The sequence below is a fragment of the Gossypium hirsutum genome, chromosome A08, assembly GCF_007990345.1.
Source record: "Gossypium hirsutum isolate 1008001.06 chromosome A08, Gossypium_hirsutum_v2.1, whole genome shotgun sequence".
Classification (NCBI taxonomy): Eukaryota; Viridiplantae; Streptophyta; class Magnoliopsida; order Malvales; family Malvaceae; genus Gossypium; species Gossypium hirsutum.
Genome location: NC_053431.1, coordinates 121,957,860 through 122,102,038, shown reverse-complemented (window position 1 = coordinate 122,102,038; position 144,179 = coordinate 121,957,860). Strand labels below are relative to the sequence as shown.

At 33.3% G+C, this 144,179-nt stretch overlaps 10 protein-coding genes, 2 long non-coding RNA genes and 1 other non-coding gene across 13 annotated transcripts in view; 4 read left to right on the top strand and 9 right to left on the bottom strand.

Moving 5' to 3' along the window:
- Positions 1–7,000: 7,000 nt before the first annotated feature.
- LOC107893941 (zinc finger matrin-type protein 2) lies at positions 7,001–10,141 on the top strand. Its single transcript, XM_016819102.2, has 10 exons — positions 7,001–7,220; positions 7,310–7,390; positions 7,482–7,509; positions 7,633–7,715; positions 7,805–7,837; positions 8,079–8,157; positions 8,270–8,322; positions 9,021–9,081; positions 9,188–9,270; positions 9,478–10,141. The coding sequence occupies exons 1-10, from the start codon at positions 7,203–7,205 to the stop codon at positions 9,565–9,567; spliced, it is 609 nt and encodes a 202-aa protein (XP_016674591.1). The 5' UTR covers positions 7,001–7,202; the 3' UTR covers positions 9,568–10,141.
- A 6,781-nt stretch (positions 10,142–16,922) lies between these two features.
- On the bottom strand, positions 16,923–19,057 carry LOC107893938 (GTP-binding protein SAR1A). The gene is made up of 3 exons (XM_016819091.2): positions 18,535–19,057; positions 18,127–18,258; positions 16,923–17,445 (listed from the first exon to the last, which is right to left on the bottom strand). Exons 1-3 carry the CDS (start codon positions 18,661–18,663, stop codon positions 17,125–17,127), a joined length of 582 nt encoding a protein of 193 aa, XP_016674580.1. The 5' UTR covers positions 18,664–19,057; the 3' UTR covers positions 16,923–17,124.
- Positions 17,663–17,786, bottom strand: LOC121205478 (small nucleolar RNA snoR83). Its single transcript, XR_005900555.1, has one exon. It is a non-coding gene; the product is annotated as a small nucleolar RNA snoR83 (small nucleolar RNA).
- Positions 19,058–19,727: 670 nt separating the features above from the next.
- On the bottom strand, positions 19,728–23,081 carry LOC107893910 (pyrophosphate-energized vacuolar membrane proton pump). The gene is made up of 8 exons (XM_016819058.2): positions 22,590–23,081; positions 21,938–22,512; positions 21,447–21,826; positions 21,281–21,367; positions 20,855–21,185; positions 20,348–20,758; positions 20,210–20,269; positions 19,728–20,134 (listed from the first exon to the last, which is right to left on the bottom strand). Exons 1-8 carry the CDS (start codon positions 22,819–22,821, stop codon positions 19,928–19,930), a joined length of 2,283 nt encoding a protein of 760 aa, XP_016674547.1. The 5' UTR covers positions 22,822–23,081; the 3' UTR covers positions 19,728–19,927.
- A 2,023-nt stretch (positions 23,082–25,104) lies between these two features.
- On the bottom strand, positions 25,105–31,587 carry LOC107893929 (RNA pseudouridine synthase 1). The gene is made up of 2 exons (XM_016819077.2): positions 31,182–31,587; positions 25,105–26,169 (listed from the first exon to the last, which is right to left on the bottom strand). Exons 1-2 carry the CDS (start codon positions 31,552–31,554, stop codon positions 25,493–25,495), a joined length of 1,050 nt encoding a protein of 349 aa, XP_016674566.1. The 5' UTR covers positions 31,555–31,587; the 3' UTR covers positions 25,105–25,492.
- Positions 31,588–31,625: 38 nt separating this feature from the next.
- LOC107893920 (peptide chain release factor PrfB2, chloroplastic) lies at positions 31,626–34,938 on the top strand. Its single transcript, XM_016819067.2, has 7 exons — positions 31,626–32,202; positions 32,525–32,737; positions 33,094–33,195; positions 33,369–33,506; positions 33,772–34,076; positions 34,202–34,355; positions 34,455–34,938. Exons 1-7 carry the CDS (start codon positions 31,759–31,761, stop codon positions 34,587–34,589), a joined length of 1,491 nt encoding a protein of 496 aa, XP_016674556.1. The 5' UTR covers positions 31,626–31,758; the 3' UTR covers positions 34,590–34,938.
- A 5,756-nt stretch (positions 34,939–40,694) lies between these two features.
- LOC107893901 (uncharacterized) lies at positions 40,695–45,063 on the bottom strand. The gene is made up of 2 exons (XM_016819047.2): positions 43,258–45,063; positions 40,695–41,233 (listed from the first exon to the last, which is right to left on the bottom strand). Exons 1-2 carry the CDS (start codon positions 43,353–43,355, stop codon positions 40,903–40,905), a joined length of 429 nt encoding a protein of 142 aa, XP_016674536.1. The 5' UTR covers positions 43,356–45,063; the 3' UTR covers positions 40,695–40,902.
- A 14,421-nt stretch (positions 45,064–59,484) lies between these two features.
- LOC107893893 (lon protease homolog 1, mitochondrial) lies at positions 59,485–67,550 on the bottom strand. Its single transcript, XM_041075098.1, has 21 exons — positions 67,066–67,550; positions 66,541–66,606; positions 65,865–66,050; positions 65,641–65,706; positions 65,462–65,503; position 65,405; positions 65,212–65,333; positions 64,764–64,862; positions 64,467–64,532; positions 64,293–64,379; positions 64,074–64,113; positions 63,559–63,730; positions 63,134–63,258; positions 62,149–62,279; positions 61,954–62,058; positions 61,687–61,800; positions 61,399–61,566; positions 61,187–61,288; positions 60,781–60,996; positions 60,063–60,581; positions 59,485–59,859 (listed from the first exon to the last, which is right to left on the bottom strand). Exons 1-21 carry the CDS (start codon positions 67,381–67,383, stop codon positions 59,680–59,682), a joined length of 2,925 nt encoding a protein of 974 aa, XP_040931032.1. The 5' UTR covers positions 67,384–67,550; the 3' UTR covers positions 59,485–59,679.
- A 9,873-nt stretch (positions 67,551–77,423) lies between these two features.
- Positions 77,424–78,553, bottom strand: LOC107893886 (uncharacterized). The gene is made up of 2 exons (XR_001683053.2): positions 78,021–78,553; positions 77,424–77,738 (listed from the first exon to the last, which is right to left on the bottom strand). It is a non-coding gene; the product is annotated as an uncharacterized lncRNA (long non-coding RNA).
- Positions 78,554–113,965: 35,412 nt separating this feature from the next.
- On the top strand, positions 113,966–115,280 carry LOC107893879 (nicotianamine synthase). Its single transcript, XM_016819022.2, has one exon. It carries the CDS (start codon positions 114,051–114,053, stop codon positions 115,005–115,007), a length of 957 nt encoding a protein of 318 aa, XP_016674511.2. The 5' UTR covers positions 113,966–114,050; the 3' UTR covers positions 115,008–115,280.
- A 6,260-nt stretch (positions 115,281–121,540) lies between these two features.
- On the bottom strand, positions 121,541–125,051 carry LOC107893870 (homeobox protein knotted-1-like 1). The gene is made up of 5 exons (XM_016819012.2): positions 124,416–125,051; positions 124,230–124,343; positions 123,987–124,131; positions 122,142–122,353; positions 121,541–121,960 (listed from the first exon to the last, which is right to left on the bottom strand). The coding sequence occupies exons 1-5, from the start codon at positions 124,650–124,652 to the stop codon at positions 121,799–121,801; spliced, it is 870 nt and encodes a 289-aa protein (XP_016674501.1). The 5' UTR covers positions 124,653–125,051; the 3' UTR covers positions 121,541–121,798.
- Positions 125,052–131,826: 6,775 nt separating this feature from the next.
- Positions 131,827–133,049, bottom strand: LOC107893861 (uncharacterized). Its single transcript, XR_001683035.2, has 2 exons — positions 132,376–133,049; positions 131,827–132,082 (listed from the first exon to the last, which is right to left on the bottom strand). It is a non-coding gene; the product is annotated as an uncharacterized lncRNA (long non-coding RNA).
- A 9,998-nt stretch (positions 133,050–143,047) lies between these two features.
- LOC107958087 (uncharacterized) overlaps positions 143,048–144,179 on the top strand; it is a 1,668-nt gene continuing 536 nt past the window's right edge. Inside the window, exons 1-4 of the mRNA XM_016893758.1 lie at positions 143,048–143,234; positions 143,328–143,429; positions 143,490–143,581; positions 143,690–143,821. Of these exons, the coding sequence (XP_016749247.1) occupies positions 143,048–143,234; positions 143,328–143,429; positions 143,490–143,581; positions 143,690–143,821 (513 nt within the window). The remainder of the gene's footprint in view (positions 143,235–143,327; positions 143,430–143,489; positions 143,582–143,689; positions 143,822–144,179) is intronic.

The window sequence follows — 144,179 nt, the reverse complement described above, 5'->3', positions numbered from 1 at the left end:
CTTCTTGACTGTGCTGTAGCCAACCAGAATACCAGGTGTGCTTTCTTGGCCAATTTGTCCCTCTTCACAACTGGGACATGTGCATAGCATATGCAGCCAAAGACTCTCAGGTGAGCCAATAAAGATTTGAACCCAAACCAAGCCTCAAATGGTGTTTTATGAGCCAAAGCTTTGGTTGATAGCATGTTTTGAATGTAAACAGTAGTGTTAACTGCCCCAGCCCAGAAGGTTTCGGGTAAATTCTTCTCAAACAGTAGACACCTCACCATATCCATTAAGCTTCTATTATTTCTTTCACTAACACCATTTCGTTAAGGTGTATAGGTATTGGTAAGCTGGTGTTTGATGTCTTGTTCATCACAAAAGGCTTGAAACTGAGCTGAGGTGTACTTAGTTCCATTATCAAACCTTAGAGTCTTAAGCTTGCAGCCTGTTTCAGTCTCAGCAGTAGCCTTAAACTTCTAAAACACTAAGGTTACATCTGATTTGTCCTTTAAAAAGTAAATCCAGCAAAGTCTCGAATGATCATCAATAAACAAAATGAAATACCTACTACCATTCAGTGACTGAGTCTTTATGGGGCCACACACATTAGTATGCACAAGCAGCAGCTTTTTTGAGGCTCTCCAGGCATTGTTTGAAGGAAATGGCAGCCTGGCCTGCTTTCCTAGCTGACACACCTTACAAATATCCTTCTTCTCAACTGAGTTGATAAATTTTTGAACTAGATTTTGTTTGGTTAGATGGTCTATTGATCTATAGTTGGCATGACCAAGCCTTTGATACCAAAACTTGAATTCATCAAGAGAAGCTGTATAAGCTGAGTTTAAGGCTTTATTCCAGTCAACAACAAAGCTTTTATCAACCATAGTGACTGACATGAGCATAGATCCACTTGGATCACTAATTTGGCACTCTTTGCCTTTGAACACAATAGAATAGCCTTTCTCTAGCAGTTGAGCAATGCTTAGAAGATTTCTGTCAATTTCAGGAACTAGCAACACATTTGAAATAAGCTTGTTACCTGTTGGAGTGCATATCAAGACATCTCCCTTGCCTTCTACCTTGATGAAGTGGCCATTGCCAATTTTAACCTTGGTTTTGCAGCTTCTGTCTAATAACTTAAAGATGGCAGCATCTGGTGTCATATGGTTGGGCAACCACTGTTTAAGAGCCATCTATTTGTGATCTTGTCTTGAGCAGCTGAGAATGACACAACAAAGACTTACTCCTCATGGTCACTGCCCTCTTCAGTTATTCGAACTTCAACCTTTGGCTGTTGTGGCTGACCCTGCCTCGTTTTGCCTTTGCTTTTGCAAACCTTTTCAACATGGCTTATCTTTTTGCAGTACTGTCACTGTACATCTTGCCTAAACTAGCAATTGGCCTCTGGATGACCAGGCTTTTTACAATGCCTATAAGGTTGATCCCTTCTTCTTGAAGCATCTAACTTAGGCTTGTCTCTCCAAGTCTTTTTGCCTTTGTAGGCAGGGCTGCTCGAGGCTGGCTTAGTTTTTGCTTGGAAGGCACATTCTTGGTACTCCTCTAGACTGCTGGCTCTTCTTTGCTCTTGTGTATAGAGAACATTGATCAGCTCTATCAAAGAGATGCTGGTCAGGTCCCTTGAGTATTTGAGGGAAGATATTTTTTCCTCATACCTCTCAGGTAAGGTTGAGATCACCTTCTCCAGTATCCTTGCTTCATTAAACCACTTTCCAATGAGCCTTATGTTGTTAACCTCAGCCATAATTCTATCTGAGTACTGCTTGACAGTTTCTTCCTCTTTTATTTTCAATTCTCGAAGTCCCTTCTCAAGTTCAATAGTTGTTACTGCCTTGTCCTCTCTATTCCTTGGAACTCCTCCTTCAATCTATCCTAGGCTTGCTTTGGTGTCTCACAGGCCATAATCCTTGTGAATATCACATCTAACACACAATTTTGGATGCAAAACATGGCTTTGTACATCTTGGTCCTTCCATCAGCATGCTGCCTGATCTGAACCACTGTTGGGTTGGCTCTGAGTGGTGCTGGTTCAATATCTGAGTTGACCACCTCCCATAGGTCGAATGCTTGCAGGTAGGTCTTCATTTTGACCACTCATATGTGATAGCCTTCTCCATTGCAGACTGGTGGTGTAGTTGGTGAGAAGCCTGATGAAGCTATTCGATTTTGTAGCTCAACTAGAATAGGTCCACTGAGATTACAGCTCTGATACCAATTATTGGTGTTATAAACAAGGAACAGCCTTAGAACATAGAGGCTTGCACAGCAAGACTCGTGACTTGCTGAAGAAACAAACAGAATTCGAAACAGAATTGAAAACAAAGCAAAGAAAAATGGAGAGTATATTGAATGAAAATGATGATAATTTCATTAAGATTAAATAATGGCATAATTCCAATACAAATATCAAACATTTTTCTAATCAAAGTAAGGCTAACATCACCTAAACATTACCTAACTCCACTAATTACATTAAAACTTGAAAGACTAAACTTGTACACTTGGTGAAGCTATTTTATCAGCTCAAATGTCAACAAAATACAATCAAGTCCATCAACAACCTGGTTCTAACTCAACTAAGTTACAAAACATCATTTAAAGTAACAAAACAAACTGAAATGGACAGTAACATTGAGCTTCAGCTGTTGCACGCATGGCTCGAGTGCATGTGTTGCTCCTTGGCTGCATGTACTGCATGGAGACCAACTTCAACAATAAGTACTACTAGTAAAAAGGAAATCCCATCTACAATGGTTACTTTCACCTAATCTTGCTGCCATGTTAGAAGGGACAATTTGCCAACCATTTTAGCATATATGAAATTGTGGGTACAGCTAGAATCCACCAAAATGATAACCCAAGTAGTCCCAAGCCTAGCTGTAATTTTCATGGTATTATGATCCTGAAAGCCTTAAAATACGTGCAAAAATAAAATTTGGGATTAATGTGGACTTTCTTCCTATAGAAGGTCTTTTAACTACTCCAAATACTCCTGAAACTCCTCTCCCTTCTCCATCAGAATGCAACTCTAATAAAAGTTTATATAATTGGGACTTTACACACTAATAACCAATAGTATATTTTGCTCCACACCAGAAGTATAAACCTTTCCATTTTCTTTCAGCAATCTCAATTAGTGACAATCCATTGTTTGACACATTAGCATTTTTTGTAGTAGGTTGAGAACTAGAGGCAACGTGGATTGGGCTGGCAGTAGGAACCGGTTTAACCAGTGAAGGTGATGTAGGTAGGACAGTAAGGGGTCGAGATGGATTACCAAAATTAGTAAAAAGACTGCTCTTATAGGAATTGAGAAGAATTCTCTCTACTTATCTAGCAATTAGAAAGCCTTCTACTAATGACTTAGGCTTAAACAATTGTAGATATTGACCAATTTCTAACTTTAGATTATTGGTAAAAATAATCAAATCATATGATTCAAGCAACTAAAGCTAGTTTAATAAACTTACAAAGGCATCATGAAATTGCTCAACTGATCCATGTTGCTATAAGGAAACTAGGTTAGCCATAGGATCTCGGAACGTATTAGAACCAAAGCGTTCCTTCAAGCTATGTGCATAATAGGTCCAATTCAATAGATGTAGCCCTCCGTATTTTTAGGTGTAGAAATGATGTCAATTGAGTGCTCTCCTTTCAAGGTGAAGCATCACAGTCTGAACTTAGCAGTGTTGACTACACCTTCTGCCTCAAAGTATTGTTTTAGCTTAGACCACCATCCTCTAAAATTTGAACCATCAAACTTGGAGCATTCAAGCTTGTGAGATCAAGAATTCTAGTCCAAAAGACTTGAATGCGAATGAGTTCCTCAAGTCCCTAGTTCCACTAAAGGATGAGAATCCAAAGAATCCTTGAAAGGGAAACTTGTTAGAGCATCTAGTGGATCCTTGGAAGGGAAACCAGGTGGAACACCTCCCAAAATACATTTTTCTTTAACCTAAACAGCTACATTACTCACGGTTGTAGTTGGATTGCCCAAGTATTGCTCAAATAAATTTTGAAGTTTAGATCTCAGCTTCTTTCTAAAATTGTCCTTGAGTTCCTTTAGTCGAGAGTCCAACTTAGTATCCCATTGTGATAGCTCACCCTAGAGTTTGGCAACCTCTTGTTGAAGATGACCAACATCATTTTGCAAGCTAGTAGTGACCCTATCACCAACCATGGAGGGTCAATAGGCTCTGATACCTTTGATGCACCATGTTGTGGAGAAAATAGAAAAGTTTGAAACAAGAAAAAAGAGAAAATGAAGAAAAAAAGAGAAAAAAGGAAGAAATTCATTAACCAATTTCATAGTTGCTTCCTTTCTTGCTTTGCTGTTAAAAAAGAAAAGAATTTGGCTGTTACCTAAGTTAGTTGGGAATGTTGTTACATGACAGCTATAGCTTTTCCCACTAAACTCACCGTTTCATTAAACTTATACGCACCATTTTCATTAACATGAAATACCCCAAAACGCAACGTTCTACTGACTATTTTTATGTTTCTTATTTTCAGTTTTCCTCAAATAAAAAATGAGTGATGTGTATGGTGGTTTTATTAGAGGTGGTGTGTCTAGTGGGTATGGTTCCCTAGGGTTTTGATTTTCATGCATCTAATTTGTTAAGATACAACTAGAGTTTAAAAATAACGAGTAATGTTAGCACATTTGAACAAGCCAAAATTTTTTTTACTAAGCTCAAAGATGTAGGCTTGTTACTCAACAATGATAAAAATGAACTCAAGCTTAAGTTGAAAAGGGTGTTGGTAAAGGTGTGTGAATGACACTAAGTCAAGGCTTAACTAGCAAAGTAAGATGACGACGATGGAGAATAGTGGTGATGTTGGGAGAAGAAAAATCGATGGATCAAAAATTAAAAGAAAGAAAGAAAATTGAAAAAAGTTAATTAATTAATTAAAGGTTTTTTGTTTTTAATCAATAAAATTAAAAGAAATTGAAAAAGAATTAAAATTAAATGATTTTACACGTGACATAATATGATTGGTTGTTTAATACATATGGCATAATTTAATTAGTTGAGATGAAAAACTAACAGTATTAGTTAAGTACCTAAAAAAAGTACCAAGTTGGCTTATTATTTTCAAATTTATGTATCAATTAGGTCTAATATATATATATATACCAAGTAAGTACAAATTGTCAAGCTTAGATACTTCTATATATTTTAACCTTGAAAAAAAAAACTAAAAATGCAAGAGTTTGAACTTTTTAAATTTAAATCTTTTTCCAAAATTATATAAAAATATTCAAAAATGTTTTAAAATTTTAAAAAGAAAACTACAAATGCAAAAGATTTTAATTTTTTAAATATAAATATTTTCCAAAAGTTATATAATTTTTACTCGAAAATATAATTTCAAATGCATTTAAAAACTAATTTGTATGTTATGCATTAATGGTGTATAATTTTATACCATGTTAATAAATTATAATAGTGGCCAAAAAATAATAATCAGATAACAATACATCTAATTTATTGAGAATGTATAGAATTATATATCCATACACTAAATAATAATTCTATTAATTCTTAGCTCAATCCGCACCATTGCGGTTACAACAATCAAGATGACATGTTTTCAAGCATTCTTAAGTGAGTATTATCCCCTTCGATTTAAGAGTTTGAGTGTTATGAATAGTTTAAGAATAGTGCAAAACAAAAAAATAATAATAACAAGAACTTTTTAATGTTTTAATATTTTGAAGGTTTAAAATATGAACTAGGTCCTTGTATTTTAGTATATTTAGAATTTATTCCATCTACTTTTATTTCAAGAAATGTAGTCCTTATACTTTATAGATTTTAAAATGCAAGTTCAATTATTTACAGAGTTAAAGTTCTTCCATTAAATTCAGGTTTATTACAATGTTATTTTTCTAGTTACATGACTGAGTATTTCTTTCATTTCAAAATGTCACACCAATTAATTTTTAAAAAAATATATTTTAATAGTGTTAACAATTGAATCAAAATTTTGAAATCTAAAAGTAGAAAAACTAAATTTTTGAAAATCAAAATAGAACAATTAAATTCTAAATATACGAAGACTACAATAGTTTGGAGCATATTTTAACTTAGGGGTGATCAAAACTCAATTCAATTCGAAAAAATAAAATAAAAAAATTAAATTTCGAGTTAATCGAATCGAGTTATTTGAATTATTCGAGTCAACTCGAATAACTGGATTCGAGTCAACTCGAATAACTGGATTCGAGTTTCGAGTTCGAGTCAAGTAGAATTTCACAATTCGAATAACTCAAATAATTTAAATAACAGATTGGTGTAAATACTCTTTTGGTCCTGTCAACTTTGAAAATAAGCAAATTGGTCTCTCTCAACAAAAATTACAAAAAAATAAAAAAAATTCAAAAATTTTAAACAATTTTTAAAATTCAAAAATATTTATAAAAATTTCAAAATTTAATTTTTTTAAAAAATTTAAAAAATTCTAAAAAATATATAGAAAAATTTAAAATTTAATTTTTTTAAATAATAATTTTGGGACCTAATTAATGATTCAAATTTATCATGTTCAAGTATATTATTATTATTATTATTATTATTTTGTTTGAAAAATTTTCAAATGTATATGGTCTCAAATTTATGAGCTCTAACATAAAATTAGTTATACTATAACAATATTTTTATTTGGCATGTTTAATTTTTTTAATTTAACTCAAACAATTTTACTCAATTCGATTAGATTCGATTCGACTCGACTCGACTCGAATTTCATTTCACTTAATTAGATTCAAAAAATATTTTAAATTAATTTAGGATGATAAAATAAGACTTATAAACTCAATTAACTTGAAATTTTTCACTCGATTCGATCATACACCCATATTTTAACCTATTTTGAAAACATTATTGGACTCATTCAAGTCTTCATATATATATGGGTCGAATTGGGCTTTGAGTAAAGATTTGAAAACTCTCACTGAATACTTGGCCCATTTAACCAAATGAAAGCTGAAAACGGCCGCAAGTTGTTACCGTTTAAACGATATTGATCGGAATCGAATTTCTCCCTTCAACCCCTTTCTGGACTCAACTTTGGGAACAATTAAATTTCGCTCGACTTTTTAGGGTTTTCAAATTTTTATTCCTTTCCCCCTCTATAATTCTGAATTAATCTAAGCCAATTAACTCTTCCCGTCTTCCGTTTGGGGATCAATATCGATGGCTGCCAACGATAATGTAAAAACAATTTTTTTTTCTTTTTCTTCTGCTTCAACTTTTACGTCTTTAGCTATGGTATTTATTTATTTTTATTATATTTTGTACAGACTCTTGGTGTTGATAATACCTTCAGAAAGAAATTCGATCGAGAAGAATATTTGGAACGTGCTCGAGAGCGTGAGAAACAGGTTTATTATCAAAACCTCTCTTCTTTTTTTTTTTTTAAGCTTGATCGATCCTTTTGCTGATTTTCTTTTTAAAAATTTGATTTTGATTCAGGAAGCAGAAGGCCGAAATAAATCCAAAGGTGATTGATTTCAATTCTTTTAAATAAACCTGATTAGCTTCTTACCTGTTAGCATTTATGTTTGAATTTCAGAAATGGAATCTGCACAGTGAAAATCAAATATTTATATGTCTATCTATGCAGCAAAAGGCCCTCCAGTGCAAAGGAAACCCCTGAAGCATAGGGATTATGAAGTCGATCTTGAGTCTCGTTTGGGTAAAACTCAGGTTAGTATAAGTGCTTGGATTGAACTTGGTATGTATTCATAATTTACGTTTATATTGCACCATTTTATTTGATTTTTTACTTTCTGCAGGTTGTTACTCCAGTAGCACCTTTAAGTCAGCAGGTAATTATTATCATTTTCTTCCTCATTTGAACTTACGTTACTATCTAATTTCTGGGTGTTTGATGTTCATTGTTGATTGCAAATTGTATTTCTCTAACTGGTTCATGTTCATTGCTTCATTTAGCCCAGAGGGTAACTCAACTTTTCATCTGAAGCATTGCGGTTTTCTTTAATCAGAAATTTATCAGCTCTGTCAAGACTTTGTATAAGGCGTGTGTTCATTAAATTGGTTTTTTGACAGGCTGGATACTATTGCTCAGTTTGCGAGTGTGTTGTGAAAGATTCTGCAAACTACTTGGATCACATCAATGGGAAGAAACGTATGTGATGTTCTAGAGATTCTTGTTTTATCATCTCATGGATGTGTTTTGACTTGTATAGACATGCACATTAGTTTTCCACTAATCTGATTGCTCCTGGTGCTTTTTTCAGATCAAAGAGCTTTAGGCATGTCCATGCGAGTAGAACGGGCATCCCTTAAACAGGTATTTAGTTGGGAATTTTTATGTGCTTTTTTTAAAACAATTAATTTGTCCAAGTTGTTGAGTTCAGAATCTTGTTATTCAACGAATGCTGTGCATTCTTAATATTAGAAATAAATTATTTAAGTATAGAAATGCAATCCATTAGATATGTGCATCCTTGGGAGTGACCGTAGTAAGAGTTTCATAATATTAGTAGAAAAGTGCTGGGTGGATTGGAGCTCCGAGCTTCCATCTAAAACTAGAGGAAAAGGCTATATGTCCTTTTCCTAAAGGCTTATTATGTATTAGATTATGTGATACCCATGTTTCAGTTCAAGGAAAAAAATCATATAAAATTAACATCAACACCCAGGATTGTATCCAAAGGATTTTAAATCTTCTAACTTAACCACTCATCCATTTTGAGATTTCTTTTAAGCTTCTAAGCTATTTAATTTAAAATATATATAAAATTATTAAAAGAAATAAATATCCTTATAATAAAACATTGTTTTAAAGGTTTCGTTTTTTAGTCTTTTTCCAACTAAGTTGGTGTCCGGTTAACACGTGACATCAACTCAGTTAAGAGCTTTATAAGTAGTATAGATGCATGGAGATTGTCAAAAATAAAATCTGTGGCATATAATGATATAATTTGTAGGGCCAAAAGAAACGATGTTAAGTTGAACTTTGTCAATTTCTGTGCTTGCTGCATGCAGGTTCAAGAGCGATTTGAGCAATTAAAAAAGCGAAAGCCTCCTGGAAGCTTCACAGAGCAAGGTGACTTTTGTCTCAGTTCCTAACTAGTTGGAATTGGACTTTGATTATAGCTTAGTTTAAGATGATTGATATCTCTACTCCATTCCACCTTCCTATTTTTATGTAGATCTTGATGAACGGATCATCAAACAGCAGGAAGAAGAGGAAGAGCGAAAGCGCCAACGACGAGAAAGAAAGAAAGAGAAAAAGGTCAGTAGTTAGATTTGATAAATTCCTGGTTGTTGTTTTGCCATTAGGTTATTGCTTTTCATATTGAAATGTTTGTAAGCAAGCCTGCTTTTTCAGTTCTAAGCCGTTCCCTAGAGCCTATATCTAATTTCCTTCTTATTGTTTCCTCAATAGTAAGAATTTTACTTCTCAAAATAATGATTGATTGCGATTTTGTCTGGCTTTCAGAAAGAGAAGGCCGCAGAAGAGGAACCTGAAATTGATCCTGATGTGGCAGCTATGATGGGGTTTGGTGGGTTCGGATCATCTAAAAAATGATCGCATTTGTTTATGTGTCATTACATATTGTTTTACGTGACTCTAGTTATTCAGGCTTTTGGAGGTTGACTGATTTGTAAGGTTTCCCGGTTCAGAAAGGATAGAAAAGTAAAAATTGCCCACCATGCTTCATTCATCTTCCAGATTCCGAGTTCAGTCATGGAAAAATTACTAAACTTGAGCATCTATGGATGCATGTTTATGTTATGCCATGCAGTATGCTACTTTTATGGGGTTCTATGCTCAGTGCTTGCCCTATAGAACCATGGAATTCAGGTAAACTGTACACTGTTATTAATTTTTTATGTGGAAGAATGGAGATGAGTTGAAGTAGAGAAATAAAGAGTATGGACCAGGGAAGAGTTCAATGGAACCAACTTGGTGATTTCTCTTTTTAGTACATGGTTTTTGGAGATAATTTCTTTCTTTTTCTCTACCAATAAATTGGGTGGTTTATGCCATGTCTAGAAATAAAGGTATTTTTTATTTTAAAATACTATAGAGACACTTGTTTTAATAGTTAGATTGTAAATTAGTTTTTATTTAATAAAAAATTTATCTATTTTTACGGTTATTTCATTTTGATGTATAAGAATTATATTTTAATGGTAGAAATTAATGAAATTTTAACAAAAAAAATAATTTGTTTTTTTAATTTAATATATAAAAATTAATTAATTTATTTTTTGAGTAGAGAAGATAGAATATAATCTAAAGTTTTATAATACTTTTAAATTGGGTGGTTTATTCTAAGTTCAGAAATAAAGATAATTGTGTTTCTAAGCATTTTCGGCTTGCTTCTAATAAAATTTTACGAATTTTTTTATTATTTAAGTCATCAAATATTTTTATACATACAAAATAAGTTCTTAAACTTTAATTTACATCTAAATTGTTAAAAGATAAAGGGTTTATCTAAATTATTAAAAGACAAAGGGCTTGTTTAAAAAAAAAGGATTTATTTGAATAAAACAACATAATTAGGATATCTTTATTTGAGCATTTCAATTTTTTTTCTTGAAATATAATTCTAAGCTTTTTTACTTCAGAAAACCTAGTAAAAATTTTAGCTTCTAAAGCCACTTGAAACTGTTGAAGTTTTTGAGAAAAAAATGATGTGAAAAGAAAACAAAGACAAGAGGAAAATAGAAGTAATCTTTATTGAAAGTGTATTTTATTGAACTGAAAATTAGGGTTTATATAGAAAAAAGAAAACAGCCATTGACTAAAAATAAATTACTAAAAGAAAAATTGCTACAATTAACTAAATTATTTTGTTATAGTAGCTGAAGCAAATTTTATCTGAGAGACTCAAATTTGTTACTGGGCAAAGCTTTGGTAAATATATTAGCTAGTTGAAATTCAAATTTGCAAATACTTTAAACCAACTCAACCTTCCTTCTCTAATTCTATCTGCAAGTCCGCCAATGCGAATTGACTTTTCTCAATTTTAGATTGTGACTCCCTTGCTTGATGAGATGAGTTTCTCACATCTGACAATAATTTTTGTGTATTTTCTAATGAAACTGACTTTTGAGATTTTTCTTCTTCAAGTTTGTGAACCTGGTCTGACCAGAACCTCAGCTGGTCGCCTGGTCCTCCATTTTTGCAACTTTCATCTCATAGAAGTTGAGGGATGCACTGGATTGTTGAATCTTCTTTTCCATGTTATGTTTCTCCAAGAGGAGAGTGTCTTGCAGCTGTTTTGCCTTTGCGCATTCCAAAACATGCCTGATGTTATAGTCATCTCTCTCCGTAATTTGCAACAGTAGCTGCTGGTTTTGCGTCTGCATGTCATCATATGCTTGTCTAATTGACTCTAATTCAGATAAGTAAGCTTCATTTTCGTCATTTTTGGATTTCAAAGTATCAAAAAGCCTAGCCTTATTCCTCTTGGAAGCCTCCAATGTCTGTCGCAAGTCGGTAATTTCAGCTTCTGCAGCAGTCAACCTTTGCTGGGATATCGCTTCAGCTTCATTAGCTTTCTTAACACACAACTTCAAATATTGCTCATCGAGGCGGGATTTCAAACTTTGAACACGGGCCCATTCCTTGTAGTCTGAATCTCTCGTTTCCAGAACATCTCTCGAATCAGTAAATTCACGTCTATGCATCTCCAATATCAATTTCAACACCGCGTCATTTTTTTTTTCAAATCTTGCACCATGGCTTGCAACTTTTCAATAGCTTGAGTGGAAGTCTCCATTGCTTTCCTTGTTGGCAAGCTCTACAATCTAGAATTTTAGATTCAAGACAAGGGAGACCTTGAACCAATTACTTTCTTTATAAATTCACAAGAGCTGCATGATTGAAATGTCCAAGCTTCTTGAGCCAAACTTCAACATGGACATTTGTTGTAGAGAATACGACTTACTCCTCCTCTAATGGATCAAGTGCAAAACTATTATCTTATTTTGAATACATCGTTGTCATTTGCATATTTGATTAAACACTGATTTGTTTCAAAGATAACTTTGAAACCCTTTTGAATTAACTGGCCATCACTCAACAAATTTTAATTGTAACAGTGCCTTTTCCCTTAACTAGAATGTACTCTCCATTGCCAATCTTTACTTGGGAAACTACTGAATTATCCAATTCTCTGAAAAGATCACGAACAAAAGTCATATGATTGGTGCAACCAATGTCAATGAGTCATTTCACTTCGACAGATTGCAAGCAAGTGACCACAAAGAGTTGCTCCTCCTCTTCTTTATTAGCAACTTGAGCAACATTCTTTTGCTACAAATTCACTTGTGTGACAATCTTTTGCTGAGTATTGCTTTTGCAAAAATTTTGATGATGTTCCATCTTTTGGCACTTTTCACATTGCTGGTCTAGCTTTCTCCAGCCTTTGAAAGGTGGATGCCTCGTTCTTCCGTAGTGCTTACAAGGAGGGAAATCATATTTATTCCTATACTGTAACTGAAGAATCAGAACTTGAATTTCCCTTCTTTCTTTCCCTTTCCTCCTTGACTGTATTGAGCTTCCACAGCTAATGCATCCTCAACAAATCCTTCATGAGCCTTCTCTGCTCTTGTGCATGTAAAGCATTCATCAATTCTGCTAAACTGTAAAGCATTCATCAATTCTGCTAAACTAACCTTTGAAAGATCTTTAGTATTTTCCAAAGAGAAAATGGTAGCTTCAATACTTCAGAAACATTTATAAGAATTTTTTTGAACTAATCTGAAATCAATAAATTCAAATCCAAATAATCTTATTTTGTTTGCGATTCCAAGCAATTTGTCGAAGTACTCCTTCATCGTCTCGAAATACTTTATCAAGTTTAGCATTTTCATGCCTTTAATTCTTTCATCTCCTTTATACTCTTCCTTCAAAAAATTTCAAACTTCAAAGGTTGATTTCATTCTCATGGTTTTGAGAAAGATTTCAGATGAGACTACAGCAAATAATGTAACTCTTGCATTTGATTTTCTTGATTTTCTCTCCTTTGTGATTCTTGATTTGCGCCATAGTCGAATTGATAGATAATGAATGAACTTCGTAATCCTCCTCCGCAGCATCCCAAAGATCATTTGCCTTTAGATGAGTCTCCACATCTTCCCAAAGATCATTTGCCTTTAGATGAGCCTTCATCCTTACTACCCAGACATGGTAACCTTTACCGGATGGTGCATGTGCAGTGAAAGGAATTTTTGAATCCATAGAAAGAGAAGGAAGACAAAATATTTTCCTTTAGTAACAGTTCCCTCGAGAAGATGGCTATAATACTAGAGTTTTTTGAGAAAAAACTTTAGAGCGAAAAGAAAACAAGAAAGTCAAAAGGAAAGTAAAAAATAATTTTTATTGAAAGTGTATTTTATTGAACTGAAAACTAGTGTTTATATTGAAAAAAAATTCAACAACTAAAAATAGAATACTAAAATATTCATAATTTCTAAAAAATTTCTAGAACTTAACAAAGCAGAAATTACTAAAATTAGCTAAATTATTTTGTTATGCTAGCTGAAGCAAATCTTCATGAGAAACCCTTATCAAAGACCAAAAAGCAAAGCATGGATTAGTAGCTTACCAGAGGATATTTTGTCTCACATTCTGTCCTTTGTGGAACTAAGAGAAGCTGTCAAAACCTTAGTTTTGTCGAAAAGATGGAAAAGAATTTGGACTTGGATTCATTGTATAAACTTAAATAACAAACCATATCTAAGATTTTTCAACCGAGATTTGTTGTCTATGAAAGAAGAGAACAAGCGAAGAACTAGCTTCATTAATTTCGTTAAATGAGATTTTAACTGGGAATAACGATAGGATATTGTCCCTTACAAGCTTTTCTTTTTGGTATTATTTTGGTTCTAGAGAAGATACTGTATATGAAGAAATCCCATCTCTTGTTCAATGAATTATTGCTGCTGCTGCTGCTGTTACGTCCATTCTCAAGAATTTTTATTTTGGTATTGGAGTTGGTGGTATCAACATGCCTCCTATCCTTTTCCAATGCCAAAACCTGGTAACCCTTACAGTAATTTCTTTTTATTCCAACATGATTTGTGTTGATGTCCCTGAAACTGTCTGTCTTTCAAGCCCCATCTTCATAATGTATACTTCAAGCATGAAAACTCATTGAAAATTGAGAGAATTTTGGTCATTCTTTTTTTGAAGAAAAACTTGGCAAATGGGAGAGGAATAACCCTTTCCTTTTAACAAATTTTCAACATAGGCAATTTGCTTAGAGGAGCTTGGGTAAATTCCAAAATAGGATCTCTTTTCTCTAAAATGTTATTTTCTAATTTTCTCACATTGACCCTACTAATTTTATTAATCTTACAATTTAATCCATAGGCCTTAATTACTAAACACTCATACTAATCAATTACTAATTCTAATAGATAACTACATCATAATTAAAAAAGAGCTAATTTATTATTGTATTTATTCTCAAAAATTTCTTAATTTAACTTTTTTAAGTGACTTGATTTAAAAATTTTAGGTCAAAACTGAACATCTCAAAATTTGGAGAGTTACAAATATACACCTAGAGTTTAGTAGTAACATAAGTTCAATGATGGAGAAACTTTTGATTTAGTTATCTATTCTCTGCCCATTGTTGCCCTCTCAGTATTAATGATATTAATTGGGTAAACTAATTGGGTAAACTAGAGCTAGTGGCCCAAATTTTAATGATTTTTGTTTTGGTCATTCGAATTTTATTTTTAAATTTAATTACTTATGTTAGTTCAATTTTATTTTGTAGTCACTCCATCGTTAAAATGCTTTGATGACTAGTTAAAAATATTGATGTATTATTCTTTTTATTGATATAGTAATAATTTTTGCCTTTTAACATTTTATAGAATTTATCAATTTGATCTTAATTTTAAAAATTTTAACAAATTTATCCCTCAAATGTTTTACATATTATCTCAATTAGAACCTAGTCTTAAAAATTCAAAAAATTATAATTATAAAAAATTTAAAATAAAAAATACATAAAAAGTTCAAAAAGATATAAATTTTAAAAAATAATATAAAACAAATATATTTATAAAAATATTTAAAATTTTTAAAAAATAAAATAAATGTGTTGAATATGAAAATGAAAGAGATTAGTCGAAGTCACGTTGAAGATTGTGGGGGTGAGTTGACCCATAAAAATTAAATGAAAATATTACTTATAATTTTTTAAAACTTTTATATAATTGATGTATTAATTTAATTTTTTTTAAAATAACTCCACAAGAATTCGAAAAAGGCCCACAAATTTTTGAAAATAAATTATTTTATATAAAAATAAATGAATCTCTCCCCAATAAAAAACGTAAGAATCCTTAATTTTTTTATTTTCTTTCAACACTGAGTCACTTTTTTTTTTAAATTTCTTTTATTCTCTTTCTAGAATTTTTACATTAAAGGCATTTAATGTTTCAATACTTTTATGTTGAACTTCCAACTTGGTAACAACTCTTCTTTTTCTTTTTATATTTTATTGATAAATTTATAAAAAATTAGGATTGGAACTCTTCTTATGATAGATTAAGATTTCTATGCAAATTTTATTTATTTTAGTTATTGAATAATTTTAGGATTATTGATTTTGCATGAGATTCCTAACATCGTGATTGAGTAATAATTTTAGAGGTTGATTAATAAAAATTTATTTCTGTTAGTGTGATTATTGTGAATCTTGTGTTCGAAAATTTAATATATTGCATTCTCATGACACAAAAGCACTTAAGTGAAAGAAAATTATACTAGTGGTATGTTGGCTTAAAAAATCCAGAGCTATTTAACTTTTATCAATTTTGAAAATGATTATTTAAGAACAATTAATCACAACGTTAATAGTTTGTATAACTTTAATTGATAATAAAACAATTTTAACTCTCAAAATTTACATATTCTATCCGTATATACATATATATACATATATATATATATGAAACTATAAATATTTTTATATATTCATTTTTCATTTTTCATTTTTTTTAAAATTTTATACATTTTTTCAAATAAGCTTTTTTAAAATCAAAAATCAAATTTGTGAACATGTAAATATTGAGAGATTAATTTGTTATTAAATCAATCAAATCAATTAGAATTAGATACCATTGATAGAAAATATTAATTTTCATGGTTATTTGTGTTTATTTATTCACTTTTGAAATTAATGACATTAAATTGCTTCACTTTTTTAGAGGATTGAAATTGAGAATAAGAATATAAAATTTGGAACTATAGAGGGACTATAAAAGTCACCCCTAGCCTCATGATACGATATATGCCTCAATAGAAGAAACACTTATCAATGGCCGTCTGACGGTATAGAAACAAAGAAGCAAGCAAAGAAAGAAGACAGGATCAGTGGCTTACCAGACAAATATTTTGTCTCACATTCCGCCATTTGTGTAAGAGAAGCCGTTAAAACCTGGTTTTGTCGAAAAGATGGGAAATTCATTCATTGTATATGCTTAAATTAACTAATCATGTTTACCATTGATTCATTTGTTGCAGATAGCATTGTTTTGCACCAGATTGCCATAATTCTTGCAGTTGCTCAAGAAGAAGCTTACTAATTTACCTTAGTTTCACAATTTGATCCATTTGAAAATAGGGCGTTGTAATGATATCATACCTTGCATTTGAAACATAGGTAAGTAGAGGTATGATAATTTCATGACGAGTGTGTGTGTATATATATATTGTGCTTCCTCAGCATTTCTTCACCTCAGAAGCATTCATATGGTGGTCACCAGAATCGGTCCTTTGAGATGATAGAAACTCACTTAGTAGTTCGGAAGAAAGAAGGCATTGAAATGGTTGAATACTTTTAGAATAATGGAGAACTGTTGAAAAAGGAGGCTATAACTTCATATGCAAAAAGGGATAACATAGAATGGAAGAAAAAGTGAAAGGGGAACCCTCTAAATTAACCCAAATCATCAATTACTTATATGTCTCATTGTTTCGTAGAGGGGAGGTATGCTTACCAATTCAAACAAAAATGGAAGAAAAAGTGAAAGGGATAACCCAACTAAATCCAGTATAAAAATAACATTAAGAAAGAAAGCATAGCATGTCTGATTTCTCTTTAGCTACCTACTTAATGTACTGAGATACCCACTTGAAACCATCTCCATAACCCATTTTTCGGACAATGCTACACATGAATACCTCGAGGGGACGAACATTGGAGTCTCCCAAATTGACCTTACCCTTGCCTGTGGTGAAATTGGTCAGGCCAAGGTGATAACGCAACTCATCTTCCGAGGCAGCATATGGTATATCGATCTTGTTACCCAATATCAAGAATGGAACATTAGCCAAAGATTCATCAGAGAGGAGAGCATCCAACTCCTTTTTCGACTCAGCAAACCTCTCCTTGTCGTAAGCATCTACCAGGTAAACAACTGCATCCACCTACAAACAAATTCAAACAAATTACGGTAACTATGCTCCCCTTCCTAACATGACATCCGTAAAAACAAAACTGAAAAAACTTGAATGAATCTATTGTGAAAGAGTTCGAACAAAATGAAGAACCAGAGTGCACATAGAGAATCCCATTTTATTACTTTTACAATATTCCTACACTGAAATCTTCATATTGTTACTGCACTAACATAGAATGCAATCGTATTGTGTGAAGAGGTACTATTAAAACAACTTCCTGTTAAAATTAAAGCTGTTATCAGCGAACTCCCCATCCTCATTCTTTGCCCCTCATGAATCAGATAATCACAAGAACCATTATCTAGGATTATAGAGGCACACTTGGAGAAGCCTACTACGACAAACACTATTGCAATCGCACAGATCCTCAAGTGAAATAACAAAGAAGAAAAGCAACCAACCAGACCCGATTACCCATATTTTTAAAATCCCTATTTATGTAATCCAACAAACATTACCATAGTTACCAAACATGAATAACAATTCGCTTATGCACTTTAGAATTTATTACCTAATGCTCAATTAAACAATGAATAACATTTCCAAACGATGAAGTCTATGCTGCACATCATTAATGAACACCTAACACACACACACGCATATCAAATTGCAACTAATCAGATGGATTTGTAGGTAAAAGAAATGTACCTTGGCGTAGTAATCTTTCCAAACTCTTCGAGCAATCTGATGGCCTCCCAAATCAAAAGCTTTAAACTTGATTTTCCCAATGCTCAATTCCTCTGATGTGGGATGCTGTGTTGGCTGATGCTGAACTAATCTCTGCCAAATCCCATTAAAACCCAACTTCGAATTAACTTTAAAAAAAAATAGAGCAAGCACCCCTTTTTTTATTTTCTTCGTTTGATAAAATAAAAATTTTCCAGCTAACGGCTAATCTCTACAAAAATCCCATCAATAGTACAAGAGTAGAACATGTTAAATGGCATTCAAAACATTGTTAGATCGAAATATTAGAGCTCTATCAGAAAAAAAACCAACAAAATTGAACACAAATCTAATTCCCCAGACTCATAAAGGGTGGAATTATGAAAATACCTCATCTTTGAGCATGTGAAGCAGCGTGGTTTTGCCAGCATTATCAAGCCCTAAAAACAAGATCTTGGCCTCTTTATGCCATAGACCGAGGGAGGTAAGAATCCCATAGAACCAATCGAACAAAAACATGATCTAGATTTATTTTTTCCTTCACCAAAACTAATTAACCCTAAAAGAAAAAAAGAAATGAATCTTCAGTCAAAGTAAAACAGAGGGAGAGAGTTGGTGAGTATATAAATAAGGGCGAGTTGGCGAGTTTTGACTGGGTGGGTGAGTTGTTCGGACCAATCAATGCTTCAAATCGCAAGTGTAGTTGGGGGTGGGGCGACGGCAATGGATCTTATTTTGGATCTGATCTTTTAGTCGGAGACAAAAGTTTTTTTGTTGGTCTCTCTTTCTATTGGGCTTCGTATTATACAGCCCTAATCCCTGCTTTTGTTTTATTTCAGCCTTTTCCTTAACTCTATTACCCTAATCATGTCTTTTTAAAGATTAAATTTTGGCATGGAGATTGACAAGGAGGGTGGCTATCCCTAAGGAGAAGTTCGTTTTGAGCACTTAAAGAAGATTAGGACTCAATGCCTTTTGGAATAGAGCTATGATTTTGTGGAAACCTATGCAACCTGTTCAGTTAGTTGATCTTGGGAACAATTATTTTATGGAAAAGTTTCATCCTAAGGACTAAAGTTCTTTCGGAAGTGTCGTGGATTGTTTATGGTTAGTGCTTAACGATTCAATCGTGTTCTGCTCTCTTTTATTTACGACGTCTTAGTTACATTAGATGGTTTTTATTGTTTGGATTCGCCTATCAGGATTATCATGTGCATCCTATAAACAATATGTACTTGATTGAGAAAAAATTTAGGCTGATGGTTCTTTTTGACATGTGGAATATGAACTTGATTGAGAAAAAATTTAGACTGATGGTTCTTTTTGACATGTGGAATATGAGATTTTTTCTTAAAATTTTTATAAATTTTAAAAATCCTAAATAAAAAAAATTTCTATTTTAGGAGATGAACACCTACCAACCCCGACATAGTTACGCCATTGCCTAAAGTCATTATTGATATTTGCGGCTAAAATTTTGTATATTATTATTATTTATCCCTCAAAAATAAATTCCTTAAAAGATAATATTAAATTGTTTTGAGATTTGAAGTTAGAATCTAACCATTTGCAATTTTTTAAAGTTCCTCAAAACAAAATCATTTTTATTCAATCATAAACTTACCATGTTGATATAAGAACTAACTTAGAAGCAAGGCCTGACTTTCCTTTACATCTCTTATTCTTAATACAAAAGTTCCCCATATCCTCTAACTTACAACTCTACTGTTGATATATATATATATATGCATGTATGTATTTATTGTTAAAAGGAGCTTGAAATTTAGATGAATTTGAAAAGAAAGCCTCCATGAGCGGCGAAGAAAGGAGCAAAGACCAAAGATTCAACAGCCATGAGCTTGATGAGGATGTTGAGTGATGGACCTGAAGTGTCTTTCAGTGGATCCCCTATTGTGTCTCCTATCACTGCTGCCTTGTGACATTCTGAACCTTTTGGTCCCAATGACTTTGCATGTTCGCTAACTCCCGCCTTTTAACACATAAAACCATTAATTGCAAGACAAACCCAATGCTTACAACATCATAAAACAATTTGTAGGCTTACCTCAATGTATTTCTTGGCATTATCCCATGCTCCTCCTGTGTTTGAAGCTGAGATGGCAACCTATGGCAACACAAATTTTGATCATGGCGTTTGTTTATATGAACATAGGCTGGTAAAAGTGATGGAAATGTTTCGTACCTGGACACCAGAAACTAGTGCACCAGCTAGGACACCAGCGAGAGTTTCGACCCCGAAAAGGATTCCTACTATAAGTGGAGTAAGCATAACGAGTGCACCGGGTGGGATCATTTCGCGGAGTGAGGCATCGGTTGATATCTTGACGCAGTTTGCGTAGTCTGGTTTTACCCTGCCTTCCATTAGTCCTGGAATTGTATTGAATTGCCGACGAACCTCTTCAACCATTTTGAGAGCTGCGCTTCCGACACTTTTCATTGTCATGGCGGAAAACCAGTAAGGGAGCATGGCTCCAATTATGAGACCAATGAAAGCCTTTGGTGTCAATACATCTACGGTTTTGATGCCTGCTCTGCTAACATAGGCACCAAATAAAGCAAGTGAAACAAGGGCTGCCGATCCGATTGCGAAACCCTGAGATGAAAAAGCAGAATACATGGCATTTTTTTAGTGGAAGGGCCAATGATGAATTTGAAGAAAAAGATCATGGAAGTAACTTATAAATCTTACCTTCCCAATAGCTGCAGTGGTATTTCCTGCAGCGTCTAAAGCATCGGTTCTTTCGCGAATCTTGTGACTCATTCCGGCCATTTCTGCAATACCACCAGCATTGTCACTTATGGGACCATATGCATCGATTGCAAGACCGGTGGCTATAGTGCTGAGCATCCCCAAAGCGGCCACCGCGATTCCATACATTGCAGCCAGGCTAAAGCTCACGTAAATAGCGATGGCAATGGCAAATATGGGGATAATGACCGATTTGTATCCCAGAGCCAACCCGAAAATCACATTTGTTGCAGCTCCTGTCCTGCAAGCATCTGCTACATCCTGCACCGGACTGGAAAAATATTCAAAGAGGACGGTAAGCATAAGCTTTATATCAATTCTAATCTAACAATTAACACACCGATGAAGACTCGCAAACATCCTCACCTGTAAGCATTGCTAGTATAATATTCTGTAGTATAACCGATAATGAGTCCAGCCCACAATCCGATAGCAACACAGAAGAATAAGTGCCTGCATTATACATAATCATTAAATAAAGCAAAGGGGAGTGAATTCAAATGAAGAGGAAAACAGTTTACAGGTTGCATACCAATTCTTCACTTCCTTTTCAGTTCCAAAATTGAAGAGAGTGAATTCTGATGGCAATGCAAAGAAGCTAACGACAGCAATCCCAGCAGTCATGAGAACGGTGGAGATAAGCAGTTGTCGTTTTAATGATGGTTCGATGTCACTTACTTTCTTGATCTCAAACAGATCAGTTGCAAAAAGTGTAGTTATCAAACATACCACAATTCCCATTGAGCTAATGAGCAAGGGATAAGACATTGCTGTAAACTCATGGCTGATACCAAAGGATGATATGGATGCAACAAAAAGAGCAGCACATGATGATTCAGCATAAGATCCAAATAGATCAGATCCCATTCCAGCAATGTCTCCTACATTATCACCCACATTATCGGCAATAACCTGTTTAAAAGTTGTGTTAGAACTCAAGAACTATCTACCAGACGTCGACTGTTCTTATGAAAAAAAGACTTAAAATGCTAAAATAGATGAGGAGGGACTGTGGGAACTTACAGCTGGATTTCGTGGATCATCTTCGGGGATATTCCGCTCGACTTTACCGACAAGATCAGCACCAACATCGGCTGCTTTCGTATATATTCCTCCCCCAACTCTTCCAAACAGGGCCATAGAAGAACCACCTAGACCATAACCCGTAATAGATTCATAGAGTCCTTCCCAGTCATCACCATAGTAGAGTTTAAACAAATTGATGGAAACATAGAGCACCAAAAGGCCATTGGCTGCAAGCAGGAAACCCATGACAGCTCCAGAGCGGAAAGCTGTTATAAATGCCTTGCCAACACCTTTCCTTGCTTCTAATGTTGTTCTGGCATTGGCATAAGTTGCAATCTTCATCCCTAGATAACCTGAGAGGACTGAAGTAAGAGCCCCTAGCAAGAAAGCAATTGTGCTAAAGATGGCATTTGCCAGGGCTGGTTTGCAAGTGTTTCCCTGGCTGTATGTGCATGGTTCGCTTTTGGTGCTGAAGCCCTTAACTGAACCAAGGAAGAGGAATATGATAGCACCAAATACACACATGAAGATACCAAGATACTTGTATTCAGTAAAGAGAAAAGAGGTTGCTCCTGTGAACATAATACTAACAGTGTTAGTGGAAAGTAACAGACATTATAAATCAAAATTTACAGAAATAAAAGCTCACCAACAGAAATGGCATGTTGAATCTCCGTACACTTGATGGAAATCTCAAGATTGTTAATACCCTCTTCTTCTTCATCAGATTCAATCAGTTTTTGTTTATATCCATTGCTTGAATCCTGTGATGAGAGCTTCACCCTAGAGACCAAAAACCATTGAAGCACTGCAAAACCAATGCCCACCAAGGAAGCTAAAGGTATCAGAATTTGGGTAAGACCCTCACTCAAGGCACTCATCTCCACAAACTCTCAGCAATATTTCACTTTGTTTCTCGGCTTGTCTTAGCAAAATGTAGTAAAAGAAAACTAGTGTTTGGAAATTTGAACTCAATGGAAAAAAGTGGTCTTACAGGCACTGCATGGCTATTGAAATAGACTAACTGGTTGTTTTGAACGACAGATGGGACAAAAATGATTAGATTCTTCTAAACCTTGGATGTGTTTACCAGTTGTTTTGATTAGCAGTTTTAAGTTTTTGTCATTGTCCTTATCCAATGTGCTCCTTTCACAATCCACATTTAAGATCATGCTGTAAAAGGTTTTCTTAAGTTGGATCAACAACAGCATTTACTATGTGGGGAGATAAGATCAAAATGCATCAATTATTAATTCAATATTCATTAATTAACTGCAGACTAATTAATCATTTACTTTTACTTTTTCCATATCCATGAAGCTTCTAATTGCTTGAACTTATTCAACTTTTAGCTGCATTTATTTTGAATTTTCAACTGCTATGTTCTCCATCTGTTCAAAAATGAGAAAAGTAACTTATTTTATAATATAACTCTAATTCTTGATAGTCACCATTTATTGTAAGCATTATTTTATATGTATATGAATATAAACTTCACTAGATCAACCTGCCACGGCATTGCTTCCATTGGTAAGATAGGGGTTTTTGGCTTTGGTGTTCAACAGGCTAACCTATGATTTTGACAATTACACAATTCATTAAAAATTTCTCTTCAAGCAAATTACAAAGAAGTATTCATATTAAAGATCAAGGGTGGGTCAAAACATTGAAATAGACAAGTCGTTAAACCTAAGCATATAGTCATCTTGCAGGTTATTGAAATTTCTAGTAGAAATGTGTAGATATTTTTCGGTTCCCAAGTTTTCAAAATTACCAACAAATGTCTTCTTTGTTAACATAGCAAGGTCAGCCAAGTGGTTTAGGTCCTTTCTTTTTCACTGATGTAAGCAAGTGGTCTATGTACTATTATAAAAAAATAAAATAAGCTCAAATTGTATCAAAATTAACATTTGTTGTTAAAAAATTATATGAATTTTTTTTCATTTATAGTTTAAATTTAAACAAAAAATTTTATTTGCAAAATTATAAAAAAATCTTTAAAATAATAACTTTTTAAAACAATAAATATTAATTCTATTGATATTTGATCTTTTGTTTAATTTTTTTTATAATATAATAATTAAATTGATATAGTTAATAGTAACGAGACTAATTTAATCCTACCCTCATAAAAGTTTAATAAATAAATTTAAAGTAGAAAAACTAATTTGATACAGGAACTATTACCCTTACAAACCCTTACGAGACAATACAATGGGTAGGGTTTTATTTTTTATGTTAACCTATGACGTTTCAGTTATTTTTAAGGGTTAAAAAAAATGATTGGTGCATGCAAATACCATTTCCCTGCATGCTTTCCAGGTCATAAAAACTAGCTACTTTTAACTTTACTGGTTTCATTTTCAGCTTTAGGAAAAGTACCTGGATTGAATATCAAAACACCTTACCAAAAGCCCTTGGTTTGTCACAAATTTGATTTTTATATCTATAGTAATATAATATGTTTAAAACTGTAATAAATTTTATTTTGAAAGTATTATATCTTTTCTATATTTAATAAATTTAAAATAATATATGCATACAATAAGAAAAATGAGATTTGAACTTTTATTATCATAATATTTATTATCTCAACTTTTATTATATTAACTTTTTTATAAATATATTTATTATATAGTTTTTTCACTCAAAGAATATCTCATAATCTAATATTTAAAATGAGGTTATGGTCTAAAGGCTGCAAAAGTTCAAACTATAAAACCCTTAAATGTGCTTTTTTTTTTTTGTAAATACTAAATAAAGAAATAAATTTTTTAGATTCTTAAACCACGGAATTGTCTAATACGATTGTCTAGCCCGCTGTTTGGTGATTAGTGCCAATAATAATAATGATGAGGAGGAGGAATATTTGAGAGGAATAAACCATAAACCAGAAGAAGTTTGTTTACCATAAACTTGCACCCCATTTGTTTGAATGTCTTGTTATTCTGATTTCCGTTTTCCTTTTCAATTGTCTTACCCCCTTTTTATTTCTTTATTCAGTTAACCAACCATAAATTCACTATTCACGTATTTAAGAATTAAGATAACAAATTTTACATAACCTGCAACTTTTGTGTTGACTATAGCAGTAATGTATATGTAAATGTTTCCTAAAGAAAAGAAACAAGAATAACCAATTACACAGACTAACAATATTGCCATTCAGTAAAACACTTACTTAAATTCAGCAATTTGCAACATTCTGGGGGTTAAGAGTTGTCACTATATACATAAATTCAGGCTATTATTTGCCTCCAAAAATCATCAACAGGATAGGGATATTTACAATAAAATGATGTCAAGTGGTTCCTGAAATATATTTCTCAAAAGAAAATAGAAACCGTTGTTGATAATGATACTTACCAACTTGATAACATTTAAGTGAGGAAAAGGTTGCAAAAACAACTGACGAATCATGCTAAAATTGAGGCCTTACAATCGCGTATCCGGTTTGCAAATATGTTGGAATGCAGAATCCTACCAATACCACGAAGAAGGAATAGAAAAGAAGTGTTAAGTGCACATAAGAATGAATGCAGAGAATTCCCTTTAATCTGTTAAGAGCTGCAGTGCTTGGCTCGCCCACAAAGGAAGAGGTGCTTGAATCAGGAGAGGGAAACCAGTAATTGGATGCTGAAAAGTTAAGCTCTCAGCATGAAGCTCGTGGGCGTCATATGTTCTCCCTTTCCACTCATAGACACCCTCATATTTCACATCCCCTCTAATAGGAAACCCAAGATATTGGCAATGCAATCGAATTTGATGTGTCCTTCCACTTCGAGGAAATGCTCTAACCAAAATCTCGTCTTTGTTTGCATCAACATCTGTAATAGCTTTTTCTTCTACTACAATACTATGTTCTTCATCTTTCACACATTCAGATTGCTCCTTGTAATTCTGCTGTCCGTTGATTGATAATACCTCAAATGTAGTTTCCATGTCCCTAACTATGGAACCTCCTGGTAGTTTTCGACCTACATCTCCTGCAGCATATACACGCCATGCTCCGAACTTTGATCGACCATGACCTGATTTGATGGTGATTCTTTCTGATTTTGGAGCTGAACCAATGCAGAAAGCAACATATGTTTTCTGAACCTTGTGATTAGTAAATGCTTTGACAAGCACAGAAGCTACTTTGTGTGACTTGGTTATAACCATGACACCACTTGTGTCACGATCAAGTCGATTGGCCAGATGGAGCTCTAATGTGCTGGCTTGGTTCCCTGGAATTTATAGATACCAAAGTATGTAAACAGCTGATAAAGAAAGAAATTCAATCAGATCAAAAGATAGCTTCTTATACTGATTTTGGATGTTACACTTCCTGAAGAGGTATTAAACTATTAAGGGTCAGAAATAGACAGTGATACAATGCTTTTCAACTCCACAAGCTAACTGAAAATCCATATATGATCCGATGAAGTGAAGCCCATGTAATTTTAGATAATCCAAGGTCACTTTCTGGACTCTGATCCACTGTTAATCCACTGTTAAGGAGCTGTATAAAACTAAAAATACTCTAAACTTATAATATTTCATTTACTAAGGCAACTATTTGCTGCTTCTAAATCATATCAAAATTAATATAGAACTTTTAAGATAAAAAGCCTGACATCAATAAATTGAAAAAAATATATTCCTTTTCACACACCTCTGCATGATTTAAAGTTCGAGTTTTCTCTGCTCTTTGGAGCCCTAACTAGAGGATTGGAACAAGGCACAAGACCTTTGGTGAGTTTTTACCACACTGTCATCTCGGCTCCTGCCCATTTCAAGCTTTCTAAAGATGACTGCTCAGCTTACTAGGGCTATTTAGGGACTGAGGCTCTCGATCTGGGATGTATTTCAAGCTTAGTGATTGAATTGGCTGGAATTGATCTTTATACGCACACTTGCAGAGGCACGTGTTGGTGTAAACCCCTGCCTGTCTCTCACTCCGAACCCTCTTCAAGCGATGAGACCTATCCCACCCAACCTTCCATCAGATTTGTATCTTTTATTAACAATTGTGCTTAGGTATGACTAAATCCACTTTTAGTGAAAAATAGGTGACTGATTATTGGGAGATAAATTACTTTACAATGGAGAAGACTAGCTACTACCATAGACAAGGGTCATGATCTTCATAAGCTGGAATTGTCATGGGCTTGGATACCCAAAGCAAGTTTGAGCTTTGTGAAAGCTCAAATAATAGAAAGACCCCCATTGTGCTAATCCTTTGTGAAACTAAATCAAACAAGGATGGCATAGAGAGGACCAGGAGAACGATACAGATGAAGGCTGTCTTATGGTTGAAAGCGAAGGCCAAAGTGGAGGGCTTGCCTTAATGTTGAAAGAGGACATTGCTCTTGATTTGAACTGTTATTTGCAGAATCATATTGACATGGAGTACCTAGAGGCGAGACAAGCAACGTTCCGACTTACAGACTTTTATGGTGAACAAGTAGCAAGTCAATGAAGTAAGTTATGGGCACTCCTTGCTATCCTAAATAGCCAATTGGTCTTACCTTTAAGAGTTTTGGCAACTTCACCGAGATTATGACCAAAGAAAAAGTGGGAGGCAATCTAAGAGTTGAAATGCAAATGGAAGTTTTCAAAGATGTTGATGAATGTCAGCTTTATGACTTGGGTTTCAAAGGTTCTTGGTACACATGGACTTCTAAAAGACATGCGGATAACAAAATATGTGAGGGACTTGACCAAGCCTTGGTGAATCAGAACTAGATCAATATGTTTCCAAATGCCTATGTCGAGCACCTCCCCCGTGCGACATCTGATCGTTTCCCTATTAGAATTGATTTGCTTGGCCAATAAATTAGGGGGAGCACTAAGGGAAGGAGATGAATCAAACTTTGAAGCTTTATGAACAAAAGAACCTAAGTGCAAACAGGTGATTAGTAACACACAGAGGAATTTCCATCACAGTAGTCTTGTCGAAAATATTCAATTTATTGGGAGAAAACTTCGCGAGTGGCATAATGTTAGCATGGGTAGTGGGAAACCGAATCAAACACTGGCATCAGAAAATCAAAGATATCAAAGAACAGCCAGTTAACCAACAAACCATTGACAGGCTTAAGGAAACCAAGAAAGCACTACAAGCCTTATCTGAAATAGAGATCTAATGGTCCCAACTCCCAACGCTCTCAGATCCTATAGCTCCAAAAGGGAGACAAAAGCACCTCATATGTCCACGCTCAAGCTTCAACCATAAGAAGTAAAAACCATAATTCTCTAGTTGGAAGGCAACAATGGATGCTGGGTTGAGAACAAGGGCATTCAAGATGTGGTTTTAAGGTCCTTTAGGAAACTCTTTGATTCCTCTTACCGAAAGTCCATGAACATATCCTCAATAGAGTCAGGCAAGATGAACTACTCACTTCTCTAGGAATTCAAGGAAGAGGAAATATTGACAGCCCTTAATCAGATGCACCCAACCAAAACTCTTAATTTTGATGGTACATCTGCCTCGTTTTTCCAAAAGTATTGGCTTGTTGTTGGTAAAGAAGTTGTCTCAATTTGCTTAAAGGCCCTCAATAGACTAATCGATCTGTGTGATCTCAATCGCACATAAGCAATCCTTTAAACATTAAACACTTTAGGCCGATTAGCTTATATATCGTCATTTATAAAATTATTGTCAAGGTGATAGTTTACAGGTTGAAACAAATTCTGCTAAGCTAAATAAGTGAGAACCGAAGTGCCTTTGTGTCAAGGAGATTGATTATGGACAATGTTATTGTTACATACGAGCTCATCCATGCTTTGAAAATGAAGAAAAACAAGGAGAAAAGACAATTTGCTTTGAAGCTCAACACGAGTAAAAGCTACAATAGAATAGAATAGCATTATCTTAAGGCAATCATGGAGAAAATGGGTTTTGCAAAAGAATGGGTTGGGCTTATCATGCAAGGTGTTACTACAGCTTCTTATTCGGTTATTGTGACTGGACGGGTTATCAAGACTTTCATACTGAGTTGAGGGTTGAGGTAAGGCAACCATTTATCAACTTTTTGCTGTGACATGCACGGGAGGGTTATCAGCACTATTGCTAAGGGCAGAAAGCCAAGGATAAATGGTGGGTCTACAAGCTAACAGAGCAAGGTTGAGGGTTAACCACCTCCTAGTTGCATATGACAACTTACTTTTAACGCCGATTGAGAAAAGGGTGGGAGAGAAAATAAAAGACATGCTTTCTAAGTATGAACAAAGTTCAGGCCAAACGATTAACTACAAGAAGTCTCTGCTATTCTTTAGTCCGAACACTCACCTTCACCAAAGAATGGAACTCCAACGAATGTTTAGCATCCTTGAAGCCTCAAATCTAGAAAAGTACCCGGGACTACCAAATATCATTGAAAAAGGCAAGAAAAAGGCCTTCCAAGAACTAACTAATAGGGTGCACACAAGAACCCATAGCTGGAAAGGTAGACTTTTATCTCATGGAGGCAAGGAACTGTTCATTAATGCTGTCCTTTGATCACTCCCTACCTATGCCACAAATGTCTTCTTATTTCTAGTCACCCTTTGTAAGAAATTGACAGCAATAATCCGGAAATATTGATAGAGAAACAAACTCAATGGTAGTGGGATTTGTTGGCTAAAATGGGATAATGTTTGTGAACCCAAAAGTATGGGAGGGGTGGGATTCCAAGACCTTCTCCTCTTTAATAAATTTAGGTGACTTCTCCAAAACATAGACTCCTTTTTCTTTAGAGTCCTCCTATCTAGATATTTCCTGAATGGCTCCCTCTTGAATGTGCCCCTCAATTCCAAGCCCTTCTATAGTTCGGGAAGCCTTAGGCAACCAAAAGATGTGCTGGGGAGCAACACCAAAAGGAGTATTGGAGATGGTTCTTCTATTAGGATTTGGGAAGATAGATGGATCCTAATAATGATAACTTCTAAATCCACACGCCACAAGCTCACTTCCAAGAGATGCAACTGTTTCTGCTCTCATCAATTTGGAGCTGCTCAAATAGAAGGAAGGACTAGTTAGGAAAATTTTCAACCATTATGAGGTTGACTAGATTAGTGGGGTTTGCCTGAATAAACCAGGCACACAAACTTGTAACACAATGTGAAGAATGGCTGGTATAGTGTTAGAAGCAAGTATTTAGTCAACTCTCCTTCAAAATGGGACACAGACCTAGACGAAAAGTCTGAAGGAGCTTTTGGTCACTGAACATACCTTGTAAAGTTAGGTTATTCTATTGACTATGCTGCCAGGAGGTTTTGCCAATTAAAGAAATTTGGCCAAAAGGTTGCTGGACATTGAAACAGAATGTGAGCGATGTCAAGGGGAAGAAGAGGATGGGATACTCATGCTAAGGAGCTGCCCACTATCCAAGGAGATGCTCAAACTTAGCGGCTTCTCCCATAGAATCACGTTGTCAAGTATTGCTTGAGTGGTCGATTGGTTAGAAGAGGGGGCAAGATGCCTAGCAAGGATGACTTTGATGGCAGTTATGATGCTCTGGGCTGTTTGGGATGCTCGAAATATTTCATGTGAGCTTTAGCCTACAAGGAAGTTCAAAAGGATGCAAATCACAACCCCACCTATGTGCAATCAAGCATTACACGCTGGAAAGCCCCAAGTGCTAATAAACTGAGAGTGAACCTTGATTGCTCCTTTATTGAAGATGATCCAAAGGGCAGTGTTGGTGTGATGGTCAAGGATCACTAAGGCTTCGTTATGGGGGCTGTGGCTTCCAGAATCAACAAAGCTATGAATGCCTTTATAGTTGAAGCTTTGGCTGCATTTAAAGCCCTTGAATTTGATGCCAAAATGGGGTTCCAACGCATCAATTTGGAAGGCGATGCTTTGCAGTGATAAAGGCTCTAAATGGAACGGATGAGGATTTATCCCCCATTTGCCCTATAGTTTATTTGTAGAGGCTTAATGAGGAATTTCAGTGCTTGCCAAGCCAATCATGGCAAGGAGTTGAATACTATTCACTTATGAATGAATGAATTCCTTTTACATAATAATAATAAAAAAAAAGTCCAATTTCAGGGAAGTACATCTAAGATCAGCTTATTTCAGCCAGAAACAAACTTTACCATGGCAAGAGTTGAATACTTTGCTAATGAGAATATGCAAGTCAACCCAGAAACCAATATTTCACAATTAGCCACAAAGTATAATATATATATATATATTTGGGCAGAAGCCATAAACTAAATTAAAAAGAAGAAAAAAATGGCTGAATAAACCAAGAAAAGGTAGAAAGACCTTCACAGAGCCGATCTGACGGGGCCGAGTCAGATAGAAAGCGAGGAACTGAGGCCAGAATGGTGTCACAATAAATCCCCTGAGGCTTGTTGACAGCAATGAGCCACTCGTCTTCATATAAAATATCACTTCTTGAGAGTCCAAAAAGGCTTGATTTTGAAGAAGCTGACATGGCTCTGGCAAGCTCTATGTCTTTCGAGATTGATGGCAAGGGAGGGGATAGCGGTGTTGGGTAGTTTTGGAGGGAATTGGAATTTGAAGACATTTTTGAGCAGAGGAAGAACAGGGTTCTGGCTCTGGGAAATTTTGACAAGGGTTTTGGACTGTAAAGGAAGAAGCATTGTTGGGCTTGGTGAAGGGAAAAGAAGGGCATTTGTGTCACGTTATGGCAGTTGGTAAATTGGATCTTTCAATTTATCCAGCATTGTCCAATACAGAAAACTGCGTCGTTTCAGGGTCCCGCCTTTCCAATGGCCATAAACCCTCGAGAACAAGAAAATTGATATATAGTTCCTGTTAAACCCGCAAAAAACCAATCTTTTGGGGTAAAAGAAGACTCTTTTTTTCCCTTCTAAATATGTCTTATTTTATTTTCAAGAGATCGAGTAATGGATCCTTTTGCATATCTCAATACATTAGAACCAAAACCAGAGCTTTTTCTTTCTTACAGCCTCTTGACAATTTTCTAGATTCCAATCAAAACTCCAAGGTTTTTGATCCTGGGTGTTCTTCGATTTTGCATAACTCACTGAAAAAGCCGTTTGGGTCCTTTTCTTTCCTTCCAAGTTCAAGCCTTCTGGGTTCACAAAATCAACATTCCTTGCGTTTAAGTCGAAAAGGCTGGATCTGGGCAAGAGAATTTGGTTCCCAGGCTGCTATTGAACCATGTACGTCTGATGGACTCACAATAGATGGGATTGCTAGCAGTAAGTGGACAATTCTTGAGGAGAGTGAAAGTGACTGGAAGAGCCATGCTGCTGCAATTGCTCAGTCCATTCAAGTTATCAAGAGACGCCTTCAGGTATTAGTTTTATTGGATTTAGTCAATCCTTATATCCAGTGTGAGATGAAAGTTCATGCTTTTCAGGGTTATATTTTATCTTAATAATGGTATTAAATTAATATTTGAGATTGGAGTTCTGCAGCTATTTTGTTCTTTCCTTTTATAAACTCTCATGGTTCTTTAGTGGGAATTTATACATGTGAAGACAAATGATTGATGAAATTGTGATTTCAGTTTCTGCTTTTACATATTTGAATTTACTTTCAAATTAAATCTTTCTCTCAGTGGACTTTCCATAAGAACATGTTTGTTAAACTCTTCATTGTCTTTTTGGATGCAGTGGAAGAAATTGATGGTTAGATTGGATTTGTTATCTGCAGAGCTGAATAAGCCTGACCTTTGGAATGATCCTGTCCATGCTGGTAAGATAAGCCGTGAACATGGCTCACTAATGGGTAAAATGAAAGAAGTGAAGGCATTTGAGCAAGAATTGCTTGAACATATAGATATGGTAAAACTTGCAAGGGAAGAGGATGACACTGAGTTGGAATCGGTGGGCTCTTACTTCTTATCTAGGCATGTCTTCATTCTTATGTTTTATGATTAAGGGCTTGTTTCTCATAGGTTTGTAGATGATAATGCAATTACTTCTTTTAGTTTCTTTAGATTAATTATACATATCATTAATGCATATTTTTGGTGATCGAAAGATGTTATTTACTTTCGTGATCAAAAGGTGATTTAGCAAGATTTGATGAAATGACACTGATGTGGTGGTTTAACTTGTCTCTTGTAGGGACATTATTGCTGTTAATATCTTCCTTTGAATCTATGAGAAACCTCACTTGTATTTTACTAAGCATCTTCCTCTAGTGGCCAATTCTTACTTAGTAAGTTTTTCCTCTGCAGGAATCAATGAAAGCATTGCTGAGGATGAGAAGAGATTCAAAGGACAAGGAGCTTGAAGCTTTGTTAGCTGGAGAGCACGATTCTTGCTCTTGTTATATAGAGGTTTCACTTATATACTTCTTTGACTGTGTTCAATGCATTTGAAAGAAAAATGTAATGCCTTGAAGTTAAGGGTTTCCTTTCTTATATTCCATTGTCCCAATGGATAATGAAACCCTCTGCTTTTTTTGCTGCCAATCACAATCTCAACCTCGATCTTTTGGTTTATGGTGTAGGTACAAGCTGGAGCTGGAGGAACTGAGAGCATGGATTGGGCAGCAATGGTTATGCAAATGTATAAAACCTGGGCCCAACGGCGTGGCTATGGAGTAACAGTAGTGGATGAAATGCCGGGAGAAATTGCAGGCATCAAGGTTCATATCTTATCCCTGTTCATCCTTCATTTAAGCTGCATTAATATCGATTTTTATTACCTAATTTGGTATAGAGGGAAACTAAGCATTTATAGAATAACACACATTCAACAATATCTGGGAACTTTAATGCCAGTTGAGTGCTAAGCATGAAGTCCATTAAACTGTACTTTTAGGTTTTAATTTAGACTCTTTTGGCTCTGTTTTGGTTAATTCCTTGGAAGGAGGCTATAAGTTTTTGACCTGATGTTGTTTATTCTTTCAGCGGGCAACTATAAAAGTTGATGGTGAATACGCTTTTGGATATGCCAAAGCAGAAGTAGGAGTTCATAGGTTAGTTCGTATCTCACCTTTTGACAGTGGAAAACGCCGGCATACTTCATTTGCTGCTGTTGCTGTAATTCCAATCCTAGGCGATGGATCTTCTCGAGTACAAATTAATGAATCTGACCTTCGTATTGAACGGTTTCGTGCTGGGGGAGCCGGTGGTCAGCATGTTAACACGACCGAGAGTGCTGTGAGAATTGTCCACATTCCCACAGGAGTAACTGCTACTTGTCAAAATGAAAGGTGTGAATACTGTGCTGATTGTCAAAAGCACTGCAGTTTTCCTGTTTTGTTTTTGCTAATAATGGAGCCCGATTACTCTTGTTTTCTCTTTAATCCAAGCTTATAATTTAGTTGTAAACACACAGATCACAACATCAGAATAAGGCCTCAGCAATGGCTGTGCTTCAGTCTCGATTAGACCAGCTTGAGATGGCCCGTCAAGCACAGATGAATTCGCAGCACACACAGTCTCTTACCGAGATAAGTTGGGGCAACCAGATACGTACTTACGTCCTTCATGTAAATGCTCTGCTGCCATGAAACTTGCACTGTAAGTTCCCTTCTGACAAGAAACAAATTCGTTCACACTGAACTTTGGTTTGCTATCTGTTGATGCAGCCTTATCGCTTGGTGAAGGATCTGAGGACCAATTATGAGGTCTCCGATCCCGATTCTGTGCTAGAGGGAGATCTAGACAGCTTCATCTTGAGCTATTTATCTGCTTCATTGGACAAAGGTGAAGGTGAACAATAAGATTGGCTGCAATGCAAAAGATCTTGTCGGAATATTACATCCACGCATGGCTTGCAAGCTAATAGGCAGCTGTGGCAACGCAGTCATGCACGAGCTTCGCATTTTCACATCTAAGATATGATGTAGTAGCTGATTCTACAGAGCCATTGAACCTTTGTGTATTGTATATTCATTACAAGGACTAAAGGAGAATACTAACATTTTTTTTTTTTTGAAATAAGGAGAATACTAACATGTGATGGAGTCATATAATTTGTAGTTCAATATATTTAATGTGGATGCTTTTGTGGCCGAACTAGGAAAGGTCACTAGTTTCGGTTTAATTAAGGCTTATGGTTTAAAGTTATAATTTTATTTAAGTGGATTTATTTTCCAGGTTTATTTATTGCGATTTTACAAGCAATAATACAACCTGGGTATACTAAATGCCTTTGCCAGGTGAGTTGAAAAAGGTGCCTTGACGTACACGAAATTAAATTTTGCTAATTTTGATGGGTTGAAGGATCCATTGATTTCGTTGCATCAGTGTGAACAATTCTTCTAGAAACCAACATGCTAACGAGGCAAACAAGTTTGTTTCACAGCCATTGACGTTATCAAATTAAGTTGGGAGTGATGGACTAATCAGAGTTCCGCAATTATCGCTTCCCTCCCCCTTGTGATTTGGATCAAATACACCCTATCCATGACCCTTACTGTAGTCTTTGAACAGAAGCAGTAAATGCTACGTGTCTGAAATAATCATAGGACTTTGACAAGGTAGAGAGGCCAATTTCAATTCCCTAATGAATATTCGATATCTAAACTTTTTGAGGGTGACAATAAGTTAGGAAAACTATTGACCCAAATTCGTTAAATAATTTGAAATATGTAATGACTATTGTTTTTAAAATTGAATTAGACAGTAATTAGATTGATAACCAATCGAAGTATTAGCTTAAAATAAATTATTAGATTAATTGACTCGTAAATCGATATAAACGTAATAGAATAATATTTAAAAAATTGGTTACACCAATTTTCTTTATTTTTAAAAATTTAAAATTTTACTAATTTATTTAAATAAATCAGATAAGTCAATTCGAACATCGACCAGGCTCTAAAAATCTTGGTGATAACATGTTTTTTGATGCTATTTAAATGTGTTTTTGTGACAAAATGTTTGAAATTAATTAGACAAAAAAACGCAGTCATTAAAAAATCAGCTAATTGACTTGTCACTAATATAATTGTGGGAGTGGAGTTAATTTTTATGGTAGGTGACTGTGAGTTTTAGTGACAGAATTTAATGCTTTTGTAGGCCATTTTCACTCTCACTAAAAATGTATTATCTTGTAGTGACTTATTATGTTATAATTGCGATGAACTGTATACAGTCAGACATCAATACAAGAAGTTCTTTTAACTGGAATCAGCTTATCTAATGACGCAGAATCGGAAATTGAGATTGAATTGGGATATTTTATAGTGGAACGATAATGTCGTGGATGCTTTTGTGACGAAAACTATATTAGGAAACGCCATTAGATTTGGCTCTCTAATTAAGGATTAGGATTTTTTTATTGCAATTTTATTTCAATTAATTTTTTGTCTTGGATTTAGTTCTCTAATTTAATGAAATTATAATTATTAAAGTGATAATTACATTTTTTTGTAATTACAAAAAATTGTAATTTGTTAGACATATTTAGCTGACGAAATGTAGTTATATTGTAATTCTTTATATCATGTTTGATAGTACAAATTGTAATTACACAATTATATAATTTATATTTTTTAAAAATATTAATTACTATAAAAAATTATTAGTCTAATAAAAATAATCTCTTTAACAAAAATTAAAATCAAATCATTATATGTATTATGTTAGTCTAAAAAAGTAATTGATAATATGATTAGAAATGAAAAAAACAAGAAAAATAAACATCATATGTAATTTTATGTAATTGTTCTAGTATATATTTGTTGGGTTATTTCCCCTTTAAAATTTAATATATACTTCTTCTCATCATTATAAGCTGATCATTGATTGAGTTTATCATCATTTGAATTATAATTTGCATCATTAAGATTATTAAGATCTTATTCTTCCATATACTCTTCAAAGTATGGATCATATTAATTCTACTGAAATATGCAACATGCTAGTTCAATCTAACCTTTTTTTTATGCTATACTAAGGTAATGTTAATATGAAAAATATATTTTTAGCGTAGCAAATGTCTTTTTAATCATATTTTGAAGTCTTAAATGTCTCAAATTAAAAATTTTGTGAGTTATCTATGGTGCTTGTGTCTAACACCATTTTCTTAAATGATATCATACCCACGATATAGTACAAGAGAATATTTTTTATTTGCATAATTAGCATCAACTTATAATATTTGGGTTCACAGTCCAAATGGTAGTAACTTTAATTATAAAAACTTATATAAACTTAATTTGTAGAAAAAAATTATACTAGGTTATATATCTTTTTATAGTGCATCAATTAAGTAAAAATGGTATAAAATTATAATATATAACCTTTATGAATAAGATTTTATAAATTGTCCGATAACTTTTATAACACTTCTTATAAATAATATTTTTTTATCATAATTTAAAATAGTTATCTTTTATAATTTAGTTATGATAAAAAAAGCTATAACATTCTTTTATGAATAAGTATATTATTTTTATAATATATAGTATGGACACATATATAAGTTATACTCATACTTTTTGACCACAAATTTTTATAAATAAATATATTATAACACTTTTATAACATGTAAATTCTTTTTTTATAATAAACTTTTTTTTTCATAACTTTAAATTTTTTTTGGATTTAAATGATATATTTTTTTATAACTTTATAAAATACATAAATTATTTTTATAATATAATTTTTTAGTATTTATAATATAAGAAATGTTTTGTCATAACTATCTCAAACACATACATGTCCATGCTTATAATATGATCTTTATAACTTGTATAAAAATAATTTTTTTTAAAAAATTGAATTTGAGTATAATTACTCAAAATCTCACCATTCTCCTACGAATTAGAAAGTATAATTGGATGCTCCAATTATTCTCAATTCGGTGAGACCCACCAATTACAATGGTTACTCAAACATGTTATTTTATGTAATTACACATAATTACACCTAAATTTAATTACTAAGTGACTTTCCAAATACCACTTAAAGTTTTTTTAATGGTTTGATGAAAATAAATAAAAACAAAAAAAATTTAATAATTTATTTCTCTCTCTTATGTTGAAATATTCTCAAAATTAATTTAATTAAATAAAAATAACAAAAAATGATGAAAATAAATTAAAAAACTTAATAATTTCTTTGAAAATCTCACTCTATTTAATATTACTTAGACTCTTGAAACTTTTTTTTGGTGCTGTAATTTGGAATAGTTTGAAAATATTTATACTATTTTAATAATTATAATTAGAAAATTGTAAATAATCAATACTTATAATACTTGGTTATCAGTAAAAAATTGTCATTATTTATAATGATGAGTTATGTCAATTAAATATCAAAATTTATTACTTGATTTTAATAAAGAATTATAATTATTTAAGTAATATTTGTTGAATAGTTATTTTTATTTAGGAGATGTGCCTCAAAATAGATATCTATTAAATGATATGTATTTATGAAGAGGCATGAAAATTCCTATAAATAGAATTCAAATTTCATTTGCAAGGCACAATGAGAAAAGCATAGAAACAAAGTTTACTTTTGTTCTCCCACATCTTTTATATTCAAAGATTATTTTATAATAAATTGTTGCAAAAATTGTCTATAGAAATTGATATTTATCTTGTTATACCATCTTCAATGGAATGTTTTTGTCAGTGTAAAATGCAAAAAATTATTAGGCTTGTTTGTAACTCTTTTGCACACCAAAATGCATGGTGGTGATGAATAAAATCGTAAAAAAAAATGATATGATTACACACCTTGAAACTTTTGATTAATTCTTTCTAAGTTTATTTTTATCCCCATATACTGACACAAACATATTTGTGTTTAGTTCAAGTCCATGACATTTTTGTAGTCTCTTTGGTTGTAATTGCACCAGCATGTTCTGATAGAGGAGGAGAAGAAGAAGAAGAAAGACAAACACATGAACGACTTTAAATAATTTATTAAATGATTTTATTTGTGTTTATATGGATGTGTCACGGGATAGCTTCTGATTGACTAGAGGTAGCAATTAATTTTTTAACGTCGTTAATTTTTTAGGATGGATCGTGTAATGGAAGAAAACTCTATGTACCAAACCATTATGAAAAATATTTAAAGTACAAAATCGAGAAAAATGAAATACTTAAAAGGCCAATTGTATATTAAGCTCTTTCTTTTCTAGAATAGGTATTCTATTTAAAGAGAGGTATGGAATAATAAAATTTAAGCATAATCCTAAAAGAGATATTTTAGTCTCTCTCTAACAAGTTTTAAGATTGTCAATCGTTTGGTGGCACAATTGTGTTAGCATGTTCATAATAATATTCTTTTCAAAATATATGTTTTTTTCATATGATTAAATGAAGACATTAATAGTAGTTTTGTCAAAATTAGATTAAAAAAATTAATTGAATTAGTTGTAATAAGAACCGACAAGCCTAATAATTCAACCAACTCCATTGAATCAGAAATTTCTTGTACCATAGAAAATTAATTAAATCGAACTAAAAGATTAGTTAAATAGTATTACCCAAGTGCAATAAATTTGATGTTTTAATTAGATTATTTTTTATATTTATATTTTTCGTTTTTACTTTGAGCCTAGTTTGTGTATTCAACTATTTTTTGAAATTTTTTTTATTTGTTGGGTTTCGAAATAAAGAAAATGTAATTTTTTTTTCTCTTTTAACATGACCAAATACTTTTTCCATATCAAAGAAAAGAAAAATAAATAAAAGATAAGCTTGAAGACATTGGAAAATATTTTAAAGAAGCAAAAAAAAAAACCATTGCCTAAACGAAAAGGGAGAAATTTGTAAATAACGACATAACATTAAATAAAAGCATAACATTTTATTTAGAGTTAAGCCAAATTTAATAATGTTTGTGATTTTACTTCAGTGTTTTAGACTTTATCTTTGTTTTTGGAGGGTTGGAGGGGGGAGGGGTGATTTAAAAGAAAGCCAAACGTAAGCCTAGTAAGAGCAATGTATCATAAGCAAGAGGCTGTTCAAAAACATGTACCCTTGGAGATAGTCCTCTTGCAACCTTAGCCATGGCATCTGCTGCAGAGTTGACACCACCCACTACATGTTGTACCTCCACTTACAATTGTCAAGACATTAATTGTCAAATATTATCAACCAAGTTAATCGTTCATTTTTTTATCTGAGACTTAGGCTTAGTTTGGATAGGCGGTGTGTTTAGCTCCGGTGAGGTTAAAAACAGCGGTGGCGATGAGATTAAGTACTGTAGCGGTGAGATTGGATACTGTAGCAGTGAGATTAGAAATAGCGGTGGAGTGTGTGTTTGAATTCAAACGCAGCTGTAGCGGTGAGGTGAAAATAGAAAATGACTTTTAAGGACATTAGATTGAAAATAATATATAATCGATGTTTTTAAAATTATTTAACAATTACAAAATTAATAAAGAATTAAAAATTATTACAATTATATTTATTTGTATTGCTCTTACAAAAATACCTTTTATGTGTATTGCGCTTACAAAAATATTGAATATAAATATGTGTTAACGAATTAAAAATCCACGTCAACTAAGCAAAGTTTAATCAATAGATGTGTTTCTTATTTTCTTTGAAAATATATATACCTTAACCAAATATCCAATATTTTATAAAATAATAAATATTATTTTGAAACTGTTTTATATTTTTATATTAAGATTAAAATTCAAAATACCATAAATTTTTATATTTTAATTTATACCATCTACTCAGTTGAAAATAAGAAAACTTGATTAAGCTTAGAAGCTACTAGAATCAAGCATTAAGAATTCAAGCTTATTTCCAAGCATAAACCCACACAATTTGCAATTTCAAGCATCTCATTTGAAGGTATAAAATCAAAATGTAAATAGAAATGAGAGAGAAATACATCAGTCAAGCATATTCACAAGCTTAATTAAATAACACAAAATATCTTTCAAAAGGTTTGGGTAAAGAGTGTAAAGATCAATAACTGAATTCAAATCATTCAATCAAGCTAAACTTTAATATCAATTCCATTATCAATGAGGGATTGAACCACAGCTCTGATTTTGCCTTCGAATTTGTCCCTCTCCCTGGGAGTATAAAAAGCTGTATACACATCGGCTTCTCACGCTCTCTCAGCTAATATCTGCCCGATTGCCAAGCAAGCTGGAATGTCCGATCTGGATCTCAGTACTGCTTTAATGTCTTTCGAGTTTGTGCCTACGACTGCAACTTGATTACATGTCACCCTATGTGTGACAAAAGTGGAAACAAACCGCTTCGAGATGAAGACATCGAGTGTAAATGGTTCCATGTAGGCTTCGGTCCGTTGTTTAAATGAGACATGCTTGTTCGGATTCTTCGACTTTTTTCCTTTCTGATAAGTGTATGGCTTGCTATTATCATCATCAAGAAAATCCTCTACCCCAAAAAAAACTTCTTGGTGAACAATGAACCTGTACAAGGGAAAAAGTTGTATAAAGTCTGCAACTCTGAACTTCACAAGCTAATGAAGCAACACTTCGGCACCAGTGGGCCTCGAACCCAAATAAAGGGATAATATCAAACTATACACTTCTCAATATTTGAGCATTCAACAATAAACATGAGACTATAAGGAAATCATGCATTTTGACCGACAAAAGAAAAAGAAAATTTTGCATGTTTTGCGGATAAATTGGACTACTCTTTAGACTTCATTATCAAACACACACATATATGCATATTGCACCTTAGTTCAACAAGCCAATGCTTTTATTTTTTGCAAATTGCATCTTAGGCATATAAGCATAGATTGATAATATGAATTGGACAGATGATGGGGTTGAGATTTGATGCAGATTAAGCAAAAAGAAATAGGAAGAAGGAATGAAGCAGGTATTTTTCTGGAAAAGTAGAACCTTTCAACTAGATTTACACAACTTCCTTCCAATTAACATATCAAATAAATGAACAGCTTATATACATCGTCGAACTAGATTTACACGATTTTCTTTGAATCAACACGTCAACAAAACAAAGATGCACGAACAGAGCTTATGTATTCCCTCTCTCATCTTTCAAATTTTCTTCTCCACCATTTTCAAACCCCTAATGCAGGCCATACTTTACTTTAAGTTTGCCGTATGGGTAGATGTTACATTACTAGCATCATAATTTCTTCAACAAGCACGTGGTCAGAGCCCTGGGCTCCGAGCACATGACTTCATGTTCTATTTCACTCTCCACAGGGTTCATTTTCTCATGGTACTACTTTGCTATCGAGGAGCATTTAGCCTTATTTCAGTCAACACCAGTTCAATTCTTTTATTCATCAAACCAATATAAATGGTTTTCTATCACCTTACTCAACTTTGAGATGAATTTCATCATATCTAACTACATCCTTAGTCTTACATCTATCTTAACATTTGTGTCACGGCTAGACTAGTGTTTTGTATATATTGCTTCTTGTTACCCCAACATTCCCTACCGTATAGCAAAGCAGGTCTCTTAGAACTGTCCTATAGCAAAGCAGGGCTCTTTTTGTCACAAGTCTCCACCTTTAATCCTATAGTTAACATCTCCATTAATCTCTCCTATCTTTCTTATTTATACTGCCCCTAGGTACTTAGAACAACTGTTGACAATCAAATTGCTTCTTCAAATAAATGTACACAGCTATAGACTCGATTTTCAATCTATACTCAATTGCAGTTATATATTGCAAAAAAGAAAGACACTAGAAGATGCAACTAATATTGTACAACAATATTTGTTCACAAAAATTTAGATTTGAATCAATCAAAGTGTGATGAAGCTATAGTAAACAAACAAATGAATATTTGGTTTCCAAACATGTAAAAAAAATTGTCATACAAAAAAAGCATACTTGTGTGTTAATCCAAATTAAGGGAAAAAACTGGCAAGAATCAAGCCTCTTCTTTCTTTCTCAAGGTTGCTGTAAAATAATAGGTATAATGAAAAAACAGCTAAGAACAGGATTTAAGAGTAATCAAAGAGTTTGATGAGATTCAATAAGCAATGTATTTAGCATAATCTGAACAGCAGCTTCATAGATAGCTCCATCATAATGCATGCCGTCAGATGTACAATGCAGGCCACAATTCCAAGTTAATGACTGAGAATCCAACAAAAACAGCATAATTCATCGGCTAATTCATTAAAACAGCATAATCCACAATTCCACAATTCCACAATTCCAAGTTAATGACTGAAAACCCAATAGATAATCTGTAATCTTCATCGGCTACTACACTTTCTCTCAATTTGATGACAATCAGCATAATTCATTAAAATAAAAATGTTAGAAATCAAAGAACGACCGTCGCCTTAAGCCAAGACCCATCGAAGAATTCATGGTAGATTTGCATGAGAAAGAGAGAAAGAGAGGAAACAAAACAAAATATGCTGAGAAGAGAAGATGAAGAACGGAAGAAGAAAAAGGAATGAAGAACGGAAGAAGGAGAAGGGGCCTTACCTGGATGAAGGAGGAACCGGAAGAGGTCCTTGACCAAACTGATTTGCAACCAAAGGGGAAGGGGAAGGGGAAAGGAGAGAAGAAGGGTAACCAAACATCAGAAAAGCCTGAACAATGCAATGGGTAAAAGAGGAAAAGAAAAAGCAACTGAAGTTGCTAAATTTTTCCTGGAGCAAAAGGCTCCAGTCTGAAATTAAACCTCCGGTGAGGTGAAATGCATTTTCAACGCACTGAAGAAAGCTTTCCAAACAGCCTTGCGTTTAACTAACGTTTCAGTAGAAAGCTTTCCAAACAGCCTTGCGTTTAACTAACGTTTCAGTTGTAATTTTTTTTAGCGTTAAAAAACCAACGCACTGAGATGCAGTTGCATCCAAAGGAAGCCTCTCGATAGCCTCCCAACTATCATTCACCACCACCAACCTTCGAACTCCCATCTCCTAACCAACCTCCAAATCATCATGCACAACCCACAACTCAGCCAACAAAATTTAGCAATATCCATTTTTTCGTCCAAACCCAACAATCCATCGTCCCTCCGAATCCCGTAGCAATACACCTCCAACCACAACGCCCGTGGTCAGATTAACACCTCCATCCGTATTCAGTTTGTGCCACCCTTCCGATGGCCGAAACCATCTCACATTCAAATTAATCCACTTTTCAACTAATGCCTGACAGATAACCTTTGCTCTTTCCAAGCTTTTCGCCACATCATCTAATGCACTATGGGTTGCTTGACTAAAAATAAACTCGTTACTAATCAACCAAATCCACCAAACAGCACCTCCCATAGAACCCCTTCAACTAGCTTATTTGTACAGTTACGAAGGTTGTTCACAATCCAAGAATTAATAGAAGTCAACCAGAATCCATTCCCCATTTTCTGTGGGAGAATCGACTTCCACACTAAGCGTGTTGCTAGGCAATCCCTAAAAACATGTACAATCGTTTCTTGCAAGTAACCACAAATAATACACGAGCAGTCATCCGTCATGCCACGCTTACAATGTTCAGAATTTTTAAGTACACGGTCATGAAAAACAAACCATAAAAATTTTCGAATGCGCTGAGGCACCCCAAGCTTCCAGATCAATTTCCATTCAGGATTCAAAGGATCCCAAGCAAGCTGATGCAATTACTGATAGTTGTTAGCCACAATAAAACAACCAGTTTTCATCCCTCCCCATATGCATCGGTCCATCCCAGCATCCACATGAGGAGGCCATATTCTAGCTAAAACATGCAAGACATCCTACGGTAAATCACTAGCGAACATAACCCAATTCCATTTCCCATCCAAGGTTATCATAGCATACACAGTAGCAATCCTACATATGACCGGATCAAACCGGCTGTCGCCCCAGTTAGGCATGCGAATGCTTGGCCAATGGTGCCCCGACCATGGCAGCAAGTTGTTTGAACAACCTGTTGGGGGATTCGGCTAACCCCATCAGCAACATCAGGGTAGGCGTGCGAACACCTGGCCGAGGGATGTTACACCCCGTGCAGCTGGTCGTGCGAACAACCGGCTTGGGCAGGTACCTACCAATCAGGGAAGAGGGGTAGGTTGGGCGTAAGGCCAGCCGTTCAAATGGTCAGCCTCGCCCTAGCGACAAAATCGGCAGCCTCAGAAGGAGGTGCTGATCCAGGCAGGCCCATTCGGGCAAATCGACGATGGTTCGGGGTGCCAAGGGAGTTGCACCGACGATGGCACTATCGAGCACAATGACTACGGCAACTACGATCCGGTGGATGGTCGGTGATAGTGGTTTTTTTGTTGGTTGAGTAGTGAAAAAATTAAACTCCTAGTGAGACGATATGAGTAACTTGATTTTAAATTAACTTTTTTAAAGATAATATTGTTTTAATGAATTTAATACTAAATTAAATTTAATATTTATCTATATCTGAGATTGAGGATAACGAATAAGACTACATGGTAGAAGCGTTCATCCGAGATGAATCATAAATATACGATTTTAATTAAATGTTTATTTTCTAGATAACACAACTAAATTCTTATTTTTTGAAAAAAAAAATAAATCATTAATTTTTCCTTAAACCTATTTTCCACTGTATTTTCCAAATTCAATTTTCTAACAAAATCATCATCCTCAAAATCATCTCTCTCTTTAGTCCTCGAACTTCCACAAAGGAATTTGTCTTTGAAAGACACTAGGGTTTCCAAATCCTTCTCCATCCCTATAGTTCCCCCATCCGAAGATTCATCCTCCTGTCATTGCACTTCCTTTGTAGCCCTACTCACGGCAGCAGCCGCACTTCCCCAACCAAAATCCATAAAGATTATTATTATTATTATTTGAATATAAATAGACTTTATCCTTCTTATTGCCCTTAACTTTATTAAAGAAAACCTATTTTCACATTGTTTTTATAATTCACCAAAATATGTGTAATAATTAACTACGCTTCATTTGTTTTATAAAAAAAAAAAACCTACGCTGCATTTGCTTTGATGTGCGTCCAATACATGAACATACGGAAGAATATATGATCATATGGAATATTAACCTGAAAAACCATCCTTGATTGGGAAACACGTTTCTAATGATAATTCGTTATGTTATATATATATAAAAAAAAAACCTACTAAATAATGTTCCATTACTTGCTCTGTTAATGCAAAGCAGCCATATGAAATAGGGTTTTGACTTGTGATTCACTCGGTTTCTTGTCTATATATTTAATTAACAAGCCGTCGTGTCATCATAATCATCATTTTTAAGAGTTATCTTTGACCTTTGCCTTACGCTGTGGACTCATTTTTTAATTTCATGACGGCAAGACGACTCACCTTACTTACAACTTCATTTTTGTCCCTTCACACCACCTTACCTATATTTCCTGCTTAACTTAATCATTATAGAATACTCCATCTATACCTTGATTATTTTTTTGTATTAAATTAAAATTTTAAATATTAAATATATTTTAAGTAGAATTTTAAAATTAAACCGGTAATCAAATTGATTAGGCCACTTATTCATACGATTTGATTAAATGAATCATAAAAAATATAAATAAAATATTAAAAAAATCAGTTCAATTAATTTTTTAGCTTGATTCAACCTATTCATACGGGTTCTCGGGTTAACCGATCTAATTCCTCTCTCCAGATCAATACCCGATCGGTTCGGTCCGATTCAAACAACCATTACTCTAACTTTCTACACTTCGTACATTTAAAATTTAGTCCTCCAACTTTTATTTCCAAGAATTTAATCTCTTTACTTTATGGATTTAAAAATTCGCTTTCAAATTATTTATAACCATGTAATATTTTAATTGAAGAGTTAAAATATTAATTATTTGAACTAGTTAATAAAACTATAAAAATATAGAGACCAATTATGTTAGAAATTATAATATAATGGTTAAATATCAAATTTAAGTATATTAAAATAATTAAAATTGAAAATAAACCATTTTTAATGAAAAAAAATAGAGAGTTAGTCTGTGTGTGCCACGTATCTAGAGAAGTAGGTATATTGATAATGAAAATTTAGAACTCAACTGAAGAAACAAACTAAATACAGAAACCAAAAAAAAAATAAAACAATCTTCCTATATCATCTCATGATTTACAGCATGCATGATAGTGATACTTTCCTATCTTCAAAACAATGCAGGTCCAATCTCAGTCATTGACTATTGGATAAGTAACGCATGGTTGGCTCAGAATTTGCAGACGAATACAGGTTATTGCCATTTACCATATTCATATTCTCATCAAGAATTTGAAACTGTAACAGCCAATTATTAGCTTGCGGATAACTGAAGCTACCACCACCAGTGCAGCTTGAGCAATCGTTGCTCATAGCTACAACATTATTATCAACCACATTCTTTTCATTTTTGTAAACCATGTCAATCCCATCATCGAAATTGACCAACGACATGTTTTGATGATCATCTAGTGTTTGAAGTCCAGCAAGTTGATCATCCATAGCTTCTTGACCCCAGAGTGGCATTTGTATTTGATTGCAGATTTGATCAGTACTGCTCATCCATTGATCGCAGACTGGCACAACTAGTATTATACATGGAAATGTGTTAGTTGGCAAGTTTATATATATGGATTGAAATTAAGTATATAAAATACCTGGTAGAGGTGAATGTGTATCATTCATATTGGATATGAATGAAAATGGTTGCTGCGGTTGTTGTTGATGTTCAAAATTGATATATCCTTTTCCACCAAAGTCTAAAGAGTATTTAAAGTATGGTGACTTTGTTGGAAAACCTTGTTGAATCAATTGAAGCAATCGACAGTCACTATTCAAAAGCTTCTCAAGGGGCTTGTTAAGTAATCCTGGAGGACATCTAAGGTGGTGTCTCCTAACAAAACACACATATGTTGGAAATTAACGAAGAGAATTAAATGAACAATAATATTTTACATTACATGCGCATAATATTAACCTGTAAGTAAGAGCTTGTCCGCCGGTGAAGTCTGGAACAAGTCTCCATTGAGTGTGCTTCCTTGGTTGTGGGTCAATCTCATGATGAAATGTAGGTGGTTGATTTAACTCAATTTCAAGAACTGCAGGTTGATTTTCTGGTATGGAAACCTTCATGGAGGTGATATCAGTCCACTGAATTTCGATCTTGCTTTTCAAACCATTTTCCAAGAATTCCCAAACCAGCTTCTTTTTGGAAAAATAGCACTTTCCAACCAAGTCACCTTCATTCCTTGATACCCTCTGCACCCACCATTTATTTGAGAAAAGTGTAAGGATTGAACTCGGGACTGGTGTCACTTACATAGATAGAAATGAATGAATTTATACCTGCCATGAGCCAATCTTAAGCAAAGAAATTGGGAAGTTTTCAGCTTTGATCTTATTAATTGTTTGTTGTAGGAAAACATCCTTTGACTTTGGTGTAGCTGAGATAGAACCACGACCAACGTTAGAATTTGGTCGCTGTCTGACATTGGAGTTTTGTAATTGTTGTTGGGTTAGTTTCTGTAGCTTTTCCAGGAAATCTGGTGTTTTTGAAAGTTTTAAACCAAGAACAGGTAACGTTTGAAGAGTCTCCTGATCATATGAGTTAACCTGTGACAATAATTAAACAAAAAATGAATTATACTTAAATTAAGGATCAAAATAGTTAGCAAAATGGTTACATCAAAGTCTTCACCATGAATCTATCATTTGATCATTATTATTAAGTATAAACCATGAAAATATGCATTAAACCACATTAGCCTCACGCTTAAAGCTATCAATCAAGAAAAAAAAATGCAGTAAACTCCTCCTGGGTGCAACTTCAAAACAAGAAAAGGAAAAGGTCAGAAAATACTACAAAATAAAAGAGAAAAGAAAAACCTGTGGAGTGGACTGTGAGCAGCTCCCGAAGAGAAAATCAAAGTTCATAGGAATATTCATATTATCATCCGGAAAAAAAACGCCAGACTCCATATATATATATATAGTCTTCAATCAAACAAACAGGAGAGTAGGGGAGGAAGAAGAAGACACGGAAATCTATTAAAGTTTGAGCTGTTTGAGGAATTATAGCGGACACAAGATGAAAAAAAGTGCCGAATGGAAAGGAAAATATTCAAACAGATTTCAGAGAGAGAGAAGTAGCTACGGAGAATTTGGTTTTATACACAACGATTCCTCCTCCTACGTCTACGTAAACTACGTTTTGTTTATCCACTTATTTATTTATTCTTAATTATCTTTTGGGGTAAACTACAAAAATAGTCACTTTTATTTATTTCAGGTTACATTTTAGTCACTTATGTTTGAAATATTACATTTTAGTCACTTATGTTATTATTTTGTTACTAAGTGATAACTCTTCCGTTAAGTTCCGTTATCTCCCTAACGGTAATCCTACGTGCAGTCTAACTAGATTTTAAGTGCCAACTTGAATTTCCTAATGAGATGAGAATAGATTTTTTATTAAATAAATTTAATTAATTAAAAATTTTAAACCCTAAATCTTAGTTAAAAAATCGTTCATCTCCTCCTTTTGTTAGTTTTCTTTTTCAATTGACTAAAAAAACTATTATCATCAAAATTTTGTATTCACCTACAAAAACAAAAGAGGATTCAATGGAGAGTCCAGGTATGTCTTCTTCACCGACAAATTTATGTTCTAAAACTTAAAATGAAGTGGTTGTTGACAAATAAGAAGATAGTAATCGTTTTTGTTCCTAATCATTGTATTTTCCAATTCTTCACGTTCTTGAATAATTAGTTTCTCAATCCGATTTTTTCTGATCTGAATCGGCTTGTTTGTTTACATCCCTTTGTGGGTATCTCTTTTTTTTTTATCTGAAATTCTTTTAGTTCTTAATATTTATATTAAGAATTTTAATTTAGGGTTTTCATTAAATAATAAAAAATCCAATCTTTTATTTTTCAGTATTGAATAAAAGAGATGGAGGAATGCAAAGAAGGCATACCTCCATCTTTATGAAGCAGTCAATTTGATTTCAACTATTTTGATCTTAATAATAATTTTTCCAGTCAAATAAAAAAACCATTGAAAAAAAGAAGAGACTGAAGAAAAATTAAAAAGAAGAGATGAACAGTTTTTTTAGTTAAGGTTTAGGTTTAAATTTTTAATTAATTAAAATTTTTAATTAAAAATCTATTTTCATCCCATTTAGAAATCCAAGTTGACATCTAAAATCTAGTTGGACTGCCAACATAGGATTACCGTTAGAGAGATAACTGAACTTAACGGTAGAGTGATCACTTTGTAACAAAATAGTAACATAAGTGACTAAAACGTACATTTCAAACATAAGTGTCTAAAATGTAACCTGAGGTAAACAAAAGTGACTATTTTTATAGATTACACTATCTTTTAATATATAAAGTTTAGGGGTAGGAATTGTACCAAGTGATTAATCACTCTAAGTACATTAATGGAATAGATCAATTTCATACTTAGTACATTAATGGAATAGATCAATTTCATACTTAAGATAAAAATCAAACTCTTAACTACTGATTAAGGTAGGTGAAATTCTTTCCATCTTACTTAATTCTTGTGATTAATTTTTTATTGTTATTGTTTTTTTGTTTTGGAAAACAAAGACAATGCCATAAATAATCGTATTGATTCAAACCTAGTTTTATTATCTCAAATTGTTTTTAAAATTAACAATATTTTTATGTAACATTTTAAATTTTCTTTTTACTTTGGAAACAAAATATTTCTTTTTGTAAAATATTAAAAATTAATTAAAATTAAATAAAAATGTAATTTAATTTGCTGATATAATAATGGTTTTTTTAACTTATAAATTAAAATGAAACTGGATCAAATATATTTTTTTGACAAAAAAAATATTTTTTAAATTATTACAAGTGTTAAAGTCAAACCTAATCTAATTAAAAAAATTAAATTTAAGTATCTAAATCCTATTAAATGGCATTGTGTAAGTGCAATATTGTATGAATAATATAATTAACCTTTTATTTACTTTTTTTAAAATTACTATTAAGGAAATGATATATAATGATTGAAGTATTTTTTTCAAGTGATTTTGTTTAAAATTCTGTTATTATAGAATAAAATTTGTAAGTACATTACGTAGATGTGTAATTGTAATTTATTAATCAACATTGAAAATTACAAATGTAAAATTAATTAGTTTGTTTGGTCTAAATACACTCTTAATAATAAGTTTTTATTGAAATATATATATTATAAATTATGGATTTATGGTTATAAATATAATGAAATATCTGGCCACATTTCCAACGCAAAAACAAAAGAGAAAAGAAAACTGCTGAGTTTAACGACTTACATGATTGGAATTGGATGGTGCAGCCATCTTACGAACAAAGCAAAGCAATTAGCACTCCACAGTCGTCATTCCGAAATATATTTAAATAATATGATTATGACTTGACAAATAATAAAAATATAATATTAAATTTAAACAATACAGCGCGTGACTACGATTTATAATTTGCTTTCTTTTTGTTAAAAATAAAAGACAACTGCAACATTAAATCTGTGCCTCACTAACAACATTATGTTATAATAAATATCAATAATGACACTAAAATTTATTACAAAGTAATAAAAAGAAAAAATAAGAGCACACAAATTTTATGTGAAAAATTTTAATCAAGAAAAATTATGGATAGAGAAGGAGAAATTTATTAACGTTAAAAAACAAAAATACAAGATATTTTTAACTACACAAGTTTTGGCCCTCGGACCTTCACCTCATAAATCTTCAATTTTACTGCACCTCAAATTTTTCAGACTAGATCAAATAAGATTCAGCTCATACAACTCTAATATTAATATTAAAAAAAAAAGATTATAACCATTACAAGGTTGAGCAAAAAATTTTTAAAAAAAATTGATCCGTTGAAGATTATAGAGTATAATTTTTTAACTTTTATTTGTTTTATAATTAATTTTAATTTTTTATGATATAAGATTAAAATATTTCATATTTAAAATAGAGAAAATAATTTAAGAGTTTTATGTAAAAATATTTTTTTAAATACCGTATAAAAGTTATTGATTAATTTTTTTGGGAAATATTTAATATATTGTAGTTAAATTTTTAGAATTCACATGAAAAATTAACAAACTTTCTATAAGGATATAGTAAAATTGATTGTGAAATAAAAAAAAATTACACTTTGGTGTATCAAATATCACCTTTTATTTTTTTACGGGAAATTATACGGTGCACAGCAAGAATGCTTTATTTTTTGACATACGGCCTTTAAGGAATATGAGCAAACTTGATTTCCCGTAGGCCAATTATGCCATCCAATCAGCAGCAATATAGTCCATCGAGGAATATGAGCAAACTTGATTTCGTATAGCCTTTTTCAAATCTCCTAAATTCTTCATATCAAAGTTAAGTCTCAGCTATTTTCTAAGGTCTCAGATTGAGAAAAAATAAAATAAAATAAAACAAAAATAAAGAACACACAAATTTTACGTGGAAACCCTTTCGGGAAAAAAATCACGGGTAGAGGAGAAGAAAATTCACTATGTCGAAAAATTGAATCAATACAAGAGGAATAGACTATATCTATTTATAGGCTTGTAAAGCCATATTCTAGTAAGATTGAAACACCTTATCCTAATCAATATAAAATAGATGGAGTTTAATAAGGTTTAAAAAACCTTATTCTAAAATAAACTTGTAAAGCCATATTTTAGTAAGATTGAAACACCTTATCCTAATCAATATAAAATAGATGGAGTTTAATAAGGTTTAAAAAACCTTATTCTAAAATAAAATAAAAGAAGTCTAGTTCTATATGGATTCTACTTTTATTTTATTTTCTATCGTATTTTATTTAAATAAGAATTTGGGTCACTTAATTCTAACAATCTCCACCTAGACACAAATTCTCAATGAACAAGTTCTTCATCGCGAACTTTCAATAAACAAGTTCTCCACCTCTTCCATAAAAACCCCTTAAGGGTTTAACTTCAACAATGAACACCAACCAAGTCTAAGCAATGCTCAAACTTGGTTATAGGAAGTGACTTAGTCATCATATCTGCAGGATTTTCATGAGTACTAATTTTGCTCACAACAATATCACCACGACCAATAATATCACGAACAAAATGATACCGAATATCAATGTGTTTTGTTCTCTCATGAAACATTTAATCTTTTGTAAGAAAGATAGCACTCTGACTGTCACAAAATACTGTGCTGTTTGAAGGTCTTCATTGAGTTCACTAAAGAGTCCTTTCAACCAAATAGCTTCTTTACAAGCCTCAGTAATTGCCATGTACTCAGCTTCAGTGGTAGACAAAGCGACTATAGACTGCAAAGTGGCTTTCCAACTGATTGCACAACCTCCGATTGTAAAGACATAACCTGTGAGAGATCTTCTTTTATCAAGGTTTCCAGCGAAATCAGCATCAACATATCCTATGACTCCATCTTTAATTCTTCCAAACTGTAAGTAAACATCAGTAGTACCTCGTAAGTATCTTAAAATCCACTGAACTGCTTTCCAGTGTTCTTTACCGGGATTCTCCATGTATCTGCTAACTGCACTGACTGCATATGATAAATCTGGACGTGAACAAACCATAGCATACATGAGAGATCCCACTGCACTAGAGTATGGAACATGTGACATGTACTCAATCTTATCATCTGATTGTGGAGACAAAACTGATGAAAGGCTGAAATGGGCTGCTAAAGGAGTACTAACAGGCTTAGCACTCTGCATATTGAACCTGCAAAGAACTTTCTCAATGTACCCTTTCTGACTTAGGTACAATTTACTTGTTTTTCTATCTCTGAGAATCTCCATTCCAAGTATCTTCTTTACTGGTCCTAAATCTTTCATCTCAAATTCTTTACTTAGTTGGGTTTTGACATTTCTTATATCTCCTTTATCTTTTGCTGCTATCAACATGTCATCAACATAAAGAAGTAGATACACAAAAGAACCATCACTGTTTTTCTTAAAGTAAACACAACTGTCAAAACTACTTCTTTTGAAATCATGAGAAGTCATAAAGGAATCAAACCTCTTGTACCACTGTCTTGGTGACTGTTTCAAACCATAAAGGGACTTTTTCAGCAAGCAAACATAGTCCTCTTTTTCTGAGACTATAAAACCCTCTGGTTGTTGCATGTAAATATCCTCCTCAAATTCTCCATGCAGAAATGCAGTTTTTACATCTAACTGCTCAAGCTCCAAATAATGCATGGCCACAATACCAAGCAAAGCTCGAATCGAACTATGCTTAACAACTGGAGAGAACACATCTGTGAAATCCACTCTTGGAATTTAACTGTAACCCTTTGCAACAAGCCTTGCTTCATATCTGGATTCTTCAACTCCTAGAGTCCCTTATTTCTTTTTAAACACCCATTTACAACGAACAGCCTTTTTACCTTTAGGAAGTTTCACAAGGTCCCATGTTCTGTTTTTGTGGAGTGATTCCATCTCTTCTTGCATAGCAAACATCCACTTTTCTGAGTCTTCACAGCTAACCGCCTCAGAATAATTAGATAGCTCTTGATTCGCATCTATATCTTCAGCCACATTTAAAGCATAAGCAACTAGATCAACCTCGGCATACTTCTTTGGAGGTTTAATTTCTCTTCTAGTTCTGTTTTTGGCGATAGAGTATTGTGGTGAAGAAGCAACTCTATTCTCAATTTTTGTTCTGGCTTGAGGAGTTGACTCTGTATTAATCTGATGCTCCACCTGCTTTTGATTTTCTTTATTGGAAGAGTCTTTAAGGGATAAGTTAGGTAGCATAGCAGTTTCATCAAAAACAACATCTTTGCTAATCACAACTTTTCTATTTTCAGGACACCATAACTTATACCCTTTTACACCAGCTTTATAACCAAGAAAAATGCATTTAATAGATCTCGGTTCCAATTTTCTATTATCAACATGAGCATACGCAGGACACTCAAAAATCTTTAAATCAGAATAATTAGCAGGATTACTAGACCATACCTCTTGTGGAGTCTTTTTCTTAATGGTAATGGATGGAGATCGGTTGATCAAAAAACATGCAGTAGAGGCCGCTTCTGCCCAAAATGCCTTCGGTAAGTTGGCATTTGACAACATAATCAAACCTTCTCCATGATTGTTCTGTTCATTCGTTCTGCAACGCTGTTTTGCTGTGGAGTATGACAAACTGTCAAGTGTCTCATGATCCCTTCTGACTTGCACAATCTATTAAACTCATCAGAACAAAACTCTAAGCCATTGTCTGTGCGGAGGTATTTTATCTGTTTTCCCTTTTTTTTCAATCATAATTTTCCAAGACTTAAATGCGGAAAACACATCGCTTTTCTGCTTCAGGAAAAACGCCCAAACTTTTCTAGAAAAATCATCAATAAAGGTTAGAATATAATTAGCTCCACCTCTCGAAGGCACTCTGGATGGCCCCCACAGATCAGAATGAATATACTCCAACGTTGCCTTCGTGTTATGGATCCCTCTAGTGAATCGAACTCTCTTTTGCTTCCCAAAAACACAATGCTCACAGAAATTTAGTTTGCAAATTCCTTGCCCATTAAGAAGTCCTCTTTTACTTAATTCTGTCATGTCATTCTCACTCATATTCCCTAGGCGCATATGCCAAAGTTTAGTAATATCATCATCTGACAAGGAAGAGGAAGCTACAGCTGCATCACCAGTAACAGTAGAACCCTGTAAAACATATAACTTGGCAATCTTTCTCTGCCCTTTCATCACAACAAAGGACCCTTTGGAAATCTTTAAAACCCCATTTTCAGCTGTGTATCTATACCCTTTTGAATCAAGAGTACTCAACGAAATTAACTTTCTTTTCAATTCTGGAACATGCCGCACATCACTAAGTGTTCTGACAACTCCATCAAACATCTTAACTTTAATTGTTCCAACACCTGCGATTATACATGAAGCATTATTTCCCATCAAAACAATACCTTCAGATACTGTTTCGTAAGTTGTAAACCAATCCCGATTGGGACTCATGTGGAAGGTGCAGCCTGAATCAAGTATCCATTCCTCGCTTACTTTAGAATCATTGATAGAAACAACTAGAAGTTCACCATCGCTGTAATCTTCTACAACATCAGCTTCACCGAAATTTTCTGGTTGTTTTCCCTTTTGATTCGCAGCCTCCCTTTTAATCTTATTTTGTAGCTTATAACACTCAGATTTAATGTGCCCTTTCTTCTTGCAGAAGTTACAAGTTTTACCTTTGTTTGAAGACTTCAATCTACCTTTAGATTTACCACGAGGGTTCCGTTCTTGTGTCCTACCACGATCATCATCAGCATTCCGATCTTGTCTCCCACGAACAATGAGACCCTCTCCCTGAGAGTTGGGTTTAACCACAAGATGTTTCATTTTATCATACGAGGTTAAAGAATCATAAACCTCATCAACTGTGAGAGACTCGCGACTATATAAAATCGTCTCTCTAAAGGTTGAATAAGACGGGGGCAACGAACAAAGTAGAATCAACCCTAGATCTTCCTTAACATACTGAACCTCCATAGCCTCCAAGTTTGAGAGAATTTCTTTAAACACTGTTAAGTGTTCGTGTACAGACGCACTTTCCTCCAAACGATGAGCATAAAGACGCTGCTTCATATGCAACTTGCTTGTTAGAGTTTTCGACATACATATTTGTTCTAGCCTATTCCATAATGCAGCGGCAGTCTTCTCTTTCATCACATCCTGCAAAATTTCGTTGGACAAATGCAGATGTAATTGTGTTAACGCCTTTTGATCCTTACGCTTCTTCTCTTCATCTGTTAATGTCGAAGGCATCTTATCTATCCCTAGCAGGACATCCTCCAGATTCATTTGTGCAAGAACTGCTTGCATCTTAATTTGTCACAACGCAAATCTGGTGTTACGATCCAACAACGGAATTTCATATTTCAAAGACGCCATTACTGTGATCGAGATGAATAACCTGGAAGCTCTGATACCAATTTGAGAAAAAATAAAATAAAATAAAATAAAAATAAAGAATACACAAATTTTACGTGGAAACCCTTTCGGGAAAAAAAACCACGGGCAAAGGAGAAGAAAATTCACTATGTCAAAAAATTGAATCAATACAAGAGGAATAGACTATGTCTATTTATAGGCTTGTAAAGTCATATTCTAGTAGGATTGAAACACCTTATCCTAATCAATATAAAATAGATGGAGTTTAATAAGGTTTAAAAAACCTTATTCTAAAATAAAATAAAAAAGTCTAATTCTATATGGATTTTACTTTTATTTTATTTTTCATCGTATTTTATTTAAATAAGAATTTTGGTCACTTAATTCTAACACAGATAATATTGGAATGGCACTTAAATTATTACTTTGAACTAGTAGTTTACGAACTTCATGATCCCACGCCAATTTCAAAGATGGCACATAGCTCTGCATGTAGAACAGTATCACAGTTGTTTGCTACACCCCAACACCCAAGATCGTTTGCAATATCGAAAAGCCCTGAGTAGAGGCTAAAGCTGAAGTACTCAAAACTGCATCATTAGTGTTGAATTTTATCCACCCATTCTGGACAATTTCACACCAGATGTTTAGATTCTTGTGGTGTTCTTTTAATATTTTTTGTGATGGCACCAGTGATGTGTCTTGCGATGCCAAACTGTCGCTTATAATCTCATAAGATTTATAGTTCTCTAAACCAAAAAGAACTGAATTTCGTTGTCGCCAAATATTCCAGCAGACCAAGCCAAAGACAATGTCTCAAACTTGCTCCCGTTTACAACAAGGTTAATAGCACATGAAATATTATCAATAATCCACTAAGATTGAAAGTGAAAACCATGTGTCGCGAAGCAATTGACACTATCTGACTTCAAACATCTTCTTTGGCTGCCCATTAGTCACAGGGTCTGAAAGAATAAAAACAGTAATTGCAAGTAAACTAAACAGTGCTTCTTCAAGCACAGTTGACCAAAAAAAAAACAAAGAACACTTAATATGTTTATGTAGTTCGATTTTTCTACGTTTACGGACTTAGAGATAATGCATTATCTTAAGACTTTATATATATGGTTATAAACAGCAACACTTATCAGATTAGTAAATTCACTTTTGCACCTAGTATCTAAATCACTCTTCCCTAAATTTGCCTCCTAAAAGTTTAGCTTGTAAATCAAGTAACTCACTTGATTACTTACAAAATTCACTTTGAAAAACAAGTTCCAAATAATAGAGTAAGTGCTAAAATTTTCTACCATTTTACATATACAAACCTTATAACTGAATAAGTGCTAAAATTCTCCACCCTTTTACATACACAAACCTTTCAATATATAAGAGTTCAATACTTGTTAAACTAAAAGTTAATTACTATCATCCTTTCCATCAAAATTATAAGATAATCAATATAAAAAATATCTTCAATAAGTTTAGGATAAGATCTTAAATCTTTAGGATATGCTACCAAAGTCTAGGATGAGTTCTCAAATCTTCAAAATATGTTATTAAGTTGCATAAACCAATCCAATTAAGTTAATTTACTATCAAAGCCCAAATATTTGTTAAGAAAAATTGTCAATTTCATTTAAGAAAAGTTATGAAGCTAAGTATTGGCCGAACACTACCTATGAACCCTTCGAAAGAACTTTAGTATAATCCTCTATGAAATGAAATTTGACAATAGTTGCTTTCCAAGTTCAATTGCCATTTAGTTACAGCTTCCATGAGCTTGGAATGTTTGCCATAAAACTACTAAAACCGATCCTCCTACGTAGTAATTTTATGATCAAGACTTTCACCACGCTTTGCTCAATTAGATGATTAGATCGATCTAAAAATTTGATAGAAGGGATTCCATCAATGTAATCCGTAATAACATCCTCATCTTGTCGATCAAGGTCCTCTTCATTCCTTCATCAACCAAGCTAAATGGTCTGATAGATTGTGACAACTTACCTTTGAAGGACACACGCTCCCCCGCTGCCAAATCTGCATTCGCATCACCCGTCTAGTGGCTCTTCTCGACATCAGCTTTTTTTTATTGCCCTTCCACTCCTATGCTAGGTACAATTGGTGACTTTTTCAAATTAAGTTTAATAGAGTTAATTATAATTAAAAATAATTTGAGAAGTTGGTAATCACTTAGGCTTAATCATCAAAGTCCAATAATCGATTCTTTTCTTTAATTTATCTAGTGACTTTCAAAATTAATTATATATATTAATACCGGAATAAAAATAATAATTTGATAAATATTAAATTAATTGTTTTGACAAAAAAAATCATGTTCGAGCTTTAAATATTGAAACTTAAACTCGAATCATATTTTAAATAGACATTTTTTACCTAAGCTAATTTTTCAAATATAATATTTATCCTAAGTTAATTGTTCAGATATAATATTTTTATTCAAATATCCTCAAATTTCGAACGAACTTTCAAACTTGAGGAAATAAGCTAACAACAAATCTTTTAAGTTCTAAGTTCTAAGAATAAGGCTAAAGAGTGATTATGTTAAATTCAAAGAACATGTTTCATTCTGTTCTTTTTCATTTTTTCCTCAATACAGAGAAGGAATGAAAATAAAAAAATTTGAACCTGACAAAATCTATGTCTCCAACCACATATTTCATTGATTGAAACGAAACGGAAAGTGAGAAACTAATACTCACAAGTGTCCTAATAAGTTTGTTTCGGCTTCGAAAATGGGCTTACCTTGGCTTTTATGAGTCAATTTAGAATAAATGACGACGTTAACTGGAAACTGGAATGTTTTGCCACTTCATTTCTCATTTCTGAATATCTGATCACAAATTTGTGCTCTACTCTGTAATTTCTTGATTTAAAATGCTGGTGTACCACAATACAAAATTGGGTTTTGGTTCCCAAATCAATTACAAGGAATATTCAGGCAGAAACCCAGGAAAACGGTGTTATTTAAAACCATAAGAAACTAATTTCCTGTGTTATTATCAAATGCTAAATTGAATATCTGACTGTAGTCATCTACAAAGTGCACATCAAGACCTTCTCTTACATTTGGTGCAAGCTCATCATAATCACGTTTGTTAGCAGACGGGAATATGATGGTCTTCACTTCGCTCCTCCTTGCTGCTATTGTTTTCTCCTTCACCTGATGATTTCGAAATTCACTTTTGTAAATTTAAAGACGAATATGAAGGAGAAAAGACCAAGTATATTTATGTAGAGATAATCATAAAACTCTATTTCAGTTAGAGACCTGATAAGTAGTTAACCATTAATGTAGAGAATGAATGGACTTTAATATGGTAATAAAAGATTATATAACCTGAAAAAAGGTTTGTTTAAGCTTACCCCTCCAATCGGAAGAATCTTCCCAGTCAGAGTCACTTCCCCAGTCATTGCTAGATCCTTCCTAACAGGCATCTTCATGGCAAGGGATAGCAAGGAAGTGATCATGGTGCAACCAGCACTTGGCCCATCTTTTGGGGTGGCCCCAGCAGGAACATGGAGATGGAGCTTGGTATTGGCAAAGAAGGGGTTAGCAGGTTCTTTCTCCAGCAAAATGGTTCTGGCAAGTGTGTGAGCAATTTGCGCACTTTCTTTCATAACATCTCCAAGTTGACCAGTGACATGAAGGGCACCTTTCCCTTCTCCTTGCTCAACTTCAGTAGTTTCAATGTACAAGGTGGAACCACCCATGGCAGTCCAAGCTAGACCCATCACAACTCCAACAGGAGTCTGATCATAGATGCGCTCCGCATGGAAAACTGGTTTCCCAACAAAATCGGCAAGATTTGAGGCATCAACCGACACTTTCTCAACTGCCTTACTTGTTTCAGTTTCCTTAAGTTTCTCAGTTTCTGTAGCATCCTGCAGGAAAAGATTTTTGAATGACCAATTAGAGCAATAAGCAATACGATCACATTCTCTCAAACTAAAGCAAGAAGGGCATCATATCCTAACAATTAGCACAAACTATTGAAGGTGCCATAATTGTTTTTTGCTACAAATGTTGGAAGCTTTCTCAATTCCCAAACCTTTTTTATCATGTGGATGACTTTAAAAATACCTTTGGATCCTTAGGCTGGTCACTTGTCTGAACTGAGGATTCAGATTTAAGCTCATGACTGCTATTCCCTACTGATTCAACTTCAGCAGCAGTCTCATTTGCAGCTGCATGCTGATCAGTTTCATCAACTTCTGCTTTGGCTTCAGCAGATTGGACTACCTCTCCACTAATGACAGATTCATTGGATGATCCTTCTCTCACAAGTCGAAGAGCAATCTGCCATACACCAACATAGTTTTTAATCCAGGTCCTAGATTCCATACAATTCATATGATAGACTACAGAGGGAGTGTGTGTAATGTGCATGTGAACCCATGTGACAGTTTAATGTAATGCTTTATGATTGAAATCAAGTAACCATTGCAAAATGTGTTTTATCATCATAAGATGGGCAGTTGAGCAAAACCTTACGATAGATCTTCTCTATGTGCTTTTGAAGGTTCCTAACTCCTGCTTCTCGGCAGTAATTTTCTATTAAGCCAAGAAGAGCTGCATCAGTTACCTCAACCTGGAAGAAACAGTTTGAAGAGAAGTCAAAACACTCTCCTTTTTTCATTTTACAAAATATATCCATCAGAAACAGAACTATCATCATGGTAAAACTGATAACAAAAGGACCTGTTCAGGTTTGACACCGCATGTTTCTTGTGCAGTTTTCTCAAGATAATCTCTAGCAATGTGCATTTTCTCATCAGCGATGTAACCAGCAATAGCAATGACCTCCATTCTGTCCAAGAGAGGGTTTGGTATGTTGTCCACAACATTCGCAGTACAAACAAACAAAACCTGCAACCAAATGCTCATGATGTGTGAGGCATCAAGTTTCCCTCATAAATATTACACAACAACTTGAAATTTATCAAAAGGCGAAGTAAGCCAAAATAGATCCTCTAAATCAACCATCACCTTTGATAGGTCAATTGGCACATCAAGATAGTGATCCAAAAAGTTAGCATTTTGCTCAGGATCAAGGAGTTCAAGCAAAGCACTTGCTGGATCGCCAGCATGTCCCCTCCCCAGCTGCCATTATGTTAGAATTCAAATGGTCAACCATTATCAAATTCAAGAAGACTGAAGGGTAGAAAGCCCATATCCAAGGAATTGCACGAGTGAATCATTAACCCAAAAACAAAATACAAATTCAAAGTTTTCAAGCATTAGCTATTAAGATACCTTGTCTATCTCATCAATTAGAACAAGAGGGTTTGCTGTCCCCACATTTTTCAGGCACTGCACCATCTTTCCTGGCATAGCACCAATATAGGTTCGACGATGCCCCTGGATATAAATTAGGATACAACAGAAGGGATCAATAGAATGATGTTTGAGATGTTTACATTCTTAATCAGAGCACAGAAAGGTAACAACCTTGATTTCAGCAACATCAGACAGTCCTCCAACAGAGAACCGGAAGAACTTACGGTTCAAAGCACGGGCAATGGAACGACCAATACTAGTTTTGCCCACTCCAGGTGGGCCAGAGAGACAGATAATTTTACCTGCACCAACAAAAGATCATGAATCAGTCTATGCTGTTATGTTGAAATTAAAAATAGACAGCCAATTTATACAGCCTCAACCTTCACACATCAATGATGATTGGACTCGACAAGATTAATTTAATAAAACCATGTTAGGAGACTACACAACGTCAAAATCAAACTCATAGGAGATGGCTATATCAATGCTATTCCTTACAATAACATATTTATATTAAAGGAAAGAATAAAAAAGGTTTGGTTTCTTGAGACTTTGATTCATCAAACAGAAGCCAAAAACCATGTCAATTCTACAGGCAGAAGTATAAATAGAAGTTACTTAACAGAAAATTGTGAGACATTTGAGCAACCATACACAAACAATTAGTTTACTATGTCATGCATTATTTTATATATCAGAGCAGCCAAATATATTTATTACAGCAATTAGTTTGAAATTTCCTCTCACTGCTCTGTTGTTTAGAATATTCAGGTACAAAGTGGAGATTGATCAATGCTATTTCACTACAAAGGAATACAAGCAGAAAAGGTCAATTGTGCCTAATTTTCTTTAAAGAAAAACTTTTAAACGAATATGGCTCATCCTAAAGGCCTCGTAAGTTGTCTTTATTTAATTCTTGCCAGGACATTTTTTCCCCCTCTCGTTTATGTTCAAGCTCTCCCAGTGAACTTCACATGAACAAGACTGCACTTCCTCAAGCAATTTTAGCTATTATGACTGTAATCAAAGGAGAATAAATTAATAGTTTCAATGATACAGTATTGCAGATGACTACCAGATGAAACCCACTGAGACAGAAAAACATCGAACATCCATTAACAGCATTTTCTATATTGAAAAGAACTAGACTGACCTTGTGAAGTTCCTCTGAGTTTTCCAACAGCTATAAATTCCAATATTCTTTCCTTAACATCAGTTAATCCATAATGATCTTCATCAAGAATTGTTTGTGCCCGAATAACATCAAAATTTTCATCACTGCATAGAGAAATGAACATTGGAGTTAAGCAAACAGATGGAATTCTTTAAGCCTGCTGAGTTGACCTTTTCTATTTTGCTCCCACTTTCATGCATAACCATTAAAGGTTATACATTAATGTATGGAACTACTTGTGCCAGGGTGAACAAAACCTGCTATCGGATCATGATATCACAATCACTTGTATTTGAAAATCAGGACCCATTTAACATATATATTATATGCTTTCATTGCTGAACCATACAGAGACTCGCATAATCCAAATCTTAATAAGTGTTCCTTTTCAGAAGTAACCGAACCTGTAATTTCCCCAAGGGAGTACTGTTAACCAATCCAGATAGTTCCGAGTTACGTTAAATTCACTCGAACTGGCCTCCAACAGCTGCAGCTTTGTTAGCTCCTCTTCTATAACTTGCAACACATGAGGTGGGCATTTTTCTCTATTTGGTTCAAGTCTTTCCTTGAACTTTGCTGCAATGAAAGAAAGTAACCATATATCAAAGGACACATAAATGATTCAAAAATAAAAAACTAAAAATTCTATAGTTTCAAAAGTACAGAACTTTTGGACTTCCAAATAACCCCGAATGACAAACTGATTTTAACAGGCAATTCAAAAACAGATTTATGGACCTCGTTTTTTAGAAGAGTTTGCTTGCAAATTCACTAATTTCAACAACAAACTGGTTCAAAAGAAGCATCCATGATTGCAAATCATCATTTATAAAAGAAAGAGAGGAGAATAAAAGAGGAAAAGCAGGTGGCTAAATAGCATCTTCCTTTTCTGCAAAATATATCATGAAACAGAACTAACCTGAAAGGGCGGTTTTGTCATCCGTTTCCAAACCAAGTTCCTGCACCAGAACAAATGAATTTAATTCTAATTTCTAAGAGACGTTGGAATTGAGAATATAGACTTGAATGCACAGAAAGTTTAAACACACACACATTTGACCATAATTTATAAAGATAATTTGGTAAAAGCATAACCGCCAAAGAAATACATAAAGAACATTTCAGAAGAATCAAATACCTTCTTTATTGCCTTAAGCTGCTCATTCAACAAGTATCGGCGTTGTTCACCACTAATCTTTTCCTCAATTGCTTTTGCAATTGATTCCTAAAAATAACCTCCAAATGGTTTAGAAGCACTCCAAATCAAATGACAACAAAAATGCTTGGTCAATATAGAGCTTCTATGAAGTACCTGAATCTTGCTTATTTCCATTTCCTTTTTTACTAATTCCAGCGTAAGTTGTAAACGCTTATGCACCTATTAACAGTATAGCACAGTTTAAAGAGATGAGGAAGATAACTACTCCAGTCTCTGAATGTATAGAAACAAACAAATAGGTTACAAATTCCATAAGGTGAAGACAGCAGGGCAACATAGTTCACATGGTAGAAGCATGTGAACTGTATCCTCAAAGACAGAACAAACAAAACCAGAACTGGCCCTCAAATATTAGTGACCAACAATAACATATACATCCAAGCAACTTACATCCAACTCTTCAAGAACTTGTTGGCATTGCAATTTGTTTGCACCAGATATTGCAGCTCCAAAATCTGCCAATCTTGGAAAATTGAAATCACCTATATGCTGCATACATTGAGAAAGAAGACAAAAAACAGAAAAATAAAGACGTCACAGGTAGCTCATGAAAGCTAACTGATCAGAACAACTAGTACATTTTGAAATAAATATGCACATATAACCATTTCTATCACAAGCAATTGGCATGATATAAGACTAACTCGTTGTAACAATAAACTTAATCACAGAATGTTTGCTTAAGTATCTTGGCAAATATAAGATGATCATATAATGTGAATAGCAAAGGAGGATCTACCTACTTTGAGGGAATAATTTAGGCAAAGTACAAGTACAAAGAGAAGTTAGGAGCTCTAGAAATGAAGAGAAGATAAAAATTTTGGAAGAAAGAACACACCTGACTATACGTTTGAACATGATCCCTCCAAAGTGAACTAGTTTTCAAAACATCTCTTAGGGTTGATATAACCTCAAATGATGTTGCCTTTATGACATCATCATCCTTGTTATAAGGTTTTCCTGGATCATAAAGACAACTAGGTGAACTGATACATCAATAAACTATTGATTGCATTCTAGGAACCATCAACTCTATGTTTCAAACTTGAGCATAGAACTGTGGAAATGATAACATATAGAAAATGTACCTTGAGATGATCAACTTTGACTGTAAGGGGATCTTCACTGACCTGTTCAGAAATCATATTGTTAAGTTCAGAATGTTTTGCATTTAACAAAGATTCCACTTATGTAGGAAATAGATAATTTTAAACAAACATCAAATTTTGGAAGGTGAAAAGATGAATAGAGGATTGTTCCCACACACCATTTCTGTAATTCGAAGCCGCCTGTGACCAATAAGGATAACCTGGTCTCCTTGGATGCTTGAGATCTGAAAAGATTACATTATAAATATATGCATCAAGGGACATGTTTTGTGGTTGTATACATCTCTAAATGGCATTAAATTTATAGCACTTAACACCAAACAAGATATAGAAGGACCTTATTTTACTTAAAAGAATAGCAAAAAAAAAAAAAATTACATACCTGGGCAAGGGTGCCAACTTCATGGAGTCGATTAAACAACTCCTTTCCCTTAATATCATATACACTTTTCTCTGTTTCAGAACTAGTGCTAGACTCAGTCCCTGGTTCATCTTTAAGAAGGAAAGCACCAGCATATGGAGCTTGCCTCTTTCGGCTTTCTTGCAAAGCTGCTAACAGCTTAGGATCCTGCACAAGAAAGCATCATGCTAAGCAAATCCATTGAATGCAACTCCTAGCTAATGGTGCAAGCTACAAACTCAACAGGATATTATCACCAAAGTTAAGTAGAAGAATACAGAGCACCAAGTGGAGATTTCCTGAGTTATAAAACAACAATTTTGCTCTAAAAAATCTAATATATGAAACACTCCACTTCAAGGTTCATCCTCTTAACTCCACAATGCCATAGATACATGTTGATCACGATAAGATCTACAATAAAATTCATAAGAAATGATCCAACTAGAGTTTGAATTTGATTAATATCATTGAACACTTTATACGAGCATATAACCGATTTATGTTGTATGTTTGCAAGCTATAAACTGTAATACCATAAGAGAACATAGAGTTCAACAATGTAGCTCATACTACATACTTCATAAATTATCACTGCCCTAAGGAAAAAACGTATGGGAAAATTTCATAGTCCATGTAAGTGGACAGCATGTCATACCTTGACATAAATAGGCATATAGAATCCAGGGAAAAGGGGTCTATGAGGTAAAGGTAACGCCAAAACCTGCAACAAATAACATAAACAATTCAATAAACAAACGTGGTAAAGAACAAATACCGAGCTTTGTTTGGAAATGCAGTTCATAATTTCAAGACATACCCTTGAAGTAAAAAACTTTACAATTTGTTTGACTATGTTCAAGGGAGAATAAAGCAGTACAAAACATGGATTTCTAAATTCACTAATTTCCACTCATTTCATCAAATCCGATCAATGTCACAATACTAAACTTTTTTTTATTCAAGTCCAACAAAAATTGACACCATAAATGTTATGAAAAGAGCCCATTTTACCTGAACAGTAGCCTGGAAGAGCAAAAACCAATGAACATTCAGAAAAATTCATAATTTTTAACAGCAACAAATTTTAGAAGAGGTTTTAGGGAAAAAAAAACTTTTTTCTTGAAACTGTGCTACTAAACAAACTCCGACCGAAAAAAGATTCATAATTTCCGAAACCAACCGTCAAATAATCTTCTGGCTTGGGGTAAGTAGACACAATCGCGGACGACGCTTTCGAGTCAGACCCGGACTGTGACTCAGCTCCCTTTTCGTCGACCTCGACCGCCGGTTGGGACCCAGAACCCGACCCAGACCCATTGCTGGAATCAGAACAGAAGCAAGCCCTGAAGAACGAATTCTTAGGGCTCCTCTGAGTCAACCCGGTAAGTCGACCCAATGCATAGAACACAGAATTGGGCTCCTGCTTGATTCGGAGGCTCGGTGTCGGTGTTGTGAGGCAGTGGACACGAGAAGAAGTGGAAGACAGGAGTTTCAGCATTGGAAGGGATTTAGAAGCAGTCGAGGGGTAGAAAAGGAATCTTATGAGGAAGCGGTTGGTTAAAATGGCAGCAAGAGAGAGTCCATTGGAGGAGAAGATTCAAGCGGAAAATGGGGGTTATTAGGCAGTATGGAGGTGGAGTTAAAACCCTTCATAAACCCTTGGATTTTGTTGACTTTACCCTTTTGCCCTTTTCTTTGGGACCAAGTACCAATATGTCTAGACTCCTAGAAAGTACTACTGGGCTTAAGGATGAGAAAAGAAAAGTAATGAAAAATTATACAATAAATAAATAAATAAAACACAATAAATTATAAAGTGAAAACAAAAAGCGGTAACTCATTTCATTTATAGTTACATGAAGCAACTCTTGTTCTACATCTACCATGATAGTCTAAACATGAGGTATCAATTCAAAATTTTTTTATTGTACTGATTCTAATTTTTCATAGAAACTATAGAAGACATAAAATAAACACTCAAGCACTACTAGAAATTGAGTCGAGAATGTTTCACTCTGCACGAGAGAGAACAAAAATCTCAAATAACATCTTACTGTTACTTTAAGCCCTATCTGTTGCATGCCGTACCCATCCTTGTACATGGGAAATTTAGACTCGGCAACATTTTCCCTTGAAACAAGCATATCCTCATGGAACTCATTATCGAAGCAACACTGGAAGAGCCTTAATAATCATCTCCAAAAAGATTACCCTGTCATACTTTTGCAACAACTGCTTAATTCTAAGGATAACCTAGACCTCACTCTAAGATATTTTAAAGAAACCATTTTTTTTCTTTCCTTTTCTTAGGTTGCTAACTTGATTGTTACAGTAAAAGTACCATGAGAACTTTGTACCGAGAGTCAGATTGTATTTACTCTTTCTACTAACAATAGGTGAATCAATCATTATATATTAGATTAAAGAACAAATTAATTTTTTCTGTTAAAAAATTATCCATCTGTACTATTAAAAACTAATTTAGCTAATGAAATAACTAGATAGTAACATGTGACATGCCACGTATACTTTATGTTAACATACAACAACCAATTTTTAATAATAAAAATGGATGAAACTTTTAACATAATGAATAGTTTGCTTTTTAATCAACATATAAGAACTAATTTAGTTATTTTTAATAAATGGAACAAAATACAATCCGACTTTTTATATAAGGTCTCAATGGTTACTTTATATATTTTTATTGATATCTTATAGTTACCTTATATGGTAAGAGAGTAAAGATTTCAACCTCTCCCATTTATTGGAACTTGGTTATAATCTGTTTGATGATGTTATAAGTAAGGGCATTGATCCCACTGTTATAACCTAGACAACTGTTTAATTTCTGATTAAGAAAGGTAAGAAGGCCGGGGATTATGTTGTGACATGCAATGTCTTGGTAAAGAGATTATGTAAGAAAGGCAAACTAGGAGACTGCAAATGGACTTATTAATGAGATGTTAGAGAAGGGTTTGATCCCTCGGAATTCTTTTATTGCCAATGGCGACCACAATGAGATTTAAGGGTTGCTTTTATGGGCTTAACGGGCAAAACACAGGCCCAAATACAAGGAAAAAGGAATCTGTCCATGGGTCAGGTACATAAAAGGGTTTATTGGCATTGCATGTAATGTACAAGAAAGAAATGAGATGGGAAAGTTAAAGCAAAATCTGAAGAAAAAAATTTGAGAGAAGAGGTGAAGCAGTAGCCTAAATAAAGGGGGCAATTTATGGAGTAGAGGCCCATGACCAGAGAGCCCACTCTTTATTTGACTTCTTTGATGCTTCGACAACATGGATGGGCTCCACCACCCTCTTCCTCTATTTTCTTTTTCTTTTTTTTTTGTGCCTTTTCAATTCTTTTTTTATAATTTGATGAGAAAATATTGGACTAAAATGAATTCTTAAATTTTTTTAAGTTAAAAAAAATTTAATCTCAATTTTTTACTAAAATTTTTAGATATTTATGATATTTTTTTAAAAATATAATACGTTTTAAAGGGTTTTTTTTTCAACTTTTATGATTTTTTTAATCTTTTGAAAAAATTAAGGAATTTTGGCTTTTTTACAAGTGGTACCGTTTGATTGGTTTGAAGGGATTTTTTTCAATAAAAATTGTAAATGGCGTAACGTGGTAGATAAAGGAAACGCAGAATGGCCAAAGTGATAAAAAATTATTGAGGTAGTAAATTGTCAAATATTAAATTAAAATTATTAAATAATTTAGTGATTCAAAGTCAGATACCAAATGATATTTTAACTTAAAATTCTAGATGTTCAGAAAGAAATTTGTATTTTGACACAACTAAGTCAAATAAAAAAATTAAAGAATCAATTAAAATAAATAACTAAAATAAAACAACAAATCAAATATTAAAATAATAAAGAATAAAATAAAGATGATAAATGAAAAAGATGAAACATGTCGTGTAGAAGACATAAGGAGCCTTGAAAACAAAAAGAATTCACAACCCCTTCAATTGGCTCTAATTTCCACTTCAAAAAAAAAAACAAAAACCTTAACAATAAAAAGAAAAAACTCAACTAGAATTTATTAACTAAAAAAAAGTTGTTGAATAATAATAAATTGATTTTCTTTTATACAATGTAAAAGATTTTATTAGGCTAGCTAAACAAATCTAAATAAAAAGAAACTCGTAATTTTTATAATAATCCTATTCAGAAATTTTATTTGCGCAATATTCACTAAAATGGTTATAACTTGAGTTCACGAACTCGAAATTGAGTTATTCAAAGTGTATTTCGAATCTAAGAGATAGATCTTCAAATGCTATGGGACATTTTAATCTAAAAATGTCTAGAGCCTATCCAAAAATTTCTCGCAAGTTAACTAGTCTTTTCAACTTGAAAATTGACAGTTTGATTGAATTGACTTGAATACATTTCACACATCCCGTGCATGTATCATTCCTCGTTTTTTGAAAAGATTTATTTTTATATACTGGTTTTGATCAAATCTTGGTTTGATTTACTTGACCTTTGATCTTGTTATTAGACCTTAAAGTAGTGTAAATCAATCACATCAATAGGTCTAAAATTAGGTCTTGAAAACTCGTATTATATATATATGATCACCTGTTCATATTAGCTACTATGTTTTCGTATGATCATTAAGTATCCATATGATTTTTTAGTTAAAAAGATGAAAACAGACAACACTCCTTTAGTTGGAAGTTTCAAACATAAAGCGAGAACCCTTAATTATTACAATTTGTGTGTATGACCTTGTTTATGATTTGTTAATTAAGTCTATTTATTTTGTTGCATAAATTGTTTGTATTTTAATTATTGAATTTGTGTAAAATTATTAACTTCTAAATTAATTCAATTTTAAATTTTAAATATTTAATATAATTTTATTTATAATTTAATTTTAAGTTATCTAATTTTCAATATATATGTATATAAATTGTAATTAAAAATTAATACTAAAGATTTAGGATTTAGTCAAACAATTTGGAGACTAGTCAAACATATAACACGAATATATTATATATGATTTTTTTTCATTAATAAAATGTTGTAGTTATGTATATGAAGATTACATCTTAATGATAGCTATATGAGATATCTGGATTATGACTGACAATTAGAGCTATTAGATAAGGAACTTGACTCTATAATTTAACATATAGAATAAAACTTCATGCGACTTAAATACATGTAATATTGTAAGATCCAAAATTAATTTTGTGAATATTCAAAGCTTACCATAATGCAAGAAGAGCATATATTTTAACTTAATTAAGAAATTCCATGTGACTTGCATATTTTACATTTAAAAAATCACATAAAATAGTTGGTTGAGTCGTAGTTCGATTGACATGGATATTATTGTTAATATAAAAAGACATGGGTTCGAGTACGCTAAAAATATTATAAATATAAAAAAAATCATATGAGAAGGCTATTATATAGGGTTTTAATTAAATAAATCTTATATGGTTAGGTTTCTAGAAAAGATGGAGACATTAGCCCATGAGTGGAGGGTTAGGCATCGGGAAGAGATGCACAATAAATTTTCCAATGACATAGGCACAATAAATGTATGTTTTGGTGAGAGGAAATTGCTTACAAAATTGAATTTTAAACTATTACAAAGATAAATTAGAGAATTCATTAGCTCTAAGGCCAATTCTGTACATTATTTATGCAAATTTTGTGTATGATTAAAATCTCCCTTTTTTAGAAACTCATTATAAAATCCATTTCTAATTTGCTCGAATAGATTCTATGCATAGGGAAAGGGAGAAAGTTTTAATGGAAAGTAACCACGTCGAGAAAGCGAAGGAGGTGGAAAAAAGCAACACTGTTACTGAAGTTACTAATGTCAAAACTGATAAGGAGAGGAAAGCTTTTTTTAGGTAGTTTGCAGAAACAAACTTGGGAAGAAACTCATATATGCTTAGTTGTTACTGATGAAAGCCTTATTTAATTTGGAACAAATATCGGAGAGTTTGGACTTTTTCTACTAAGTTATGTATGGGGGATCAAAACTTTGTTGGTGTGCTCTTTAAGCACCCTCCGTTCCAGTGAGTCAAATATCATAGCAAAAATTAAGGTGGTTGGCATAGTAGAACAAAATGTTTTTTTTTTTTTCCTTTCTTGCAAATTAAGAAAGTTGCATGTTTTAAGGCGACCAAGGACAACGCCAGGATGGGAAAAAAAAGAAAGGAAAATGTTCAAGTGCATCTTCAATCTTAACCGCTTTGAGGAGAATTTGCTTTGGGCTTGTCGAGTGGAAACCAAATTACATTAGAAAAGACCAATGATTAGGATGATCCTTGGTCCTCTTTTAGGAGGTGAGTTATTAGTGTTAGTTAAGTTAATTATCATTGTAGTTTAACTTTGTTTACACTTTCAGTTCCTATACTTTGGTTGTAAGATATTTCTACTTTTAGTTTAATGTATTTCAGTTTTTTTTTTAAATCAACTAAAATTTATTCCTTTTACGTTTATTGCTTTAAATTTTCTTGTTGAATGCATTTAGGTTCATGTTCTTTAAGTTTTTTTTGTATAAAAATCCAAACTTTTATATTTTTCTTAAGTTTTACTTTAATAGCTTCTTTGTTTTCATTTCTATGTTCATTCTCTTTATTTTCAGTATGAGCAGTTAAACCTAAAAGGAGGTTGGTTGATGAAGATGTGGGTAAGTTGATTTTTGGACAAAGGACTAAATCGTAATGAATTGGACTACATTGAATAGACCTAAAAGCTTAAGAAGTGATGCCCCTAAGGGAATATCTAGGCAAGTGATACCGATCATTCATTAGCCCCGGGTTAACTACTGAGATCGAGAGATAAATCGGATTAATTCGTCTAAATCGGTAAAATTGAAATTGAAAGATAAAATGGAGTCACTTAGTAATTTAAGCGATTTAAGTCTCTCATTCGAGGACCGGCGACCCACATCGAAATCAACCAACCACCGTTAGTCATTTATTTGGTTATTTTTTTTGGTTTTGTACTATTTGCAATTTAGCCTTTAGATTAGCATATATAATTTTCTTGAAAAATTTTCTTGTTATGATTTGCCGTACTATAAAATCATATCAGTAGCCACTTCGACTCTATAGTGTACGCTATTTATCATTTGCCCGCCATCTCTTTTGGTTTTTATCCTTGGAATAGTCCAATATTCCATTGTAACACTACACATATTACAACTAACTTGTATGCTTGCAATAAAATTGCATTTTAAACTTGTTTTATAAAATTGTTTGTTTTATGCACACGTGTGAATGCGGCCAAATCCATTATTCATCTTTCAAATTGTCAAAGATTATTCCTTGGAGAGTTGATTAAAGTAATTAATTGAATTTGTTGGGGTTTATATCTCGAAAGTTTCAGTTGGACAACTATCTTCTATCCATATCTCTCGGTTTATTCGATCCATCTTCCACCTTCGTTTTCTTTATTTATTCATGTTTTGAATCTTTATTTTTTTTATTGTTGAATTTAATTTTTTAGTTGTTTTCGTTTTCTTTGTTTCTAAATCTATTTGTTTCTTCTTTCAGGCCAGGTCCTAATTTTTTTTCAAGTCGAACAACTTGAATACAATCTTGGTCCGCTACCCCCATCATTACTATTTGATAGTAATTGAATTTTCATGAAGAAAGATATTGACAAGGTCATTGGACAAGCACTGATTAAGTACTTTAGTAATGATATATAATTAGGGAGAGCTCAGTCACAATACTATAGTGAAATGACGTCATGTCTAAATAAGTTTATAATTAATAAGCAAAAAGCTAGATTTTAATTATAAATTATTTTAGCCCTAATTATATATATCCAATCGATCCTTCCATGTAGAACCAAATGAATAGAAATTAATGGAAATGATAAAGTTAGAAAAGTCACATTCACAAATGAATGTGTAATGGCCTAAATTCAAGGTTATCGGAACAGTGGTTTCGTAATCACAAATCCAATTTAAAGAAAAATTTATTTTAATATTTTTTCATGAATATTGATATGATAGGAAAATTGAATGAAAATATTGATAGAAAAATTTTACTGATTTAGTGGTTAGTTAGAAAAAGAAATTATTGAAGAAATTGAGTAAAAACAAGGTATCGAGACCTTGACCTTGTAAAACTGAGTCAGAAATATTTTTATAAATATTTATGAAATGTTAGTAATATGGTATTAAAATTTCATTATAAAATTTTTACGTTTGAGTAGTTAATTAAGTGAAAAGGACTAAATTGAAAAGGGTGTAAAAGTTATTAGAAGGATTAAATAGCTCAATTGTTAAATGAGGAGGGAAATAAATTGCAAATAAGCCCAAAAGGATATAGTTTTGGCGGTATAAGCTAAGAAAAATCAGGAGAATTGGTGAAATAAGAGCAAAATGGGAAAATAACAAAATTTACTAAAATAAAAATGGGACCAAATTGGAATATCTAAAATTCTCTTCATATTTCTTCATTATCATCAGCCAAAAATGTCCTAGGGGTTTATTTAAGCTGGTATTTTATAATTTTTGTATCAAGTGAGTTAATCCTTTCCCTTTTCTTATAATTTTGTGTTTTTAAGACTTTTACAACTAGGTCCTACTATTAAATTCATTAGTTTTTGATTTCATGGATGAAATTGAAAGAAACTAAAGTTGAGTGCTATAATTTTATGATGAAATAGCATGAAATTGAAGCTTTAATTTGTTTATGAGATGATTTTATTAGGTAATTTCAATAGAAATTGATTTTTAGGATCTAATTGTGAAAATGTTTGGAATTAAAGTCTAGTGCTGAAATTATGATTCCTAAAGGTTATAAAGTAGTTTAAAGTGATAGAATTAAGTGTTAATTTTATAAAAATCAGCTCAATTGAGAGGCTAATTGAGTAGGGACAAAATTATCATTTATTAAAAGCTTAAGGGAAAAATAGTAATAAACATCTTCCACTAAAACAATTTTAGACAGCAGCAGTAGACTAACTTTGAAAAAAACAAAATATGGAATTAAATCTTGTTGAGTCTAGTTTCTCGTGGAAGAAACAGTATAAGCAATCGAATTATAAATCATGAGATATAATAAATTTTGTGAAATAAGGTCAGAATGAATTCGGGTTCCCCTTTTCTGACTTTGGAAAATCATTAAAAATTGGAGAAAAATAATTAGGGGTTAAAATTTACATGTTTAAATTATTAATGAGTCTATTTTCAATAGAAACAAACTAAAACATCATCCAAATATTGTACTAAGAGATAATTAATTTTTAGCAAAGAAAGGTAGAAGCTGTTAGACAGGGTAAGTTTGAAGATTTTACTGTACTTATTGGCTGAACCAAAAATTCTGAAAATTTTATGGTAGAAAGGTATTTGAGTCTAGTTTCAGAAACATCAAACGGTTTTTAATTTGTAATTTTGTAGCTTGAGATATAAATAATTTAGTGACTATGAGCCAAGTAGACAGCTTTGAATGAACTATAAATAATAGTGGAATTATAGAGAATGTTACATATGAACATGAAATGTATTAAATTGATGATTAAATTTATTTATTTAGATTCAAAAACTTCAAATACGAAGCTAGATCAAGGAAAGGAAAAAGTTCGGGATTAGTAGATTTTTGTATACGAACAAGTATTGAGGTAAGTTTGTGTAACTTGAATTATATTTTTAAATGCTTGAAATATATGTTATTGATGTGAATATGATTTGAATGTTCATTGTATGAAAATTGATGAAACATTGATATGTTTGATAAAAAGGGGAAGAAATCCCGGTTGAATGAAAGAAAAATTCGATGGATCTCTGAAGAGGAATTGAAGGTAAAAGGGATCTAGCCCAGACGGGTGATCTATTTTGATATAGCTCTCCCGAAGAATATGTGTAAAATGGATTTAGCCCGGACTGGTAATCCGAATTAGGGTCTGAATTTAGCTTGGACTGGTAATTCAGATCCAAGCTCATTAGAGTAATTGTCGTTGGAGGAGATTTAGCTTAGACTGGTAATCCCGACAATACTCTATGAGTTTATATTATAAGGGATTTAGCCTGAACTGGTAATCTCGCTATAAGAATGAGGTTCGCGGGAGTGTGCTTTTTGAAATGGAAATGTATGCACATGAATATGAATTGACGAACCCGGAATTGTACACTAAAAGTGTACCTCTAAAAATCCATTGAAATTTTGAGAAATTCAACGGGATAAATATGGAAAAATAACAAGGGAATAGAAATCATGGTATTGATGAGCTCATCAATCATGGTATATATTATTGATACATGGAAATTATTGGACTAACTTGAATGTTGAGCTTGTGCATGTTAGGGTAATAATGCATTGAATGGATGTATGAATGTTTATTGCATTGTATTGAAAATGTTAGGTAAGTGTAATTCTTGTTACATGAGCTTACTAAGTACAAAGTGCTTACCCTATTTCCTTTTCCCCTGTTTTGTAGTGTTAAGAGCTCGGAGGTAGGATTCGGTCAGAGACACATCACACTATCACCTCAAGATTTCAGTATATAAAGAAACTTTATTTTGGAAACCAATGGCATGTATAAGCTAATAAAGTAAATGTTAATGTGAAATGAATGTAAGGTTAGCCATTGGTATGGCTAACAAATCTTGATTTTGGTATATGATGAGGTTATCTTATGGATATACTTGAATCTATCTTGAAAATATGTTGAAATGAATTAGTTGATTTGGATTGGTCTAGGTTTAAAATTGCAGGGAAGGTTAGATATCTATAAAGGGGTTATATTGAGTTCATGAAAAAAAAACTTCGGATTTTGCGAAAAAATTCTTATGGTTTCGATTTAATCCTGGTTTGGTCCCGATGTATGTTTTGGGCTTTGGAAGCCCATCTAAGGGACGTCATGACAAGTTTAGGTAAACGAATAGTATTTAACTTGTAATAACGAAAAATTAATTCGATAAACTCCGGTAATGCCTCGTACCCTATTACGGCAATGAATATGGGTAGGGGTATTACAAAATGCGTTTTCTCACTAAGTGTAAAAATGATTTGAGAATTAATTTAAGGTTTTTGAATTATTATTTAATTTGTAAACAATTGAAGTTCGAAAATGAAACTAAACTTGTAACGACCCATATTTCACGGGCACCGAAAAAGTGAATTTAGGGCCTCCGTCTTAGGAAAACAAGTCCGTAAATATTTATTAAAAATATTTACGAAGTTAGTTATGGGTTGAATTAGATTTTGATTAGGTGAATTTAGTTTAATTAAAAGTAATTATTAAAAAGGACTAAATTGAATAGAGCGTAAAAGATTAATTTTAAAATAGAAAAAAATGACAAGGGACTAAATTAGTAATTAAACCAAATTAGTGACATGTGTAAGATAGAGAATAAATACATGTGTATTAAAATTATTAGTACAAATGTATGTTATATATATATTTACTTATTTATTAAGTAAAAGATATTTACTTATTATTATTATTATTATTATTATTTGTAATGACCAATTTTGGCCCGGGCCCGCTAAAACCCCAAAAAATATATACAAAAATAAATAAATAAATACCACAGTCCATTAAATATCTTTTTTTATAGTCCAAAATCCAAAATTAATACAAGACCAAAACTTAAATCTTATAACGGTCCATTTACAGGCTTTGACCCAAACTAATACCCTATACAAGCCCAAATCAACCCATTTACAAATAAACCCGAGCCCAAATACGATAAGCTCAAATGGCCCAAGATTCGAAAATTAGGGCGGAACCCTAACTGTTTGTTTGCGCCGCAGCAGTCCCAGCCTCCACGCCTCCGTACGGCCTCCTGGCGCCACGCCCATGCCCCGTATGCCAGCACACGGCCCCGTACCCGAGCAGACACCCGTACCTGCAAGAAGACAAACAAAAACAACAGCGAATAGAAACAAAGATATATTGTATATTTTCGGTTCATTTTTCTTTTTCTTTTCGGGTATAAAAGCCCAGCTTTTAATCTTTGTAAAGGTTACGTTCACAGAGATAATACAAACGCACAATACAAAGTAATCAAAAAAAGGTGACTTTCGAATCAAAATCCCTCAATACTTTACTCCCTCCGTTTCTTTTTTTTTTCTTTTCTTTCGTGGGTTTGTGATTCTGGTATTCGAAAAAGAAAACGAAAGAGGCTTACCTCGCGAGTTTGTCGTTGACTCCTCCTTGCTCCGTCGAAATCGAGAGTGAAGGAGGGGTCTTGAGGCCGAAAATCATCTTCAAAAGGCAAATACGCCTGCGGTTGGGGATGATGGAGGTGAGAGCCAAATGATTTGGCTAAAGGTCGGCTGAAAAAACAAATGGGGGCTAGGGTTTTGAAATGGCTGAATAGCCAAATTTAGGGTATTTTAAAGGTTTGGATACGGCATCGTTTTGGGCTTGGTTCAGTGGCTCTAAAAATAGCGTCGTTTATATGGTTGGGGCTCCGCGCGTCGACCCGTCCCAGGACCCGGATCCTCGCCTCTGTGCCACAAATGGGGAATTTGCAATATCAGTCCCTCCCCTTTCGCGCCGTGTGCAAATTGGCTCTTATTCGTATTGCTTTTTTTATTTTGGCCCGGTTGTTTGCGCGTGTTTGCACTTTGGTCCATGCCTCAGTGCTGCGTTTTGGGGTCTGAATTATTTCCAGACTTGGTCCCTGCGCCTTCATACACGTTGCACACCGGTCCCCTTTTTAATAATTCATTTCTTTCATAATTTACCCTTTTCGTTTTTATTCTATTTTAATTGGGTTTTCTTCTAATTTATTTCATGGTTCATCATTTTTAAAATACATTCAACATTCTTGATTTTCGTCTAGCTTTTTTTGTTTTAAATCACTTTAACGATTTTCTTTTGTTTTTTAATCGCCATTATAATGTCTTTATATTATCATACACATAGGTGTATACATATTTTATAATAAAGTTAATGATTTCTTATATGTATAACAGTTTTTGACCCTATCCGTGTGTTCTAACATATATATATTGCTATTTACGTTAGTACATATATTGGGTTTCTACACGTTACTAAACCTGTATATTTTATACGTATTTTTTTTATACATATAAACATGTTTTTTGAATCTATTGTGTAATTTGTAATAAAATTAATTTAGCCCTATGCATATTATCATTTCTATGTTATTTTACATGAAATTACTTTTAAATTTATATATACATATACATATTGATACACTTATTACTTTAATAGATTTTTTTAAAACACTTTTTGCTCTGTGATTTATCAAGTATTTTCTCTATATACATGAAATAATTTTGGAAATTTCATTGTTTTTTTTTTAATTATAAAACTATTATTGTTTGAGTATATCTTTATATTATATTGCTTTTGTGTATATATAGTCTATTACTTTAAATGTTTTGATATAAGGATGTGTATAATTTTTAGATTATTTTGAAAATCTATAGGTATCTTATTATTAATCTCATGTTTTTTTAATAGATTTACATTTATATATGTTTTATAAATCTATTTTGTGTGTTATATCTCATCTTGTATCCTTATTTTTCTTTTGCATTATATATTATTTAAATCATCATGTAGTTTGTCCACTCTTAAATATATTTGTGTTTAAAATATTTTACATGCAACTTGATTCAAACTTTCATTCTATAATATCCATTTCAAAAAATTATATATATATCTATCCCTAGTTTTTTTTTATATACAAATTTGTCAACCCACATTTTATGCGCCCATTTATTCGTCGTTACTTTAAAATAATTTTATACCATATTGCTTCTTCGATTTGCATTTTGTTTTGTGCATCTAGTAGTAGTCATTTTATGTTATGTCATGCATGTTGTTGTAGCATATTATTTGTTCATTGTCCTATGTTGTCATGTTAATTATTCTCCATGCATTATTGTAATCGGATTACATTTTTAGGTTAGCTATATTTAATTATTAGTTTGTTAGTTGATCGCACCTCATATATGTCAATTATCCCATGTCATCGTTTTCCACTTGAGTTTTGAAACGTGGTTTTATGTTATGTTAATTATTCCATGTTGTAGTCATTTTATGTTATGTCATGCATGTTGTTGTAGCATATTATTTGTTCATTGTCCTATGTTGTCATGTTAATTATTCTCCATGCATTATTGTAATCGGATTACATTTTTAGGTTATCTATATTTAATTATTAGTTCGTTAGTTGATTGCACCTCATATATGTCAATTATCCCATATCATCGTTTTCCACTTGAGTTTTGAAACGTGGTTTTACAAAATCCAAATTTTTGTGATTCATTTCGTCTTATTTATAGTCGCATTAACGTGCTTTAAGCTATTTTTATAATTATTCGTCTAAAAATTCTTTAAAACGAAGGCGATATTCGATACTTGGTAATTCGTGGAATCGTGCCCTAACGTGTTGGGTTGCAATTTCTCGTTCGCTCAAAGTAATTGAACATTCCCTTTAGAATTTCCCCCATGTCTTTTAAAAATCCCTCAATTGAAGGCGATGCACGATTATTGGCAATTCACGGAATTGTGCCCTAATGTGCTGGGTTGCAACTTATCGTTTGCTGAAAATAATCAAATATCCCTTCCAAATTTCACTCATGTCATCTAAAAATCCTTTAAAACGAAGGCAATACTAAGTATTTGTCAATTCAGGAATCATGCCCTATCGTGCTGGATTGTGATTTCTCGTTTGTTCAAAACAATCGAATATTCTTTTAGGTTTTCACTCATGTTTTTTTTAAGAAAACCCTTTAAAACAAAGGCGATGTTCGATGTTTGACAATTCGAGAATCGTACCCTATCGTGCTGGGTTGCGCATTTCCATTTGTCTAAAACGATCGAAGATCCCTTCAGAATTTCATTCACGTTTTTTAAAAACTCTTTAAAACGAAAGAAATGTTCGCTGTTTGGAAATTCGAGGAATAGTGCCCTATCGTGCTGGGTTGCAATCTCCCGTTTGTTTAAAATAATTGGATATCTCTTCGAAATTTCACTCGTATTTTCTAAGGTGAGGCAATGGTCAACGTTTGGAAATTTGAGGAATCGTGCCCTACTGTGCTGGGTTTCGGTTTTTCGTTGGACTAAATAGTTGAGTATCCTTTTGTGATTTTCGAATTATAAATTGCCGGACGTCGAAACAAGAAGATTTTTGGCAACCAACTCGGGTTATTCAAATGTTATTAAAAAAGAACCACATTTCAAAAACATTTTTAATTTTAGACATAAGGACAGTATTTAATCGATTTGGTACCAATTTTGGGCGTAGTGAGGGTGCTAATCCTTCCTCATACGTAACCGACTCCCGAGCCCGTTTTCTCAGAGTTTCGTAGACCAGAATTGTTGTTTTAGTAAACCAAGAATATTTTATTAAAATAACCAAATTCTTAGGTGATCCGATCACACCAAAACAAAAGGATCGGTGGCGACTCCATGTTTTATTTTCAAAAAGTCGATTCCCCCATTTTTCATTAATCTTAAAATTTTTTAAAAATGGATGGTTTCGACATTATTATTTTTATATTTTATCTATTAATTGAGATAATGACAAATGTATGGTGTGGGATTAATACATGTGTACATGTGTGTATGAATACACATGTAATATTTTTATTTGTATTAATTAGATATTTTATTAATTGTTAATTTAGTAAATGAAAGTAATAATAAACAAATCATAAAAAATAGAATAGAAAAGTTACAGAGAAAGTCATGAAAATTGGAGAAAGAAAGAAGAAAAGAAAAGAAAAAGGAGAAATTAGGGTTTAAAAGCTTGGAAGTTAAATTGGTAAGTCAATTAAGTCCCTTTCTTTGTAATTTTGATGTTTTTACAGTCTTAGAGTAAAGGACTCTTGAATTTGTGTGGAAATATTGAAAGTTGATAGACTTTTGAGTAGGGTTTATGTTGATAAATGATGAAATTAAGGATTAAATTGATAGAATCATTGTTTAGAATTGATTAGAGGACTAAATTGTAAACTAGGCTATAAGTTTTAAGTTTATAGGCTAAATTGAAAGAATTTTGAAATTATGGTAAATTGATGAAAATTTAATGGTTATATTGAAGTTCTGATGGAAATTGAATAAGAAAATGATGTGAATTGTAAAAAGGAAGAAGATGAAAATGGTTAGGACAAATTTGGGACTTAGGTAAAAGTTGCATGAAAAGTTATTATTTTATATAAAATATGTGTATTATTAATTAATTGTACTTATGCTAATTTTTGTAGCAAACAAGGAAACCGAGACGTTGAATACGAAGGGAAAAGAAAAAGTGATTGAAGAATAGCTCGAGAAAAATATCGGTTTGTATTATCATAATTCAAGTTATTTCTTATTAAATGTTTAATTTTAATATATGTGTATAGAATTTGAATGTGAGGTAAATATTTATATTTAAGTTGAATGTGAATTAGATTTATTTGATGAATAAATATATGTATGTGAAATTGAATTGTATGATTGAATTGAGTAATGTTTGTATGCATATGAATTTGAATTGAGAAATATGTGAGAAAATGTGGTCAAAGTGCAATTGATGTGAAATGACTGAAATAGAGGAAGTAATCCGATACCTTATTAACTAGTCGGGCTTAGTGGATATAGTTGACATGCCATAGGATTGGAAAGGTTCAGGGATACTTCGACTTCGAGTCGATGAGACACTTGATGTGTCATTATTGCTTCGGATAGATTCGATGAGGCGTTGGTCGCCACTTTGCTTCGGCTTAGTCGATGAGATGTTGGTCGTCACTTATTTGCTTCGAACTATCCGATGAGGCGTTGGTTGCCATTCTGGTGTGTTTGGTTGGATCCGTGTATCCGCCAAAGTCTGAGTCATGTTAATAGGGGAAAATAAGTGAAATAATAAAATAAAATGAATTTGATTAATCGAGCTATCGAATAAAATGAGAAAGTGATATTGTAAGATGGAATGTGAGATGAAATTTGTAAAGAGATTGAAGGCATGAACCAAAGGTTTATGAAGTGTTTATATTTGAAATGTGATTTGAATAATTATATGTGGTTGAGAGATGAATCAAAGGTTCATGAGTTATTTGAAATCTCATTGATGATTTATTGGATCTATCATTGGAAATGATATAATGGAAATATGATTGTTTGGTATGAATTTATATATTGATTTGTATGTATGATTTGCTAATTATCTATGTATGTTATGATATTTTATTGTTGTTATAATTTGAATTATGATAATACCACTGAGTATTTCTAATACTCAGCGTACGGTTGTTTCCCGTGCATAGGTTAGGTAAAGTTGAAGTTTAGTCAAGCATCCGAGTCAATCCCGACCTCAGCTCAATTTTGGTGATGCATCTTGTCGAAACCTCTTTTTTAAAAAGGGAGGTATTTTAAAAACGGGAGTCGCCACCAACCTTTTTAGGTGTGATTGGATCACCTTATAAAACATTTTGGTCTACGGAAACATAAGAAGATGGGTTCGGGAGTTGATTACGTGCAAGGAACGATTAGCACCCTTGCAACGCCCAAAATTGGTACCAAATTAATTTTCTGTCTTGATGTCAAAAGTTTGAAAGAATTTAGAAATAAGATCCTTTTTAAAGCTATAATAATTTGCTGAAAATCGAGGTTTTTTCGCTCCAAAAGAGTACAAACATCACATCCAGCATGATTGGGCACGATATTCTTAATCTTTCGAAATTGAAATCATCTCGTGATTTACAAAATCTATTTATAAGGATACTTTAGACATTTAGACAGATGGGAAATCGCAACCCAGCATGTTAGGGCACTACTTCCCGAATTCCTAAATACCAAAAACATTGCCTCTCTTTTAAAAATTCTTTTGGATTAAATGAGATATAATTTTTTTTAAAAGTAATGATGTATTTAACGTATTACAAAGGATTAATATTAAGTAAACTAAGTTACTTGATTCATACTTTAACATTTCATGTAAACATAGTATGGAAAATGATAAATAATGACCTAAATCACACAGTATACATTAACATTTCATGCATATATAATTGTAAATAACGCAAATATACATTATCATTCCATGCAAAATACAACATAAAGAATAATGAATAGAACAATACAAATTACATAATATACAACAATATTTCATGCGAATATAACTTAAAATAACAACACAAATTTCCATGCAAATATATAAAATAATAAATGAAATAAGAATAGCAAGTAATTCATAAGATACAGTTAACATATTAAAATAATACTAAATAAACACAAAATAGTATAAAAATAAATAAGTTAGGAATATATAACAAAAGTCAGAAGAAAAGAAAAAGATAAGATTAAATACAAATAAGAATTTAAAACAATATAAAAATTATACTATATAATGTAGTGGCTTAACATATATTTATAAAAATAATAATATGTTGAATAGGAACAAAATTTTATAATAAATTTTAGAATATTAAATACTAAATATTTAATAATGATATATATTATTTAATATTAGTTGAAGTTTTTAGAGAAAATTGTACATAGTAATAAATAAATAATAATATAATATAATATATAATGAAAATGATATAATGAATAAAATATATATTAAAATAATATAATATATATATGATAAAGCGTATAAATAAATATCTAATTAAAAATATATATAATAATTTTTATATAATAATGTTTGTAGTGAAAATAAAAAAGATTTAAAATAGATAAATTATATATAAAAAAATTAAAAATAATTTAAATGAAATAAGAATAAAGCTTTAGGGTTAATTTTAAAAGAATTTTAGACCCAATTGAAACACACGCTAAAACCAAGGGACTCACTGGGCAATTTATCCCTAGTCCCAAAACGACGACGTTTCAAAATGGGCTTTATTATAGCAGCTAAGACCAAATTAAAATAAGAATAAAACAACAAGGCCAAATTATAATAAAATAAAATAAAATTATAAATATTGAAAATGCGGAAGGACCAATTGGGCAATTTGCCCATTTACCAAAAACACGCAGATCCTCTCTGTGTCACGGGTCAACACGCGGATCTTAAGCTAAAACGACACCGTTTTAGTACTTATTAGACTAAGCAAAAACGACACCGTTTCTATTGTACTATTTAAGTTAGTTTTTGGCCCAAAATTCATTTTTAGAAACTGTTTAAAAAAAAACTTTGAAATCCTCTGAAAGAGGAAAGGAGAAGGCCGTCCGGGCTCCAGTCTCCGGTTACTGGGCAGTACGCGCCCACGCGCTACATGTTCTACTGTACACGGCGATCAGAAGGTCAAAAGCCTTCATTCTTTCGGGCGAAACACAGGTAATCCTTTACTTTTTAAATATTAACAGTTTTTTTTTTGTAAAGAATGTGCTTAATAAAAGGAAATAAATTACGATGAACTAGATATATGTTTAAATCACCTTTCTTTAAAAAAAAATCTGCTTGTACTTCTTTCTTGTAGTATCTTCTTTCGTATATATTTCAAAAAACGGGTCCCAAATTACAATGAAATCATTCGGCTTTTATAGCCTCTATTTACAAGTTTGGTGTATTCCCTATTCGATTTCTTGCCATGTTTGCTATGTTCTTCTTTCTCTTTTTTGCAGGTAACGATGAGGAGACTAGCGATGATTAGGCACTGATGATGACACGCTGGCGTTGATTCGTGCGCCGATCACGGTGCGATACGGAACCTGGAATCACGGCACTGATGGAGGCATCGATGGAGGGTGACGGTTGGAGTGCTTGCGGCGCCTAGGGTTTCTAAATCCCTAGGTCTTCTGCCCTTAGTTTACGGTTTGGGCCTCTTGGGCCCCGTATGTTTTTTTTTGGGTTGAGGGTGTAATGGTCACTTGGGTTCTTAGGCTAATTGGGTCTTGAGTCATTAGGTCTTTAGGCCCATTTATTGTAAATCGGACATTACAGACATTCAATTTATTTTATTATTTTTTATTGTTTTATTCTATTTCACGGGCCCAGGAAAATTGGGCTATTACAGCTGCCCCTCTTTGCTTATTACTGTGTAACAAGAATAGGGCAAAGATTATAAGAAGACCAAATTTGCCCGGCCTGGCCAAGTCTCAAAATCTTGATCTTCATCTTCCTCAAAGGTATTCTGATAGCTTCAAACTTGCTTCACCGTAACTCAGGAATGTCAAATCTGCTATCTTCAACTTGCTTCCTACGAACTCAGAAACGCCAAGCTGAAATCTTTGATCTACTCTTTGCCTAATACGGAGAGGCCAAATTTGTCATCTTCAATCTGCTTCGATGTAAGCATACAAATATCAGATCTGCTATCTTCAATCTACTCTCTGTCAGTACAGAGACGCCAAATCTACTATCTTCTATCTGCTCTCCGACAATACAGAGACGCCAAATCTGTCATCTTCGATCTGCTCTCTGTCAATACAGATACGCCAAATCTGTCATCTTCGATCTATTTTCTGCCAATACAGAGACACCAAACCTGTTATCTTCGATCTGTTCTCTGTCAATATAGAGCTCTCTGTCAATATAGAGACGCCAAACCTGTTATCTTCGATTTGCTCTCTGACAATACAGAGACGCCAAATATGCTATTAGTGATCTATATTGTCCTTTAAAGGGCGTAACCTGTAAAATGCATATGTACTCATGCCCGATAATTAAGATGCCATGCTCACAATGAATCAAATGCTCCTAATTATGATGCAAAATGTTATGAAAATGATTCCTATTTCAGACGTCTTTATTCATACCTCCCTCCGAGTTTCCTCTTTTTCGAAATATCAATCATACTCTGCTTGTATGCTTTGAATCAAATTGGTCCTATTGTACCATTCTCTGAACGTTACAACTTGGTAGAGACGACTCCTAAGATTGAATCATTTGAATTGTCCAATTATCCTTTGGATTGAAGGAGAAATTTCCTCGAGTACCTCCGCCCCTCACTCTTAGGAATTCTTCAAACAATTGATCTGTTTTAGTTTCTTGTATTCTCTAGAGATTTCCAGAGTAATATGCAAAACTTCGTTTGTAAAAATATTTAGTTCATCAATCATTATTTCAATGCAACACACTTTATGAATAATGGAAGACAAATAATTTGATCTTAAGAATAGTTAGATAAATCATCAGAATACAACAGGAAATTAATCTGAAAACATATCTTTGAGAAGAAAAAGAATCCAAAGATAAAAAACGGAACAAAAATCAAATATCCAACATATCACGACTTGAGCTTCTGTATACAAATTCCATGAAGACTATTTTGAGTTTAACATGTGTTTAGAATATCCAAAGTACTTTGTTGATGCCCCGGTATGTAGCACACTCCACTTCTTGTCAAATCCGGTATAGCAAGGTCTCTGCATGCTTTTCAAAATTTGAGCAGCCCTTTCGGGTTTTCAACTCAAAACCCCTTTGGTCTCAAGGTGCCCTTTGCGGGTTTTCACCTTGGCCTCTCTATTTTTTTTTTTAGAAATCTCAAAGCGCCATTTGCGGGTTTTTACCTTGGATTCCCTTCTCTTTTAGACAAAGTACTTCTTGACTGAGTCTGAATTCACTGGATTGGGTAAACTCTTCCCACCCATTTTTGTCAAAATCAGTACACTACCAGAGAAAGCCTTCTTCACAACATACGGTCCTTCCCAATGCGGCATCTATTTACCTCTAAAGTCCCTCTGTATGGGAAGAATCTTTTTCAATACAAGATTCCCTTTGTGGAATTTCTTGGACAAACTTTCTTGTCGTAGGCTCGCATCATTCGCTTCTGATACATCTGACTATGACAAATAGCCCTGAGCTTCTTTTCTTCAATCAATTTCAATTGGTCATACCGCGCTTGAATCCATTCTGCTTCATCCAGCTTTATCTCTGACAAAATTCGAAGAGAAGTTATTTCTACTTCAATGGGTAACACTACCTCCATCCCATAAACCAACGAGAAAGGAGTTGCCCCAATATAGGTTCTGACGGATGTTCGATAGGCTAAGAGTGCAAATGGTAATTTCTCATGCCAATCTTTGTAGGTTTCAGTCATTTTCCCCACTATCTTCTTGATGTTTTTGTTGGCAGCTTCCACTGCCCCATTCATTTTTGGGCGATATAGAGATGAATTATGATGTTTAATCTTGATTTGGTTGCAAGCTTCCGCTATCGTGTTGTTATTCAAATTCAACGCATTGTCCGATATGATCTTCTCAGGCATTCCATACAGACAAATAATTTCCTTTTTCAAGAATCGACTTACTGCCGACTTGGTAACATTAGCATATGAAGCTGCCTCTACCCATTTTGTGAAGTAGTCGATGACCACGAAAATGAAACGATGCCCATTTGAAGCTTTTGGTGATATTGGCCCAATGATATCCATGCCCCACATGGAAAAGGGCCATGGAGAAGTTATTACATATAAGGGTAAAGGGGGTACATGAATCTTATCCCCATATATCTGGCATTTATGACATTTCTTAGAATAGCTTATAAAATCCCCTTCCATAGTAGACCAATAGTATCCAAACCTCATGATTTACCTTGCCATCGTAAAGCCATTAGCATGTGTCCCACAAACACCTTCATGTACTTCTTCTAGGATTTTTCTAGCTTCTATAGCATCGATGCATCTCAAAAGTACCTGATCTTTCCTTCTTTTATAAAGGATATCCCCATCTAGTACATATTCACAGGCTAACCTTCTCAAAGTTATTTTATCATTTTCAGTTGCATGTTCAGGATATTCACGATTTCTCACATATCGTAATATATCTTGATACCAAGGATTGTCATCCTTTTCCTCTTATTCGATGTTATAGCAATGAGCTGGAACCTCAGAAATATTCATCTGAATTGGTCTAACATCCTATTGTTTATTTACTTTAATCATGGAAGCCAATGTTGCTAAAACATCTGCCATCTGATTTTCATCTCGTAGGAGATAATTGAAGGTGATATAATCAAACCCCTCAAGTAACTCCAAAACTACCTTTCGATAATGAATCTATTTGGGGTCCCTTGTCTCCTATTCACCCCTAAGTTGGCATATTACCAACGCAGAGTCTCCATATACTTCCAGGGTTCTAATTTTTCGCTCTTTGGCCGCTCGAATTCCTATGATTCATGCTTCATACTCGGCCATATTGTTGGTACAGTCAAAATCTAATTTACATATAAATGGATAATGATCACCATTTGGGGATACCAAGACTGCCCCAATTCTATTTCCTACCGCGTTGGATGCACCGTCAAAGTTTAACTTCCATGGACGTTCTTCAATAGTTGCCACGTACATCAACTCCTCATTAGGGAAATCAAAGCTTAATGGCTCGTAATCTTCTAGAGCTCTGCTAGCCAGAAATTCTACTATCACGCTCCCTTTTATAGCCTTTTGACTCACATAGACTATATCAAATTCTGAAAGCAGTACTTGCCACCTTGCCATTCTTCCATTTAGGGCTATTGACTCCATCATGTACTTTAATGGATCAAGTTTCGAAATTAGCCAAGTCGTATGATATAGCATATATTGCCTCAGCCATCGAGTCGTCCAGATCAAAGCACAACACAACTTCTCAATTGGCGAATATCTCATCTCACACTCTGTGAATTTCTTGCTGAGGTAATATATCGCCTTCTATTTTCTTCCTGACTCGTCACGTTGACCAAGCACACACCCCATAGAATTACTAAACACTGATAAGTACAGAATTAATGGTCTATTTAGACTGGGCGGAGATAATACTGGAGCGTTTAACAAGTATTACTTAACCTTATCAAAAACATTCTGGCATTCCTCATCCCATGTACCTTGGTTGTGTTTTCTAAGGAGGCGAAATATAGGATCACATTTCTCGGTTAATTGTGAAATAAACCGAGCAATATAATTCAATCTTCCAAGAAAACCCCGAACTTCCTTTTAAGTACGTGGTAGAGGCAATTCTTGTATGGCTCTAACCTTGTCTGAGTCAACTTCTATTCCCTTTTCGTTGACCACAAAGCCCAATAATTTCCCTGACCTAGCTCCGAAAATGCACTTTGCTGTATTAAACTTCAACTGAAACTTCCTTAATCTCAGGAACAACTTTCTCAAGACTTCAATATACTCCGTCTCTGTTCGAGATTTAGCAATCATGTTATCAACATACACTTCAATCTTCTTGTGCATCTATCGTGAAATAAGGTCACCATAGCCCTTTGGTATGTTGCCCTTGCATTCTTTAACCCGAAAGGCATTACCTTGTAACAAAAGGTGCCCCATAATTTTAAAAAGGTAGTTTTATCCATGTCTTCAGGATGCATCTTTATCTGATTGTACCCTGAGAAGCCATCCATAAAAGAAAACAACGAATATCCCGCTGTATTATCCATCAAAGTGTCGATGTCCGGTAAAGAAAAGTTGTCCTTCGGGCTAGCTTTGTTCAGATCTCTATAATCAACACACATTCATACCTTCCCATCCTTCTTAGGGATAGGTACAATGTTAGCCACCCATTCTGAATACTTAATCTCTTGTAGGAATCCAGCATCAAACTGCTTCTTGACTTCATCTTTTATTTTCATCACAATATCAGGCCTCATCCTTCACAATTTTTGTTGGACTGGCTTACAATATTGTCTTATGGGGAGACGATGTACCACGATATCAGTATTCAAACCCGGCATATCATCATATGACCATACAAAGATATCTTTGAATTCACGCAGTAGCTCAACAAGACCTTGTCTCATTTCCTTTGTAATATGTGTCCCTATTTTTACCTCTTTTCTTCCTCCAAGACTACATTCTCTATTGCCTCTTTCTCACGGCATAGGATTTGTTTCTCCTCTTGTTTCATCATTCTCAACAGATCTGGAGACACATCACAATTCCCGTCATCTTCAAAATCCTGAGATTCTTCTACACACATGTCTTGCTCAAAAGAGAATTCATGATTTGTAGTATCAGTACTCATGTTATTGATATCTAGGGACTTGCGAAGTATGAAATGTACAAAGAATGAATGAATTTTAAGAATGTTTATTTATGTGTTATGTATGAAATGAAAAATTTAAAAAAATTTAAAAAGGTCAAATGAATATTGATCGGTATAAAAGAATATTCACTTGGATTGATAACAAAATTCATGTTTTATTGAAATGAAAATATCCGAACATGAGCCTATTTTACGAACGAAACCTTATTACTCTTAGGCTCTAGAGCAACAAGAGTGTTCTGAAAATTACTCTGAAAAGTCTTTAAAAACTACAGGAAGTTCTTCTACAATCCAATTGTTTAAAGAGCTTCCCGGTTCGTAAGGGCAAATGCCCTCAAGGTTTCTTCGTTCAGACTATTCACTATGTACAGTATTGATGTGATAACTTCCTTTTTCAAGCAACCCTCTCTCAGGGTGAATTATCCCTCCTGATATAAAGGTTTGGGATATATGAGGGAACGTCATCAATTCCCACTTTACTTCTCTTCCACTTAAACGCGCCTTTCTTCTTTCTTAACGCTTCTCTGTTTCCTTCCTCCTCTGCTTGTGGTTTGGCCTAAAACCCAAGCCAAAACGGTCTCTCTTCTCCTATAGTTCTGGAATTTGAATCCCTCCTTGAGGATATCTTCCTAATCCTTTTCCTGGCAAGGCTCCTCTCCCCATTGTTAGCTGCAAACTCATTCTTGTAGTTCTGGATATCCTGGGCACCGGCACCTCATTCCCCTCTGAAATGAATGTTGCATTAACGAATTTTAATGAACGAAAAGAGCATTCAATGGCCTCCTCATTTGCTTCTACATAGGGTGCGTCACTGGTAGCTGTCGCTATAATGTCCTCCTCCGTATTTATGGTGACCAACCGTCTATCAGCTACTAACTTCAATTTCTGGTGCAAAGACGAGGGCACCGCTCTTGCCGAGTGTATCCAAGGCATCCCTAACAAGCAATTGTAAGAGGGCTTGATGTCCATCACTAAAAAGTCTACCTCATAAGCGTTTGGCCTAATCATCAAAGGAATATCAATTCTTCCCATGACCTTTCTCTCCGTACCATCGAATGCTCTCACTACATTATGACATGTTTTCATGTGAGAACTATCTATGGGTAATCTGTTCAATGTAGATAATGGTAAGATATTTAAGGCTGATCCATTATCAATAAGCACAGTTGGCAATATATATCTCTTGCAGCGAGTGGTGATGTGCAAAGCTTTAGCTGATCCCATGCCACTAGGTGGGATTTCATCATTATTGAAGTAAATGAAATTATCAGCACTTATGTTACTAACCAGTCGATCCAACTTATTGACGGATATATCATTAGTAACGTAAGTCTCGTTGAGCACCTTCATTAATGCTTCCCGATGTACCTCGTAACTCAGAAGTAAAGCCAATACTGATATGCTGGCCAGTTGTTTACGCAATTGTTCAACCACGCTGTACTCACTATGTTTTAGGAATTTTAGAAACTCTCTGGCTTCTTCTTCTTTCACTGGCTCATTAACAAGTACTTCAACCCCCTTTCCTTTGTCAAAGGCTTTTGCTTTCACAGGTTCAAGTCTGACGCCTTCTACATCATAATGCTTCCCACTACGTGTATAAGAACCCTCATCTTGAGCCTCCTTAGAAGCATTAGCTATATCCTTATAAGGATACCCTCATAATTCTAGGGTACCCTCTTGTTATCCTTATAAGGAAAGGAAACAAGTTTGTGAATAATGACTTTCGGTGCTGTTTGTGTTTCAACTTCATTATTCCTTAGTAGAGAAATAATGATCCTTGGTCGGTTGATTCTTTGATTCTTGGGTTCCCCTTCCAATGCGCATACAGGACCTTTACCTGAACCAGCTTCATAAAATTCCAGCTCTTTATTATCCATAAAGCTTTGTACCAAAGCCTTAAACTTGTCACATTCCTGGATTTCATGTCCCTCTTCTGCATGAAACTCGCAGTAGTCCCTCACTCCTCTACTTGCTTCTTCAGAGATTATCATTTCTCTTTTCACCATTTCTTCCCAGATTACTTTCATCGGCATTCTTACCTCAGCCACGTCTTCTTTGATCCTTCTAATACCAGTGTCTCCAATTGCGTTTACCCCTTGATCACCATGGTTTGGCAACGGGTTCTCTGTACTAGGGGTGTCGTCAAATTTTACGACCCCACTTGATTAGTCTTTCCACTGCCTTTTTAAAACTAGTGCAATTTTTGATTGAATGCCCCGATATCCCCGCATGGTATTCACATTTGGCGTTTGCATTATACCATTTGGGATATGGGGGTTGTAACGGTTTCAAATGAAAAGGAGCTACTACATGTGCATTGAATAAACTTTGATAAAGCTCTCTATATGTCACTGGGATAGGCATAAATGAGACCTTTTTCAGAATTTTTTCTCAAACCAGATCATTGCTTTTGGGAATCCTGTTGCCCAACTGTACTTGCTCTGGGCTGACTAACTGTAATTGCCTTTGAATTATAACTATTCATATTGTTCACCTCATTATCTTTCCTTCTTGGGGCCGATCTTTTAACAGCTTCCCCCTCTATCTTGCCACCCCTTATAGCATTTTCAATCATTTCTCCTGCCATAACTATATCAGCGAAGCTTTTTGTGGTACTTCCAATCATATTAGTAATGAATGGGGCCTTCAAGGTGTTAATGAACAGCATGGTAGTCTCTTTCTCCAAAAACGGTGGTTGAACTTGCATGGCAACCTCCCTTCATTTCTGCGCATATTGCTTAAAGCTCTCATTAGGCTTCTTTTCCATGTTCTGCAAAGTGATTCTATCAGGAGTCATATCAGTCACATGATTATACTGCTGCATAAAGGCTTGTGCTAAGTCTCTCCAGGAACCAATCCTTGCGAGACTCAATTGATTGTACCACCTAGCCGCTGCTCAATGGATCAATAATTGATCATTGTTTACATAGCCAGTCATTCGCCTACAAAACATTGTGATATGAGCCTCAGGGCAAGTAGTCCCATTGTACTTCTCAAATTTCGGCATCTTGAACTTATGAGGAAGCACCAAATCTGGGATCAAACTTAAGTCCTTAGCATCAATTCCCTGACGATTATCAGCGTTTTCTAATGCCTTAAATTTCTCCTCTAATCATCTGCAACGTTCATTTAATTGCCTTGATGATTCGAGTCTCATCTCTTCCTTCTCCGCTACATCTAAATCAGGGATGACTGGATTGGTAGGATTATCTCCTGGGTTAAATCCCGAGCCAGTTTGTGTAACACCCCTAACCCGTATCCGCTGCCAGAACAGGGTTTCAGAGCATTACTACCATTTGCAGATCACTTAAAAAAATTAAAATACTTACCGATTCAATGCATCATATAAAATAAATATATTACCATTCAATCAACAGTTTGGCACTTGTATAAGCGTCAAACAGCAACATTGTTAGTATACTTGCACATACCTCATATAAATTCAACATTGATATATCTATTTTCTCGACATGTCGCACTTGAGTTTAATAATAGTCTCAATTACATAATTTCCTTGTATCAACATATCAAAGATAATCATATATGTACATGTCATGAAACATATCATGCTCTTACCGTTTCTTCACAAGCATATATCATTCATTTCATTATATCAATATTTTATGCTTCATCATTTCCATATATTTTATGTATATTTATTTTGGTAATAGCTTATATCAAACTAAACATAAATTATATTCCATGTACTTATACTTATTTCGTTTATCCATTTTCATAATTATTTCATACAACGCTTTTGTACATATATTTCCATATGACCAGTTCTTGTAAACATTTCACACAACCATTTCATATAACCATTCGTCATCTGATACATTTTACCTGCATATCAATTGTTCAACAGATGTTATAGCGTCTCCCATCCACGGTCTTATTTATCTTTGACGTGATGCCATAGTGTCTTTCAACTATGGTTTTACTAGTTTTCTGTCATGTTGCCATGGTATCTTTCAACCATGGTCTTATTCGTTTTCCCGTCATGTTGCCATGATATCTTTCAACTATGGTCTTATTCTTTTCATGTCACGTTGCCATGGTATCTTTCAACTATGGTCTTACACATCTCATATCAGGTTGCCATGGTATCTTTCAACCATGGTCTTACACATTTCATATCAGGTTGCCATGGTATCTTTCAACCATGGTCTTACACACAGGTTGCCATGGTATCTTTCAACCATGGTCTTACACATTTCATATCAGAGAGCACACTCCTGCGAACCTCATCCTTACAGTGGGATTACCAGTCCAGGCTAAATCCCCTGTAATATAAACTCATAGAGTACTGTCGGGATTACCAGTCCAGGCTAAATTCAGACCTTAATTCGGATTACCCGTCTGGGCTAAATACGTTTTACACATATTCTTCGGGAGGGCTATATCAGGATAGGATCACCCGTCCGGGCTAGATCCTTTTTACCGTCAATTCTTTTTCAGAGATCCATCAAATTTTCCTTTCATTCAACCGGGATTTCTTCTCCTTTTATCAAATTTATCAATGTTTCATAAATTTTCATACAATGAACATTCAAATCATATTCACATAAATAACATACAATCTCAAGCATTTAAGAATATAATTCAAGTTACACGAACTTACTTCATTGCTTGTTTGTGTTTATAATTTCATTAATCTGATATCTTTTCTTTTCCACGATCAAGTCTCATATTTGAGTCTTCCGGATCTTTATAAATAAATTTGATCATCATTTTCATTCATTTCATATTATAATGCATTTAATTAATGCTCTAGGCAAAATTACCATTTTGCCCCTAAACTTTTAATTAATGACGATTTCATCCTTAGGGTCAGGAAAATAAAATTCTTGCAATTTAATCCTTATTTCCAGCTATTATTCTCATATATATTGATAAAAATCCATGAATTCTATAAAATATTAGAATTTTTCATAATTTTAACACTTTTCAATTTAATCCCTAAAACATGTTTTCCCCTGATCTTGAACTAAATTAATAATTTCATTCAATTTTGTAATTTAAATAATAAAATAATCCATTTCATGCAATTTGGTCATTTCTGACATGTTTACAAAATTGCCCATAAAGTTTTACTTTTATTCAATTTAGTCCCTGAGCCTAAAATATGCAAATTAGCCATGCTAGATGAATATTCATACATATTTTTTCTCCTCCTCCTCCTCTCCATTCCACATCCTTAATGTAGATAACACACTTGTAAGTAACATTATCCATAATTTTTATTATTTACTTTTATAAATATTCAAGCTGTCTATCTGCATCATAGTCACTAAATTATTTATATCTAGATTTATAGAACTCCAAATTAATATACTATAATTTTCCCTGAATCTAGACTCATATATATTTTTACCATAAAAATTTCAAAATTTTTGGTTTAGCCAATAAGTACAGTTTATTCTTTAAAGTTACCCCTGTTCTGCTGTCTGACAGTTCTGACCCCTCTTCCCCAAAAAATAATTATCTCGTCATACAAGATTCAAATGATGTTCTTGTTTGTTTATCTTAAAAATAGACTCATTCAGGATTTTAGAAATATAAATTTAAGCTCCTAATTATTTTTATTCAATTTTTTATGATTTTTCAAATTCAGAATAAGGGAACCCGAATTCATTCTGACCTTGTCTCACAAAATTCATTATATCTCAAAATTTACAAATCCATTGTTTACACTATTTCTTCTATGAGAAACTATACTAAATAAGATTTAATTCCATATTTTTTCATCTTCTAATTCGATTTCTACAATTTATGGTGATTTTTCAAAGTTAGTCTACTGCTGCTGTCCAAACTGTTTTTGTGCAAGCTATTAATTACCATGTTATAACACCCTTATTTTCTTTTTCTACACCATTTCTCATCACTTTCTCTTATTTTCTCTTCACTAACATATCAAAAACATAGGACATTATGTAAGAAAACTCTACTATAACATTATTTCCATGCTTTGTCAATAATAGCAAACTTAAAAACATATTGAAATCTTGATATACTTACCTTGTTCTATTGATACTAATCTTTAACTTGATTTTCTCTCTCATCCAGCTTCTATTTCTTGAATCCAACTTGATATTCTAACTCCCCATACTCTCCTTAATATTTTTGTCTCTTGGTAGCTATGGAAATTCATTTGATTTTTGGGTGAAATTTGTGAATATTTGGTAAAAGGACCAAATTGTAAAGAAAGCAAAACTTTCTTTCTTCCTCTCTTTCTCTCACGTTAGTGCATGGGAAAATATGGATGAGAATTTCTCATCTTTCTTTCTTTATATACTAATAAAATAATAATAAATATCTTATTAAAGTATTAATAAATAATATTTATCGAATTAAATAATTATAAAATATCAAAATATCTCTAGCATCATTATTACTTTCTAGATTTCTCTCTCTTCCAATTGACCATTTTGCCCTTCATTATCTTTTAAAATTCCATCCTTGAGTCATCATTTAATTTGGTAAAATTGCAATTTAATCCCTCATAGTTCTTCATCTATTCAATTTGGTCCTAATTCATCCATTTTCCTTAGTTTCTAGATCATTCCACTCTTAAATTATTTACACTATTGGTCCTTCAACTTTTTCAAATTTACACTTTAACCCCTCAAATTAAGAATATTTACTCTTGTGCAACAAAACTTTTCTCACTTTTACCATTTAGTCCTTTCTTGAAGTAATATATCATAATATACTTCTCAATATTGACATAACTCAAAATTTCCCTTTTTGTCACTTTATTTCCTTATTTTACTATATCAAAGATAATATATTACTGTAAAAAAATTTTCAGGGTATTACATGTTTGAAAATTCATGGGTATTCCAGCATCAACTTACCCATGTTGAGATCTTATTGTGATGGACGGCCTTTGGGGATACGCCTCAGGTTGAGTTTGTACATGGGGTGGAGTAAAACCCGGAGAATGGTCCTCATTATCCTTTTCAGTGATAGTCATAGGGGCCTTTTCTTTATCTGTTGCCCCTTTTAGTAGCTGAGCCATTTCAGCCATCATATTCCTTTGGGCCTCCAACATTTGATCTTTCATCTCCTATTGGATTTTTTCCAATTGTTCCTGTAATTGCTCTTGCATTTCTTTCTGGATCTGCTCAAGTCTTTGATCCATATTCTTTGTCTTGGTGCGTGTACCGTAAGGATGTGTTGCTTCCAGATCTCCTCTTTCTCTCACTCTCTCTTTCTCCCTTAATAATTTAAACTAATTAGGATCTTTCTATAAATTTGAAAGCATATGATGCAATAAGATGCAAATGCATGAATGCAAAAAAGATATCAATTCTGATTCAGTTTCTTTTAGAAAACGTTATTTAAGAAACAAAAATCTTTACACAAAACGGATTACAAGTACGCCTTCGCCTTTAGGCCCAAAGTTTTAACCCTATCCAATAACAAAGCTAACTCTAGACCTCTATCTGACACTGACTCATACTTTGTACTCAATACATTAGCTTGCGCTGCCAAGTCTTACAAATGATCAGTAACCTCTCGAATCTGTACTATAGCTTCTCTCATGAGGTAGTCCCTATCTCTGACTTGTTCCAGAAAATGGTGAAGCTCTCCCTTCTAATGTTCTTCTCTTGCCTTGAGCTGCTCAATTCGTAGCTCGCAGTTCTGCAATGCTGCTTCCAACCCTCCAATATTGTGCTTCATTTCCTCGATCTTATCCAGGCTTGCCTTTAACTCGACTGCAGAGTTACGACTTCAGTGATGATGATGAGATCGTCCAAGCTCAGTCACCTTAGTTTTTAATCCTTGATTCTCCTTCTCCAGGGATTGATTACGCAACTGCATCTCTTGGAACTTCTTCTCCCAATACTCTGCTTTGGCTCTTTCTTCTTGAACCTCTTGTTGCCACTGCTCTGAAGACCTCCCTAATCCAGCTCTTTTCATTGATAATTGTATCCTCTTATATTGCGTCTTCAAGTCATCTCGGTCTTCCTCAATCTTCCTCTTTTCTTTCCTCTCTTTTCGACCTCAATTCTATGAACGTCGACGTCTAAACTCAGGTACATCTTCTCCTCCTCAAGCTTCTCTATCTTTCTCCCGAGCTCCAAATTCTTCCTTTCAAACTCTTACTTTATAACTTCCAACTCTGATGGAATCACTTGTAAACTCTCCTCCATCGATCGAGCAGCCCCCAAACTTGGGCTAGGGATATTATCATTAATCCTCTTACTAAACCACTCTTTGTATCCAAGGGTCGTCGTCGGTCTTTTCGTCAGAATCTTCACACAGCAAATTTTCTTCCAAGCCTCGAAAATCTCTCGCATCTTCTTCTAATAATAATCCCCCTTATATGAGAAATCACTCTGAGCTAAACCTTGTGTTGCCGGTATAAACTGCCCCGCTTTGTATTGCCTTAGGACGAGTAATGGTGCATAACCAACAACTCCCCAAATTTCAGGAAGAGGTACCTAATCAAAACTTCCGCAACGATAAAGGATTTCATTAGGAGCCATCCAGAGGGCTTTCTACATTACATCTTCCTCTCGGAGATTCTGAAGTATTTCCATCCACCTTTCTTCTGTAATGTCATCTCTCCTCGGTGTAACTGCTGCTTCCCTTAAGGGAGAATAATCCTCAAAGAACACTCGGCAGAGAACCTTATCAACTTTCCAAAAGTGACTGTGGAACCATACTAACAACGACTGTGCACATCCAATGAATCTACTTTCACCACCTCTCGAACATGCGCTCAAAGATCTAAACGTCTCGGCTAGGATTGCAGGCACAGGTGTGTTCTGTTTACCAAGACGATCGAATAAATCGGCAACTGCCTCGTCTATGTGCCCAATAACTTTAGGGAAAATCACCAAACCACAAATACTTAAGGCCAAAACATCAACCCTCTTCTTCACATCTGGGTGTGCCAATATCAAATCCCTCAAACTTGCCCACGGAATGCATTTACCATCACCCTTTTGTTGGACTCGAGCTGCGGCCCACTGTTCACTCATCCATGTGATCATCATTAATTTCTTCATGAAAGGATTAGCAGCCCTAACATACGCCTTGTTACCTTGGATTTTTGGACAGCGGAGCAAGGTCGTATACTCCTCCAAAGTAGGTACTAAGTCTACCTCTCCATATGTAAAACAACTATAAGCAGGGTTCCAAAACTGTATCATAGCTCGAAACAGATACTTATCCACCTTGATGTCTAGCAAATAGGGAAGATCTCCATAATTCTGGTAGAACAACTGCTTAGCCTCATCATCCTATTGGGCCCAAATGTCCTTCAACTCCTGAAACTCATTCTATGTTGAACTGATACGAGTAAAGTCCTACAACTCTGACGTATACCCCTTAGTAACACTATCTCCCTTTTCTAACTGGGTTTTCTCTGACCATGCACAGACAGAAGCGTTGTCCTCCACTTTATCAATATATTCGTTCCTCATTATAAAACTTTCTAATCTAGAAATCGAACCGTGAATCGACACCTTTAAATGTTGAGTAACATGCAATGATAGCAAAATAAAATAAGTCAGTATCATATAAAAGTATAATAAACAGGTACTTATAAGGGTAACTTACTAAGGCTATCACTATACTTCCTACGGTAAGCACTTAAAGTTCGCTATATGTGTTTCAGTTCTAAAGCGAGGGTACCTAAACCAGCAGATTCCTCGGTCCTCACCCATTATAGGCTCATATAGACCAAGTTCGGTTTAGGGGAACACATTTCCCTATGGCCATACAGAGATGAAAATCTCACGAAGACATAGGTACAAATGTATCCCGGAAGCAATCCACTAGCCCATACGGAGGTGAAAGCCTCATGAAAGTGTAGCTTCTCACTCCCACTTAAGGGTGCGACCACAGCGGTCATGTAAATGTAATGTGTCTGAAATTAAAAATAACAAACATGTGCAGCAAACACCTGTAAAAAGATTGATATTTTAAATTTTTTTCAAACTTTTGACATTAAGACACAAAAAATCAATTTCTTGGCTTGACTCTCTTATAAATTCCCCAGCGGAGTCGCCAAGCTGTCGAAACCTCTTTTTCAAAAAGGGAGGTATTTTGAAAACGGGAGTCACCACCAACCTTTTTAGGTATAATTGGATCACCTTATAAAACATTTTGGTCTAAAGAAACATGAGAAGATGGGTTCAGGAGTCGATTACGTGCAATGAAGGATTAGCACCCTTGCAATGCCCAAAATTGGTACCAAATTAATTTTCTGTCTTGATGTCAAAAGTTTGAAAGAATTTAGAAATAAGATCCCTTTTTAATGCTTTAATAATTTGCTAAAAATCGAGGTTTTTTCGCTCCAAAAAAGTACAAACATCACATCCACGATATTCTTAATCTTTCGAAATTGAAATCATCTCGTGATTTACAAAATCTATTTAGAAGGATACTTTAGACATTTAGACAGACGAGAAATCGCAACCCAGCATGTTAGGGCACTACTTCCCGAATTCCTAAATACCAAAAACATTGCCTCTCTTTTTAAAATTCTTTTGGATTAAATGAGATATAATTTTTTTAAAAAGTAATGATGTATTTAACGTATTACAAAGGATCAATATTAAGTAAACTAAGTTACCTGATTCATAATTTAACATTTCATGTAAATATAGTATGGAAAATGATAAATAATGACGTAAATCACACAGCATACATTAACATTTCATGCATATATAATTGTAAATAACGCAAATATACATTATCATTCCATGCAAAATACAACATAAAGAATAATGAATAGAACAATACAAATTACATAATATACAACAATATTTCATGCGAATATAACTTAAATAACAACACAAATTTCCATGCAAATATATAAAATAATAAATGAAATAAGAATAACAAGTAATTCATAAGATACAGTTAACATATTAAATAATACTAAATAAACACAAAATAGTATAAAAATAAATAAGTTAGGAATATATAACAAAAGTCAGAAGAAAAGAAAAAGATAAGATTAAATACAAATAAGAATTTAAAACAATATAAAAATTATACTATATAATGCAGTGGCTTAACATATATTTATAAAAATAATAATATGTTGAATAGGAACAAAATTTTATAATAAATTTTAGAATATTAAATACTAAATATTTAATAATGATATATATATTATTTAATATTAGTTAAAAGTTTTTAGAAAAAATTGTACATAGTAATAAATAAATAAAAATATAATATAATATATAATGAAAATGATATAATGAATAAAATATATATTAAAATAATATAATATATATGATAAAGCGTATAAATAAATTTCTAATTAAAAATATATATAATAATTTTTATATAATAATGTTTGTAGTGAAAATAAAAAAGATTTAAAATAGATAAATTATATATAAAAAAATTAAAAAGGGTTAAAATGAAATAAGAATAAAACTTTAGGGTTAATTTTAAAAGAATTTTAGACCCAATTAAAACACGCGCTAAAACCAAGGGACTCACTGGGCAATTTATCCCTAGTCCCAAAATGATGACGTTCCAAAATGGGTTTTATTATAGCAGCTAGGACTAAATTAAAATAAGAATAAAAAGACAGGGCCAAATTATAATAAAATAAAATAAAATTATAAATATTGAAAATGCGGAAGGACCAATTGGGCAATTTGCCTATTTACCAAAAACATGCGGATCCTCCTCGGGTCACGGGTCAACACACGGATCTTAAGCTAAAACGGCACCATTTTAGTACTTATTAGACTAAGCAAAAACGACACTGTTTCTATTGTACTATTTAAGTCAGTTTTTGGCCCAAAATTCATTTTTAGAAACTGTTTAAAAAAAAACTTTGAAATCCTCTGAAAGAGGAGAGGAGAAGGCCGTCCGGGCTCCGGTCTCCGGTTATTGTGCAGCACACGCCCACGCGCTACATGTACCGCCGTACACGGCAGTCAGAAGGTCAAAAGCCTTCATTCTTTCGGGCGAAACACAGGTAATCCTTTACTTTTTAAATATTAACAGTTTTTTTTTGTAAAGAATGTGCTAAATAAAAGGAAATAAATTACGATGAACTAGATATATGATTAAATCGCCTTTCTTTAAAAACAAAATCTGCTTGTACTTCTTTCTTGTAGTATCTGCTTTCGTATATATTTCAAAAAACGGGTCCCAAATTACAGTGAAATCATTCGGCTTTTATAGTCTCTATTTACAAGTTTGGTGTATTCCCTATTTGATTTCTTGCCATGTTTGCTATGTTCTTCTTTCTCTTTTTTGCAGGTGACGACGAGGAGACTAGCGATGATCGGGCATTGATGATGACACGCTGGCGTTGATTCTTGCGCCGATCACGGCGCGATACGGAGCCTGGAATCACGGCACTGATAGAGGTGTCGATGGAGGGTGACGATTGGAGTGCTTGCGGCACCTAGGGTTTCTGAAACCTTAGGTCTTCTGCCCTTAATTTACGGTTTGGGCCTCTTGGGCCTCGTATTTTTTTTTGGGTTGAGGGTCTAATGGGCACTTGGGTTCTTAGGCTAATTCGGTCTTGGGTCATCAGGTCTTTAGGCCCGTTTATTGTAAACTGGACATTACAGACATTAAATTTATTTTATTATTTTTTATTGTTTTATTCTATTTCACGGGCCCGGGCAAATTTGGGCTATTACACATCTATCTTTTAGAAATGTGGCATGTACTAGGTTTGGTGTTTGTCACTTGTAAATGTTTTATATTTTGAATGTAAATGTGGTGCATAATCCTTAAGAGGTAATGAGATGAATGAATGAAAATTTGCTAAGTTTGAAAGGTTTGATGAATGTTATTTGATCAAGATTTATAAGTAAATGTTTTGGGTATGAATTAGGTGTGTTTAGTATGTGAAAATTGTAATACCCCTACCCGTATTCATTGCCGGAATAGGGTACGAAGTATTACCGGAGTTTACGAATTAAATTTTCTTTTTAACTCAATATAACCCCTTTATAAATATCTAACCTTCCGTGCAATTTTAAACAAAAAACAATCCACATCAACCAATCCAATTCAACATATTTTCAAGATAAATTCATGCATAATAAGATAACCTCATTACACAACAAAACCAAGATTTGTTAGCCATACCATTGGCTGACCTTACATTCATTTCACAGAATCATTTACTTTATTAGCTTATACATGCCATTGATTTCCAAAATAAAGTTTCTTTATATACCAAAATCCTGAGGTTGATAGTGTGATGTGTCTCCGACTAAATCCGACCTCCAAGCTCTTACCACTACAAAACAGGGGAAAAGGAAACAGGGTAAGCACTTTGTGCTTAGTAAGCTCATGTAATAAGAATTATACTTACATAATATTTTCAATATAATACAATAAACATTTTTATGTCTATTCAATGCATTATTACCCTAACATGCACAAACTCAACATTCAAGTTAGTACAATAATTTCCATGTACCAATAATATGTACCATGATTGATGAGCTCATCAATACCATGATTTCCATTTCCTTGTTATTTTTCCATATTTATTCCGTTGAATTTATCGGGATTTCGATGGATTTTTCAGAGGTACACTTTTAGTGTACAATTTCGGGTCCGTCAAATCATATTCATGTGCGCACATTTCCATTTCAGAGAGCACACTCCCGGGAACCTCAACCTTGCAGCGGGATTACCAGTCCAGGCTAAATCCCCTGCAATATAAACTCATAGAGTATTGTCGGGATTACCAGTCCAGGCTAAATCCCCTACAACGAAAATTACTCTAATGAGCTTGGATCTGAATTACCAGTCTAGGCTAAATTCAGACCCTAATTCGGATTACCTGTCCGGACTAAATCCATTTTCCACATATTCTTCGAGAGGGCTATATCAGGATAGGATCACCCGTCCGGGCTAGATCCTTTTTACCGTCAATTCCTTTTCAGAGATCCATCGAATTTCCTTTCATTCAATCGGGATTTCTTTCTCTTTTATCAAATATGTCAATGTTTCATAAAATTTCATATAATGAACATTCAAATCATATTCATATCAAAAACATGCATTTCAAGCATTTAAGAATATGATTCAAGTTACACGAACTTACCTTGATACTTGTTCGTGTACAAAAATCTACTAATCCTGAACTTTTTCCTTTCCTCGATCTAGCTTCGTATTTGAATCTTCTGGATCTAAATAAATAAATTTAATTATCAATTTAATACATTTCATGTTCACATGCAACAATTTCTATAATTTCATTATTATTATTTATAGTTTATTATTCAAAGTTGTGTATTTGAGTCATAGTCACTAAATTATTTATAACTCGAGCTACAGAATTATAAATTAAGATTTGTAAATTTTCCCTAAAACTAGACTCATATATCTTCTTACCATAAAATTTTCAGAATTTTTGGTTTAGCTAATAAGTACAGTTTATTCTTTAAATTCACCCTTGTTCTGCTGTCTAAAAATTAATTATCTCTTCATACAGGATTCGAATGATGTTCTCGTTTATTTCTCTTAAAAATAGACTTATTCAGGATTATATACATATAAATTTAAGCCCCTAATCATTTTTATTCAATTTTTTATGATTTTTAAAATTCAGAACAGGGGAACTCGAATTCATTCTGACCTTGTCTCACAAAATTCATTATATCTCAAAATTTACAAATCCATTGCTTACACTATTTACTCTATGAGAATATAGACTCAATAAGCTTTAATTCCATATTTTTTTCATCTTCTAATTAGGTTCCCACAATTTATGGTGATTTTTCAAAGTTAGTCTACTGCTGCTGTCCAAACTGTTTTTGTGCAAGCTGTTTATTACCATTTTTCCCCTAAGCTTTTAATAAATGATAATTTCATCCCTACTCAATTAGCCTCTCTATTGAGCTTATTTTTCTCAATTAAAATTTTATTCTATCACCTTAAACTAGTTTACAACCTTTAGGAATCAGAATTTCAGCAGTAGACTTTAATTCCAAGTATTTTCACAATTAGGTCCTAAAAATCAATTTCTATTGAAATTACCTAATAAAATCATCTCATAAACAAATTAAAGATTTAATTTCATTCTATTTCATCATAAAATTACAGCACTCAACCATGGTGACTTTCAATTTCATCCATGAAATCAAAACTAATGAATTTAATAGTAGGACCTAGTTGTAAAAGTCTTAGAAACACAAAATTACAAGAAAAAGGCAAGGATTAACTCACTTGGTGCAAAAATTATGAAATACCAGCTTAGAGAACCCTCCTATGGCGTTTTTAGCTGCTGGAATTGAAGAGAAATGAAGAGAAATCTAGATATTTCCTATTTAGTCCTAGCTTTATTTAGTTAATTTTGCAATATTCCAATTTTTCCCTTAATTTATCAATTTTCCTGCTGATTTCATGCCCTGCCGTCCAGCCCAAATAAATTTTGGGTCTAATTTCCTTTTAAATCCTTTCTCATTAGACTCTTAAGCTATTTAATCATTCTAGCAACTTTTACACCTATTACAGTTTAGTCCTTTTTATTTAATTAACTACCCAAACATTAAAATTTCCTAACGAAATTTTAATACCACATTACTAACATTTCATAAATATTTATAAAGTTATTTTCGACTCTGTTTTACGAGATAGAGGTCCCGATACCTTATTTTACCCAATTTCTTCAATAATTTCTTTTTCTAACTAACCACTAAATCGGTAAAATTTTTCTATCAATATTTTCATACGATTTTCCTATCATATCAATTTTCATGCAAAAATATTGAAATAAATTTCTATTTAAATCAGATTTGTGGTTACGAAACCACTATTCTGATAACCTTGAATTTAGGCCATTACAAAAATAGCTTAAAATGGTGAAAAATCTTGTTTTCACACGGCCAAGTCACATATCATGTTTTCCCACGGCCAAGTCACATGGGTGTGTGCCTAGGCCGTGTGGCAAAGTCAGACTTGCCCACAGGTTAGTCCCACGGCCATGTGAGTAAGTCAGATTTGCCCACGGGCATGTTCCAGGCCACACGGGCATGTCTCAGGCCACACGGGCGTGTGCCCCTATTCTCAAGGAAAAGTTTCCAAAGTTCCCGGTTTAATCCCAAGACACTTCCTAAGTATATTTTGGGCCTCGTAGGTCCATATTAGGGTCTTAAAAATGGAATTTAAGAAATTTTAAATTGAAATATAGATTTATGACTCGGTGTTGTTCGTTATTAGTGTTTAATTCCAGTAATGTCTCGTAACCCTGTTTCGGTAACGGGTTGGGGTTAAGGGGTGTTACAAAACTAATTATTCATTAAGAATCCGTTAAATATGAAAATTAAATATATTTCCTCATAGATTCTTTATGGTAAAATTATCATGATTTTAACGAAATTAGAATTAGATTGAAAAAATATTTAATTGAGAAATTAATTTAATTAGTCATATTATATAAATAAGATTTACTTCGGGAAATAGAAAACAATATTGGGTTTGATTAAATTATAAATTTTTAAGTTAAAAGTCCATAAAGCATATATAATTTGACCCAATACAAGATAGACCTAAATGTAGGGTGTGCCGCGCCCCTCTCTCCTAGTATAATTAAGTGAGTGTGTTCTATTAAATAAATATTATTTGTGTTATTCTTATTCAACTGTGATTCTTCTATCTCTCTTTATAAATAGATGACATTAGTAGAGCTATTTACACATAAGTTTCATATATTGTTATTCTACTAGAAAGTAGTGAAAATTTATTTTCTTAGAATGAATTCTTTTTTTTTGGGGGGGGGGGGGAATTACAATTCCTATTGGTTTTGGTCGAGAGAATTACTTTCATATCGAAAGTAATAGAATTCATTTCTAGTTTTATGCTTGTTTTGTGCTACTTGAGCCAACACTCGACGCAATTCGAAGCATGAGAACATTGGTGAAGGTCGTTCAATTGAAAGCTAAGAACGATTCAAATCCATCTTGCACAAAAACAAGTACTTTTACAGATAAGGTTATTGTTATAAATATCATATATCGACTCAGTTTTCAAAAATTTTAAACTTCTTCTATAACTAAAAATTGTTTTCTTAATCGGTTTTTTTCAACAGAGCACACATAGGATTCCAAACTCATTGATTACCCAACTGTTTTAAAAAGTCATATCCTTAACCTAAGACATCACATCCTGCCATTATAAGGAGACAAGACATTACTCTACTGTTAGTAAACTTGGGATGCATAGACCCCAATGTCTCCATATATAAGCCCAACCACAACACTCGAGAGGGCGGAGTGATAAAGTGAAACTAAAACACTAGACTCCAAGCAAACCAATCCACTAAACAACCACTCAATCCATTAGAACTAGTGGCTCTCTGCCTTAGTTAAGGGTGAACCACCACCATTATACTTATCTCCTCCTCCTTATTGATTTTGCTTGTTAATAAGCTCTCTTGTCCTTGGAATGAGGTATGGCCTCACCTATTTCCTAGGGTGAGACCTGGTACTATCCATTCAAGCAAGGGATTATACTGACTTCTGATGCGATAAATGATATATCTTTATGTCCTTTTAGAAGGAATCAACACACTTCATTTTCACAATTAGCTTTATCATTTTCTCAACCCTCAAGCTTTTGCACTGTCGATGCCCCATGTGGTTTTTGGTGAATGGGCTCAAGATGAAACAATATTTTAAGCCAAGATGATAATGGTTAAGCATGAAGGATTGTTTTGCATAGTAGTCGAGCTTCAGGCATTTGTTGGATTTTGTTTTATTTTTTGGGCTTGTTTGTAAGGTTTTCCTGTTTGGCCTTATTATTTTGTTTGTTTTTTTTTTTTTGTTTGCGATGGCAAACTTGAATCGTTGATGGATTCTAAATTAATTTACTCTAAATAGAGCGATTTTTTTTGGATGCAGAGTGAGATGCGATAGATTTTTTTTTTTGGAGAATTGGTATAGAACAAATATAGTAATTTCTTGCCTTGTCCTACCTTATTCCATTATATAAAATTATCATTTTATCCTTTTATATATATAACTATTAAAAGGATAAAAATATAATAATATAAAATAAAAATTCATATATTTTATGTTTAAATATTTTTAAAAAATTATATTTAAATATTTATTTAACTTTAAAAAGATTGAAACTATTAAAGATAAGAAATCAAAATTTAAATTAAATGAAAGCAAAACAAGATCGGATGAGACGAGGCAAGGAGAATATAGATAAATCTGACCTCCATAAAGTTACATATCTATAACAAAATTAATCAAATGGTACAACAAACTATATTAACTATGAAGTGGTGATGAATTTAAAAACGAATTCCTTCCACTCCATTGACATTCTATTTATAATAGTTGTATCTACTTTTGACTAATTTATCGGTACTTAACGAATTTTCTTTAGGAAAAAGGAAAAAAAAAAAAGGCAGATCTTGAATTTGGGTTCCATTAGATTTGAAGCAATTTGTGGACGAGTGTTGGAGTGTGTGTCAACCAAACCCTAGCTATAGCAGCCTTTAAAAAGCTGAGCGGCCCCATGAAAAAGCATGGGCAAATTCGACGTCGAGTAGTCGCGGCTGCTTGCCAGGCCTATAAATTGGTGTGGTTTAAACGACTTAGAAAGTGGCCAAATTGGGGTAATAAAGTAGAATCAATCATCATCACATTGTTCGAAAATCGAAAGCTGCCTTTATTTATTCATTCATCCAACCATTTGGAATTTGATTTGGCTTTTCTTCTCTCTTTCTTTCATCGCAATCATAATATACAAATATTTATTTTGTGCTTTCACTATTCATTTTGGAATGAAATTCTTGCCACTTGCCACCCTTCTTTTGTAAAGCCCATTTTTATTGGCCAAAAATGATGATGAAGTTTATGGGTTTTCTACATGCATTCTTCCAAAATATCTGCACATAAGATTCCTTTTAAGATTAATTCAATTATTCATATTAGATATATTGTTTTTGTGATATGCTAATTTCAATGCGTTAGGAAAAAAGGATATTATATAATAAAGTTTATCATTGGATACAAATTCTTAGGGGACTTCAATATATGCTTTTAACCTTGTTTTTTGTTTTTTTTTATGAACGAAAATGCAAATGGAAAAAAAATGTACATGTTATGATGCAAAGTAATAAAATAAGATTTGGCACACAATTAAAAAAAAATCAAATGATAGTTATGAACAAATCATGATAGTTAGGTAAGATGATAATGGTCTCTCTTATTTAACTAGTGGTCGAGGATTTGATTTTTGTTTTAGGTATTGAGTAGTTTTAAAACTCATGGCCTCCTTTAATGGACCTACAGAATGCAAATGATTAATTATTGAGCTCATTCCGGTAAATACATTCAAAAAAAAAAAACTCAATCAAGTTTGAACCTTCAAAGAAGCAAGTAGAAGATCTTTATTTGGACAACTTATTTTATGAAAATTTTTAAAATGAAATTTGTATTATTAATTTATTTCTCCATTAAATATTTTCATGTGTTATTCTTTTTATATTTAATATTATTTTTACTGATTAGTATTTTCCTACATCAGAAGCTTTTCATGCATCTTCAAACTTACTTTCTGGACATGGAGATGAAAACAAAGGAGAGAAGATCTAAGCCAAAACGGCTAGGGCAGCACTAGCTAGACCTAGCACTAACTTTAAGAGATTGATGATCTCTAATATTCACCATTGAAATTGAATAAAGAAAACATATATAATATTTAGACAAGGAATTGGCACCATTATTACTATATGTTATCTTAATGATACTTAAATTATTTTTAAAATGAAAGTATGTTGCTTTCAAAGCTTGGGAATGTCAACACATATATATTGAAGCTTCAAAGGTGACCATCCAATTTATGTAGGGGCATCTTGTCTTTTAGATAGTTGAACTATCACAAGAAAAAAAGTGAGAAATGTGAGAAAGAAGAAAAATAATATGTTGTTAGATGATAATTTAGTTTAAGGTGAATACTAAGATTTTAAGGTAATTCGATTTTTGGTTTTGTATTTCATCAAAATTTTATTAATTAATGTAATCTTTTTAAATTTTACTATTTATTCGTCTATTCGAATTACAAAATTAGAATTAGAGATTATAAATGTTAAAATTTGAATTACATATTATTTTAAAAAATTATTTAAATAATTTGAATTAAACCTAAAGTCAAAATACCAACATATATATTTCATCAAGTGTCATTGGCACTCCAAGTGTGGATGGAGTGATTGGTGAACAATGTTCCTTCACTTTTTTCTTTCTTATACGTGAAAGAAACGTTATTAATTCATTATAGTTTTTTGGTTCTTAATTATATATGATATAAGAAATCAGTGTGAAAGCATAAAGGCAAGGAATCTTGGGGGACTTCAATAGTATTAAAGCTGAAACATGAGAAGTAGTTGAAATCTAGAGCCAAATCATTTTCTTGTGTATGTCATAAAATATTTAGATGAAAATGTAATTATTAGATAATAGTTTTTTTTCGTAATTACAATGAATTCAATTTTTTGGATATAGTCGACTAAGTGTAATTAGTTGTAATTCTCTATATCATGTTTGGTAGTATAAATTATACTTTCATAATTACATAAATATAAATTTTTAAAAAATACTAATTACTATAAAAATTATCAAGAATACTTGAGAGAAAAAAATTCTCTAAACAAGTAGCAAAACATATATACCATCAAACCATCCTATATAATATATTAGGCTAAATTATACCATGATCACTTTAAAATAGGTAAATTAGGCCTCCTTCCTTCTTCGTTCAAGCAGATCCATTAGGGAACGAAGCATGTACTCGAGAAGGGCTGCGAGGTTCGAATTGCAAGGGTAAACGATGTCCCTCACGTTGTGGATAAGCTTAGGAATAGAAACGTTAAAGGAAGTGTGGATAAGGTATCCTTCGGAGTAATCATCAGATCCTTCATTTGGGGTGAGCAGTGGGATGGTGGTTCTTTCGGCCATCGTCTTTGAAGGGGGAAAGAGGGGAAATTTTTTTTGGATTAATTATAGAAAGGTCCATAAATTTTAGTCAAAAGTTTAAAAAATGTCATATGTTAGTCACTTAGTTCGCATCAGCAATTTGTTAAAAGAAAATAAAAATTTTAACGACAGTGACTAATTCACACAATTATTTTATTTAGGTGACTAAATTGAGAAAAAATTGAATTGACTAAAATAAGACAAACACTATTTTAGAGTGATCATAGGTGTAGTTTACCCAAAAAGTATTTAACAATACGGTTACTCATAAACTTAACAAGAAAAATAAAAATCCTATGCAATTTTATCTAATTACTAATAAACTTCATGTTCATTGAGTTATTCTCTTTCTAACATGAAACATATAATCATTTTTATCATCGGTTTATCCTTGATCTAAGTATAAATAATTTATAATAAATACTATGTAATTTAGTTAATTATTTAATATGTCAAAAATATAAAAAATTATCTCCAATCAATAAAAAATTTAAATTATTTGAATGAGATTAGTAAAATAGCATATAATTATGTTTTATATATCCTAAAATTAAAATACAATTATTATATATAAAAATAACTTTTTAAACTTAAATAATGTACAAACATGTTTAGAAAGTAATAGGTAGTTAGATTTGAATATAATTATTTGTAATTACCCGTGTAATTATTGTAATTCTTACTCTCCCTCTTGGATTGCTTCAATTGCACCCAATTCATTTAGTGGGTTCAGTGAGGCGCACTAATTACAAAGGTTATCTAAACACCCTTATGAAAGGTAAAAGATTCTATTATCGATTAATATTAATTACGGACTAGGGGTTAAAAGTTGAAATAAGAAATGTTTCCTTATATATATAATTTATTGTCTCACACACATCACAAGCACACAATTCTTACAACTCAATCCCACAACATGAGTTATAGGGTGAACACCAATAACTAATAAGGCAAATGCTAAGTTTCAACATAAGAAATGTTAATTTGTTAAGATTTATTCTTAATACAAATTAATAAATTAATAGAAAATTTAAAAAAAAAAACTGTTAAGATGATAATGGTGATCGAAACTTAGCTGATAAGGTTGAGAGGTAATGGATGAATTGTGCATTCAGATTCAATTGAAAATAAGATTACATGAAGTTGCATTATATACTAACAAAACATTCTACTAACTTTAACTAACTAAGCTAAGCAACTTAGCAAACTCCAATAAACAATGAACAAAGACAAGTATGTTATGTACGATGGAGCATATAAATTAGACCTTAGCATTGAGACAATGAAATGTTTTACTTTTATGACTATAGTTTTGTTATGCCTATAGCTCGTGAGTTCATTTTGTTACATACCGACATTATTCATTGCTTTGTGAGTTAAGGTCAATTGTCAGAACAATATCTTACTAACAAAAAGCTAAGGACTCTTTACTTTGTAAACCCATGGCAAGGTGAGCACACACATTGAGGACAATACCTTTAGCAAAGGTGTCATACTTGCTATCCATATTCTTAAGACTAATTGACGTCGATAGCTCAATTGAGTTTTAAGAAATATGGAATCATCAATAGAATGACATGTGATACTTTAGAAAAGATCAATGGTGTCCTTTATAAAATCTCGTAGGGCCAAGAAATTAGGATCTCTCTCTTCTCTCTTCCTCTCTCAACGACTATCTCTCAGCTATATCTTTCTTTCTCTCTGACACTCATGATGTATTTTACAACTCTCTATGCAACGAATAAAATATCTCTAACTATCGTCATCCCAGTTTTGTATCAATAAGTTTCATAAGAAATTTATGAATAATAAAAAAATTAAGATTAGTTTTTTTGAAGTAAGCCTGTTATATATGATTTTTAACTCTTTTAATGGAAATAAATCTTTGGGATTATAAAATTGTGGATGAAGAAATTATTAGTCTACAATATAAATTATGAAATTAAAAGAGTTCAGCCAAATATTTGTTATTACTACAAGGACCTGTTATGTACATATATACGTGTGTGCGCGCAAAATATTACCCCATGGATCTGCTAAACCTTGAAGAGATCGAATTATACTCTTAGCTCTCCAAAGTTTGCTTTCTGCACTTAGGACAAAAGAAAACCTAGCAAATATTCCAAGAAAAAGGGTAAAAAACTTGTAAATATCAAAACCAACTTCTACTGTTAATAAAGCAAAACAAGGCTCAGCATGTTGTGGTCCCCACAATTGCCCATAAATAATGACTCCATTGGAGGTTTTGAGATTGTCTCTACCTCTTCAAACAAGTTTATTTCTTTTCTTTTTTTTATTATCAATTTTTCTTTCCATAACCTCATAGTGTCGACATGGTTTGCGAGAAAGATCCCTTGGTACTAAAGGTCTGCGAGTTGTATGAGCAAATCTCAAGCCTCGAGAGTCTCAAACCTTGCAAAGATGTCAACATGCTCTTCACACAACTTGTTGTCACATGCATGCCACCCAACCCTATCGATGTTACCAACCTTTGCAAATCAATTCAAGACATCAGGTGTAAGTTGATTCGACTATGTGGAGAAGCTGAGGGACACTTGGAGAGCCATTTCTCAACCATCTTGGGATCCTATGATAACCCTCTTCACCATCTTAACATTTTCCCTTACTATTCTAACTATCTTAAGCTTAGCCAACTTGAATTCAATATCCTTACCAAACACTGCTCGAATCTCCCTACGAAAGTTGCCTTTGTGGGTTCTGGTCCTCTTCCCCTCACCTCAATTGTGTTGGCGTCTTTCCATCTTACCACCACCTCTTTCCACAACTATGATATCGACCCTTCAGCCAATTCCATGGCTCTTCAACTGGTTTCATCTGACCCTGATTTATCTCAAAGGATGTTCTTTCACACTTCAGATATAATGGATATTACAAATGATTTGAAGGACTATGATGTTGTGTTCTTGGCGGCTCTTGTGGGGATGGACAAGGAAACAAAAGTTCGTTTCATCGATCATTTGGCTGAGTACATGGCCCCTGGGGCTCTTTTGATGCTGAGGAGTGCTCATGGTGCTAGGGCTTTCCTTTATCCAGTTGTTGATCCATGTGATCTACGGGGATTTGAAGTCCTCTGCATATTCCATCCCACTGATGAAGTCATTAACTCTGTGGTCATTGCACGTAAAATTCCAATCACTAAACAATGCTCCGTTGAGTACCCTCTTGCCCCAACAAAGCTTCCCAACAAGTGTTTTGACATTGAAATGTTCAATCCCCTCAACCATGTCAACCTGTTGGAGGAACTTGATATTGAGGAACAACTCTCCTGAAATCCCTCATTCCAACTGCTTTTAGCTATATGGGTTCTGCTTGTCTAACAAGTTATCTACTTGCAACATGTATCGGTTCTCTGCAGTTGCACCTTAAGTCTCAATAAATTAGGATATCCAGTTTAGCCTGATCAGGTTCAAGACATGTTATCAAGGTGATTGATCTTTTCTGCTTTGGTTGCCATGTTATATGGGGGTATGTACACATAGCATGCAAGCAAGTATTTCTATTCACCTTCATTTACTGCATATATAAAAATTTGTTTGTGAGAATTCTACTTATGCTTACGTAAAGTACAGCAGTTGCTTGCACAATTTATCTATTGACTTCAATATTTTCTCACCTCAACAGTTAGGGGAAAAAAAGGAAAAAAAGTCTACCATTTACAATATTTATGAATTATTGGTATGATCAAGGGAAATGGTTATTTTGGATCAACTTAGGAGCAAAATATGATTCCTAGTTCACATCCATAAGAGCATAGGAGTTTGTGCAGTGTCTAGGAATAGGGGATCATTGAAATTTGTTGTTTTGGCCAATAAAATAATAAAATAGTCAGAAAATTGAACGTGTCCATTGTCTTCTCTTGTTTTTTGCCTATGCCAACCAATTATGGAGTAGGACAATATATGATGATAGTAGCCAAAATCATGTAATGAATAACAATCCTTGACTTTCATGTTTTTCTCCATCTGTTTTAAGTTTGGGAAAGAGGTTGTGGTTCAGTTTGCAACCTGTGTGAACTATTGTGTACTGTCCGTAAAAAGTCTAATTGTGAAGATTACTCTACTTTGTTATGAGTAGGGAAGTTGCGTACTATTATCCATTTGAACACGGCATCTGTAGGCATCTAAATAATTCATACCCATTGTTTATGTTGATAGAAAGCTAATATTCCACTGAATAATGGAAAATAAATTCCTGACCATGAGGATGATGTTCACTTCTGCAGCGAACAAATACCTCATCAAGACAGCCCGGTTAGGTGGAGGTTGATCTAACACATCTCACACACTTCCTTGTTCTTTAAGACAATTACTGTTGTATGTTTTCCTGGTTTTCGTTCATATCGTTGCACTGCTAGGAGTGACAATTGTTGCATCCCACAATATTTGTGTTGGCACCATGATTCAAAGTTAGGAAATAAATTATTTCAGCTGCTACTCACTAAAATTGAAAGCATAAGCATATATAGTTGTTATACTGAACCAAAATAAGAATCAAATACTTTCCAACTGGTGAGACCGAATTTTAATAATAACCAACTTTAATCTATATTTAAAGAAAAATAAAAACTACCTACCTTTAAATCTCTGCGTTATACTTAAATTTTTATTTTAAAAATATTTTAAATTTCATAACGTTTAGTTTCTAATAATAAGAAAGATCAAATATTAAAAAAAATACATAGTTTAATAGCCACTTGACTTGTCATACGAGTATCAATGCTTAATTTCAAGTGCATAGATGTCATGGATTTAGTTTTCCTCGAGGTTCAATTACTCGCTGTAAGTCCAAATAGATTAATGACAAGAAACTTTCGAGAAGTAGTTTTTAGGGCTTAAAGACTCTATTTTAAGGCAAACTTGGCTCATGAACGTAAGCCTATAAGTTAAACATGATTGAAACATACTTTTAAGCTGGGATGAGTTAAAGTATTGAAGTGAGCAGTCTAAAAGCGAACTTCCTTAAAGGTCAACCAATTTGAAGCTCATTTGGATTACTTGAAGACTTAATTGTTTTTTTTTTTCTATTCTATCAATGGCTCAATTAGAAAATTTATTTTTAGGCCTAAATTTATTTGTTTTATTATAAATTTGATTTATGCATAACTCTCGTAAAGTTAGTCAAATTTACTTATGTTTTACTTATCATTACAAAGTTAAACCAACTTTTTAAACCAAAAGAAATGGTAAACAAATAGTTTTTCAAACCAAACCAACTTTTCAAACGAGCTTTTGAGAAGTCAAAACCTAGACAAATTATATATTTGTCTTTCGTTTATATTAACTATCAAATATAAATATTATTATATACTCCAATTAAATTTTACAAATAATTTATATTAATTGTTTAAAAAATATATTTTATATATCACAATATTAACAACGGGTTGCCATAAATTATTTTATTATATTTGTGTTATAATCTAAATTGAATATTTGTTAATACCAAAATAGTAATAGCTTCGTATTATGGTAATAATAACACGTGAAAATAAACATCCTTTACATTTTAGTCAATTATAATTTTTTATTATAATCAATTACAATTACAATTTATATATTCCATATATCATAATATTAAAGAATTTAAACTTATATATTTCATTTATTACTTACATCATAATATTAATTGCTTAATAAATTATTTTAAATATTTTATAATATTATAGTTTAAGTTTATTTATTCCATATATCATAATAACAATGGATTTAAATAACATTTAAATACATATTTTCTATTTTATAACATCATGTCTAAAATAGATATTTTATCTTTTCGAAAACACTTTTTGATAGCAATAGTAAAGCCCTGTTTACCGTAAGTTAGTACTTATGATAATTTTACGGATATGATGACTGAGTCACTTCCTATAACCAACTTTGAGTATTACTTCGACTCGGTTGGTGTTCATTGTTTAAGAATACCCCTTACGGGGTTTTGTGATTGTTAGAGATTGTGCGCCCGAATCCCGTCACTTGTTGAAGAAATAAATATAGTAACAAAATAAGGGGATCTGTGGCGGGCTACGACCTAAGGCCGTACAGACCATACAATACAAGTTGAATCTGTATATAACTATTCTTCTTCTATTTAACTTTGATTAGAATATGGTCTTTCAACCCTTAAATAAATGTAGTCGAAAGTCCTCATGAATCATTCATTTTTCAGCATAAATGAATTTCTCCTCCTCTGCCCGTGATTTTTTCCCAAAATGGTTTCGACGTCAAATTTGTGTGTTCTTAATGTTCTTTTTTCTTATTTCTTTGTGATTGTTCTACCGCAATTATCAACGTTTATTATAACAATAATAATGCCCATGCCAATCGAACTAAGACTTAATCTACTCATTTATAAAGTTTTTTAATTCCACTACCGGTATACTTAATAATAACCCATATATAATAAACATTTCATTTCGTACATCAATATTTACACACTCCTTATACTTCAAGGGGGCATTTGGTTAGCACATTATTGGGTATGTAACAACATGCTATTTGATTTATTTGATTAAAATGTAAGATTTTATTGTTTGATTGATAAAAGGCTAAAATAACATTTTACTAAATTATCATTATTAAAGAATTTATTTTCTTTTTGTTAACAAGTAAAAAAGTTGAAACAATTTTAGATGTTATTAACATGCAAATTATTTCTTTCCCCATTGATAAAATTTTAAAATTTACAATAAAAGTAACAAAAAATATATATCTCAAAATATATTTAAAATTTAACATTTTTTCCTTAAAAAAAGTAATCGTACTTATGAATTTTTTTTAAAATTTTTTATGATAAGTATATGTATTCTTAATTCAAATGTAAAACCATACCTATCAAAATGTGAAATCTGGGTAAAGTACTTTTGTGTAGTTGAAGTCAGTCAAATCCAAAAAATATTAATCTAAAAAATTTTTGTTGATTTTTAGCTTCGATTCCTTCCCCTAAGCCCGTACGGTAAATATAATTATGCGTCTAATAGCTTATGTAATTAATTCAAATTTGACTACAATGATCGTCTTGCAGCGTTATGTATAGTTATTTTGTATGCATAAAATAGTTCTTTACATGTAATTATTAAGTAAATTATATTATTTATGTAGTTAAATAATGTTGTATTTCGTCTACTAGTTAAATAATCGGTCCATGTAAATGTAACTTGACTCGACTCAACTCGACTCGAAATTTTTTGATTTGATTCAAAAAAAATTTCAAATTGAGTTCGATTGCTAAAATAGGATTTGTCAACTCAACTAACTCAAAATTTTTTGACTTGATTCTACTCGACTTGATCGAATACTCACCTCTAGATTTGGTTGTACAATTCGAGAAACTTTTTACTTCTATTGTGCCTTTCTGAAAGATCAGTAATCCACTACTAATCAACAAATACAATATAGGATTTAAGTCTAACTTACACACTAAATTGAAACTAGAGTTGCATTTAGTCCATATAATCGACACTAACAATATAATTGAAGTGGATTTATTTTGAAAAAAAAGAGTTTTACTAATTTTAATTAAACTAGCTTCTTGGTTTCATTTAATAAAATTATAAAATTAAAGGTAAAATTATCTAAATATAACTTACGAAAGAGGTGAGAATGAGATTACCTTGTATTACCAAATATTAGTATAATTAAAAATATGTAATTACTCTCGATATAATGTAGTAGTTACTTACCTTATTCTTTATTTATGTTATCGTCGATTTTATCTTCACTCATAAAAATAAAACATATTTTATGAAAATAATTTATCTTTTTTGAAAACACTAGTGACAAGAAAATTAATTTTAGAAAAATCCAAAATCTTTCCTATAAAAATACAAGATTAGTGAACAAAAAAAGGCATAACAAATAAAAGTTCAAAAAAGTGTACCATAAAAAGAACCCTTTTAGCTAAAGCAGACATGACTTTACAGAATATAAGAGTGCCTTACAAATATTTCTACAGTTCTACTTATTACAAGACTACACACTTGAAAAGAACACTAAATAAAAGCTGACCCTTGAGTTGTTTACAGCCACTTCAATACTTATCCATCGCTATTCACTATTGTGAAAGAAAGGATTAATATAATATTTGATATTTGAATTTGATAATTTTTTAATTTGGTATTTATTTATTTTTTTAAATTTAGTATTTAAACTTGACATTTTTTTTTAATTTTGTATTTAAATTTTTTTGTTCGATTTGGTACTTGTTAAATATTTTATAAAATTACTTCAATATATTAAAGATGTTCTTTATGAGGTAGCAAAAATAATCAATGTATAACCGACATGTGATAGATGATATGATATTTTTTGTATTTTATACGTTCAATTACTTTTAGCTTTATTTATTTATTTATTTATTTTATTAATTGAAAATAATGAATTTAATTTTAATTTGGAGTTTTAAAAATACTTTTTTATTATGTAATATTAATTCGTTAAGTATTGCTCAATACCTATTTTTTAACGTATATTTCTCTCTATTTCCTGACAATATTTTTATAGCATAACAAAAAAAAAATTTTAACACCGTTAGTATTTTGCGTAATTTATATAACATTTAAAATTTTTTATAACCTCTCTAATCAGGCCTAGACGTTAGTCCCAAATTCGAAAAATTACATCAGCCACCGAGATAGCCTAACAGGATTTTCAGAATTTTGAAAACAATCATCTTTAAAACATTTATTAAATTTAGTAGAAATTTAGTTAATGTTCTATTACTCCTCTAAGTTTTAAACTCTATATTTACAATGAAAAATTGATCTGTTTAATTTTAGTAAAAAAAGGGGTTCATACATACTAATCAATAAACATAATATAATATCCTAATAATTTAAGTTAAATGTCATACAAAGTAATTCAAGCCCAAATTTTAAGTTCATGCCATGGTTCAAAATAAAATAATTAATACAGTCTATCAATAAAAATAATACTCTTATAATGCTTTAAAAAAAATAAATTCTTCCGAGATGAAACCCTTCAGATGCTACGTTCGCATCCTATCCTGATTGGTTTTCTGTAAGGATGGAAATTTAAAGGGAGAGTGAGCTATGATGCTCAGTGCGAGTCCATTCACACGAAAACCAGTGCAAACAATTGATAAGACACATTAAATAATATCGCATAATATGATCATATTTAGACAATCAATTCAGGGTATCTGTTTTTCTTCCAATGCAACCATCATTAACATATATTGGAACTCATAGTAGCAGATATTAGAATAATCCAAATTTCAGATTTTCCCCTTAATATACAATTCTCATGCATATTTATATCATAACAAAATTTCGAGATTTATATGCTCATGATTTTAAAAATGTCATATAGTTTCAATTTTTAATAGAATAGATCTTACCCACTGCTACATACCACAATAGGAGTTCTTTAGAACTCCTTTCTCTAACACACCGAGTAGTGGATAAACCACTACAGGTTTGTGGATAATAACTGTCATTTGGCTGTGGACATACGACAAGTCCCCTCGGTTGGAATCCACCTTTGGCTGTGAATTCACAGCAAAAAGTTTTACAGATGAAACTCGCTTTTTGGCTGTAAATTGTACTACACTTGCAATTGGAATTTGTCATTGGTTATGGATATATAATAGTAGAGGTGCTCATGGGCCGGGTCAGGCTAGGCCGTGTCAGGTTCGGGCTTAGTCTAAACATGATATTAACATATGTTTGCCAAAAAAAACTTAATTATTAAATTGAGCCAAAAAATGTTTAGATATTAAATTAAGAAAAAGTGTTAAATTGATGTAACAAATGTTATATCAAACCTAAAGCAAACTTAGTTTCACATTCAATGCAACCCACTGGGTCTGTCTTTATTGCAACAATAATTTCAGGAGCTTCAATTGCATGCTACCTCCACTGAAATTATAAATCCAACACACAATAGGGACTTTACTCGACTCATTTAGAAACACCAATCCCATTCAATGCATCAAGACTATTCTATATATGTAAAAGATTGAAACGAACATTTACATATGGAAAAGGGATGCCTTAAAAACCCAGTTGCTTGATCATCACTTCCAGTTCCAAGTGTAGTCTTTTTTAAGTAGGTCCTCCATTAATGTTTCCAGCAAAATCCTCCATAAGAGCAAATTTCATATCTTCTGATGGTTTCCAATGGCGCTTCCTTTGGTTGATGAACCAATTGTTGATTTGCTTCTGGTCTAGACCTGTTATCTCTGATAGCTTCAACTTTTCCTCCTCCTGCAAATATCCGCAGACCACCCTTCCTAATCATTATAAACAAATACTTTCTAGCCAAATAGGGTTCAAGGGCAATGCATGATGCTATATATAGTAAATGATGTAACAACATTAGGCTCAGTGAACACCTAACCCTAATGAGAGCAAACAAGCAATTGCAAAGTGAAGCATTGTGATTTACCGTAGGATATGGCCATCTATAATGATTGTTCCACCAATGTAGAAGTACCATCCTAGCATCTTTTGGTAGCTTTCCCTTCTTTCTCTTCTTCAAGAATTCTTTTCTCAAATTGCAGAGGTAGCCACTGTATTTGCGCATCAGCATTCCTTTGATGTCCTCCTGCCCACGTTCATAAGCTTCCGCTTCCCAACCACTTGACTCACAAGCTTCATCTGAAAATCAATTACATATAACACTAACTAAACTATTTCGAAGGTCAAATATATAATATAATGGATTAAATTACCTAGAGTTCATAGGGACTGAGTCAAATTAATTTTTTATTATTAAATGAATTAATTTTTTTCCTTAAACCATTAAAAGGAATCAAATAAATTTAAATCGTAACAGAAAATTCCATTTACAGAATCATAAAAATTTTAAAAATACTAGTTCTATTTTACTTTGATAATATTTGATTCTTTTAATAAAGGTAATCTACTACTAACTAAATTACGCACGTAAACCAAAATTAAACATTAATAAACTATATGTTAATTAAATATTTGAATGTTATTATGTTTATTTGAGGAGCTTAAATTTAAGCTAAGTTAAATACAACGAGTTATTTAATTGATTTTTTTTAAGTTATAAGAGGAGAATAAAGCCCTAACAACAACACGATTAGTGCGACTCGAACTTAAACCATGCCTAGGACAGTGAACACTTTAACCATCAAGTCAACACACAAAGTTCAATCATTTAATTGAATATTAATTAACAATAAAAATTATACAGCTATAATTAAAACAAACAATAATGTCTTCTTAAACAAACCCAGATTAATCTTACATCCGGTCCCCATCTTCAAAGCTTAATTCATGAAACACAATTAAATTCGAGCATAGTAAGTAATAGGTAACTGGACAAAATAAAATTATATAAGTAGTAACTTAACTTTGGTTCATGATTATTAAAATGTAAAATTAATTAGTATGAATATGTTACATTAATTTATTTCGTTGTAATAAAGAATTTTATTATTTAATTAATAGAATATAAAATTACATAAAAACATAACTTACTAAACTCTTCTTGTAAAATTTATTTATTATTATTCTTTACTATTAAAGGTTGGAGCTGATAGTATTTTAATTTACTAATAAATTAAGGCATTTCTTAACTAAGACTTCTCTTTTGATCAAAATGATAAAAAAGAAAAAAAAAGAAAAGAAAAGAAAAGGAACAATATATATTTTTAATAAAAACATGTTATTTGTTATAGTTTAACCTCAAATTTAATCAAAATATTAAAAAATGATAAATGTGGTATAATTGTAACATTTCAAATTAAATGTAATATAGTAGACAAAATGTTACTTTTCTCGATTAATAATAATAAATGTATTGAGAAAATTTAAATAAAATAAATCAAAGTGATTAAAAATGAGAGTAAAATTATAAGAGGCTTCACATTATGAAGGTATTGTAAGATTACATAAAAAACTGATATTGAGATTAACTTTATATTTTGAAATATCCACATTCTTAAGAATGTAAAATTTTCGGAAAATATATATTTTGGAAATTTAAACTATTTAACGTTTATATTATCCCAGAAATATGAAAATAGCCCAACCAAATGTGGCCTAAGGTTAAAGTTTGAACATTTCATTACACATACATATATTAATTTACAAGCACAGCACGGTAGGAGGAGAGTTAAATGACTGGAGAGAGAGAGAGAGTTCTTCACATTCATTGAAAATAATATCTATAATTTGCAGAATAACATATTTACCCTTTTTACCGATTGTAAATATACAGTAGTTTGAGATAATAAAATCCGCAGTTTAAAATCTTTACCAGAGCCATAATCCAAAGTTTTTGTCAGTGCTCCTTTACAGAGATTACTTAGCTGTGATTCAATGTTGCTGAGGAACGTTGTCGCTTCATCAAACGGCTTTGATAACTCTTCTTTGTACTTATGGAGAATATCACAATATGATTCCTTCAAATTTCAACAAAAAATAATTAAAATATTACATTAAGAGGACTTGTGTTTTCCAGAAAAGAAAAAAAAAAGGAATCTTCTGACTTTTGAAGTACCATGAAGTCGTCAAGTTCTGGATCAGCTCCTATTTCACTGCAACCACTTATGGGGTGGTGGTTCTCTCGGCCAATTTCTTCAAGAAGAGAAGCCAGCTCAGGCGGTGCTCCAACCTATATATAAGCTTGTTAGTACTAAACTATGAGCAAAAGTGAACGAGAAAAATTATAAAACACAAAAACCACCTTTCGGCATTCTATGTGAGCAGATACTAGGTCTGGATAACGAGGGTGATTCGCGATCTGGGTCTTGATCGCATCAGACATATCTGTATCAGCTGCTTGATGATCAAATTGAAGTAAATGATGGACTGGACTGTGAAAACCAGTGGTGGTAACAGTTGCAGCTAAGTTATTATTAACCCTTGCACTATCATTTGAAGAAGAGACTGTACGATCATCAAGCCTGTCTAAGTCCTCCATATATAACAAAACCTAAATCGAGCTCCTTTGAGAGATGAGGCAACTTGGGTTTTATCACTATAAAGATCTCAAACATGCCCTAGCTAGAAAATCTAATAATGACCTTACACCAAGACCAGCACTAAACATGCAAGCCTTCTAAGAAAAGCTTTGGGAAGGCAAAGCTGGGAAGCAAAAACATCTGACTGAAATAGCTTAGGAAAAGTGGTTTTTTTTCACACATGTTGGTTAAAGTTTCATGTAATGAAAAAGACCAGAGGATGGGTTTCTTTTCCAAGACATGATAAGTAGTAACCTGAGTGAGAAATAAAGAGAGAATATGTTGGGTGCGGATTGCTTTTTTACACGTTTGCGCTGAGTGATAGTTAGGAAGAGAGGCAGGCAGCTAAAAATGAGGGGGGAGGTCCGGAAGCCGGGGTGGGGGGGGTCTTAACTACACGTTCTTACACGCTCTGCAACAGTAGTTAGATATATACATGTATATTGATGAAGGTGGAAGCATTTGGATGCGGATGTGTCAATGCCTAAAAGTAATAGTTCAGATTTTGTTTTCAGTTATGCACTTTTTGATGCATTTTAATAGAAGGTTTTGTATTTTCTATATTATTAATAATTGTGAGTAAACTATGATTAAATTACAGTTAAATTTTTATTTTTGTTATTTAATTAAAAAATATAACTTGATTATTGAATTATTTAAAAATTTTCATTTAAGTCATAAGAATATTACGTTTTTCTAAAATTTCGTCAACGAGCTCCGAACGACAATCCGATGATCGGTGCAGTAGATCAGTACTTATTGATGAGTAGAAGAACATACATTAGATCCAAGTCGATCTGACGATCAATGTCGAAAATCAGAGACAAAAATTGTTTAAATTTTTATTCGTAGATTCGTGACATTCAAAGTTGTTTTATAAAAAAAATTAAATTGTAAAAGAGAATAGGGAAAGAGAGTTTTTTATTGGTACATGCAGTGCGAACAGAAAAAATTATATAGCATATCTTTTAACAACTCAGTAACTTAAATAAAAATTTTTAAATAGTTTAATGACCAAATTATAATTTTTTAAATTCAGTAACTAAAATAAAAATTTATTAATAATTTAATAAGTACTTATGTAATTTACCCTAATTATATTTAAGATACATTATTAATTTCATAATTATATATTTTAATAACAAGTATTATTATAGTAATCTTTTCACTGTGTGACATGAGATTTGGTCAGGTTTCACAACCTCAGTGGTCGTCTTACTTAGGGTAGTAGTAGGTCCCCTCAAGAGACAAGGGTGGCGGGTTTCTGCTGTTCATGTACAGTATTTTGTGTCAGGTGCCAACCTTTTGTACGAGCTTTTCACACAACTTTAATTATTTAGAGATTATAACACATTTATAATATTGTTTTGGGAGGTCCTCTAGGAATGAATTAAATTAGTTATTTATTATTAAATAAATTAATTTAGTTTTTATATTATTAAAAAATTTAAATAAGTTTAAATTGTAATAGAATTAATTTTATTGTATAAAAAATATTTTAAAGATTAATTTTTTTTACCGAAGTTCAATTTCAAACAAAAGATCTCATGTACAAAATTATAAAAACTTTAAAAATATTAACATTGTTAAACAATAAATTTTAAATTTATTCCGATTTGACCTTATTTAATTATCTTTTATAATACAAGAACTAAATTGATCCATTTAATAGTAGAGAGACTAATTTGATCAAGTTCTTATACTAGAGGGAACTTTTAAGTACATTTACCCTTCTAAAATAGATAAAAAAATCATGTAAAAATTATATTTACGAAAAATTTATATAAAAAACCAATGAGAGTGTTAAATTTTGAGTCAAAAATAAGATCCATAGAATTTGGAGTGAATAAACGAAGTCACATATATATATATACAAAAGAAGGTACGAGAAAATATATGGAAACATTGAGTACTAGATTAGTTTTTTGAGTTCCAAAATGTTTCGTTATATTTAAAGTAGGTCTCATTTTTATAATTAAGTTTTAAATATGATTTTTTTATCATTTTTAATTAGAATTTGTTTGCAATTTTCAATGATGGCGTATATTTACATTAATGAGACGTTTAAATATATTAATTTTAAACTGATAATTATATTTACTTTATTGATGATGTATTATTAACACATGAAACGACATATCTATCGATAATAATTATATTTGTTTTATTGATAGTATATGAAATCGTATATTGACATTATTTAAAAATGTTTCCATTAATCAACATGAGTATAAAAGAAGGTATAGGAGCATATATGAAAGTATTGAGTTCTGTATTAATTCTCTAAATTTTAAAATGTTTCCCATCAAAACAATATTGAGTTCTGTATATTTATTCTAATCTGTGGGGGCCATCCAGAGTGCCTTCGAGAGGTGAAGCTAATTATATGCTAACCTTTATTGATGATTTTTCCAGAAAAGTTTGGGCATTCTTCCTGAAGCAGAAAAGCGATGTGTTTTTCGCATTTAAGTCTTGGAAAATTATGATTGAAAAATAGACTGGAAAACAGATAAAATACCTCAACACAGACAATGGCTTAGAGTTCTGTTCTGATGAGTTTAATAGATTGTGCAAGTCAGAAGGGATCATGAGACACTTGACAGTTCGTCATACTCCACAGCAAAACGGCGTTGCAGAACGAATGAACAGAACGATCATGGAGAAGGTTTGATGTATGTTGTCAAATGCCAACTTATCGAAGTCATTTTGGGCAGAAGCAGCCTCTACTGCATGTTTTTTAATCAACCAATCTCCATCCGTTGCCATTGAGAAAAAACTCCACAAGAGGTATGGTCTGGTAATTCTGCTAATTATTCTGATTTAAAGATTTTTGGGTCTCCTGCGTATGCTCATGTTGATAGTGGAAAATTGGAATCGAGATCCATTAAATGCGTTTTTCTTGGTTATAAAGCTGGTGTAAAAGGGTATAAGTTATGGTGTCTTGAAAATAGAAAAGTTGTGATTAGCAGAGATGTTGTTTTTGATGAAACTGCTATGCTACCTAACTTATCTCTTAAAGACTCTTCCAATAAAGAAAATCAAAAGCAGGTGGAGCATCAGATTAATACAGAGTCAACTCCTCAAGCCAGAACAAAAATTGAGAATAGAGTTGCTTCTTCACCACAATACTCTATCGCCAAAAAAAGAACTAGAAGAGAAATTAAACCTCCAAAGAAGTATGCCGAGGCTGATCTAGTTGCTTATGATTTAAATGTGGTTGAAGATATAGATGCGAATCAAGAGCCATCTAATTATTCTGAGGCGGTTAGCTGTGAAGACTCAGAAAAGTGGATGTTTGTTATGCACGAAGAGATGAAATCACTCCACAAAAACAGAACATGGGACCTTGTGAAACTTCCTAAAGGTAAAAAGGCTGTTTGTTGTAAATGGGTGTTTAAAAAGAAAGAAGGGACTCCAGGAGTTGAAGAACCCAGATATAAAGCAAGGCTTGTTGCAAAGGGTTACAGTCAAATTCCAGGAGTGGACTTCACAGATGTGTTCTCTCCAGTTGTTAAGCATAGTTCGATTCGAGCTTTGCTTGGTATTGTGGCCATGCATGATTTGGAGCTTGAGCAGTTAGATGTAAAAACTGCATTTCTGCAGGGAGAACTTGAGGAGGATATTTACATGCAACAACCAGAGGGTTTTATAGTCTCAGAAAAAGAGGACTATGTTTGCTTACTGAAAAAGTCTCTTTACGGTTTGAAACAGTCACCAAGACAGTGGTACAAGAGGTTTGATTCCTTTATGACTTCTCATGATTTCAAAAGAAATAGTTTTGACAGTTGTGTTTACTTTTAGAAAAACAGTGATGGTTCTTTTGTGTATCCACTTCTTTATGTTGATGACATGTTGATAGTAGCAAAAGATAAAGGAGAGATAAGAAATGTCAAAACCCAACAGTTTCGTAAGTTGTAAACCAATCCCGATTGGGACTCATGTGGAAGGTGCAGCCTGAATCAAGTATCCATTCCTCGCTTACTTTAAAATCATTGACAAAAGCGACTAGATGTTCAGCATCGCTGTAATCTTCTACAACATCAACTTCACCGGAATTTTCTGGTTGTTTTCTTTTTTGATTCGCAGCCTCCCTTTTAATCTGGTTCTGTAGCTTATAGCACTCAAATTTAATGTGCCATTTCTTCTTACAGAAGTTACAAGTTTTACCTCTGTTTGAAGACTTTGATCTACCCTTAGATTTACCACGAAGATTCTGTTCCTGTGTCCTACCACGATCATAATCAGCATTCCGATCTTGTCTCCCACGAACAATGAGACCCTCTCCTTGAGAGTCGGGTTTAACCACAAGATGCTTCATCTTATCATACGAGGTTAAAGAATCATAAACCTCATCAACTGTGAGAGACTCGCGGCTATATAAAATTGTGTCTCTAAAGGTTGAATAAGACGGGGGCAACGAACAAAGTAGAATCAACCCTAGATCTTCTTTATCATACTGAACCTCCATGGCCTCCAAGTTTGAGAGAATTTCTTTAAACACTGTTAAGTGTTCATGTACAGACGCACCTTCCTCCAAACGATGAGCATAAAGATGCTGCTTCATATGCAACTTGCTTGTTACAGTTTTCGACATATATATTTGTTCTAGCCTCTTCCATAATGCAGCGGCAGTCTTCTCTTTCATCACATCCTGCAGAATTTCGTTGGACAAATGCAGATGTAATTGTGTTAATGCCTTTCGATCCTTACGCTTCTTCTCTTCATCTATTAATGTTGAATGCATCTTATCTATCCCTGGCAGGGCATCCTCCAGATCCATCTGTGCAATAACTGCTTACATCTTAATTTGACACAACGCAAATCTGGTGCTGTGATCTAACAGCGGAATTTTATACTTTAAAGACGCCATTACTGTGATCGAGATAAACAACCCGGAAGCTCTGATACCAATTTGTGAAAAATAAAATAAAATAAAATAAAATAAAATAAAATAAAATAAAATAAAGAACACACAAATTTTACGTGGAAACCCTTTCGAGAAAAAACCACGGGCAGAGGAGAAGAAAATTTACTATGTCAAAAATTTTTATCCAATAAAAGAGGAATAGACTATGTCTATTTATAGGCTTGTAAAGCCATATTCTAGTAGGATTGAAACACTTTATCCTAATCAATATAAAATAGATGAAGTTTAATAAGGTTTAAAAACCTTATTCTAAAATAAAATAAAAGAAGTCTAGTTTTATATGGATTTTACTTTTATTTTATTTTCCATCGTATTTTATTTAAATAAGAATTTGGGTCACTTAATTCTAACAGAAACCACACTCAATTCATTTTTACCCGGGTTTGGCCTAATTCTTCGTCAAATCTAATTTTGATTAGGTTCGTGTATGGGAGTCCTAATCGTCTGAAGCGGAAAGACCTTTGGCATGATTTGAGAGCTACAAATCCTGCTGGGCAAACTCCTTGTATAATGATCGGTGATTTTAATACTATTCTTTCTTCAGAAGAGAAAATGGGTGGCCTTTCGGCTGGCAAGAGATGTCCTCACTTTGGTAATTTTGTGATTTCCCTAAACTTCATGACTTGGGGTTTAGGGGACCCCCCTTTACTTGGCATAGGGGTAAGTTGTTTGAAAGGCTGGATCGTGTGTTGGGAAATGAGGCTTAGGTAAACTATTTTCCTAATAGCTTAATTACTCATCTTCCGAGGATTAAATCCGATCACAAACCTCTTTTCTTCAGCCTTAATCCGAATATTGTCTTGCCTAGAGGAAGACCTTTTAGGTTCTTAGCAAGCTGGGTTGAACATCCTGATTTTGATAATTTAGTGAGGAATCAGTGGGACTTTCAAGGGAACATGTCTGTTTCTTTAGATAATCTTATTGGTAATCTCAAAAAGTGGAATAAGACCACTTATGGCCACATTGCCACCCGTAAGAGAAGTCTGATCCATAAGTTGTCAACTGTTTATAGGAAAATAGATATTTTAGGTGCTAATCATTTGACTCCTGTTGAACTGGAGATAAGAAATAAGTTCGAAAATGTGTTACACCATGAAGAACTTTTCTAGAAACAAAAGGCTCATTGCGATTAGTTACATTTGAGGGATAGAAACACTAAGTTCTTCCATACCCGTACTTTGCAACGACGTAAAAATAATCGGATCACTGCCATCCGCAATTTTCTTGGTGAATGGTTGTACGAACTTAAAGATATTAAGTTGGAAGCATCTAATTTTTTTCAAAAATTGTACGCTAATGATCCTGGCCCTAGGAGACCTTTGCCTCCAAACAGGTTTCCCCGACTTGGTTCTACCAATATTGATTTTTTAGGAATAGCCGTCACTGATGATGAAATTAAGAGAGCTATATTTGACATAGCTCCCTTAAAAGCTCCGGATAGTGATGGATTACACGCTATCTTCTTTCAGAAGTAGTGGGATACGGTAGGTCCAGCTGTTTGTGATTGGGTAAAAATGGTTTTCAATGGTGGAAGTATTAATTCTTGGCTTAATAACACCTTGATTGTTCTTATTCCCAAGATTCAGAATCCTGAGGAGTTTACCCAATTCCGCTCTATAAGCTTCTGTTCTATCTTATACAAGTTAGTGATAAAGGTAATTGCTAACCGCTTTAAGATTATCTTTCCAAAAATTATTGCGTAGGAACAGATGGGGTTTATTGCAGGGTGTAATATTACTGACAATATTTTCATTGCACAAGAGGTGATCCATTCAATGAAGAGTTGCAAGAATCGAAAATGGATGACGATTAAAATTGATTTGGAAAAAGCTTATGACTGAGTGCGATGGAATTTTATTGACGTTTCTCTCCAAGCAGCAAGTATTCCTAATTATCTGACAAATGTTATTGTTTCTGCTATCCTTAACTCTACCATGCAGGTTTTGTGGAATGGAGTCCCAACGACTAAATTTAGACCTATTAGGAGAATTAGGCAAGGTTGCCCTCTCTCTCCCTACCTTTTTGTACTTTGTATAGAATGGTTAGGACATTCTATTAGGTCGGCTTTGTTTGAAGAGAGTTGGAAACCTATATGGTTATCTCGCTTGGGGCGGGCTCTTTCGCACCTCTTCTTTGCCGATGATTGTAATAGGCCCATTTCACCTGGGCCCATTAGAATAAAAAATAGAAATTAAAAGACCAAAAAATAAAATAAAAAAACACACAACCAAGAAAATCCAAATACCAATGTCCTTTTACAAATTTTACCAGCCCAAATGCAATTTCAACCCAAATTCTAAAATCCCTAGCCCGAATAGCCCAAATTCAAAGGGAATCCCAGCAGCCAAGCACCAGAAGCTTCTGAAACATGCCAGAGCAGTGCCGGGGGCCGGGTCTCACGAGCGGATTCCTCGCACGACTTCGTTCAAGCGTGCCTCTCCCTGCTCCTCTGTACGGATGATCCTGCAAAGAATACACGAGAAAGAGGCTAACAGAATACAACAGATGACAACAAATAAAATGCATTTTTATTATTTATTTATTTATTCTGTAAATCGGCTATAAAAAGCCAATGATATGTACCTGCAAAATTTACGAACACTACAAAATTCCAATACCAGAAATCAAAGAAATCAGAAGGTGATTCAATTTTTTTTTCTCTTTCGTCTTCAATATATACATATCTATATATATATTTTCGCATATACCTGGTTTTTTTTAGTTTTTTTAAAAAAGAAAAAAAAAGAAAAAATTACCTTTGCTAAATGCATTGATGAGATCCCTTTGCTTCTCCGTTGAAATCGGGGATAGAAATGCGGATTCACAAATGAAAATGGTCTTTGAAGTGTTGATTTCAATTGAAATAAAGGCTGTTTCCATACACCTCACCAATTTTAATGGTGTACTGGTGCTGAAATAGCCTTAGAAATTAAAGGCTGCTGAGTCAAAACCCTAAATAAATTGGGTGTTTGGCTTGCGTTTGGAAGGAGCAACCCGCGCGTCAGCCCGCCCAAAAGACTCGGATCTGCGCTTTTGCGCTCAAAAGGGTTATTTATGCATCAAGTCCCTCTCCTTTTGTGTTGCATTCTGATTAGCCCCTAATTGCAACTTACCAGTTTTTTTAAAATTTTCCCTAACATTTGCGCGTTTTTGCAATTGGATCTGCACCGCAACATTATGCTTTGGGGCCTGGACAATTTTCCATTCTAGTCCCTATATGTTAATGCACATTAATCCCATTTATGATTACTTTATTCGTAGATTGACCCTCTTGTTTTAATTCTGTTTTAATTAAGTTTGTTAAACACTGTATATTCACGTTCTATTACATCTTGGATTATATGTGTGGATATTTTTAATGATCTTGGCACTTTTATTCTATTATTTTGATAATTTGTATATTATTTGCAATAAAGTTCATTCTAATTTATGTATGCTATTAATTTTATGTCGTTTTTTTCTTTTAAATTTATTTATATTTTTAATATTTATATTCGTTTATTTTATGTGTCATTCAAGTTATCATTAGGCGTATATTTTAACATTTATATATTTAATTTACATATATTATATAAGCCATGTTATTCTTATACATATATTTTTTTATAAGCTTGTATAATTATGTTTCTGAATTTATTATGTATATAGTCTATGATAAAATTAAGTCAATCTTATAATTCATATTTTAATTCAATATTATTTTGGACATACAATTATTTCTAAAATTTCTTCATATGTACATTACCCATATTAAGTTATTATTACTATAGTACAAGTTATTATGTTCATATAACTTTATGTAAATATTTTTTTATGTATATATTTTCTTTTCAAGTTATTTATGTGTATAATATATTTCTTTTTAAGGACCACATTTTAAATTGTACAATTTACTTATTATATATATTTTCATATTTTATTATCCTTATGTATGTATTATTTGTATGTACCATCAATCCAAATTAATTTGTTACATGTAAAATTATGCTATATATTATTTGTTTTAAATTTCCCTTTATAAATATAGTTTTATGAATATACATCACTAAATTTATGTATTTTGTAAATATAGTTTTTTTACCTTTTTGTGTGTATGATTAGATTTTTTTTAAAAGATTCATTAAATGTATAATTTATATATTTACTTATTTTTTTCTTTTATATACATTATTAATTTCATGTTATCTTTTACAAATAACTATTTCCAAATTTATTTATATATACATGTTTTATAACTTTGCTATGTATATTGTATCTTAACATGTGTTTTATTTATTTTTTATTTTCTATATATTATTTAAGTTATCATGCACATTGTAAATAAATCTCTAATTTTTTTTATACAAGTTTGTCAACTTATAGTATATGTTAATTAATTCGCCAATTTTAAAAATGTCCTATACTATACTAAATTCTAATTCCATTGCATTTTGTACATATTTTATGGATAATTTTATATTATGTCATGTGAATTATTGTTGTATGTCATTTTTATTGATTGTTCATCATCCATGATTAAGAATTTGTCACATTTTACTTAGAATAGTTGTACATAATTGTAGATTTGTTAATTATGACTCGTTGTGTTCTATTATTTCATGTTCATAAATTATTTCCCATGCAAACGTTTTGATACAATTCATTAAGCATTCCATCTTAAAATGGATAAACATGTTTTGAGCAAGTCTCCAATTTTCTTTATCATTCAAAAATTCTGAAATAAGGTAATATCCAATATGTGGGGAATTCGAAAAATCGTGCTCAATCGTACTGGGTATGATTTTTCGGTGAACCAAATATTTGGATAACCTTTTTATAATTTTAGTGTACGAGTTTTCAAAAGTAAAAAATCAATCGTATTTTTAATGGTATAAAGGATCGTATCCAATCGTATTGGGTACGTTACTGCATATCTTTGAAATGAGAGATTTTTTACCACTAATTTGAGCTATTCAAACTATTTTAAAAAAAATCATACTTCGGAAAATCTTTTCTCTTAAAACTTTTAATATAAGGACAGCATCAAATCAATTTGGTACCAATTTTTGGGCGTAATAAGGATGCTAACCCTTCCTCATGCGTAACCGACTCCCGAACCCGTTTTTTTGATTTTGCATAAACCAAGTTTATTTTTTCATTGAATAAAGCATTTCAGTAGGTGGTCCAATCACACCTAAATCAAGAGATTGGTGGCGACTCCACATTTTTGAGTTTTCAAAAGTCGATCCCCATTGCTTTCAAAATAAAAAGGGTTTCGACAGCTTGGCGACTCCGCTGGAGATTGAACAAAGAGAGTCAGGCTATAAAATTGGTTGTTTGCTGTCCTTTTAATTGAAAATTTGTTTTAAAATTATGATTCTTTTAATTGCATTTGCTTGTGTGATTGTTGTGGTTCGAGTCTTGTCTAATAAATATGGCATTACATTGCATGACCGTTGTGGTTATACCTGTTAAGTGGGAGTAAGAAACTATGCTTTCGTGAGGTTTTCACCTCCGTATGGGCTAGTGGATTGCTTCCGAGATACATCCGTACCTATGATTTCGTGAGATTTTCATCTCCGCATGGTCATAGGGAAATGTATTCCCTTGAACCAAACTCGATCTATTTGAGCCTATAATGGGTGAGGATTGAGGAATCTGCTGGTTCGGGTACCTTTACTCTAGAACCGAACTTCATATAGTGAACCTTAAGAGCTATCCTTAGGTAGAGCTGCGATAAGCCTTAGTCATTGCCCATATGTGTATTATGATTATCTTTGTTGTTATACTTGTATTTTATTACTCGTATTTGATACTAACTTGTGTTTTGTTTTACATGACATTGCATACTAAAGGAGGTGTTGGTTCGTATTCGATTACTAAGTTAGAAAGTTTAACATGGAGAATGAATTTCTTAGTAAAGTTGAGGATAATGCGGCCATCCGTGCATGGTCAAAGAAGTTGCAAACAGAGAAAATGGATAGCCTGACAGAGGGATATACATCAGAATTGCAGAACTTTACTCGCATTAATGTAACACAGAATGAGTTGCAGGAGTTGAAGGATATATGAACTCGTTGGGATGAGGGCACTAAATAGTTGTTCTACCAAAGTTATGGTGATATACCATACTTGCTCAATGTTAAGGTGGATAAACGTTTGTTCCGAGGTATGGCTCAATTTTGGAATTCTGCTTATAATTGCTTCATATTTGGCGAAGTAGATTTGGTTCCTACTTTGGAGGAATACACCGCTTTGTTGAGGAGTCCAAAGGCTCAAGTCAAGAAAATTTATGCTAAGGTTACCAATGGTCAGAATTTTGTGAAGAGGCTGGTGAGTATTTCGAGGATGAGTGAATCTTAGGTCACTGCTCGAATTCAACAGAAGGGGGATAGTAAGTGTATTCCCTGGGAAAATTTGAGAGATTTGATTTTGACGCACCCGGATGAGAAGAAAAAGGTTGAAATTTTTACAGTAAGCATCTATGGATTGGTGATTTTTCCTAGGGCTTTAAGACATGTTGATGAGTCAGTCACTGATTTGTTTGATCGTCTCGGGAAGGGAGTCACACCTGTGCCTGCAATACTGGCTGATACGTTTAGATCTTTGAGCATGTGCCGGAGAAGAGGGGAAAGTCGATTTATTTGATGTGCACAGTTGTTGATGGCATGGTTTCACGGGTATTTTGGGAAAGTGAATAAGGTATCGTACCGAGTTTTCTCCAAAGGTTACTCCCCATTAAAAGAAGAGATAGTGATGCAAATGAGAGATGATATTTTAGAAAAAAATGGATGGAAATTCTCCAAAATCTCAAGGAAGATGATGTAGAGTGGAGAGCTTTCTAGATGGTTCCTGATGAAATCTTGTATCGATGTGGGAGCTATAATTGGGTGCCATTGTTAGGAATCTGGGGAGCTACTGGATATACTCCTTTACTTGCACTAAGGCAATATAAATCGAGGCAATTCATACCTACGACGCACGGGTTGGCTCAGTGTGAACTTTCATATAAAGGAGACCACTATAAGAGGAAGGTTCAGGAATTGTCTGATGCTTGGAAGCAAATGCACTGGATGAAAAGGCTGACTGTTGGTTCCATGGTAACATCTGAATACAGTGGATGGTTTGGGAAAAGGGTCAATGATAATATTCCTAGACCAAGTCTGGAAAGCGCTCATCCAATGAAGGAACAGTTACAACTTGCCCCGTCTGAGTTGAAAATTATAAAGTAAGATTTTGAGAAGAAGAGTTCCGAGTTTGGGAGGAAGATCGAGCAGTTTGAAGAAGAAAAGATGCACTTGAAGTTAGAAGTAGAGATTCAAAAGTCAGAGGTAGAAAAGCTACAAAAAAGAAAGGGTGAAGTTGAGAAAGATTTGGAAGGCTTGAAAATAGATTATAAGAAACTGCGCTTATCAATGAAGACCGCTGGGCTAGGAAAGACTTTAGAACAATGGCACCAAGAGGTTCGAAAAGGAAGGACTAAGGCAGATCAATGGGAAAAGAGGTTCCAGGAGACTCAAGTTCGGAATGAAGCTTTGGAAAGAAGTCTGTCAGAGAGTAAGAATGAAAAAGATAAACTAAGAGCCAGAGTGGCGGAACTTGAGAGATCCCTGTGTTTATACCGGAATTACAATTCTGTAACCGAGTTAAAAGCAAGCTTAAGTAAGATTGAGGAGATGAAAGGGAAAATAGAAGAGTTAGAAACAGCATTGTAGAGTTGTGAAATGGGGATTGAGTTCTTGGAGGAAAATGAAGAGCAATGAAAGAATCAGCTTCATCACTCTCAGGACCAAGTTAAAAGCAGGGATTACATCATGGGAGAAGCTGTAACACAAGTTTGAGAAGTAGCTGATTACTTGCAGTCCTTGGCAGTACAAGCGAACGTATTAAGTGTGAAGTACGAGTTGGAGTCAGATAGGGGACAAGAATTAGCTTAATTGCTTAGGAAGATTAACGCACTAAGTGTTAGGGCGAAGTCGTATTTGTAACTCAGTTTTATGTAAAGAATTTTATTTTCTAGTAAAGTTTTCTAAAAGGAATTGAATCAGAATTGATGCCTCCTTTGCATTCATGCATTTTGCATTACATTACATCATATACACTAAAGGTCATAATAAGATTGTAATTAATTAAAAATTATTTCAATAATCTGGAAACCAACCAAAACACACCAAATATGCATCCCTATGGTACGAGGAAAAAGACTAAGTCAATGGACAAAAGACTGGAAAAGTTAGAGCAAATGCAAAAGGATATGCAAGAGCAAATACAGTCACAGATGTAAGAGCAGCTGGTTAAGATTCAGCAAGAGATGAAAGAACAGATGATGGAGTCCCAAAGAAAGATGATGAGTCAGTTGTCCCAATTGCTGATAGGAAGAGTGGATAAAGGAAAATGTCATATGGATAATGTTGGAGAAAGTAATGAAGACCCTCAATATCCTCCTGGCTTCACTCCTGTACATGTGCAGACACAACCTGAGATTAATTTGCAGAAGCCATCTATTACGATCAGGCCTCAGCAGTTGTAGGCTTGGGTTTCAGTGCGAATGAATTTTCAAGCTGGTTCAGGTTATAATCTTGGTAACAACTCTAATAATCCAATGGTCCCTGATTTGGATAAAGTGGCGAAAGAGGAAAGAGTAAAGGCAGAGTCACAAAAGTAGTTAGAAGAACGGTGCAAATGACTGGAGGAAAAGGTCAGAGCAATGGAGGGTGGTGATAGACATCCTGGGATTGATGCAAAGGATTTAAGTTTGGTCCCAGACTTGGTACTGCCATACAAATTCAGGATGCCAGAATTTGAGAAATATAATGAAACGAGCTGTCTTGAAGCTCATATCACTATGTTTTGCAGAAGGGTGACAGGGTATGTTCATAATGACCAATTATTGATTCATTGCTTCCAAGATAGCTTGGTAAGAGTAGCTGTTAAATGGTACAATCAATTGAATCGAAACAGAATTAGTTCATGGAGGGATTTAGCACAGGTGTTCATGAAACAATACAGTCATGTGACAGATATTACTCCTGATAGAATTACTCTGCAAAATATGGAGAAAAAGCCAAACGAAAGTTTTAAGTAGTAAGCGCAGAGGTGGAGGGAAATGGCCATTCAAGTTCAGCCACTACTCTTGGAGAAAAAAACTACGATGCTCTTTATTAACACCTTAAAGGCTCCGTTTATAACTCATATGCTAGGAAGTGCCACGAGGAGCTTTGTGGATATGGTCATGACGGGAGAAATGATTGAGAATGCCATAAGAAATGGAAGGATAAATGCTGGAGAAAGTGCTAAAAGGTCTGTGCCACGGAAAAAAGAGAATGAGGTGAACAATGCAAACGTGGGATATTCGAAGTCTATTACTGTGAGTTAACCAAAAACGACAACTGCCCGTCAGGGATCATCACAGCAAGAGTCAGGAACTAGGCCGAATAATGAGAAGATTCAATTTACACCAATTCTCATGACATACAAAGAGTTATATCAAAGTTTGTTCGATGCACATGTGGTGGCACCTTTTTACTTAAAGCCAATACAGCCTCCGTTCCCTAAATGGTATGATGCTAATGCTCAATGTGAGTATCACGCAAGAATTGTGGGTCATTCGATAGAAAATTACACCACTTTTAAGAAGCTGGTTGAAAGGTTTATCCAGATGGGCATTGTAAAATTTGATAATGCACCCAGCACTGAAAATACGCTTTCTAATCATGCTGACAGCGGGGTAAATGCAATAGATAGAGGTGTTGGAAAAAGGACCAAGATGGATGTTTCAGAAGTAAAGACTCCTTTGAAACGAGTTTGGAAGGAGACGGTAAGAAGAGGGTTAGTTATTTCGAGCACAAAAGAAAGTGATAGTGGGATTATTTCGAGCACAAAAGAAAGTGATAGTGGGATAGAGAATTATTGTAAGTTCCATCATGAAGAAGGACACAAAATTCAGGAATGTGAAGAATTCAGAGCTGTAATTCAAGGTCTGATGAATAGCAAGGAAATGGAGTTTATGAAGAGATCAATGAGGAGGAATATATATGTGCGTCGGAGTCCACATCAAGTTCAAATGTCAATTATCCTGTGGTCATTATCTCACGTCCTAAGAATGAAGCAGGAGTTCAAATGACGCCAAAGATTATAATTCAGAAGCCAGCAGTTTTTTCTTACAAGGATAGTAAACAGGTCCCTTGGAACTATGATTGTAATGTGACAATTCCGGGAAAGGAGAGCCCGTTAAAGGAGGATCAAAATATAGGCTCTCACACACACAGTGGAAGACGATATGATACTCGAGTAGAACCGGTGAAATAAAGAGATGTGCTGGTCGAGCAAAAGAAAGGAAAAGCAGTTGAACTCGATGTAACTGTTAATGAACCAGTGAAAGAAGAAGAGGCTAAGGAATTCCTGAAATTTCTGAAACATAGCGAGTACAGTGTGGTGGAACAGTTGCATAAACAGCCAGCCCGCGTATCTATATTGGCTTTATTCCTGAGTTCAGAGGTGCATCGGAGTGCATTGATGAAGGTGCTAAACGAGACATATGTAACCAACGATATCTCCGTCAATAAGTTGGATTGGTTGGTTAACAACATAAGTGCAGACAATTTCATCTTTTTCAATGATAATGAGATTCCAATAGGAGGAATGGGATCTACCAAAGCTTTGCATATAACTACCAGATGTAAAGGATATACGTTTCCAGGGGTATTGGTAGATAATGGTTCAGCATTGAATGTGCTACCTTTGTCCGCACTAAACAAATTACCTGTGGATAGTTCACACATGAAAGGATGTCAAAACATAGTACGAGCATTTGATGGCACGAAAAGAAGAGTTATGGGAAGAATAGAGGTACTCTTGTTAATTGGCCCAACCACATATGAGGTAGATTTTCTAGTAATGGATATTAAGCCCTCTAACAATTGCTTGTTGGGAAGACCTTGGATACACTCGGCAGGGGTAATACCTTCATCATTACATCAAAAGCTAAAGTTGGTGTCAGAAAGGCTGTTGGTAACAATAAATGCTGAAGAAGATATTATAGCGACCGTGAACAGTGATGCGCCATATGTAGAAACAGATGAGGAAGCCATTGAGTGTTCTTTTCGGTCTTTGGAGTTTGTAAATGCAACATTCATCACTGAGGGAAGTAGAATTTTGGAGCCCAAAATGTCCAAAACTACGATGATAGGTTTACAGTTGATGGTAGGCCAGAGAGCTGTACTAGGAAAGGGACTTGGAAGATGCCTTCAAGGAAGAATTGCAGTTCCAATACTAAAAGAAAAATAGGATCGCTTTGGTTTGGGGTTCAGGCTAGATGCAATACAAAGGAAAAAGGAACTAGAAAGAAGACAAGAAAGAAGAAGAGTACGAGTGAGTGGTAGGGAAATCAAGTAGGAGCCCATGATAATTTCTCATATCTCCAAGTCTTTTGTGTCAGGAGGCATTATTTATCCTGAATGAGGAATGCTTGAGAAAGAAAGCATGGAAGAAACATTGGAAAATATGTACATCAATGCCATATTTGAAGAGACAATTGAAGAGGGGATTTCGTCAAATATTCGTCTATATGAGCCTGGGAGTGTTCTAAACAATTGGACTGCAGAAGATCTTCCTGTAGTTTTTAGAGCTTACTCAGAGTAATGTTCGAAACAAACTTGTTGTTTTAAGCCTAGAAGCAATAAAGATTTCTTTGTGAAATAGGCTCATGTTCAAACATCATTATTTCAATGAAGTACATTTTTTGCTATCATTTTAAGTAAATGTTATTCTTTTCACAAGTAATTGTGTTATTCTTTCTATCTAAATAGTTATATTAATTCTTTCTTCAATCATTCTTTTAACATATCATACAAAGCAATAATTACCAAATTCATTCATTCTTTGTATATTTTTGTACCTATAATAGGTCCCTAGATATCAATGTCATGAGCGACGCTGTTACCGACTTAGAATCACTATTTGAACGAGACATGTGTTTAGAGGGATTTCAGGACTTTGAAGATGACAGAGATTGTGATTTATCTCCGGACTTGTTAAGGATGGTAGAACAAGAGGAAAAGTAAATTTTACCTTATAAAGAAACCATAGACATGGTGACTTTGGAGGTAGGGAAAGTTGTAAAAATTGGAACATGCATAGCTGAAGAAACAAAGTGAGACCTTGTGGGGTTACTTCGGGAATTCAAAGACGTTTTTGCATGGTCATACCAGGATATGTCTGGTTTAAGTCCTGATATTGCGGTACATTGCCTTCCCATAAGAGAAGATTGTAAGCCAGTACAGCAGAAACTTCGATGAATGAGGCCAGATATTATCTTAAAGATCAAGGAGGAAGTCAAAAAGCAGTTTGATGCAGGATTCCTTTAGGTGATTAAGTCCTCAGAATGGGTAGCCAATATTGTGCCTGTTCCTAAGAAAGATGGCAAGGTATGAATGTGTGTGGATTACAGAGATTTAAATAAGGCTAGTCCAAAAGACAATTTCCCTTTGCCCCATATTGATATGCTGGTAGACAATACGACTGGCTACTCATTGTTTTCCTTTATGGATGGTTTCTTGGGGTATAATCAGATCAAGATGCATCCTGAAGACATGGAAAAAAACTACTTTTATAACCTTGTGGGGCACGTTTTATTACAAGGTGATGCCATTTGGATGGAAGAATGCTGAAGCGAAGTATCAGAGAGCTATGGTAACCTTATTCCATGATATGATGCACAAGGAGATTGAAGTGTATGTTGATGATATGATAGCCAAATCTCGAACTGAAAAGGAGCATATTGAAGTATTGAGAAAGTTGTTCATGAGACTAAGAAAGTTTCAGCTAAAGCTTAATCCCACAAAGTGTACTTTTGGGGCTAGATTTGAAAAGGTGTTGGGCTTTGTAGTTAGTGAAAGGGGAATTGAGATTGATTCGGACAAAGTTCGGGCTATACAGGAGTTGTCTCCACCGCGTACCCAAAAAGAAGTTCGGGGTTTCCTCGGAAGATATAACAGAGAAGTGTGACCCAATATTTCGACTTCTTAAAAAGCATAACCCAGAAGAGTGAGATGATGAATGTCAAAAGACTTTTGATAAAATTAAAGAATATTTGTCAAGTTCTCCAGTGTTATTACCACCAAGTTCAGACAGGCCGTTGATATTGTATTTAACCGTGTTTGGTAATTCAATGGGATGTATGCTTGGTGAACATGACGAGTCAGGAAGAAAAGAAAAGGCAATATATTACCTCAGTAAGAAATTCACTGAGTGTGAGTTGAGATATTCGCCAATTGAAAAATTGTGTTACGCTTTGGTTTGGACAGCACGAAGATTGAGGCAATATATGTTGTATCATACAACTTGACTAATTTCAAAGTTGGATCCTTTAAGTATATGATGGAGTCAAATGCCTTGAATGGAAGGATGGCTAGGTGGCAAATTTTGCTTTCTGAATTTGACATAATCTACATGAGTCAAAAAGCTGTAAAGGGGAGCGCAATAGCAGATTTTTTGGCTAGTCGAGCTCTAGAAGATTATGAGCCCTTGAATTTTGACTTCTCTTATGAAGAGATAGTGTATGTAGCAGCTGCTGAAGAGGAAAACACAAAAGGTCACTGTTGGAAATTGAATTTTGACGGAGCCTCAAATGCTGTGGGTAATAGAGTTGGGGCAGTTCTAGTATCCCCAGGTGGAGATCATTATCCATTCACATGTAAATTGGATTTTGATTGTACGAATAATATGGCAGAATATGAAGCATGTAACGTGGCACTCAGAGCAGCTATAGAGCGCAAAATCAAATCATTAGAAGTATATGGAGATTTTGCATTGGTAATTTACCAACTTCGAGGTGAATGAGAGACAAGAGATGCTAAGCTAATCAATTATAGAAGGCTGGTGTTGGGGTTAGTTGAAGAGTTTGATGATATTACTTTCAATTATCTCCTGCGTGATGAAAACCAAATGGCAGATGCTTTAGCTACTTTGGCTTCCATGATCAAAGTAAGCAGATAAGAGGATGTGAAGCCCATTCGGATGAGTATTTATGAGGCCTCGTCTTATTGTTATAATATAGAGGAAGAAGAAAGAGATGATCATCATTGGTATCAGGATATATTGCGATATGTGAGAAACCGTGAATATCCAGATCAAGCCACGGAGAATGACAAAAGAACATTGAGAAGGCTTGCCTACGGTTATGTTTTAGATGGAGAGATCCTATACAAAAGAAGGAAGGATCAGGTACTTTTGAGATATGTGGATGCCGTAGAGTCAAAGAAAATCTTAGAAGAAGTGCACGAAGGTGTTTGTGGAATGCATGCCAATGGGTTCACAATGGCCAGGCAAATTATGAAGTTTGGATATTATTTGTCAACCATGGAAGGAGACTTCATCAATTATGCCAAGAAATGTCATAAATGTCAAATTTATGGTGATAAGATTCACGTACCTCCCTCGCCTTTGCATGTTATGACTTCTCCATGGCCGTTTTCCATGTAGGGCATGGATGTCATAGGGCCAATTTCACCAAAGGCTTCAAATGGGCATCGTTTCATTTTTGTGGTTATTGATTATTTTACTCATAACTCGTCACCTTATC

Bases quoted from the DNA above. Each gene is read 5' to 3' on its own strand.
- LOC107893941 (XM_016819102.2), top strand. The intron at 7,716-7,804 runs GTTAGTATAAGT...TACTTTCTGCAG, and splicing joins CTCGTTTGGGTAAAACTCAG to GTTGTTACTCCAGTAGCACC. The intron at 8,323-9,020 runs GTATTTAGTTGG...TGCTGCATGCAG, and splicing joins AACGGGCATCCCTTAAACAG to GTTCAAGAGCGATTTGAGCA.
- LOC107893938 (XM_016819091.2), bottom strand. From the start codon at position 18,663: ATGTTTTTGTTCGATTGGTTCTATGGGATTCTTACCTCCCTCGGTCTA. The intron at 18,259-18,534 runs GTATTTTCATAA...GGGATTTGGCAG, and splicing joins TTCACATGCTCAAAGATGAG to AGATTAGTTCAGCATCAGCC. The intron at 17,446-18,126 runs GTACATTTCTTT...ATTTGTTTGTAG, and splicing joins GGAAAGATTACTACGCCAAG to GTGGATGCAGTTGTTTACCT.
- LOC107893910 (XM_016819058.2), bottom strand. From the start codon at position 22,821: ATGAGTGCCTTGAGTGAGGGTCTTACCCAAATTCTGATACCTTTAGCT. The intron at 22,513-22,589 runs GTGAGCTTTTAT...TTATGTTCACAG, and splicing joins TCAACATGCCATTTCTGTTG to GAGCAACCTCTTTTCTCTTT. The intron at 21,368-21,446 runs GTATGCAACCTG...TGTATAATGCAG, and splicing joins GAAAAGGAAGTGAAGAATTG to GCACTTATTCTTCTGTGTTG.
- LOC107893929 (XM_016819077.2), bottom strand. From the start codon at position 31,554: ATGCCCTTCTTTTCCCTTCACCAAGCCCAACAATGCTTCTTCCTTTAC. The intron at 26,170-31,181 runs GTCTTTCTACCT...TATAAATTCCAG, and splicing joins GTCAGATCGGCTCTGTGAAG to GGAACCAAGCCAGCACATTA.
- LOC107893920 (XM_016819067.2), top strand. From the start codon at position 31,759: ATGTCTTATTTTATTTTCAAGAGATCGAGTAATGGATCCTTTTGCATA. The intron at 33,196-33,368 runs GTTTCACTTATA...TTTATGGTGTAG, and splicing joins CTTGCTCTTGTTATATAGAG to GTACAAGCTGGAGCTGGAGG. The intron at 34,356-34,454 runs GTAAATGCTCTG...CTGTTGATGCAG, and splicing joins TACGTACTTACGTCCTTCAT to CCTTATCGCTTGGTGAAGGA.
- LOC107893901 (XM_016819047.2), bottom strand. From the start codon at position 43,355: ATGTTTGGTTACCCTTCTTCTCTCCTTTCCCCTTCCCCTTCCCCTTTG. The intron at 41,234-43,257 runs GTAAGGCCCCTT...TCCCTTGTACAG, and splicing joins CCGGTTCCTCCTTCATCCAG to GTTCATTGTTCACCAAGAAG.
- LOC107893893 (XM_041075098.1), bottom strand. From the start codon at position 67,383: ATGCTGAAACTCCTGTCTTCCACTTCTTCTCGTGTCCACTGCCTCACA. The intron at 66,607-67,065 runs GTTGGTTTCGGA...TATTTGTTGCAG, and splicing joins AGCCAGAAGATTATTTGACG to GTTTTGGCGTTACCTTTACC. The intron at 61,801-61,953 runs GTATCTTAATAG...ACATAATGGCAG, and splicing joins TAATTGATGAGATAGACAAG to CTGGGGAGGGGACATGCTGG.
- LOC107893879 (XM_016819022.2), top strand. From the start codon at position 114,051: ATGGTTTGCGAGAAAGATCCCTTGGTACTAAAGGTCTGCGAGTTGTAT.
- LOC107893870 (XM_016819012.2), bottom strand. From the start codon at position 124,652: ATGGAGGACTTAGACAGGCTTGATGATCGTACAGTCTCTTCTTCAAAT. The intron at 124,132-124,229 runs GTACTTCAAAAG...TGAAATTTGAAG, and splicing joins CAGAACTTGACGACTTCATG to GAATCATATTGTGATATTCT. The intron at 122,354-123,986 runs GTAAAGATTTTA...ATTGATTTTCAG, and splicing joins AACTTTGGATTATGGCTCTG to ATGAAGCTTGTGAGTCAAGT.